We start from the raw sequence: 144,179 nt of genomic DNA on the forward strand, positions 1-144,179 counted from the left end.
TAAGAGTCGGACACGACTGAGCAATTTCACTTTCACTTTTCACTTGCATGCATTGGAGAAGGAAATGGCAACCCACTCCAGTGTTCTTGCCTGGAGAATCCCAGGGACAGGGGAGCCTGGTGGGCTGCCATCTACGGAGTTGCACAGAGTCAGACACGACTGAAGTGACTTAGCAGCAGGAGCAGCAGGGCATTTCAAAAACAACCATAAATTCAGGAGAATCAAAAAGGTTCACATATTCTAGGCAAGATTATGACTCAGAAATGAACCAAGTTGTCCTCAATTTTCCTTTGGGCTGATCCCAGGACTAGGAGTATGCCAAGCAAACTAGTGAAGGACTGTCAGGACATGAAACAAATCTACCAGTAGTGAGTGTTTGCCTGTTGTTTCAAGTACCCAACTGTGAACACACACAGGAATACATACACACACACATATGACAGAAAGAGAGAAAGGAAGAAAAGAGAAATGACAAAAAGGAAAAGGAAACCATGGTCCAGGAAAGGAAGAAAATAAATTGGCATTGACTCTTCCTGAACAATCACAGGAGCCACACTCAGCACACAGTGAGTGTCACACACTGTCCTGGGGAGGAGCTCCAGGTGGGATGCTGAGCTCAGCTCCCCCAGGAGCACATCAGGGTCACATCTCCTGAAAACAGACGACACCGGCAGGAAGACTTGTCCACACCAAGGCTGTACAGAACCGTCCCCACGGAGCTGGGTGGGAAGGGAAGAGAAGCCCTCAGATCAGGACTGAGCCCCCAGGAGGGCCCCAGAAGAGAGGGGGGACAGGGGACCAGAGGTCCTCTCTGCAGAGACCTGTGCACACCACACACTGGGCACCGCAGCCTTGGGATGACCCTGGAAGGTCACGGCGCCACAGCTGCTGTGAACCCAGGGGGACCCGCAGGAGGCCCGGGAACCTGACTCCTCTCCTGAGACACGCACCCGCTCCTGCTCCTGGAACAGGCTGAGGGGGCAGCAGGACACTGGTCAGGACTCGGGGTGGTTTACTGGGCAGCCCGTGTGCCCCCAGCCCACAGATGACCCCTCAGCAACTCTGGATCCAGTTCAGCCCCCCTGGGGTGAGGGCCACCCAAGCTGGGCAGAGTGGGCGGTGCCCATACAAGGACACACCTGCAAGACACAGATGGATAACTAGTTTCATAGAAATGAAGAAAGTTAAACAAATTGAAAAGACAGAGGAATTTGTTTCAAATGAAAGAATAAGAAAATAACACTTGCAAAATCAGGTAATGAAACAGATGCATTGCTTACCATAGTAATTTACCAGAATTCAAAGTGTCAGTAATAAGAATGCTAACTGAACTAGGGAAAAGAGTAAATGAACACAGTGAGACTGTTAACAAGTAACTAAAAAAATATTTTAAAAAATAACCAGTCAGAACTTAATAATGCAATAACTCTGATTTAAAAAACACTCTAGAAGGAATTAATAGCAGACTAGGTGATACAGAAAAATTCATAAGTGAGCTGGAAGAGGGATTTATGTGAATCATGCATTAGCATTAAAAACAGCAAAAAGGGAAACAAACTTTAAAAAAGAGAACAGTTTAAAAAGGAAAGCAACCTAGATGTCCATCTGCAGACAAATGGATAAGAAAGCTTTGGTACATATACACAATGGAGTATTACTCAGCCATTAAAAAGAATACATTTGTATCAGTTCTAATGAGGTGGATGAAATTGGAGCCTATTATACAGAGTGAAGTAAGCCAGAAAGAAAAACATCAATACAGTATACTAATGCATATATATGGAATTTAGAAAGAGGGTGAACTTAACCCTGTATCAGTTCAGTTCAGTTCAGTTGCTCAGTCGTGTCCGACTCTCTGTGACCCCATGAATCACAGCACGCCAGGCCTCCCTGTCCATCACCAACTCCCGGAGTTCACTCAAACTCATGTCCACAGAGTCGGTGATGCCATCCAGCCATCTCATTCTCTGTCATCCCCTTCTCCTCCAGTCCCCAACCTTTCCTAGAATCAGACTCTTTTCCATTGAGTCAACTCATCGCATGAGGTGGCCAAAGTAGTGCAGTTTCAGCTTTAGCATCAGTCCTTCCAATGAACACCCAGGATTGATCTTTAGAATAAACTGGTTGGATCTCCTTGCAGTACAAGGGACCCTCAAGAGTCTTCTCCAACACCACAGTTCAAAAGCATCAATTCTTCGGCGATCAGCTTTCTTCACAGTCCAACTCTCACATCCATACATGACCACGGGAAAAACCATAGCCTTGACTAGACGGATCTTTGTTGGCAAAGTAATGTCTCTGCTTTTTAATATACTATCAAGGTTGGTCATAACTTTCCTTCCAAGGAGTAAGCGTCTTTTAATTTCATGGCTGCAATCAGCATCTGCAGTGATTTTGGAGCTCCAAAAAATAAAGTCTGACACTGTTTCCACTGTTCCATCTAACCCTGTATACGAGACAGCAAAAGAGACACAGGTGTCTAGTACAGTCTTTTGGACTTTGTGGGAGAGGGTGAGGGTGGGATGATTTGGGAGAATGGCATTGAAGCATGTATATTATCATATGTGAAACGATTCACCAGTCCAGGTTCGACGCATGATACAGGATGCTCAGGGCTGGTGCAAGGGGATGAACCAGAGGGAGGATATGGGGAAGAGGGAGGTGGGAGGGGGGTTCAAGAAGGGGAACACATGTACACCCGGGTCGGATTCATGTCAATGTATGACAAAACCAACCAATATAATATTGTAAAGTAATTCGCCTCCAATAAAAAAAAAATAATAATACTAAAAAAAAAAGCCTCTCGGACAATATCAGGTGCACTAACATTCTCATGATAAGAGTCCTAGAAGAAAGAGAGAGAGAGAAAGTGGCAGAAAAGGGATTTGATGAAATTATGGCTAAAAATATCCTGAACCTGCAGAAGGGAAAAGCTATCCATGTGCAAGATGCACAGAGGGCCCCAAATAAGATAAAACCAAAGTGGGCCACACCAAGACACATCAAAATTAAAAAGGCAGAAGTTAAAGAGAGGATTCTAAAGGCAGCAAGGGAAAAATGATGAGTCACATACAAGGAAAAAGACATCAGGCTGTCGGCTGATTATTCTGCAGAAATTAGGCACAACAGTGTGGCATGATGTTTCTAAAGTGCTGAAAGGGAAAAACCTACAACCTAGGATGCTAGAAAAGAGATCCAATAATGTATAATAACCCCAAATGGAGTATAATCTATAAAATAACGAATCACTCAGTTTTACATCTGAAATAACATAATATGTTGTCAACTATATTTCAGTGAAAAAGATAAGAATGTTTGCTTTCCTGATCATTAAAATCATACGTACAAATTACAGAATTTAGGGGAAGAAAGGAGAGGTTAGAGAATAAATATAACCTATAATTAGCCTGCTGTGCTTGTGCTTAGTCACTCAGTCATGTCCAGCTCTTTGTGACCCCGTGGACTGTCGCCCACCAGGCTCCTCTCTTCTTGGGATTCTCCAGGCAAGAATACTGGAGTGGGTTGCCATACCCTTCTCCAGGGTATCTTCCCAACCAAGGGATAAAACCTGGGTCTCCTGCATTGCAAACATATTCCTTACCATCTGAGCCACAAGGGAAGCCACTTAGCCTGTTAGAAAAATTTTAACATTTGGTGCATTTTTTTGGTCTTGATTTTCCTTTACAAATGTGTGAATTTGTATTTTTATTTACAAATCAGATAATCTCCAACATGAACATTGTATGCTTTACTTTTGACTTAAGTATCTTCTGAAGCTATCAAATATTGTTTTCAAAATCCAGTATTATATTTTGCTTGTTTTGAGTAGTGTATTGTCTTAATTTACTTTATTCCTTCATCATTTGGGTTTGCTTTAGCATTTTGATTAGTTCTTGTATATTTTGCCACTCATTCATAGATTCATACAGTAAAACTTTATTGAAAATATTTTATGTGCCAGACACTTTCATCCACAAGTAACGAAAACAGGAAATATATTTTTAAATAGCTTGAGTTGATAGTCTAGTGAAGGATAAAGACTATGGATAAAATCAGAATTATGTACCTGTTAGGAGTGGGAGAGTTCCCCTTGAGAGATAATGATCTCCTGATAAGCAGAGACTCTGACCAAGCTTCATCCCACAGTAAGTTTTCAAGACATTTGTACAGTGAACATCCTTGCAATATAGAGACAGTGGCTCCCTGCAGAGACATGGAGGGCATGTTTGCTGTGCAGTAATGTAAAGAAAACCTCTCCCTCCTGAGGAAAGGAGGGATGCTGAAAGCATACTGTCATTGACCCAGGATCCCTAGACTCAAGGTTTTTTTTTCCTGTCACTCAACTCACTGAATATTCAGGCATCACCTGGGACCTTCACTCCATCTTTAGAAATGGGAACCCAAGGAACTAGCACAGCACACCTTATTGTGGAGAACATTTCCATAATATACTCTGTACATGAACTCATTACCTTGTAAACCTTAATCCTATACAATGTTCTGTGTCAATTGTGGCTCAACAAAGCTGGAAAACGATACTCTTATTTGGCTACAGCATTTGTTATGAGTAATAAAGATTCTTTCCTTTTCCAGCATCTGTGAAACCAAGGCAAGCTGATTTGTTAGCTCACAAATTAGGTTGAAATCTTATATTCTTTATGATTCTTAACAGAACACAATATGACTGAGCCAAAGGTTAGAATAGGACAAAGATTAGAAAATAGCATTATATCAGGGAATGTTAACTTCCTTACAAAGAGAGAATTGGGCAGCCCCAAACTGCTACCAGCAACACTATAATGGCTCTTGAGTGTGTCTGGATGTTAAAATTCCACAACATTCTGACTGGACACCTGCCATGTGAATGAGTGACTTCAGTGATACAGAGGCAGGGGAGCTGAATACTCAGAGGACTGACCAGAGAATAAAAGTCATCAGCTGAAATCCAAACAACATCCAGGATCAGAGAGCACACAAGGGAAGGTCAGACTGTGGGACATGAACTAGTGCATGCTTCACCCTACTCACATCCATTTGTGGTCTCTACAACTGAGATCGTGGGACAAATTCTGACCGTCCTCCATAGGAGGAAGACTCTAGGACCACCCAGTTCTATATAACTTCCTCGCCAGACATGGTGACTCTCCACAGGATCATTAAATGCTGGTGAGGGTGGTCCATTGGGAGTGGAGTGGAGTTATATCTGGCATGACGCACATATGTGTCAAACACCAAGCCCATCTTGCTCAACTTGCAGTGTCAATCCAGGTGTGCTGCTGGAGCAGGTGCACACACCTTAACCATGAGATGCCCTTGGGAAAACTTGGAAAATCAGAGCTCGAGGCATCTCTCTTCTTCCAAGTAGCTGCCCATTTTCCATAAAGTTCAAATGTAAGGAAAGAAGATTTCTGCCAATGTTCCCCTTGCCCCTTCTCAAAATTATCCACCTTACCCACACTGTTATCGGATAAGGGGGGAAGCAAGAAGTAGAAAAGGAGGGGAAATTAATTTGTAACCATCTATATAATATAGTGTCTCTTCAGGTTTACAAAAATAACAAAAACAGTCACCTTCCATGTGGCCTTGGACAAGTCAGTAACCTCTGTGGTTTCTTTATCTGTAAAATGAGCTACTAGTTGAACTTACTTCATAGGGTATTTGTGTCATTGAGACTGCTGCCTGGAAAACAGCAATCACTCAAACTACTGGATAATATAATTGATGCTGTTGCTCCATCAACACAACATTTCTGCTCCAGTGTGTCTGTGATTAAAATTATTTTTGTTTCTTTTTTTTTTTTTTTCTGCTTGGCAAATCTAAGGCATAAGCAGAGCAGTTTTCCATGCTTTGTGAAGGGACAGTAGTTGTAATTTTAATTAATTTCTGAAGAGATAGAAAACCAAAATATCTATTTCTCATTTTCTATAGAATATACAGTTTCTGTGGCAAATAAATGCTGATATATAGAAAAGAAAACACAGTTATTTGTATTTATTAGAATTGATCTTTCCTTGAAAATGGTAGCTGAAGAATATACTCTATTCTTGATACAGAACCAAGACTTGGAAGCACGCCATCATTGGGGACTAGCTCCACAGAGACAACCATTGTCCCATGTCCTAGGGACATCTTTTTTTTATTATGTTGCATATGTGTGACAGTAAATCTGGTGTTTGCTGGGTGGTGAGTAATGAATGAGCTGTCTCCCTTGGATCCATCTGTTGTGTTGGGTACCTTAGACATGCTGTATAACCATGAGATCAGGGTTCATCCCTGTAAGAGAGAACTAAAGATGTTTTAGAGATAAGGAATATAGACTTACTTAGAAGTAATTTCAAAAGTTTGTGACCAAATAATAAGATAAATGACCCTGAATTTCTGTACATTTGAGCAATAGTCCTTGACATCTGTTTCTACTGTGAGTGCCAAAATTCACATGTGAAATTTTCCAGATACTGTCTGAGAGAGACTCTCTGTGGTCTGGAGAATAAAAAAAGGTCTTCTGATGTGGAGGTCTTTTCTCCCAGCACAGATCCAAGCTGTCCTCCATCCACAATAGGCCATTATGTTAAGCTTTTTTCTTGTTTCTGTTTTGTATCAACAATTAGACATTGAGACCTCAAAGCAGTAACCCTCTCTTTTCCCTCTGGAGTTGAGCTAACCACCATGCAGGCACCTGGATATGAATGCACAAGGGACTTGAGACAATGGCTGTCTCTGTGGAGCTAGTCCCTGATGATGGGGGTACTCCCAAGTCTTGGTTCTGTATCTAGACTAGAGTATGTTCTTCAGCTACCATTTTCCAAGAAAGATCAATTTGAAGAAGAACGAGTAACTGTGTTTTCTTCTTATTCATCTGAATTTGTAGGTGGAAATCATGAACACTATATTGAGAAGACTTTCCTAGTTATCAGAACAATGGGTGTACTTGCTTCAGGACTTGAAGAAATTGTTCTGATTGAAGATGGAGTGGATGAACATCCAGCAGATGTAAGAATGCATGTTACCTAAGAAGAGCTCTTTGAACACTTGCAAATCCGAGCATTTCTTATACATTATTATCAACTCCTTCTAGCTCAGTTGGTAAAGAATCTGCCTGCAAGGCAAGAGATCCCAGTTTGATTCCTGGGTCAGAAGATCTGCTGAAGAAGGGGTAGGCTACCCACTCCAGTATTTTTGGGTTTCCCTTGTGGCTCAGCTGGTAAAGAATCTGCCCACAATGTGGGAGACCTGGGTTCAATCCCTGGGTTTGGAATATCCCCTGGAGAAGGGAAAGGCTACCCACTCCAGTATTCTGGTCTGGAGGATTCCATGGACTCTATAGTCTATGGGGACACAAAGAATCAGACACAACTGAGCAACTTTAATTTTCACTTTCTATAACAAATATGATGTTTATTGATGTAACACTTTATTCCTGTTGCAATCTGATCACAATTACTCTGTGATTGTGACTGGTCTTCAAGTTCCCTCAAACACTGAGATCCAGCAAGTGGAAGAATACAAAGATGAAGAAGAACAGGTGGTGGTTTTGAGACGTGGAGGGGAGGGAACGGAAGCAGGAACCAGGGAACATGACCAAAGCACCTGGACCACCATCATCTGGGGCTTACCATCATTCTGTCCCCACCGTTACTATGGTTTGGGATGCACTGTGTAGAAAACTGGAGTCAAAGAGAAACAGAAGTGGCTATTAGAGGGTGTGGAGAGAATACACCAAAGTGCTTGGTGTGATGTTTGTGGAACAATGTGTTTCCATTCCTGTGTGTTGGCTGTTCAAATTTCTACCATGTCCAAGACTGCGAGTTCAAGATATAAATCCAAATGCTCTTAGGAAACACTTTGAATTCAGTAGGGAAGAGAAATGGTGGTAGTCAAGACAAACTCAGAGTGAGGAAATATAAAAAACTTTAAATTTACAACACCAGGAGGGATAATAAAAAAATTCATTTTGGAAATATTAAATATTGATGAGCAAAGATCACCAGGTGACCTTGGCAACTGAGCCAAGCAGTTTGAGATAAAGTTTTAGGGTGTTTCCAGGAAGTTCCATTCCATTCAGCTCTAACAGAAATATAATTTGCAAAGATTTTTTCATCTCATTCTGTGGATTGACTTGTCACTTTGTTCATAATTTCCTTTGACATGAAAATTTTTTGAATTTTGATAAATACTACTTTATCTAGTTTTTCCCTCGGTGACATACCCAAGAAGTCATAGCCAAGTCCAATGTCGTGAAACCATTCCTCAATGTTTTCTTCTAAGGGTTTCATACTTGTACAAGTTTGGGTCTTAAACGCGTTTTGAGGTTTCTACGTGTACGTGTGTCTCTGTGGCTTAAAGTAGAGAAGTCTAACTTTATTCTTTTGTAGGTTGATGTGTAGTTTTATCAGCACTGTTTGTTGAAAAGACTGCACTTTTCCCATAAATGGTCTTAGGCAACCTTGTCAAACGACATTAATTTGTGTTAATTTTTGTATTCTGTTCTATTTCACTGGTCTTTATATCTGACTTTATGTCTACCATTATTCACATTATTTTGATGATAACAGCTTTGTTGTAAGTTATGAAATCTGTAATTGTGAGAAACCTAGATGTGCTCTTTTTATTTTTTATTTTCCAAGACTTGTTGGGGTATATATAAACTTCTATCAAATGTATAGATCACTTTGGTTAGTATTGTCATTTTAATATTCATGAACATGGTTAACTTGTTAATATTTGCATCTTTATTTTCTTCAAACAAAATTTTTAAATGATACATTTCTTTTCTCTTTTGGTTATTTCTGAGTATTTTTGATAATATTTTCAATGAAACTGCTTTTTAAATTTTCTTCTCAGACTGTTCATCATTCATGTATAAAATGGAAATGATTTTTCTGTGTTGACATTTTATCCTACTCTTTTGCTGTAATTGTTCTTTAGCTCTAAGCAGTTTTTTTAAAATTTTATCTTTGTGGATTTCTACACACATGATTATGTCATCTCAGAACAGAGATAATTTTAGTTATTTTGAAGTATAGTACTGCTTTTTTGTTTGTTTTCTTATTTTGGTTGAAACTACCAGTTCTGTGTTGACTGGAAGAGGCACACGCAAGTAAATTTTCATATTATTCATCTTAACAAGAAATGCGTTTCAGAGTGAAGAAAGAGGACAAGAGGAAGGCAGGGAGAAAAGAGGAATCTTGAATTATACACAAGTATTCTCTTGTGCCACAAGTAAATGATTTCTTTTATTTCTCCTCAATCACTCCCTTGAAGAGACTCATCAGTGTACATACAACAGCAAATATTTGCTCATCAAATGGTATATTGATGTAGATTTTTTAAAAAAATAAAAATTTGAGTTTAGTATTATCTGTCTCTGGGAGGTGGTCTCATTTAGTGAGTTATCAGTGGTGTGAGTGGGCTGATACTGTGTTGGCAGTTGCTGAAGAAGAATGTGGAATCAAGAGATGAGGTTCCCTGTTGGGGGAGATGACTGCCTGCCTCTGAGTTCAGAGGAACAGTCCCTAGAGAGGGGAAAACCTGTGATGCAGCAGATGGAGGTAGGCTGACTTGAACCACATCCATATTAGGTATTGTTCCTGCTCCAACAAATGACCAAAAGCTTTGTGGCCTGAAACAATACTGTTACATTTCTGGAGGTCAGAAATTCAACATCCCGTTCAATGGGCTAGCAGGTCTGCATTTCTTCTTGAGTTCTTAGGGGAAAACCTACTTGGTTGCCTTTTCCAGCTCCTAGAGAACTCCTTCATCCATTGCTTTGGGGACTATTTCACCATCTTTAAAGCCATCGGCATAGCTTTTTTGGCTTAGTTGGCTAAAAGCTCAACATTCAGAAAACTAAGATCATGGTATAAGGTCCCATCACTTCATGGCAAATAGATGGGGAAACAGTGGAAACAGAGGCAGAATTTTTTTTTTTGGGGGGGGGGGGCTCCAAAATCACTGCAGATGGTGACTGCAGCCATGAAATTAAAAGACACTTGCTCCTTGGAAGGAAAGTTGTGACCAATCTAGACAACATATTAAAATCAGAGACATCACATTGCCAACAAAAACCCATCAAGTTAAGGCTATGGTTTTTCCAGTACTCATGTAAGGATGTTAGAGTTGGACTATAAAGAAAGCTGAGCGCAGAAAAATTGCTGCTTTTGAACTGTGATGTTGGAGAAGACTTTTGAGAGTCCCTTGGACTGCAAGGAGATCCAACCAGTCCATTCTAAAGGAGATCAATCCTGGGTGTTCATTGGAAGGACTGATGCTAAAGCTGAAACTGCAATACTTTGGCCACCTCATGTGATCAGTTGACTCACTGGAAAAGACTCTGATGCTGGGAGGGATTGGGGGCAGGAGGAGAAGGGGATGACAGAGAATGTGATGGCTGGATGGCATCACCAACTCAATGGACATGAGTTCGGGTAAATTCGGGAAGTTGGTGATGGACAGTGAAGCCTGGCGTGCTGCAGTCCATGGGGTAGCAAAGAGTCGGACATGACTGAGCGACTGAACTGAACTGAAATGAACTGATAACCTCTTTGAGTCTCTCATCTAAAGCTCCTATATTCCCACCTCCTCTGTGACTGTAACCCTCCTAGGTCCCATGTATGAGAGATTCATGATGACACTAGGCTTACCCAGGTAATCCAGGAACATTCCAATCTCTTTATCTTAATTATCTTTACAGATAATTTCTTTATCTGTATAAGATAAAGATAATTAACTCTTTATCTTCAGTTCAGTTTAGTTCAGTTCAGTCGCTCAGTCCTGTCACGCTCTTTGTGACCCCATGAATCACAGCACACCAGGCCTCCCTGTCCATCACCAACTCCCGGAGTTCACTCAAATTCATGTCCATCGAGTCGGTGATGCCATCCAGCCATCTCATTCTCTGTCGTCCCCTTCTCCTCCCACCCCCAATCCTTCCCAGCATCAGACTCTTTTCCAGTGAGTCAAGTCGTCGCATGAGGTGGCCAAAGTATTGCAGTTTCAGCTTTAGCATCAGTCCTTCCAATGAACACCCAGGATTGATCTTTAGAATGAACTGGTTGGATCTCCTTGCACTACAAGGGACTCTCAAGAGTCTTCTCCAGCACCACAGTTCAAAAGCATCAATTCTTCGGCGATCAGCTTTCTTCACAGTCCAACTCTCACATCCATACATGACCACGGGAAAAACCATAGTCTTGACTAGACGGACCTTTGTTGGCAAAGTAATGTCTCTGCTTTTAAATATACATCTAGGTTGGTCATAACTTTCCTTCCAAGGAGTAAGCGTCTTTTAATTTCATGGCTGCAATCAGCATCCGCAGTGATTTTGGAGCCCCAAAAAATAAAGTCTGACACTGTTTCCCCATCTATTTCCCATGAAGTGATGGGACCAGATGCCATGATCTTTGTTTTCTGAATGTTGAGCTTCAAGCCAACCTTTTCACTCTCCTCTTTCACTTTCATCAAGAGGCTTTTGAGTTCCTCTTCACTTTCTGCCATAAGGGTGGTGTCATCTGCATATCTGAGGTTATTGATATTTCTCCCAGCAATCTTGATTCCAGCTTGTGCTTCTTCCAGCCCAGTGTTCCTCATGATGTACTCTGCATATAAGTTAAATAAGCAGGGTGACAATATACAGCCTTGACGTACTCCTTTTCCTATTTGGAACCAGTCTGTTGCTTCCTGACCTGCATACAGGTTTCTCAAGAGGCAGGTCAGGTGGTCTGGGATTCCCATCTCTTTCAGAATTTTCCACAGTTTTTTTGTGATCCACACAGTCAAAGGCTTTGGCATAGTCAATAAAGCAGAAATAGATGTTTTTCTGGAAATTTCTTGCTTTCTCCATGATCCAGCAGATGTTGGCAATTTGATCTCTGGTGCCTCTGCCTTTTCTAAAACCTGCTTGAACATTTGGGAGTTCACGGTTCACATATTGCTGAAGCCTGGCTTGGAGAATTTTGAGCATGACTTTTCTAGCATGTGAGATGAGTGCAATTGTGCGGTAGTTTGAGCATTCTTTGGCATTGCCTTTCTTTGGGATTGGAATGAAGACTGACCTTTTCCAGTCCTGTGGCCACTGCTGAGTTTTCCAAATTTGCTGGCATATTGAGTGCAGCACTTTCACAGCATCATCTTTCAAGATTTGAAATAGCTCAACTAGAATTCCATCACCTCCACTAGCTTTGTTAGTAGTGATGATTTCTAAGGCCCACTTGACTTCACATTCCAAGATGTCTGGCTCTAGGTCAGTGATCACGTTATCATGATTATCTTGGTTGTGAAGATCTTTTTTGTACAGTTCTTCTGTGTATTCTTGCCACCTCTTCTTAATATCTTCTGCTTCTGTGAGGTTCATACCATTTCTGTCCTTTATTGAGCCCATCTTTGCATGAAATGTTCCCTTGGAATCTCTAATTTTCTTGAAGAGATCTCTTGTTTTTCCCATTCTGTTATTTTCCTCTATTTCTTTGCATTGATCGCTGAGGAAGGCTTTCTTATCTCTCCTTGCTATTCTTTGGAACTCTGCATTCAGATGCTTATATCTTTCCTTTTCTCCTTTGCTTTTCACATCTCTTCTTTTCACAACTATTTGTAAGGCCTCCTCAGTCAGCCATTTTGCTGTTTTGCATTTCTTTTCCATGGGGATGTTCTTGGTCCCTGTCTCCTAACCAGTCAGCTCATGTAGCTATTCTGCTCAAAACCTGTAGTATTTTCCATTTCTCTGGGACCAAACTCCATTCTGGCCTTATCTTCAACTTCTATCTCCCCACCTCACTATACTCCACCCACATAAGCTGACTTTCAGGCCCTTAAATGTTACACAACAACCACTTCAGTATCCTTGCCTTGAGAACCCCATGAACGTATGAAAAGGCAAAATGATAGGATACTGAATGAGGAACTCCCCAGGTTGGTAGGTGCCCAATATACTACTGGAGATCAGTGGAGAAATAACTCCAGAAAGAATGAAGGGATTGAGCCTAAGCAAAAACAATACCCAGTTGTGGATGTGACTGGTGATAGAAGGAAGGTCCGATGCTGTAAAGAGCAATATTGCATAGGAACCTGGAATGTTAGGTCCATGAATCAAGGCAAATTGGAAGTGGTCAAACAGGATAAGGTAAGAGTGAACATTGACATTCTAGGAATCAGCAAACTAAAATGGACTGGAATGGGTGAATTTAACTCAGATGACCATTGTATCTACTACCATGGGCAGGAATCTCTTAGAAGAAATGGAGTAGCCATCATGGTCAACAAAACAGTCCAGAATGCAGTACTTGGATGTAATCTCAAAAATGACAGAATGATCTCTGTTCATTTCCAAGGCAAGCCATTCAATATCACTGTAATCCAAGCCTATGCCCCAACCAGTAATGCTGAAGAAGCTGAAGTTGAACGGTTCTATGAAGACCTACAACACCTTTTAGAACTAACACCCAAAAAGGATGTAATTTATATTATAGGGGACTGGAATGCAAAAATAGGAAGTCAAGAAACACCTGGAGTAACAGGCAAATTTGGCCTTGGAGCATGAAATGAAGCAGGGCAAATGCTAATAGAGTTTTGTCAAGAGAATGCACTGGTCATAGCAAACACCCTCTTCCAACAACACAAGAGAAGACTCTACACATGGACATCACCAGATGGTCAACACCGAAATCAGACTGATTATATTCTTTGCAGCCAAAGATGGAGAAGCTCTATACAGTCAGCAAAAACAAGACCGGTAGCTGACTGTGGCTCAGATCATGAACTCCTTATTGCCAAATTCAGAATTAAACTGAAGAAAGTAGGGAAAACAACTAGACAATACAGATATGACCTAAATCAAATCCCTTATGCTTATACAGTGGAAGTGAGAAATAGATTTAAGGGACTAGATCTGATAGACAGAGTGCCTGATGAACTCTGGACAGAGGTTCGTGACATTGTACAGAAGACAGGGATTAAGATCATCCCCATGGAAAAGAAATGCAAAAAAGTAAAGTGGCTGTCTGACAAGGCCTCACAAATAGCTGTGAAAAGAAGGGAAGCAAAAAGCAAAAGTAAAAAGAAAGATATATCCATTTGAATGCAGAGTCCCAAAGAATAGCAAGGAGAGATAAGAAAGCCTTCCTCAGCAATCAATGGAAAGAAATAGAGGAAAACTCACTGTGAGTTGTGGGTCTGCATTATGCATGTACCAGACCTCCCCCATTAGTGGGAACACCTGCTCAACCATGAAAAGCAACTTTCTCCCAGTGTCAGTAAGACAGCTCATTAAAAGGTAAGTTCCTCCCAGCCAAGGGCAGATTCATGTCAATGTATGGCAAAACCAATACAATAATGTAATTAGCCTCCAATTAAAATAAATAAATTAAAAAAATAAAATAAAAAGCAGAGACATTAAAAAATATATATAAGTTCCTTCTTGACCTTGTAAGGGTTCACATGACTGTGATGATGCTTAGATCTGGATTGTGTATACTGTTAATAATGTCTTTTCATGCAGAGCCCTGTGTCTCAAAACCTTCCATACCTGTGTCTGACTTCTATAGGGCAGAACAGTTCTCAGAACTTCCTGGGTTACAGTTCTCAAATTTGGCTCGAATAAAATTTTCCATTTCTTTCTTAGATCGACTGATGCATTTTTTCCACAAAGGAAAACACACCAAAGCTATTAAATGGGTTAATCAAAGGATATCTTTATTTTCTATCATTTCGCTTTTATTTTCCAAGTATTTTGTTATCAGGAAAAACTAATATCCTTATTTGAAGTCTTTATTATTTCACAAAAAATTTTTTTTAAATAAAAGCAAACTTTCAAAAGTTCAGACACTTCTGTTAAACACCTCCACCAAGTACAGAAATACTCTTCACAGTATTAGATGCAAGAAATTCTAGTAGAATGCATGGTAGATATCTCATAGTTAATATTCTTCAGAATATGGATACTCAGGGTGATCGATAACACTGAAAGAGAAAGAGGAGTACTAATTTATTAAATCAGTCATGTTGTCATAGAAAGTATTACTCTGTGATGTGGTCACGATGGGCTAAAACTTGAAATCTACAAACACGTCCCTCCTTCTCCCCCAACAAGCACACATGCAGGTGTCTGCTCCATGTGCACAGGGCACCTGCACATCCAGTCCCAACATTCACATGTAATATTCACTCCACAGTGACAGGTAGTTTGACTCAGGCTACAGTTTAAATCATAGCACAAGACCTATGGCTAACTGTGGAGGTCATTTCAGTCCTGGGTGTAACTTTTGACCCAAAATGATGAGAATAATCACAGTTAAAGAATTAGTTGCTCTTTTTCATACATCCATCAAAAAAATATCAAGCATCACCCCCAAATACAGGGTGCTTCCATTAAAGAATTTCCAATTTATTGAAGAGATACCAAGTACACCTAAATAATCACAACTACCAAATATGATTACTGCTTTCTTAATTTATAATTTATGAGAACACTTGTTATTCATTTGTTAGTATTACTGCTATTTTCTGTTTTTTTCTCATGTTCTGATTTTTCTTTCAAAATTTGTCCTTTTTGATAAAATTCATTAAAAAGTGTATTCTGAGCAAACCCATGTGCCAAGAGCTGTGTTACTGACATAAAGTCACAAAGATAAATAAGTCTAGGCATTCAAGACTAATGAGGGAGAACATAGATTTATACTTAAAATCTTTTGAGTACAGAAAAGTAGCTTTACACATTTTATTCATTTATCATGTGTTTTCTTAGAATTATGATATAGCTTTACAAACAAGAAGGGGAGTTCTGTGATCATTCACTTGAAACTGTCTTCATTTTATCACTAGTTTGTGTTCCCTTCTCTCTAAACTACTTTCCAACTTCTCTTTAGTCTATTGTCTCTTCAATCCTGGCATCCTTCTGCAGTAATTAGCTGGAATTCTGCATTAGTAAATAAGTCAAAGTCCAGGAGGTGGAGGCTCCCTAGGGGATGGACCAGTGATGGACAAAGGCTACACTGGGTTGAGTCTTGACTCAGGAAAACAGAGACCCAGATGATCTTACCTGGGTGTGTCCTGCTAAGGACACAGCAGTCACTCACTAGAGGGTCAGTTAAGCTCATGATCTACTGGCAATTCAGCTTTGTGAGATAACAAGGATGAGGACATGGGAGTTGTAATAAGGGAAAGAGTCCAATGAAGAGATAAACATGACATAAATGGATGGTGTCTTGGAAAAGAAATGCCCTTTAGGGAGAAAATCCACCAGACACTAGAAGGAAGGGGTGGAGGCAGGTCCACTGTGAGTTCTTAGCATTGATGCATGTTGCCCTTCATGGGTTCCCCTCCATAAAAACATTGACATAACATTTTACAATTGTGTTAGGATAAAAATGAATGTGGGCTTCTCTACTATCTCATACTGTAAAGAATCTGCCTTCAATATCGGACACCAGGGTTCATTCCCTAGGTTGGGAAGATCCCCTGGAGGAGGGAATGGCAACTCACTCCAATATTCTTGCTTGGAGAATTCCATGAACAGAGGAACCTGGCGAGGCTACAGTCCATGGGGTCACAGAAGAGTTGGATACAACTGAACAACTAACACTTCCATTTTCAATTTCAAACATGAGTATAATCCAGGACAGATTCATTATTACACAGTCACTATTAATCTGACCATTTCACCTGATTTTAAAAAGAATTAAATATGAACATTTTTTCATAGAGCTTTGAAGTACTAGGCACTGTGCTCCATGTGTCCACTGGGTCCCTCAGCCCTGCGAGGTGGTACACCAGGCAATTAGGGGCACAAAGTAGTGAATTCACCACAATATCAACTCTGGTGATTTTACTGATGGGCTGTCCTGGGCCCCAATTACATTTCTGTTGGTCAGAGACAGAACCCTGGAGAAAACCTCTGGTCTGAGTTCTACAGGAAACATCTGGTTTACTCCTACACTGGAAATCAGAACTGTCTTCCTAGAATTAAACTTTTAAAAATCCTCGTTCCCCTGCTGACCTGCCTGTTATAGTAAACAGTGTATGTGTGAAACATCAGCAAGTCACTTACGGTAGAAATTCATAATATCTCATATTTCTATTGAGGCCATCAATTGTTTTCATGTCTTCTGGAGTCAGTTCAAAGTCAAACACCTGGAAGGAAGGACAAATAATATTAATCTCTCCTCCAAGGAGCCAGCCTCCCCCTGGGGACTGGAGGAGTGTCCATGGAGGAGACAAGAAGAGGGAACAGGGAAGCCAAGTCTGTCCTCAACTTCCAGGTGAACAAGCTTGGGAGCCTCTGCTGAGTTCTCACCTCTCCTTCCCACACCTTCTCCTTCTCTGTCCACCTCACAAACATTACAGTGCATCAGTCTTTCTAAGTGAATCACTTGAGACAGAAAGCAAACTAAAACCCTCTTTTTCCAAACAAACAGTCTTTGGACACTCCTGACTGAGAACCTGCTCCCAGAAAAAGTGGTGAGTGAGTTCTGAGCCCAGACATGAAGAAGATTTTTCCCCATTCACTGATGAGGGGGCATAGTGCTGTGCTGAGATGAAGAACAGGTTAGTTGCCACAGTTAAGCCAAATACATATGAAAATATATACATAGAAGTGTTAAGGCTACTCTGACAAGAGCCACATCCACCTGCTAAAGGAGAACGCCGAGCTGCTCTGCACTGAACTGCAAATGCACAAGAGAGCTCAGCCAAGAGGACAACAGCTAAGCTGAGTGCAGTCTGTTTGTCAAACCACAGAATCAAGAGACACACATAACTGATCTCTGCATTAAATCTTGAAACTGGGGAGAGTTTCCTGTACAGCTATGGCTAAGGGTACAATAATGGTCTCCTACACACAAGTCAAAACACAACTCAGCAAAAATGGGCAGTCTTGAACAGGAAATTTGCAACAGCAGAAACTCAAGGAGATTAAATGTTTGAAAGTGAAACATTAGTATTTAGGGAAATGCAAAACAAAACCACACTGATTTGTTAAGTTCAGGATCACTGCTGTAATTTGTATGCCCCCAAATTCACATGTTGGGACCTCAGCCCACTGAGATGGAGTTACAAATTAGAACCTTTGAGGGTGATTAGGTCATGATGGTGGAGCCCTCGAGAATGAGATTTAAATGATATCATATTCATATAACAGACTTGGGAGAGCTCTGTTGCCCCCTCCACCATGTTAAGATACAAGGAAAAGCCTATGACCTGGAGGAGGGCCCTCACTTGACCACACAGGCACCCGACCTCAGACCTCCAGCTTTAGAACCGTGAGAAACAAATTTCAGTTGTTTCTAAGCCACCTGATCTTAAGTATTTTGTTAGAGCAGCCTAAATGGTCTACAAAAATCAAATAATGTAATTTTGTCAATTGAGAATGAAGAAAATAAGATGTCATTTGTACGAGATGACAGAATAAATTAGAGACACAGTGCTGGAACTAAAATCTCTATTTTCTGTCCAATCTGAACCCTCTTCAGCCATGCCACCTCTCCTGTTGCCACAGCAGGAGGAGAAAACCATCAGAAACACACACAAGGCATTCATGCACCAAGAAAAACAGGTAACTTGTCTTGACTCAAGGATAGTCTGAGAGCTGGACAAAGAATGACCTTTGTGAAGGATATTGTTTAGGAGCCCTCTGCCTACAGCCCCACTCATCACCTGTATGTTCTCTTTGATCCGATTCTTGTTGTAACTCTTGGCCAGAACCACAATCCCACGTTGTATCTGGTAGCGAAGGGCAACCAGAGCTGGGGTTTGCTTGTGCTTTTTGGCAATGTCACAAAGAACCGGGTCCTCCAAGAGAACGGGGTGGTTCTGGTTCACCCTGGAAGGAAATTCAGAAATGCTGAGGAGTTGAGACTAAGTACTCAGTTTCTAAGGAGGCTTCTCAAACAGATAAAGTAGGTCTTATCCAGTGCTTATCAAAGTGTGGTCCAGGGACCAGAAGCATCAGTATCACCTGGGATCTTGTTAGAAATACAAATTCCATGGCTTAGCTGAAGACAAACTGAATCAGAACCTCATCTGTGTCATTTCCCAATCTGCATTTACAAAGTTTTCCCAGTCATTTGGATGCATGCTTGAGCTAAGAGCAGTACTGCCAAACTTGTGGATTTTTTCTTTTCTCTGTTTTACTTCTCAGTGGTTATTTTTCTTAATAATCATATCTTTAAAATAAGTACAGGGGCAAGAAAATAAAAAGAGATGGAGACAGGGAAATTTTTTGTTTTTCATTTTTCTCAAGTGTTGATAAAAATTGAGTAGTCCAAAAATAACAACTCTTTATTTCATCATTATTTGCATTGTGCAATACTCCTACAAACAAATTTTCACTAAAATGATTCAATTTGTGATTTTTTTTTGATCATCTTAGATCTGGGTTTTTGTTCAGTCATTCAGTCATTTCTATTTGCGACCCCATGAACTGCAGCATGCCAGGCTTAGCTGTCCTTCACTATCTCCCAGAGCTTGCTCAAACTCATGTCCATTGAGTCAGTTATCCATCCCACCATCTTGTCCTCTGTCATCCCATTCACCTCCTGCTTTCAATCTTTCCCAGAATTAAGGTCTTTTCTAATGAGTTGGTTCTTCACATCATGTGGCCAAAGTATTGGATCTTCAGTCAGCATCAGTCCTTCTAATGACTATTCAGGATTGATTTCCTTCAGGATTGACTGGTTTGATATCCTTTCAGTCCCTGGGAGGTACATTTCTTATCTTGATTTTAGATATAAGTTGAGGGAAACTTGAAACGTTTATTACTAGCACCGTGTTCATGGTTAAAAAATAAGTAAGTCATGACTTAAGCTTATCTCTTAAGTGTTCAATGCAGAGACACTTGCATTAAAATCTATATACAACAAGACACATGAAATGTAAAAAAAAGATTAATTTGGCTTGTGATGGTAAGACAAAACAGAAGGATTATGTCCCATCTCTCTTCTCTTCCCGTCAGTTAAAAGTTATCTCCAGAGCACTGTGTTCAGTTCAGTTCAGTTCAGTCACTCAGTCGTGTCCGACTCTTTGTGACCCCATGGACTGCAGCGTGCCACTCCTCCCTGTCCATCACCAACTGCTGGAGTTTACTCAAACTCATGTCTATTGAGTTGGTGATGCCAGCCAACCATCTCCTCTTCTGTTGTCCCCTTCTCCTCCTGTCTTCAATCTTTCCCAGCATCAGGGTCTTTTCCAGTGAGTCAGTTCTTTGAATCAGGTGGCCAAAGTATTGGAGTTTCAGCTTCAGCATCAGTCCTTCCAATGAATATCCAGGACTGATTCCCTTTAGGATGGACTAGTTTGACCTCCTTGCAGTCCAAGGGACTCTCAGGAGTCTTCTCCAACACCACAATTCAAAAGCATCAATCCTTTGGTGCTCAGCTTTCTTTATAGTCCAATTCTCACATCCATACTGGACCACTGGAAAAGCCAGAGCTTTGACTAGATGGACCTTTGTTGGAGAAGTAATGTCTCTGCTTTTTAACATTCTGTCTAGGTTGGTCATAGCTTTTCTTCCAAGGAGCAAAGATCTTTTAATTTCATGGCTGCAGTCACCATCTGCATTGATTTTGGAGCCCCCCAAAATAAAGGCTTTTAGTGTTTTCATTGTTTCCCCATCTATTTGCCATGATGTGATGGGACCGGATGCCATGATCTTAGTTTTCTGAATGTTGAGCTTTATGCCAACTTTTTCACTCTCCTCTTTCACTTTCATCAAGAGGCTCTTTAGTTCTTTGCTTTCTGCCATAAGGGTGGTGTCATCTGCATATCTGAGGTTGTTGATATTTCTCCCAGCAATCTTGATTCCAGCTTGTGCTTCATCCAACCCAGCATTCTGCATGATGTACTCTGCATATAAATTAAATAAGCAGGGTGACAATATACAGGTTTGATGCACTCCTTTACTGATTTGGAACCATTCTTTTGTTCCATGTACAGCTCTAACTGTTGCTTCTTTACCTGCTTACAGATTTCTCAGTAGGCAGTTCATGTGGTCTGGTATTCCCATCTCTTTAAGAAATTTCCACAGTGTTGTGATCCACACAGTCAAAGGTTTTGGTATAGTCAATAAAGCAGAAGTAGATGTTTTTCTGGAACTCTCTTGCTTTTTTGATGATCTAAAGGATGTTGGCAATTTGATCTCTGGTTCCTCTGTCTTTTCTAATTCTAGCTTGAACATCTGGAAGTTCACGTACTTTTGAAGCCTAGCTTGGAGAATTTTGAACATTACTTTGCTAACATGTGAAATGAGTGCAACTGTGAGGAAGTTTGAGCATTCTTTGGCATTACCTTTCTTTGGGATTGGAATGAAAACTGACCTTTTCCAGTCCTGTGGAACCCCAAGAACAGTATGATAAAAGCACTGTGTACGTTATTATAAAAATACTTTATCAAAATTTGAGTTTTATGGACTTCCCTGTTGTCCAGTGGTTAAGACTTCATCTTCCAGTCCAGGGGTTGAGGGTTTGATCTTTGGTCAGGGAGCTAAGATCCCACATGCCTTGAAGCCCAAAAACCAAAACATAAAAGAGAAACAGTATTGTAACAAATTCAGTAAAGACTTAAAAAAAATTGAGTTTCAGAGTAACTCCCTGTGGCCTTCAGTAATGTTCATACCATTTTGATAACCTTTGGGATCCCAGAGCACCATAGGCAACTAGGACAATATCGTGTGACTTGCAGAACTCCAGCAGTTTGCTCTGGTTGAGATAAGGGTGACATTCCACCTGTAGAATGCCAACAGAAAAGAATGTCAAGTTATATGAAAAGGTAATATGCCAGAGGAAGCTTAAAAGTAAAAATTACATATGGTAAAGAAAAAAAAAACTGTGCAAATCAAATTTCAACTGAAAACGTCGACTTCAAAAATGATTTTAAAAAAAACAAATTTTATCTCTGTTCCCTGAAAAGATTAAAAAAATAATAATAATTCCTGAGAACAAGCAACCCTAGGAACCAGATCTTGGTTAGTAAATACCACTGAACACCACCAAGACATATGCCTAATTCCAGACTGGAGACAGAAAAAGAGCTGTTAGAATCTTGAGACTATAGGATCTAGTGTGATGGGAGGGGATCTAATGTGATGGGAAGGGGAGGTCCCACTGGTGGCATATGGGTAAACTTGAGCATCAAAAAGAATCATGAGTGAAAACAAATGTAGCACACAGAGTAAATAAAAATCCCTGAGGCTCTAGTGATGAGAGTGGGAAAAAGAACAAAACTATTTTCCTCCATGGATGGTGAGTATTAGAATAAATCCTTTCTCAGAAACTGACAGTTAATGGGAAGGAATTAAGTTTTAACCCTGTCTTATAGGAAGGAGTGCATTTTATGTTGACTTAATGAGGGAATTTTGTCTTTACAATAAAATGTCAGGTCAGGAGATTTAAAATATTGCTTAAAATTGAAAACAATGAAAAATATCCCAATGAAATAATGCAGGTGGGAGTCATTGACGGATTCTCAATCATTTTGTGAAAATTTTGGGGAAAACGAAATTCCTCTGATGAAAGTTATTATCCGACAGATGACTAGATAATTTCCACAGGAGAGTACACACTTACAAACAAAAAATCTAGCTACCAGTAGCTTTACCAGGAGAACAAAATACCACTACTCACAGAAGGACAACTTGTCATCACATGCTTCCTACTTGGGTATAAGTGAGAGGCACAGCACACAAAGGACACCCTTGGCTGATTCATGTGGTTGTATGGCAAAAACCACCACAACACTGTAGAGTAATTAGCTTCCAATTAAAGTAAATTAAAAAAAATGAAGATTTATGGAGAATGGCCCTGCCCATCAGAACAAGGGAAATAAAAGCGGGGGGGGACGTTTTCTTGTCAAATGTAGTAAGGAGTTCAGATTTAATTACTAATTTACATAAATTTGAAGCAGACAAGCAAGTTAATTAATGTCACAAAGTAATGATGATAAATACAGTGTGTTTGTCAGGAACTTGTCTTGCTATCTTTGTGACATAAAGATTGAGTGACCATTCTAGGTTAAAAACCATGAAAAATATGACTCAGAGTGACATGTGAACCATATCCAATCCAGGTTGTCAAAACATAATATATACATTCATTATATAAATCCATAGAATTAAATATATATATACACATATACACTATTGTATCCTTAACTGTTCTAATATCTGAAATTTCTCACAATAAAACATGGAAGTAAAACTGATACCAGAATCACATTAATTTCTTAACTTTTATAACTAAATATATATATATATATATTTCTTGAATTGTGTAAGCTACACTTTCCATATAAGATTCTTTTTCCTTGACTCCAGCTTGTAAATTAAAGACATTATGGTACATACGAAATAAGACCGTTGCATAATGGTGAAGATTACATAACATACATATCACATCTCAGTTATATGGCATATCTAGATCTGTCAAACTTAGAATTAAACAGCAGAGAGATAGTCACCAGGGGCTGGGTTGGGGGGGGATCTGGAATTTATAAGCATGATGTGAAGTCTCAATTATACAAGATGAATGAATTTTAGATCTGCTTCCAACATTGTCCCTATAATAAACAACACTGTATTGTATTATATGAATACTTAAAAACTTGCTATGAGGTTAGGTCTCATGGTCTTCTTTTACCACAATAAGGTAAAAAATAGAACCAAAAAAAGTACGAAAACAGAAACAGACATAAAAAGTGAGTTTAATCAGTTAATTTTGTGATGGACATTGATGGGAGAACCAGTCCAAGCTGAAGTAAATCATAAGGTGTGCTCTATGATCCAGTAAGTATTCCTGAATGAATATTTCATCAGTGGTTAGTATCACCATAAGCCTTTAACTTTATCCAGCAAACTTTGCTGAAGACCCATAAATGCAGAGAAACCAAGACAAAGGATGCAGCCATTCAAACACCACACAAACTCTTAACACCCATCTCAGCTGATTTTTCTCTTTGTTTACTTCCTGTTCCATGTTTCCTTAATGTACATAGTTCCCTCCGAGACAATTTAACATCTGATTTCTGGTCATGTTTTAAGCTCAGGGGAAAAATCCCTTCCTCTAAGTTCTGGGTGTTGAGTCTAATCCCCTTTCACTTCCCTCAGTTCCTATACCCACAATTTAGCAGGAAGCCCTCTCCACATTTTCCACCCAGACTTTATCAGTCAGAGATACTGTTATGGATTATATTCACACTGTCCAGACAGAGACTCTGCTTTCTAGAATCCTCTGTCCACAAAAGTCAGATGAAAAGGAGGGACAGACATCTGGCTCCAGGGCAAGAAGGAGGTTCTGAAGAGCAGGAGTGAGAGGAGTAGAGGAGCTCACCTGGTTGCAGACGGGCTTGTACTTGAGCCCCGGCTTGTTCAGGATCCTCTCCAGCTGCTTGTGGTTGAAGTTGGACACCCCGATGGACTTGGTCAGCCCTGCGTCCTTACACTTCTCCAGGGCCTGGGAGGAATGGGTGGTGAACAGTCACTTGGAATGGGCAATAAAACAAGATTAATGCCTGAAAAAAATTGCTAAAAGTGTCACTTGTCAAAAATTAGCATTGATTATAAGGAAGAAAAAAGTGGAAGAAGTTCATGACACAAGAAGTATTACAGTTAGAAAAACCCTGGAGAAGACATAATACATGGAAAGAAATAGATGCCTATGTTTCCATCCCAAATTCTTCTCCACTGTTCTTCTCTGTGAATATTTCAGCATTGATTTCCTCTCTACAACCCCAGCATCCCAGCCCTTAGATTCATGAACCGCTGGATCTGATGGTCTACAGCCCATTCTCACAGGTGGAAGAAATGAAGGAGGTTCCCCCTCTCCTGGCTCCTCCCCTGGTTCTCTCCCCCTGACTCACTTCCCACGTGTGACAGAGATCCACTGAGTCAAGTATCAGTTTTCCATCTTCATCTGTTGGCAAAATTTGCTCCCCTGGCTGGAATAGAAGCAGTCACTTTAGAGATGTTACAAAACAATTTCCCCACACTTAGCCGAACAGCCAGGCACATCTAGGACCAGGGCATCAAACCTCTATGAGGTAGGTTTACAACATTCTAGATACTAACATTTGTAAAGTGTTTTACAAATGGATTTTTGAGCAATGTGTTTAGAAAACAATTTTCCCCTAATCTCTTGCACTTACGTTTTGATAAATACAATTTTCCTACATTCTAATGGGGACTGTCAATGACTTATTTGAATTTTTTCTGCCTCTTTTACTTTCCTCTTGCAAAATACCTCTATTGTGCTGGGAGTGACTGTAAGTTATGCCTTACTTCTGGCATTAAAATTGCAAACTTGACCTGGGCTAAATATCAGACTTCCTTTTCCCCTTGAGCATCAGGTGCCCAAAACCAGCAAGCCTCTCCTTAGGTTGATATGGAATATGGAAGATCCAGACATGCTCTCGAATGTTCATGACCATGAGCCTTGAGGCCCCAAGGCTATATTTGCCACCAATCAAAAATGTTCAGTGAAAATAAAGCAAACCAAGAGTAATACCATGATAAGAGATAAAAAAAATTGAGCCATTTCTAAGAGTACTGCAACTCAACTTTCCTCAGTGTAGAGTACATACTACACTGTGTGATTAAAAATACTTAAGTACTATGAAAAATCTTAAGCCAGCCATCCATGGAAGCTGATAGACATTGTGACACATGAAATAAGATAGAGGTGATCACACAAATTGCCAACCTTCAGAGACACTGGAGTATGAATAAGATAGAGATCAACATAGTCCAGTTGAAGGCTTTTCAGTGACTTTTCCAAGGCTGATTGGACCAACTCTGGTTGATGGGATGTGGACCAAAGCTGCAGAGGTTAAATAATAGAAGTTATGTTAAATGAAGGCAGTAGGTCATTTTGTTTGTCTTGTTTCACTTATGATTAAACATTTTTATTGGTTTGAAATGGATGACCACTGGGAAAAATGCTCCTTTTTTACTTGAGTTCCATTTTTTATCTAACCCACCTGTGAAAACTTTATTATTTGACTGAATTTATCATCAATACATCATTCATAATAGAATAAACTTAATCAAGATAAATAACATTATAAAATAATTACCATGCCTATCATCTGAATTATGTCATATAAAGCGTAAAAGCACAAATTTAGTCTGATTCAATCAATCAGTCCTATCAGAATTAATTAACATTTTGTTTACATAACTGTAGGAGAAAAAGTATTTTGAACATATTAACATGAGCAGAACATAATTCAAGACACTTTGGCTAGATCTTGTGGAATATAAAAAATGCCTCTTCTAATGTTCTCTCTTACTCTTGGAGTTAAGAACTGAAATTCAGAATGTGAAGAAATTTGAGAAACTCACCCAGATGATAAGGAAAGCTATAATCTATTCACACTTTTGCATGAATCCTTAGACCATACTAAATCACACTCCTCTGGTCTAGGCTCAGAGAAGGAAAGTGACTTTAAAATTTGAATGTGGCAGTGAAGAAAAAGTTGCTATCACTTTCTATTTTCGGGCAGGGGAGGAGGAAACTACATTTAACATATAAATATGTATGGAAAGAAAGCTGTCTCAATAAACAACATTCACCTAATTACTGATCCTATTACATAATTGTCAACTGCATACAATTAGTTGTGCACATGTGCACACACACAACACACAAAGCACCTTTGAAGTGTAGAATATGTCTTCTCTCTTCACAGTGCCATCAGCAATCTTGCTTCGAATGGCCTGGCCAACCTGTTCTTCATTTCTGTATGCATGAGCACAGTCAATGTGTCGGAACCCAACCTCTATAGCGAATTTGGTGACCTCCAGAACTTCTCTCTTAGGAACCTACACAAGTAACAAAGGTAGGAATTGAACATCCCCATGATTAAGAGATTGTTGAGCCACAAGCTTTGATCTTTCCAATAATCAACTTTTCTTTGTGCTTTTGGTTCTTTCTGCATGTGTGGTGATGAACCCATGACAGTTTTCCTGAACGTTCCTGGTCAGTGATTAAATGGATGACCAGGAACCCTTCAATCCCAGGCAATCAGTGGTTGATCACACGTATCAGACAACCCCAAGAAAAACTCCAGATTCAGTGATTTTCTGGAAAAAATTGCAAGACAGCATAAAGTAGTAGTCATGGATACAATTTATACTGTGAGATGCTTGAAGCAAAATCCACAAAGGTATAAAGCACCCGGTAAAAGCATCAAGAAAGGAGTACGTCAAGGCTGTATATTGTCACCCTGCTTATGTAACATATGCAAAGTACATCATGCAAAATTCTGGCCTGCATGAAGCACAAGCTGGAATCAAGATTGCTGGGAGAAATATCAATAACCTCAGATATGCAGATGACACCACCCTTAGGGCAGAAAGTGAAGAGGAACTAAAGAGCCTCTTGATGAAAGTGAAAGAGGAGAGTGAAAAAGCTGGCTTAAAACTCAACATTCGAAAAGCTAAGATCATGGCATCCTATCCCATCACTGCATGGCAAATAGATGGAGAAACAATGTAAGCAGTGAGAAACTTTATTTTCTTGGGCTCCAAAATCACTGCAGATGGCGACTGCAGCCATGAAATTAAAAAAACGCTTGCTTCTTGGAAGAAAAGCTATGACCAATGTACATAGCATATTGAAAAAATAGAGACGTTACTTTGCCAGTAAAGGTCTGTCTAATCAAAGCTCTGGTTTTTCCAGTAGTCATGTATGGATGTGAGAGTTGGATTATAAAGAAAGATGAGCGCAGAAGAATTGATGCTTTTGAACTGTGGTGTTGGAGAAGACTCTTGAGTCCCTTGGACTGCAAGGAGATCCAACCAGTCCATCCTAAAGAAAATCAGTCCTGACTAATCATTGGAAAGACTGATGTTGATGCTGAAACTCCAATACTTTGGCCACCTGATATGAAGAACAGACTCATTGGAAAAGACCCTGATGCTGGGAAAGACTGAAGGTAGGAGGAGAAGGTGACAACAGAGGATGAGAAGGTTGGATGGCATCACTGACTTGATGGACGTGAGTTTGAGTCAGCTCCAGGAGTTGGTGATGGACAGGGAAGCCAGGCATGCTACAGTCCATGGAGTCACAAAGAGTCGGACACTACTGAGCAACTGAACTGAGCTGAAAAGCATCAAGAAACCAGGTGAAAGCTTCTGGGACCTCTGTCTACCAGTGAAGCCACATAGAATACACCAAATAAAATCTGCATTTATTCGAGTTGTACAAAGTGATGTTCTCATATAAGTATCCATTGTTAATAATTAGCACAATCAAGTTAATAACAGATCTGTCACCTCACATGGATAACTTTTGGATGTGGGGAGAATACTTAATATCTAGTCTGTTATACAGAGAAGGCAATGGCAAGCCACTCCAGTATTCTTGCCTAGAAAATCCCATGGACAGAGGAGCCTGGTAGGCTGCAGTCCATGGGGTCGCTACGAGTCAGACATGACTGAGCGACTTCACTTTCACACATTAGAGAAGGAAATGGCAACCCACTCCAGTGTTCTTGCCTGGAGAATCCCAGGGATGGGGGAGCCTGATGGGCTGCCGTCTATGGGGTCACACAGAGTCAGACACGACTGAAGTGACTTAGCAGCAGCAGCAGCAGTCTCTTAGCAAATCTCATGAATACAGTCCATTTTTTAAACTATAGTTACCATTACATCTCACAACTTATAACTGAAGGTCTGTATCCTTGACCATTATCTTGCCATTTTCCCCAGCATGTACTCAGTTTCTGGTTACCATTCCTCTACTCTCTGCTTCTGAGTTTCACTGTTTTAGATTCGACTAACAAAGAGATCAGGCAGTATTTGTCTTCCTATTTCTGGCTTACTTCACTTAGTTTAATATTCTCCAGGTTCCTCCATGTTGTTGCAAATGGCAAAAAGGATAACTTCTTTTATAAAGACTGAATAATATTCCATTTGTTTTTATGTGACTTAGAATCTTACCTTTTTCAAGGAGGTAGATCCTTGGTCTAACTGCCCTCTTTTGGCTCTAGTCCATGTTTTCCTTTTAAATGCAGGGGCATTCAGAGATGTATTGAGTAATGAACCAGTGAGCTTCAATAATAGCCTGAACCCCTCCTTCCCCTCACTCCACTTTTCTCTACAAAGTAAACAAGCACTGTCTTCTATCTCCAAAGTATTTCTGAATATTTCCTTCTGTTTTGTAGATGAAAAAAGTGGGACTCAAAGTTTAAGGACCGGTTCCTTGTCACAACCACATACTCTTAAGGACAAGATGGACAGCCAATTTTCAGGCTTCCAGTATAGAGTCTTGTCCATTAGGCCCTCTTATGCACAAGGACTGAAGAGTATAGTAAAAATAAAATACAAACCCTACAATTGAAACCTTTCCTGAAAGAATGTAGCTTATACCCTCTAATGAAGCTATACTTTCCATTAGAAGAAGTTTCCAAGCAGAAACAGAAGTACAGGGCAAAACACAGCTGGAGTGTTTCTTGCCTGGCACCGAGCAGGTATCTCACAGTAGAAAAGCAATTCTCTCCCATTAGTTTTCAGTCACCTCATCTTCAGGACCTCCACCTCAAATACTTTTCTGGGTCATGTGTTTTTGGAAGAAGGAAAGGTTTTTGGAATTAATGAAACATACAGAGAAATCCCACCATTACAGTGCCCCTCAAAGCAAAGCAGCTGACAGTGTTCTTGACAGCCGAGTCTCACCTCTTCTGCCAAGCTGGGAAAGAGATGGAAACTGGTGGGGAACCCAGAGTAATCTGCAGGTGAGTGAGCATAGCCTCAGACCCTGATGCAGAGTGGAGACTGGATGCTCTCTCCTGGTTAGTGGGACCACATGATCCTCCCAGAGTCACACAGAAGCTCAGTGCTTGACAACCCAAGTCCCCTTCCACTCATGTCACATCCACTGCTATTTATATCTCAACCCCAAACCATTACTCTTACCTCCTCAGGTGCGTAGGTTCCAAATCCCAGGACAGGAATGAAGTGGCCATCATTAAGCTTCACCCTCTGGCATTGGGTTTCCATTGCTTGTTGCTCCTCTGAGTAAGCAGACTCTGATTTTTTTCTTCTGCCTTCACAGGTTATAAATAATAAGAGGGTAACACCCCAGCTGCACTGTCCAATGTTAGCAGATACATTGTAGGAGGAGCATGATTAAATCAGTTCCCATGGAGTAAGAAGAGAATTAAATCCAGTTAACCTGCTTGGTTTTTTTTTTTTTTATCAGAATAATCTTAAGATGCATTTCGATGAGGTTGGCTGAACAAGTATTAACTGTATGTTAGACTAGAAACTTCCACATAGCAATCTTCTTTTTTCTAACTATGAAGCTGAATCTTACAGTACAGAGAATACAGTACACACATACAGAGAATCACACAATTTAAAGGAGTGATTAATAAGCATTAAAAAAAAATCTTATCCCTTCATAAAGAATGAAAACTTCAAATGAAAACTTCAAATGAAAATAAATTTGCCTTTCATTTTTACCACCAGCAAAATTATTTTGCTTTACAGACTGGATGGCGGTGAAATCCTGAAAAGGACACCAAAACCACATATTCTGGCTGCTTTTTGGATACCATGTGCAGTGTGCAAACTGACTCTTAGAGGGTTTATACCCTGAACTTAACTATATAACTTTTAGAAATCTATCATAATGTAAATTATACATATTTTATATACTTTGCTATTTTGCTCAGCCTTACCTGTGAAAGAAAAACTTGTAAGCAAGTTAAATTGTAACAACTTTGGGATAAGTAAGGGAAATTGTGAGCCACTGATACAGTGAAATGTTGTGAAACCAAATAAAATTTAACAGAGTGACGTGAGCAAAATGGTGGGCTAGGATGTATTGAATTCTCCCTTAGAAGCATGAAAAACAATCAGAACCCAGATGAAAAATGTCATATGAGCTCTAGAAAACAGTCAGACAAAATTTATGGCAACAAAGTAAACACACAATTATGAAAAATCCAGAACAGGATGGAAGGACATTTCGTGATGTTTTTACTCACCTGTACCTTCCTCCTGCCTGGGGCAGTGCAGTCTTGATCTGTAAAGAACAGCGACTCAGCTGCCTCAAACCAGAGTGATCACAGAAGGCCTTAATGCAATGTTCTAGCCTACTTGGGGACAGCCTGAAGATGAATGTCTGCTTTAGCTAAACAAGTTTAAACTGAAGAGCAGCTGGAGTGTCTCATTACAGCTGCAGGGGGACTATACATATGTGGGACCAGGGACAAAGGATTAAGGGTGGAGTCCTAGACTAGACTATGTAAAACCCTGAGTAGAACTGGCATGTGGATTTGGGGGACATAGGGCATTCAAAAACAGCCATATTTTCATGGGAATAAAACAGTCACCCACGGGCCAGGCAAGATGTTGACTCAGAAATAAACTGAGTAGCCCTTAGCTTTCCTTTGGACAGATCCCAGGGCAAGGAGCATGCCAAGTTAATTAGTGAAGTCCAGTCATGACGTGGAGGAAATCAACCAAGAGTGAATAGTTGCCTGTTGTTTCAAGTACCAATGGTGAATGCACACACACACAGGAACACATACACACACACACACAGGAACACACACACACGACAGAAAGAAAAGAAGGAAGGAAGGAGAAAGAAAAAAAATAAAAAGGAAACCATGGTCCAGGAAAGGAGGAAAATAAATTGGCACCACTCTTCCTGAAAGTCACAGGAGCCACACTTAGTGAACAGTGATTGTCACACACTCTCCTGGGGAGGAGCTCCAGGTGGGCAAGAGGACACTGAGCTCAGCTCCCCTAGAAGCACATCAGGGTCACATCTCCTGGAAACACGCTACACTAGCAGGAAGCCTCATCCACACTAAGGCTGTAAAGAACTATCCCCACGGAGCTTGGTGGGAAAGGAGGAGAAGCCGGCAGATCAGGACTGAGCCCCCAGGAGGGCCCCAGACTAGGACTGGGGACAGAGACTCAGAGGTCCTCCCTGGAGAGACCCATGCACACCATGCACTGGGCACCGCAGCCCTGGGACGACCCCAAGAGGTCATGGCCCCACAGCTGCTGTGAACCCAGGGAGACCCACAGGAGATCTGCAAGAACCTCAACTCCAAACCCTAGATGGCCAAAGATTAGTTGAAGGATTATTTCAAGGTATAAATCCAAACACTATAGAAAACATGCCGAGTTTAGGAGAGAAGAGGTGGTATTCAAGATAAACTCTAGTAAAGTGATTAAATATAAAAAATCCCAATGTTGTATCAATAGGGAGGCATAACCAAGAATCAGTTCAGTTCAGTTCAGTCCCTCAGTCGTATCCGACTCTTTGTGACCCCATGAATCACAGCATACCAGGCCTCCCTGTCCATCACCAACTCCCGGAGTTCACTCAAACTCATGTCCATTGAGTCGGTTATGCCAAACAGCCATCTCATCTTCTGTCATCTCCTTCTCCTCCTGCCCCCAATTCCTCCCAGCATCAGGTCTTTTCCAATGAGTCAACTCGTCGCATGAGGTGGCCAAAGTATTGGAGTTTCAGCTTCAACATCAGTCCTTCCAATGAACACCCAGGACTGATCCCCTTTAGGATGGACTGGTTTGACCTCCTTGCAGTCCAAGGGACTCTCAAGAGTCTTCTCCAACACCACAGTTCAAAAGCATCAATTCTTTGGTGCTCAGCTTTCTTCACAGTCCAACTCTCACATCCATATATGACTACTGGAAAAACCATAACCTTGACTAGATGGACCTTTGTTGGCAAAGTAATATCTCTGTTTTTTTATTTTTAATATAAATGTATTTATTTTAATTGGAGGCTAATTACTTTACAATATTGTATAGGTTTTGCATACATCAATTTGAATCGGCCACGGGTGTACATGTGTTCCCCATCCTGAACCTCCCCCATACCTCCCTCATATCTCTGCTTTTTAACATGCTATCTAGGTTGGTCATAACTTTCCTTCCAAGGAGTAAGTGTCTTTTAATTTCATGGCTGCATCACCATCTGCAGTGATTTTGGAGCACAAAAAAAATAAAGTCTGACACTGTTTCCACTAAACATGAAGTGTTTCCCATGAAGTGATGGGACCAAGTGCCATGATCTTAGTTTTCTGAATGTTGAGCTTTAAGCCAACTTTTTCACTCTCCTCTTTCACTTTCATCAAGAGGTTTTCAGTTCCTCTTCACTTTCTGCCATAAGGGTGGTGTCATCTGCATATCTGAGGTTACTGATATTTCTCCTGGCAATCTTGATTCCGGTTTGTGCTTCTTCCAGCCCAGCGTTTCTCATGATGTACTCTGAATATAAGTTAAATAAGCAGAATGACATATACAACCTTGACGTACTCCTTTTCCTATTTGGAACCAGTCTGTTGTTCCATGTACAGTTCTAACTGTTGCTTCCTGACCTGCATATAGGTTTCTCAAGAGGCAGGTCAGGTGGTCTGGTATTCCCATCTCTTTCAGAATTTTCCACAGTTTATTGTGATCCACACAGTCAAAGGCTTTGGCATAGTCAATAAAGCAGAAATAGATGTTTTTTTGGAAGTTTCTTGCTTTTTCGATGATTCAGCAGATGTTGGCAATTTGATCTCTGGTTCCTCTGCCTTTTCTAAAACCAGCTTGAATATCTGGAAGTTCTTGATTCGTGTATTGCTGAAGCCTGGCTTGGAAAATTTTAAGCATTACTTTACTAGTGTGTGAGATGAGGGCAATTGTGTGGTAGTTTGAGCATTCTTTGGCATTCCCTTTCTCTGAAATTGGAATGAAAACTGACCTTTTCCAGTTCTGTGGCCACTGCTGAGTTTTCTCAGTTTGCTGGCCTATTGAGTGCAGCACTTTCACAGCATCATCTTTCTGGATTTGAAATAGCTCAACTGGAATTCCATCTCCTCCACTAGCTTTGTTCATAGTGATGCTTTCTAAGACCCGCTTGACTTCACTTTCCAGGATGTCTGGCTCTAGGTGAGTGATCACACTATTGTGATTATCTTGGTCGTGAAGATCTTTTTTGTACAGTTCTTCTGTGTATTCTTGCCACCTCTTCTTAATATCTTCTGCTTCTGTTAGGTCCATACAATTTCTGTTCTTTATTGAGCCCATCTTTGCATGAAGTGTTCCCTTCATATCTCTAATTTTCTTGAAGAGATCTCTAGTCTTTCCCATTCTGTTGTTTTCCTCTATTTTTTTGCATTGATTGCTGAGGAAGGCTTTCTTATCTCTCCTTGCTATTCTTTGGAACTCTGCATTCAGATGCTTATATCTTTCCTTTTCTCTTTTGCTTTTTGCTTTTCTTCTTTTCACAGCTATTTGTAAGGCCTCCTCAGACAGCCATTTTGCTTTTTTGCATAACCAAGAATAATATTATGGAAATAGTAAACAGAAATCACTAAGGGATACCATGCAATGTCTGTCAACTGAGCAAAGACAATGTGTGGTAAAGTGTTGACAGAAAATGTTATTCTATTCAGCTTTATCACAAATATGATTTTCAAAGATTTTTTTTTCCCATCCTGTGGTTTGTCTTTCATCCCTCTGGTAATTTGTTTCAGTGCAAAATAGTTTTGAATTTGGATAAAGACTAATAATAATTTTTTTCTTTTATTGCCTGTACTTTTGGTGTCAAATCCCCCAAATTGTGACCATATCCAATGATGAGAAACTTTTTCCAGAAGTTTTTTTCTGCGAGTTTCATACTTGTATTTTGTATGTCTAAATCTCAGAAGCAATTGGAGTTGTTTTTTCTATAAGGCCAACTCCCAACTTCTTTTTGTATGTGGATATCTAGTTTTCCCACCACTGATACTCGAAAAGACTGTCCTTTGTAACTGTATCTATCTATTTAAAACAGATGTCATTTAAGTTCATTCACACTCTGAAAGATCCAGTTTTCCCTTGTAGTTCAGTTGGTAAAATATCTGCCTGCAGTGCACTAGACCGGGTTTGATCCCTGAGTCAGGAAGATCCCCTGGAGAAGGAAATGGCAACCCACTCCAATATCCTTGTCTGGAAAATCTTATGAACAGAGAAGCCTGGTGGGCTGCAGACCATGCATTCACAAAGAGTCGGCCATGACTGAATGACTAACACACACACACCAAAAGATCTACATCACTTCCAAGCGTTTTGTATTTTGGATGTCATGTTTTACATCTTCAAGCCTATCCCTTAACTGTTTACTATAGTCTTCTATCCTTTTTATTAGTTTATTTAAGTGCTTCATGTACTTCCTTTGTTATATATTTGCTTTTGCTATGGGGTTTTTTCCTTTTCTGTATTTACTTATTTGTATAAGGAAATAGTCTTTTATTTTCAAAGGAAAAAACAAAAAACAGGCTTCCATGGTGGCTCAGATGGTAAAGAATCTGCCTGCAGTGAAGGAGGCCCGGGTTTGATACCTGAGTTGGGAAAATCCCCTGGAAAAGCGAATGGCAACCCACTCCAGTATTCTTCCCTGGGAAATTCCATGGAGAGAGGAGCCTGGCGGGCTACAGTACATGGGGTGTGTTGCAAAGAGTCGGACATGACTGAGAGACTGACACCATTTACTGTAGGGTCAGTTTAGTGAGGATCTCAGCTGTGCTTCTCTAGGAAACTCTTTATCTCTTCTTTAATTCTGCATGACAATATTACTGGGTAGAAGGTCCTTGGTTGTAGCTATTTTTATCCTTTCAGTATTTTAAATATATCATGTAACTCCATTCTGGCCTATAATATTTCAGCTGCAAATCGAGAGCCTTGTGGGGATTCACTTATCTGAGACTCTGTTTTTCTCTTGCTCCCTTTGAAATTTTCTCTTTGATATTTGACAGTTGTAAGTCTTGGTGTGGGTCTCCTTGGTTTCATTTGTTTGGGACTCTGTACTTCTGGCACCTGGATGTCTTTTCCTTTCTTGAGGTTTGGGAAATTCTCTGTCATAATTTCATCAAATGCATTTTTCTGTGCCTTTCTCTCACTCTTCTCCTAGGACTACTATGTGAATGTTACTACACTTGATGTTGTCCCAGGTGACCATGCTTGTGAAAAATTGATTTTTATTTTTACTGTTCTGATTGAATGATTCCCATTATTCTGTCTTCTAGGTTGCTTACGCATTATTCTGTATTGGCTAACCTGTTGTTAACTCCTCCTAATGTACTTTTTATTTCATTTATTGTGTTATTGAGCTCTCATTGAGTCTTTTTTATATTTTTTAGCTCTTTGTTGAAGTTCTCACTGTTTCTCTATTCTTTTCAAAATATATTATTATAGCTTAACAATGCTGTATGTAATTCCTATGGTAACAGCAAAGAAAATAAAATAAAGTATATGGAACATAAATATAAAAGAGATGAGAATCAAAGATATCACTATGAAAAATCATCTGAACATAAAGGAAAGTGGTAATGGAAGAAATAAGGAACTAAGTCACACCAAAAAATATAAAAAGACATAATTATTTTCTTATCAGTTATTACTTTTAATGTAAATAAATTAAACTCTATGTTCAAACAGTATATATTGTGAGAATAGATTTTTTTTTTAATATATCAAATTTCTGTCATTATAAGTGATTCATTCTAAATCTAAGGACACAAATTATTTGAAAGGAAAAAATGACAAAAGACATTCTATGTAAACAGTAGCTAAAAGAGAGCTGGTGTGAAAACACTCAGTTCAGTTCAGTCACTCAGTAATGCCCAACTCTTTGTGACCCCATGAACTGTAGCATGCCAGGCTTCCCTGTCCACCACCAACTCCCAGAGCTTTCTCAAACTCAAGTCCATTGAGTTGATGATGCCATCCAATGATGATCTCTTCCTCTGTAGTCCCCCTCTCCTCCTGCCTTCAATCTTTCCCAGCACCAGGGTCTTTTCCAATGAGTCACTTCTTTGCATCAGGTGGCCAAAGTATTGCAGTTTCAGCTTCAGCATCAGTCCTTTCAATGAATATTCAGGACTGATTTCCTTTAGGATGCCCTGGTTGGATCTCCTTGCAGTCCCAGGGACTCTCAAGAGTCTTCTCCAACATCACAGCTCAAAAGCATCAATTATTTGGCACTCAGCTTTCTTTATAGTCCAACTCTCATATCTATACATGACTACTGGAAAAATCAGAGCTTTGATTAGATGGACCTTTGTTGGCAAAGTAATGTCTCTGATTTTTAATATGCCACTTTGGTTGGCCATAGATTTTCTTCCAAGGAGCAAGTGTCTTTTAATTTCATGGCTGCATTAACCATCTGTGGTAATTTTGGAGCCCGAGAAAATAAAGTCTCTCACTGTTTCCATTGTTTCCCCCATCTATTTGCCGTGAAGCAATGGGACCAGATGCCACAATTTTAACTTATTGAATGTTGAGTTTTAAGCCAGCTTTTTCACTCTCCTCTTTCACTTTCATCAAGAGGCTCTTTAGCTCTTCTTCACTTTCTGTCATATGGGTGGTATCATCTGTGTATCTGAGATTATTGATATTTCTCCTGGCAGTCTTGTTTCCAGCTTGTGTTTCATCCAGTCTGGCATTTTGCATGATATACTCTGCATATAAGTTAAATAAGTGGGGTTACAGTATATGGCCTTGATGTGCTCCTTTCCCAATTTGGAACCAGTCCATTGTTCCATGTCCAGTTCTAACTGTTGTTTCTTGATCTGCATACAAATTTTTCAGGTGGCAGGTAAAATGGTCTTGTATTCCCTATCTCTTGAAGAATTTTCCACAGTTTGTCGTTATCTTCACAGTCAAAGGCTTTGGTGTTATCAATAAAGCAGAAGTAGACGGTTTTCTGGAATTCTCCTGCTTTTTTGATGATCAAATTGGATGTTGGTAATTTGATCTCTGGTTTCTCTGCCTTTTCTAAAACCAGCTGGAACATCTAGAATTTCATGGTTCACATACTGTTAAAGCTTGGCTTGGAGAATTTTGAGCGTTACTTTGCTAGCATGTGAGATGAGTGCACTTGTGTGGTAGTTTGAACATTCTTTGGCATTACCTTTCTTTGGGATTGGAATGAAAACTGACCTTTTCTAGTCCTATGGCCACTGCTGAGTTTTCCAAATTTGCTGGCATATTGAGTGAAGTGCTTTAACAACAATATCTTTTAGGATTTGAAATAGCTCAAGTAGAATTCCATCACCTCCACTAGCTTTGTTCATAATGATGCTTCCTAAGGCCCACTTGACTTCACATTCCCGGTTGTCTGTTTCTAGGTGAGGGATCACACCATCATGGTTATCTGGGCCATGAAGATCTTTCTTTGTATAATTCTTCTGTGTATAATAGACAAAATTTAAAGGTTTTAAAATAAAATTTGTGACAAGACAAAGAATACTGATCAATGGCCAATCCACCAAGAATATAGAGAAATTTCAAACGTAGATGGGCCAAACATCAGAGTTCCAAAATATATGAAGCCAAGATAGATAGAATTGAAGGGAAAAATAGACATCACTATAACACTAGTTGGAGACATTAATATCTACTTTCAATAATCGATAAAACAACTAGGCAGAAGACCAATGAGGAAATCGAAAGAGATGCTATGAACAGCTGTACGCCAACACACTGAATAATCTAGTTGAAATGGAAAATTTCTAGAGACACACAGTCTATGAAGACAAAATCCTGAAGGGACAGAAAGCCTGAGTAGACTTATTCCTACCAAGCAGATTTAACCGGTAATTAGGAAACGCTCAAGAAAGAGAAGCCCAGGGCCAGATGACCACACTAGTAAATTCTGCCAAGCATTTATAGCAGAATTAACAGCAATCATTCTTAAATTCTCCAAAAAATATTGAAGAGGAAGGAATACTTTCCAACATATTCTATCAGGCCAGCATTAGCCAGAGACCAATCCCAGACAAAGATACTACAGAAAAATCAACTACAGACAGATGTTTCAGGTGATGATTGCTACAAAAATTCTCAATAAAATACTCAAAAATTGAATTCAGGAGCATACTAAAAATTATACATCATGACCAAATGAGACTCTTCCCTGGGCAACAACTGTGTACATATTTATTTTAGTAAAGGCAATACACCACATTAACAAAAAGAAGGGGGGAAATCACATGATAATAACAAGTGATGTGGAAAAAAGACCGTGACACAACTCAATATCCTTTTATGATAAAAAAAATTCAATAAACCATAAATAGAAAGAAGCTTTCTCAACATAATGAAGCCTATACATGAAAAACCACAACTCATATCAGATTCAGTGATAAAAGACTGAAAGCATTTTTGGTTAGGATCAATAATATAAAAGTTTTACCAACTTTCACCATTCATGGTAAACAGACAATCATCAGTTTCAGGTACAGTAATAAAAGAAACAAAAAATAATATGCATTCAAAAGTGGTAAAATTATCTCTGTTCTGAGTTGACATGATCATGTATGTAGAAAACCATAAAGATAGATAAAACAAAAAACTGTTACAGCTAATAAATAATTTTAGCAGAGGTGTGGGATGCAATATCAAAACAGAAAAGTCAGTTATATTTCTATACACTAAGAATGAACAATCTGAAAAGAAAAACTGTAAAGCAATTCCACTGGAAAAAAACATGAAAAAATAATGCATTTGGAAATAACAAAAATGGCAAAAGAAATGAATAATTAGTAATATAAAATTTGTTTGAAGGAAGTAAAGACAAAAATATATGGAAGAGCAACCATGTTTCATGAATGAAAGACTTAATATTAAGATGACAAAACTAATTAATCTACACATTCAGTTGAATTTTATATATACCAACATTATTTGAGGAAGGGGAAGTAGAAAAACTAACCCTAAAATGCATCTGGAATTACAAAGGACCCTGAATAGACAAAACAACTTTGAAAAGGAAGAAATAAATCTTGGAAAGTAGAAAGTGAAAAAAAAAAAACATCAGAGAACAGAATTTGGTTTCTCACAATTTGAGCTTTCATAATTAACTACAAAGCTACTATAATCAAAACCATGGGTAATGGCATAAAGACAGATATAAAGACTAATGAAATAAAAGTCATACAGAAATAAACACAAGCATATGATAATCAACAAGGTTGCAAAGACCGTTTATGGGGAAAAGTCAGTCTTATAAACAAACAGTGCTGAATAAACTTCATATCTATATTCAAAATAAAGAAGCTACCCATTAACTTATATCACACACAAAACCACACACACATACACACACCAAAATGCATTAAAAACCTAAGTATACAAGACAGAAATATGAAATTCTCAGGAGAAAAACTAGAGCGAAGTCTTCGGGACTTTGGATTTGATGCAGAAAAATAGATAAATAAATTTTGTCAAAATCAGAATGTTTTTGTATCAAAGAAACTTCAAGAGACTGAAAAGACAATCCACAGAAAGGGAAAAAAAAAAAAAACTTTGCAAATCGTATTTCCCATAAAGCTGAATAGCATGGAACTTCCTGGAAACACCCTAAAAATCTTATTTCAAATTGCTTGGTTCAGCAAGGTTTCTTGGTGATCTTTACTTTTTAATCCTTAATATGTCCATAATTAAACTTTTGATTGTCCCTGCTTAGTGATGCAAAATGTAAAGTGCTTTTATTTCCTCACTGTTTCTGAGCTTGTCTTTGCTACCACCATTTCTCTTCCCTACTGAATTAAAATCATTTTCTAAGAGCATTTGGATTTACCCATTGAACTATTCCTAGTGTTTCCCAACCAACAGATAAGGCTTCTCTGGTAGCTCAGATGGTAAAGCGCCTGCCTGCAATGTGGGAGACCCGGGTTCGATCCCTGGGTCGGGAAGATCTTCTGGAGAAGGAAATGGCAACCCACTCCAGTACCCTTGCCTGGAAAATCCCATGGACGGAGGAGCCTGGTGGGCTGCAGTCCATGGAGTCGCAAAGAGTCGGACACGACTGAGCGACTTCACTCACTCACTCAGACATGGACATGGTAGAAACTGTCACAGTCTCTGTGTGAACAGCCAACACACAGGAAAGGAAACACATTCTTCCACAAACATCACACCAAGCACTCTCGTGTATTCTCTCCACATCCTCCAGTAGGCATTTTTGTTTCGCTTTGACTCCAGTTTTCTACACAGTGCATCCCAAACCATAGTAACTCTGTGGACAGGATGATGGTAAGCTCCAAGTGACAGTGGCCCAGGTGCTTTGGTCATGTTCCCTGGTTCCTGCTTCTGTTCCCTCCCCTCCATTCTCAGAACCACCACCTGTTCTTCATCTTTGTATTCTTGCACTTACCGAATCTCAGAGTGTGAGGGAAGTTGAAAGCCAGTCACAGTCAGAGGATAAGTGTGATCAGATCACAACAGGAATAAAGTGCTACATCAATAAACATCGTCTTTCTATAGAAGGTGTTGATAATAACGTATAAGAAATGCTCAGATTCTCAAGCAAGCGTTCAAGGAGCTCTTTTTAGGTAACGTGCATTTCGATATCTGCTGGGTGTTCATCCAATCCATCTTCAGTAAAAACACAGTCTTCATGTCCTGAAGCAAGTACATCTATTGTTCTTGATCTGGTAACTAAAAATGTCTTCTCACTATAGTGTTCATGATTTCCACCCACAAATTCAGATGAGTGGGAAGGAAGCACAATTTTTCATTTTGCTTGGAATCAGTATCTGTGTGGCTATTTCAAACATGATCTTTCATGGAAATGGTACCTGAAGAACATACATTTCAGATATAGAACCAAGACTTTGGAGTATCCCCATCATCAGGGACTAGCTCCAAAGAGACACCCATTGTCCCAAGTTCTTTGTGAATTCAAGTCCAGCTGCCTGAATGGTGATCAGCTCAGCTCCACAGGAAAAAGAGGGTTACCACTTTGAGGTCTCAGCATCTAATTGTTGATATAAAAGAGAAACAAGTGGAAAAGTTTTAACATAATGGCCTATAGGAGTGTGTGAATGGAGGACAGCTTGGGACCATGCTGGGAGAAAAGACCTCCACATCAGAAGACCATTTTCTTATTCTCCAGACCACAAAAAGTCTCTTTTAGACAGTACCTGGAGGTTTCATGTGAATTGTGGCATTCACAGTAGAAACAGATATCAAGGGCTATTGTTCTAACATACAGAAATTCAAGTCATTTATCTTATTATTTGTTCACAAACTCTTGAAGTTGCTTTCAATAAAGACTGTGGTCTTCATCTCTAAAACATCTTTAGTTACCCCTTTTGGGGAAGAACCCTGACCTTGTGGATACCTGATATGTCTAATGTACATATCAGGTAATCCAACAGGTCTGGTGGATCCATGGAAGATAGCTCATTCATTACTTACCATCCAGCAAACACCAGATTTACTGTCACATGTATGAAACAATAAAAAGGCATGGCATTTTCTGTACCTCAGCATTTATTTGCCACAGAAACTGTATGTCCTGCAGAAAATAAGGTAGAAAAAGTGTCTGTTATCTCCTGGTTTTCAGAAATTAATTAAAACAATAACTACTGTCCCTTTCCAAAGCCGGGAAAACTGCTCATGGCTGAGGTCTGTGGAGGAGTAGAGGTAAAAATAAAAATGATCTTAATCACAGACACATTTGAGTTGAAATGCCATGCTGATGGAGCAATAGCATCAATTATACTCCTCAACATCCTGGTGTGTATATGTTAACCAATGTTATATCCTCTTTCTGTATTGACCCCTTCAACACTCTGTAATGCTCTTCTGTGTCCTTTGTTATAGACTGTATTTTAGAGTTTATTTTGTCTGATATGAGTATTGCCACTCCCCACTGTCTCATCATTTTTGTTTTCGTGAAATGTCTTTTTCATCCCTTTGCTGACAGACTTTGTGTCTAAAGACACATAGCTCTGCAGTGAGTCTGTTGTAAGCAGCATATAGATGGATTTGTGTTTTCTTATTATTCAGTCAATCAGCCAATCCATAGTTTACTCCATTGATTTTTAAGGTGATTATTGACAGGATTGTACCAATTGCCATTTTGTTACTTGTTTTCTGTTTTCTTTCCCCTAGTTGTGTGCTCTTCTTTTATTCTTCTTTGCCTGGCCTCTCGATGAAGGTAAAAGAGGAGAATATATAAAACAGTCTTGGGACTCTGTGGGAGAGGGTGAGGGTGGGATGGTTTGGGATAATGGCATTGAAACATGTATATTATCATATGTGAAATGAATCGCCAGTTCAGGGTCGATGCATGCTACAGGATGCTCCGGGCTGGTATGCAGGGATGACCCAGAGGGAGGATAAGAGGAGGAAGGAGGTGGGAGGGGTTTTGGGAGAGGGAACTCATGTACACCCCGGGGCGGATTCATGTCAACGTATGGCAAAACCAACCAATATAATATTGTAAAATAATTAGCCTCCAATTAAAATAAAAATTTAAAAAAAAAGAGGAGAATGAAAAATCTGGCTTAAAACTCAACATTCAAAAACAGTTTGTGGCATCTGGTCCCATCAATTCATGGCAAATAGATGGGGAAAAATGAAAATAGTGACAAAAATCACTTGGATTTTTCTTGGGCTCCAAAATCACTGTGGGCAATGACTGTAGTCACAAAATCAAAAGATGCTTGCTCCTTGGAAGAAAAGCTATAACAAAACTAGACAGTGGATTAAAAAGCAGAGACATCACTTTGTCAGCAAAGGTCCATCCATATAGTCAAAGCTATGGTTTTTTCAGTAGTCAAGTACAGATGTGAGAGTTGGACCACAGAGAAGGCTGAGCACTGAAAAATTGATGCTTTCCAACTGTGGTGCTGGGGAAGGCTCCTGAGAGTCCCTTGGACTGCAAGATCAAACCAGTCAATCCTAAAGGAAATCAACCCTGAATATTCTTTGGAAGGACTGATGCTGAAGCTGAAGCTCCAATACTTTGGCCACTTGATGTGAAGAACCAATTCATTGGAAAAGACCCCGATGCTGGGAAAGATTGAAGGCGGGAGGAGAAGGGGCCAACAGAGGATGAGATGGTTGGGTGATATCACTGATTCAACTGACTTGAGTTTGAACAAACTCCAGGAGATGGTGAAGGTCAAGGAATCCTGACATGCTTCAGTCCACGGTGTCACAAAGTCAGATGTGACTAAGCAACTAAACAACAGCAACTTGTGGTTTAATGATTTTCTTTAGTTGTATGCTTGTATTCCTTTCTTTCTCGTTTTTGTGGATTGATTGTAGATTTTTGACTGGTGATTACAGCGGGATCCATATATGTTAAATTCAAGCTGTGTGTCCTCATTTTAATTTGATAACCATTTAAGTTCAAACACATTCTAAAGGATCTGCATTTTTTACTCTCCTCTTGCACATTTTGTGTTCTTGATATCATATTCTTCCTTTCCTGTAAACTCTTACATCTTGGTGGCATCTTTTTTTTCCACTTAGAGAAGATCCTTTAACATTTCTTTCTGATTATTTTATTATTGATGAATTGTTTTAGTTTTTGCTTGTCTGAGAAGTTTTTAGGTCTCCTTTAATTCTGAATGATAATCTTGTAGGTTATCTTGCATTTTTTTTCCTTTCGGTATTTCAGAAAGATCTCGGCATAGTCTTCTTCCTACATAGTTTCTGCAGGAAAATCAGCCAATGATCTGATGTGGTTTTCCTTGTCTGTGACATGTTGTTTTTCTCTTGCTGCCTTGAGAATTCTCTCTTTATCTGTAACTTTTGCCATTTTGACTGTTGTACATCTTGGTGTGGGCAGTTTTGATTTTATGTTGTTTGAAACTCTCTGTGATTCCTGCACCTGGATAACTTTTCCCTTCTTTGGGTTCTGGTTATTTGGGGTCAGAATTTCATCAAAAGTCTTTTCTGCCCCTTTCTCTCTCTCCTTCTTCTGGGACTCCTAGAATATAGATGTTAGTATACCTGATGTTGTCCCAGTTGTCCTTTAAACTGTTCTCTTTTTTTTTAACTGGAGGATAATTGCTTTACAATGTTGTGTTAGTTTCTGCTGTGCAACAAAATGAATCAGCCACACGTATACATAGGTCCCCTCCCTTTAGAGCCTCCCTCCCATTAAATTATTCTCTTCTTTAAAATTTGCTTTTCTTTTTGCTGTTTTTATTGCATGATTTCAATAATGGTATCTTTCAGATCACTTCTGAATTCTGTATCACCTAGCCTGCTATTATTTCCTCTTAGTGTGTTTTTCTCTCTGAGTTATCATATTCTTCAGTTCTGATTGGTTATTGTTTTTAATATTTTCTAGCTAATTCTTAATACTCTCATTGTTTCATCTATTCTTTTCCCTTGTGAAGTTAGAATTCTTATTACTAATTCTTTGAAATATGGTAAATTATTTTGGTGAGTTATCTGTCTTATTAGCTATTTTTTCAGGGCTTTTTTTTCCTTCTTATTCTTTAACTTGAAACAAATTCCTCTATCTTCCAAATTTGCTTAACTTCCTCCAACTGTATGAAATTAGGTGAAGAAGTTACCTGTACCAGTCTTGCAGGCCTGTCCTTGTGTGGACATGTCCCTGTGCCATCTGTGTGCCTATAGACTTTGGGACAGAGTTGGAGCAGAGTGGGCAGAGGTCATGCCTTCCCCAGGGTGTACTGGCAGTTGGCAGCGTGGTTGGAGGTTGAGAGGGAGGCTAGATCCAGGGCCAAGTGTGAGCAGAGGTTTTTCTTGTGCTCTGTGGCTGTCTACAACCTACTGGACCAGGTGTGTCCCAAGGAGCTGAAGCAGAAGCCCTGACTGCTAACCTTACCTCAGTTCCGTCTTGTAAGTGTGCACCCCTCTCCCCAACTGTGGCACCTTTGCCTCAGAGGTGGCAGAGCTGGAGGGAGGTGTGCTAGAGCAGCCCCTGGTGTGGGAGCCCATGCCTGTGCTGCAGCCCTGGCACACCGTCAGAGCCCTAGACCCTGTTCCTCGGGCCCCTCTCTGATGGCCTCCCTGCCCCATCCAGACATCCTGCTGGTCTGAGCTGGCTCAGTAACCCTCCCCCCGCTCACTGCCCACTCTGCCCAGCATGGGCAGCCCTTGCCCCAGGGGGAGTGAACTGGATCCAGAGGCGATGAGGGGGCATCTGTGGGCTGGGGGGCACACTGGCTGCCCAGTAAATCAGCCAAGTCCTGGGCAGCGTCCGCCCCCCCACCACCCCAGCCTGTTCCAGGAGCAGGAGAGGGTATGTGTCTCAGGAGAGGAGCCAGGGGGGCAGTGACCTCCTGGGATCATCCCAGGGCTATGGTACCCAGTGTGTGGTGTGCACGGGTCTCTCCAGGGAGGACCTCCGAGTTCCTGTTCCTCAGCTGCTGTAGGAGCTGAGCTCAGCGTCCTGTCCTCTTGCCCACCTAGAGCTCCTCCCCAGGATAGTGTGTGACACTCACTGTGCTCTAAGTGTGGCTCCTGTGATTGTTCAGGAAGAGTCGGTGCCGATTTCTTTTCTTCCTTTCCTGGACCATGGTTTCCACTCTTTCTTTCTTTATTTCTTTCTCCCTTTCTAGTTCTCTTCCTCCCTTCTTCCCTCCTTTCCTTCTTTTTTTCTATGAGGGGTGTGAATGTTCTTGTATGTCTGTGTGTGTTCATACTGGCTACTTGAAACACGAGGCAAATACTTGCTCTTGGCAGACTTATTCCTTGTCCTGACTGGACTTAGCTAGTTGGTTTCCCATGCTTCTAGTGCTGGGATCAGCCCAACAGGAAAATTAAGAGCAACTCAGTTCATTCCTGAGTCAACATCTTGCCTGGCTCATGGGTAGCTTTCTGATTCTCCTGAATTTGTGACTGTTTTTGAATGCCTTACTATCCCCAAAACCACACCCCAGTTCTACTCAGGGTTTTATTAATACATGGTCTTGTCTATGTCTCCATCCTTAATCCTTTGTCCCTGGCCCCGTATGTAAATATATACATATATATAATACATAGCCTTTCCTGCAGGGCACTTCCTTGTAACTCAGACAGTAGAGAATCTGCCTGCAACGCAGGAGACCCTGGTTCGATCCCTGGGTCAAGAAAATTCTCTGGAGAAGGGAATGGCAACCCACTCTGATATTCTTGCCTGGAGAATCCCATGGACAGAGGAGCCTGGCAAACTACAGTCCATGGGGTGGCAAAGAGTCAGAGATGACTGAGCAACCAAGCACAACACACATCACTAAGCACTTTGCCAAAATGCCTGCCTTTAGTATCCTTTTCAGGGTTTAACCCTTCTCAGGTCTGTAAAGAAAAATAATTTGCTGTTGGGAAATATAAAAAGGCAAGTTTTTCTAGAAGAGTTTGAGTAGGATAGGTGTTAGCTCTTCTCTAAATTTTTGGTAGAATGCAGCTGTGAAGGCATCTGGACCTGGGCTTTTGTTTGCTGAAAGATTCCTGGTTACAGTTTTAATTTCCATGCTTGTGATTGTACTGTTAAGACTTTCTATTTCTTCCTGGTTCAGTTTTGGAAAGTTGCACTTTTCTAGGAATTTGTCCATTTCTTCCAAATTGTCCATTTTATTGGCATATAATTGCTGATAGTGGTCTCTTATGATCCTTTGAATTTCTGTGTTGTCTGTTGTGATCCCTCTATTTTCATTTCTAATTTTATTGATTTGGTTTTTCTCCCTTTGTTTCTTGATGAGTCTGGCTAGTGGTTTGTCAATTTTATTTACCCTCTCAAAGAACCAGCTTTTAGCTTTGTTGATTTTTGCTATGGTCTCTTTTGTTTCTTTTGCATTTATTTCTGCCCTAACTCTTCCAGAAAATTACAGAGGAAGGTAACCTTCCAAACTCATTCTATGAGGCCACCATCACCCTAATACCAAAACCTGACAAAGATGCCACAAAAAAAGAAAGCTACAGGCCAATATCACTGATGAACATAGATCCAAAAATCCTTAACAAAATTCTAGCAATCAGAATCCAACAACACATTAAAAAGATCATACATCATGATGAAGTGGGCTTTATCCCAAGAATACAAGGATTCTTTAATATCCACAAATCAATCAATGTAATACACCACATTAACAAACTGAAAAATAAAAACCATATGATTATCTCAACAGATGCAGAGAAAGCCTTTGACAAAATTCAACATCCATTTATGATAAAAACCCTCCAGAAGGTGGGAATAGAAGGAACATACCTCAACATAATAAAAGCTATATATGACAAACCCAAACAAACATTATCCTCAATGGTGAAAAATTGAAAGCATTTCCCCTAAAGTCAGGAACAAGATAAGGATGCCCACTCTCACCACTGCTGCTATGTACCCCAGCGTTCATCGCAGCACTGTATATAATAGCCAGGACATGGAAGCAACCTAGATGTCCACCTGCAGATGAATGGATAAGAAAGCTGTGGTACATATATACAATGGGGTATTACTCAGCAATTAAAAAGAATATATTTGAACCAGTTCTAATGAGGTGGATGATACTGGAGCCTATTATACAGAGTGAAGTAAGCCAGAAAGAAAAACACCAATACAGTATACTAACACATATATATGGAATTTAGAAAGATGGTAATGATAACCCTGTATACAAGACAGCAAAAGAGACACAGATGTATAGCACAGTCTTTTGAACTCTGTGGGAGAGGGCTAGGGTGGGATGATTTGGGAGAATGGCATTGAAACATGTGTATTATCATATGTGAAACGAATTGCCAGTCCAGGTTCAATGCATGATACAGGATGCTCGGGGCTGGTGCACTGAGATGACCCAGAGGGATGATATGGGGAGGGAAATGGGAGGGGGGTTCAAGATGGGGAACACATATACACCTGGGGCAGATTCATGTCAATGTATGGCAAAACCAATACAATATTGTAAAGTAATTAGACACCAATTAAAATTTAAAAAAAAAAAAGGAAAAAAGGCATTTTTTTTTCATTTGATGTTTTGATTCTTTATTAAGGGATTACATTTTGAAACATGCTTAATAATATTAAACACTTTTAAACTTTATGATTTGTATATGTGTGGGTGTTAGTATTGTAAGATAATTGTTTCAGTTGATGTTGGATCAAGATTGGGTTTCGTAATCAGAAAAATGAAATGATTGTTATGTGGAAGTTTCTATGTAACATATGGTCAATAATTGTTAGCCCATCTCATCATTGTATGATACTTAAGGTTATACTGATTAAAAAAAAATAAAACAAGTTAACTGACTTCAGTTTTCTTCTACCTCCAAAGGTATTGGTTTAATCATGCTCCTCCTCCTACATGTAATCTGCTAACACTGGACAGTGCAGCTGGCTTGTTAACTTCCTGTTATATATAACCTCTTAAGGCAGAAGAAAAAAATCAGAGTCTGCTTACTCAGAGGAGCAACAAGCAATGGATCCCAAAGGCCAAAGGGTGAAGCTTAATGATGGCCACTTCATTCCTGTCCTGGGATTTGGAACCTATGCACCTGAGGAGGTAAGAGCAGTGGTTTGGAGTTGAGATATAATATAAATAGTAGTGGATGTGACATGAGTGGAAGGGGACTTGGCTTGTCAAGCACTGAGTTCCTGTGTGACCCTGGGAGGATCACATGGTTCCACTAACCAGGAGAGAGCATCTAGTCTCCGCTCTACATCAGGGTCTGAGGCTGTGCTCACTTGCAGATTTCTCTGGGTTCCCCACCAGTTTCCGTCTCTTTCCCAGCTTATCAGAAGAGGTGAGACTCGGCTGTCGAGAACACTGTCAGCTACTTTGCTTTGAGGGAGATTGCAATGGCCAGGTTTCTCTGTATATTTCATTAATTCCAGAACTCTTTCCTCTTTCCAAAAAGACATGACCCAGAGAAGTATTTGAGGTAAAATTTCCTGAAGATGAGGTGACTGAAAACTAATGGAAAGAATTGCTTTTCTACTGTGGGGTGCCTGCTCCGTGCCGGGCAAGACACACTAGCTGTGTTTTGCTTTGTACTTCTGTTTCTGCTTGGAAACTTCTCCTAATGGAAGCTTTAGTATCATTTGAGCAGATAAGCTACTATCTTACATCCAGCTTTGAATTCTTGGGATTTTCAGTGTCTTTTTACTATAGTCTGCAATACTCAGGCATAAGAGGTGCTAGTGGACACGTCTCTAGACCTGATGCCAGAAAGTTTGCTGTCCATCTTGTCTTTAGAGTATGTAGTTGTGACAAGGGACTGGTTCTGAAACTTTGAGTCTCACTTTTCTAATTTATAAAACAGAAGAAAATATTCAGAGACATTTTTCAGACAGAAGACAGGGCTTGTTTACTTGTAGTGCAAAGTGTGGTGAGGAGAGGGAAGGGTCCAGATTATTACTGAATCTCATTTGTTCATTCCTTAATACATCCCACAAGGCAAGTGATCTTAAGGAAAACAAGGACTGAGACCCAACAAAGGAAAGTTAGACCAAACATCTACCTCCTTGAAAATAAAAGATTCTGAATTATAGAAACATAAATGCAATATTAGTCAGCCTTAAAAGGAAAGTTAATCTCACCATTTGCAACCACACAGATGAACCTGGAGAACATTAAATGAAATAAGCCAGTCACAGAGAACGAATATTTAATGATCTTTTATAGGTGGAATCTAAAAAAATTGACTCATAGAAGCAGAGAGTAGAGACATAGTGCTCAGAAACTGAGGACAAGGCTCTGAGGAATGGAAAGATGTTGATTAAAGGTACAGACCTTCAGTTATAAGATGCATAAGGCTGGAGATCTGATGTACAGCATGGTGACTATAGTTAATAATAATAAATCTTAAATGTTCTCACCACACACAAAGTAACCTATGTGAGGTTATGGATCTTCTGGTAGCTTAATTGTGGTAATCATTTACAATGGATAGTTACATGAGAGCCTCACTGTTTACAACTTGAATAGATAGTTTTAGATGTATTCTGTGTGGCTTCACTTGTAGACAGAGATCTCAAAAGCTTTCACCTGGTTTCTTGATGATTTTGAAGTGAATTGAAGTGAAAGTCTCTTAGTTGTGTTCAACTCTTTGTGACCCCAAGGACTGCACAGTCCATGGAATTCTCTAAGCCAGAATACTGGAGTGGGTAGTGTTCCCCTTCTCCAGGAGATCTTCCCAATCCAGGGATTGAACCCAGGTCTCCCACATTGCAGGTGGATCTTTACCAGCTGAGCCACAAGGGAAGCCCTTTGATGCTTTTACCATGCCCTCAGACTTTAGTTGATTTTGCCCCAGACATCTCACAGTATAATTTGTATACATGACTACAACTTTATTTTTAGTCCTTTGGATTGTATCAGCAAATCACTGAACCTGGAGGTGGGCTTGGGTCCTCTGATGCCTGTGATCAACCACTGGTCTCCTGGGGTTGAAGGGTTCCTGGGTGTCCATTTAATCACTGACCAGGAACATTCAGGGAAACTGTCATGGGTTTATCACCACACAATTGCAGAATGAACCAAATGCATGAAGAAAAGTTGGTTCTTGGGATGATCAGTCTTGTGCCTTAGCAATCTCTTAATCATGTGTATATTCAACTTCTACCTTTGTTACTCATGTAGGTTCCTAAGAGTGAAGCCCTAGAGGCCACCAAATTTGCTATAGAGGTTGGGTTCCGCCATGTTGACAGTGCTCATTTGTATCGAAATGAGGAGCAGGTTGGCCAGGCCATTCGAAGCAAGATTGCAGATGGCACTGTGAAGAGAGAAGACATATTCTACACTTCAAAGGTGCTGTGTGCGGTGTGTGTGTGTGCATGTGTGCAATTGATTGTGTGAAGGTGACAATTAGGTAATAGGATCAGTAGTTAGGTGAATGTTGTTTATTGATATAGCTTTCTTTGCACATATTTACATCTTAAATCTAGTATCTACTTCTCTTTCCCCTCCCAAAATAGAGAGTGGTTATAGCTATTTCATCATTGCTGTGTTCAAATTTTAATTTTAATTTAGAATTACTTTACTTCTCTGAACCTAACAGAACAGTGTGATTTAGTATGGGCTAATGAATCAAACAGAAAGAAGTATGATTAGATTATAATTTCCTTATCATCTGGGAGACTTTCTCAAATTTTTTCACATTCTGAATCTCAGATCTCAGCTCCATCAGTAAGAAAGCATTAGGGCTTCACTTTGTATATTATACAAGATCTAGCCAAAGTATGTATAATTATGTTCTGCACATGTTAATGTGTTCAAAGCACCTTCCTCTAGGTTATGTAATACTAATTAATTCTGAAAAGATTGACTGTTTGATGAAATTAGACTGTTTGTCCTCTGACACTCTTTCAAACATAATTCATATGTTGGGCTTGGTAATTTTTTGATAAGGTTATTTATATCTTGATTCATTTCATTCTTTTGTGAACAGTGGAGTGATGATAAATTCAAATAATGAAGTTTACATGGATAGGTTAGACTTAAAATTGAACTCTAGAAGAAAAGGGGCATTTTTTTTTAGTGGTCATCCATTTCTAACCAATTAAAAAATATCTAATTATTGAGTGAAATGAGACAAACAAAATTGGCTGCAGTGTTCATTTCACACAGCTTCCTTTGTTTAACCTCTGCAGCTTTGGTGCACCTCCCTTCTACCAGAGTTGGTCCGACCAGCTTTGGAAAAGTCACTGAAAAATCTTCAACTGGACTATGTCGATCTCTATATTATTCACTCTCCAGTGCCTCTGAAGGTTAGCAATCTGCTTTTGTATTCAATCATATGTATTTTTTTTCCTTTCCTCAGAGCGCTTATAAACTTGGATGGATGGTTGACTTAAGATTTTCTTAGTAGGCTGAAGAGATAATTACACTAGAGTAGAATCCCTCAAGTAATAATTTCTGATCATCTTTTTACTGAGCTTCCTTGAATCCTTAATTCTGTTACATGCCTCCCAGAGAAAGGCTTTCAACAATAATCTCATATGCTTTGCCCAAAAACTTGAGAAAATATAAATGGGCATTTTTAGCACACAGCCCTGATTATAACTTTTGAATCTCTTGGGGATTTCATGAACACAGTTTGGTAGAGTGGTGAACAATGACACTGCCTCACACTAAAACAGTCTGAGTTGTTCCCCCTTTTACTCTTTCAAGAGGAGCAGATTCGGTGGTGCTCCCCCTTGATGGGTCTAAACCTCCCAGCCTTTAGAGGGAGTTGAGAGACATTGCCTACACTGTTGCCTGACTTCACGATGAGGATTATAGACTGCACCTAGCCGTTAAGAACTGCACATGTACACCCATGGTGGATTCATGTCAATGTATGGCAAAACCAATACAATATTGTAAAGTAAAATAAATAAATAAAACTCAAATTAAAAAAAAAAAAAGAACTGCAATGGGAATTTCCTGGCAGTCCAGTGGTTAGGATTCCATGCTTTTATTGCTGAGGCAAGTCGAGTTGAGGGAAGGAGTTCAGTACTGTTCTGAGAACTAAGATCCGACAAGCTGTAGCCAAAACAAAACAACAGCAACAACAAAATAAATGTATTCCGTATAACTCTTGATTTTAAGTTACAGAAATCTACTCAAGGATACTATGCAGAAGAGTCTATTTGACTATGTAGATGGCATATCCCAGGCATGGATAGATTTAAGGATTTGCAATACTCTTCAGTAATGTAACCTTTTTTAAAATCCCTTATCCTGTCATTACTCTTGGTTCTCTTTATTTTTACTGAACACATTCCATTGGTGGCAAATATGGCCTTGGGGCAACTCAAGGTTAATACTCATGAAATTTGAGAGCATGTCTGGATCTTCTACATTCCGTATCCACCTAAGCAGACTCTTGCTGGTTCATGTGCCTGTCCTAGCCTGTCAGATGCTCAGAGGGAAAAGGAAGTCTGATTATCTAGCCCAGGTCAAATTTGCAATCTTTAATCTGGACATAAAGCCATGTAACTTCCTGCCATTCCCAGCACAAAAGAGGCATTTTCCAAGAGCAAAGTATAAGGGGCAGAAAAAAAAGTCACATAAGTCACTGATAGTCCCCATTACAATGTATGAAAATTATATTCATTAAAAGATATATTAGGTGTAAGAGATTAGTGGGAGTCTGCCTCCTGAAGACATTGCTCATAACTCCATTTGCAAATCACTTTTTTAATATTGGTATCTAGAATACTGCTTTACCTATTTCATAGAGGTTTAGTGCCTGGTCTAGACATGCCTGGCAGCCTAGCTAAATGTGGAGAAATTATTTGGTAACAGCTCTAAAATGACTGCTTCTATTCCAGCCAGGGAATAAATTTGTTCCAAAAGATGAAAGTGGAAAACTGATATTTGACTCGGTGGATCTCTGTCACACTTGGGAGGTGAGTCTGGGGAAAAGAAATCCCAAAGGAGGAGCCAGGAGAGGGGGAATTTCTTTCATTTCTTCCACCTGTGAGAATGGGCTGTGGCCCATCAGCAGTTCATGAACCTAAGGGCTGGGATGCTGGGGTTGTGGGGAGGAATCATTGCTGAAATGTTGACAGAGAAGAACAGTGGAGGAGAATATGGGACAGTGAAGACAGGCATCTCTTTCCTTCCTTGTGATATGTCTTCTCTGGGGTTTTTCTAATGAAGAGATGGTAATTCTTCTTGTGTCATGACCCTCTTCTTTTTTCTTTCTTAAAATCAACGTTAATTCTTGACATGAGACACTTTTTACAGATTTTTTTCCAACATTTATTCTTGATCTATCAATCATTCCAAGTGACTGTTCACCACTCCTCCCTCCCAGGCCCTGGAGAAGTGTAAGGACGCAGGGCTGACCAAGTCCATTGGGGTGTCCAACTTCAACCACAAGCAGCTGGAGAAGATCCTGAACAAGCCGGGGCTCAAGTACAAGCCCGTGTGCAACCAGGTAAGCAGCTCGGCTCCTCTCCCTCCTGCTCTTCAGAACCTCCTTCTTGCACTGGAACCAGATGTCTGTCTGTCTGTCCTCCCCTCCTGTTCATCTGACCTTTGGGGACAGAAGTTTCCAGAGAGCAGAGCCTCTGTCTGGATGGTGTGAATAGAATCCATAACAGTATCTTTGATAAAATCTGGGTGGAAAATATGGGGAGAACTTACCGCTAAGTTGTGGTAGGAATTGAGGGAAGGTAATGGAGGTGAAAGGATTTAGACTAGTCCCCCAGAACTTAGAGGAAGGAAGCCTTTCCCTGAGCTGAAACGGTGATCACTAATCTGATGTGAAAGTGCCTCAGAGGGAACTGTGTACAGGAAGGAAGACCATGAAAACACAGAATGAGAAGTAAATAACAAAGGGAAAAATCAGCTGAGATAGGTGTTAAGTGTTTGTGTGGGGTCTAGATGCCCAAATCCTTAATGTTGGTGTCTCTGCATTCATTGGTCTTCATCATGGAGCACAGTACAGAAAAGTTTCCTAGAGATGATGAAGGTCTGTCAAGTCAGATGGATGAAGTTAAAGACTTATCATGATACTAACTAGATATTCACGCAGGAACATTTACTTAGCTTAGAGCACATCTGATCATTTATTTAGTCTTGGACTGGTTCTCCCATCAATGTCCATCATAAAATTAACTGGTTAAGCACACTTGTCTATGTCTGTTTCTGCACTCTTACTTTTTTGGTTCTATTTTTACTTTATTGTGGTGAGAAAACTTAACATGAGATCTAATCTCATAAAAAAATGTTTAAGTATTCAGTACAATGCAGTGTTGTTTACTATACAGTGTTGTACAGCAGATCTAGAATTTATTCATCTTGTATAATTGAGACTTCACACCCATGATTAGCAAATCTGGATTCCTCCTTCCTCCCAGCCCCTGGTGACCATCTCTCTACTGTTTAATTCTAATTTTGACCTATCTACATGTATAACTGAGATGTGATATATATGTCATGTAATCTTTATCCTGGTGAAATGGTCTTATTTCAAATGTATCATAATGTCTTTAATGTACAACTTGAAGTCAAGGATAAAGAATCTCCTATAGCAGAATTCTTTGCAAGCTTAGTGTAGCTTACATAATTCAAGAAATATACATATATCAATTATATATATTTTTTTCAATTTTAGAAATTAAAATATTAATGTGATTCTAACATCAATTTTTCCCATATTTGTTTATTATGAAAAATTTCAGATATTAGAAGAGTTAAGATTACAACAGGGGATATATATATATATTTGATTTTATGTATTTATTATGTATTATATATTTAATAAATAAAGATCTATAACACTTTGTTGACCTGTATCTCATGTGGTTGCCATGTCACATTGAGCCTCGTTTCTCGAGGTCTTTTCACCTAGAATGACCACTGAAGCATTCTGTTACCAAAATATCTAGACAAGCTTTTGACAGATACACTGTATTTATCGCTGTTTTGTGACAATTAGTATGCATGTGCATGTGCTCTGCCGTGTCTGACTCTTTGCCACCCTGTGGACTGTAGCCTGCCAGGTTCCTCTGTCCACAGGATTCTCCAGACAAGAATATTGGAGTGGGTTGCCATTCCCTCCTCCAGGGGATCTTCCTGACCCAGGGATCAAACCTGCATCTCTCACATTGGCAGGCAGGTTCTTTACAACTAGGACCACCTGGGAAGCCTCCACACTTATTCCTACAAGACAGGGTAAAACTTATCTCCTTGTCACTAATTGTCAGTTTCAAGAAAGGATTTATTGTAATAATCATCAATCCTGGAGGAAAATATTTTTTTGTTCTTTCCACCTTTCTCATCACTAGGGCTTCAGGGATTTTTATTTACTCTGTGTGCTATCCTTGTTTTCACTCGTGATTCCTTCTGATGCTCAAGTCTACCCAAATGTCACCTGTGGGCTCCCCATCAAAGTGGTTCTTTTGTTCTTAAGTCATTTGTTCATAAGTCTTTGAGCAATTTCTTGCTGTCTGGCACAGTTTGATGTCCATGATTCTGACAGTTCTTTTCCTGTCCCCAGTCTGGAATTAGGCATGTGTCCTGGTGGTGTCCAGTGGTGTTTGGCAACCAAGATCTGGTTCCTAGAGTTGCTTCCTCTCAAGAATGTCATTATTTTTGTTTTTATCTTTTCAGGAGACAGCAATAAAATTTCTTTTTTAAAAAAATACCATGACTTCAGGTTAATGTTTAAGTTGTAATTTGATGTGACACAGTTTTTTCTTTAGCATTTTTTAGACTTTTAATCTTTGTAATATTAATATTGTCTTTTCATATACACTGACACTCTTCTATCTTCCATTCTATAGGTGGAATGTCACCCTTACCTCAACCAGAGCAAACTGTTAGAGTTCTGCAAGTCACATGATATTGTCCTAGTTGCTTATGCTGCTCTGGGATCCCAGCTATTATCAGAATGGTATGAACATTACTGAAGACAACAAAGAGATTTTCTAAAACTCAATTTTTGAAGAAATATTTTTATCCTAATGTAACAGTGCTCTGGAGATAACTCTCATTTGGCAGGAGAAGAGAAGAGAGATGGGCGAAACCCTTCTCTTTTGTCTTCCCATCCATTACCCAGCCAATTTTTACATTTCATGTATCTTGTTGTAAAATGTTAAAATGCAAGTCTGCAATAAATTTATATATAATTCCATAGTTGAGAACTAAGACATAAACTTAAGTCATGATTTACTTATTTATTAACTAATGAATAATAAACTTTTCAAGCTTCCCTTATGTCTAAAATCAGGATAATATTAAGTACCTCCCAGGTCTATGATGATAAAAAAATAACAAGTTGAATCATTTTAGTAAACATTTATTTGTAGGAGTATTGCATAATGCAAACAACAATGGAATGAATCGTTCTCATCTTTGGATTACTTAATTTTTATCAACACTTGAGAACAGTGAAAACTTAAAAATTTCCTGGTCTTCTCCATCTCATTTTCTTTTCATGTCCTTATACTTACTTTAGAGATGTGATTATAAAAGAAAAACAACCACTGAGAAGTAAAAACAGAAAAAAATTCCACAAGATTGGCAGTACTGGTCTCACAAGCATGCATCAAATGCCTGGGAGAGCTTTGTAAACACATACTGCCAGGTGCCACAGTTGAGTTTCTGATTCAGTTTGTCTGCAGTTAAGCCATGGAGTTTGCATTTCTAGCAAGATCCCAGGTGATGCTGATGCTGCTGGTCCATGGACCACTCTTTGAGAAGCATTGGTCTAGAGTGAACCTACTTGGTCTGTTTGAGAAGCCTCCTTAGAAACTGAGTACTTAGTCTCAGCTCCTCAGCATTTCTGAATTTCCTTTCAGGGTGAACCCAAACAACCCTGTTCTCTTGGAGGATCCGGTTCTTTGTGCCATTGCCAAAAAACACAAGCAAACTCCAGCTCTGGTTGCCCTTCGCTACCAGGTACAACGTGGGGTTGTGGTTCTGGCCAAGAGTTTCAACAAGAAACGGATCAAAGAGAACATGCAGGTGATGATGAGTGGGGCTGTGGGCAGAGGACTCCTAGGGAATATCCTTCACGAGGGTCATTCTTTGTCTGTCTCTCAAGATTTTCCTTGAATCAAGACAAGTTACCTATTCTTCCCCATGCATGAATGTGTTGTGTGTGTTCCTGGTGATTTTCTCCTCCTGATGTGGCAACGGGAGAGGTGGCATGGCTGGAGAGGGTTCAGGTTAGACAGAAAACAGAGATTATTGTTTCAGCATTACATCAGTCATTTATTCTGTCACCTTGTGCAAATGACCTCTCATTTTCTTTGTTCTCAATTGACAAAATTGCGTTATGTGATTCCCATAGATCATTTAGGCTGTTCTAACAAACACCACAGATTGTGTGGCATAGAAACAATTGAAATTTGTAGTCTCACAGTTCTAGAGGTGGAGATTCGAGATCAGGGTGCCCATGTGGTCAGGTGAGGGCCCTCCTCCAGGTCACAGTCTTCTCCTTGTATCTTAACTTGGTGGAGGGGGCAACAGAGCTCTCCTAAGTCTCTTATATGAATATGATATTGTTTAAATCTCATTCATGAGGGCCCCACCATCATAACCTAATTAATCACTCTTCAAGGGCCCATTTCTAACACCATCACAGTGGGGTGAGGTTTCCAACAGGTAAATTTGGGGCACACACAAGTTACAGCAGTGATCTTGAACCTCTAAATTACCATGATTTTATTTTACATTTCCCTGAATAGTAATGTAGCTTCATTTTTATACATTTAATCTCTGTGAGTTTTTGCTGTGGCAAAGTTCCTATTCAAGACTGTGCCCATTTTTGCTGAGTTGTCTTTGATCTGTGTGTAGGAGACCATTATCATACTCTTAGCCATAGCTGTACAGGAAACTCTCCCCAGTTTCAGGGTTTAATACAGAGATAAGTTATGCTTCTCTTGATTCTATAGTTTGATGATCAGCCTGCACTCAGCTTAGCTGTTGTCCTCTTGGCTGGGCTCTCATGCATTTGTAGTTTAGTGCAGAGCAGCTCGGCAGTTTTGCTTTAGCAGGTGAATGTGGCTCTTGTCAGAGGATCCTGCACACCTTTCCATCTAGTTTTTCATATATGTTTGGCTAGACTGTGGTCAGCTAACCTGGTCTTCATCTCAGCACGGTGCTATGATCCCCAGTCAGTGAGTGGGGAAAAATCTCCTTCATGTCTGAACTCAGAACTGACTCACTACTTCTGGGAAATATCACAGTCCAATGCAAATATCACTGTCCAAGGCAGGTTACAGCTCAGGTCAAGTCAAGGGGAAGGGAAATTTTCCCCTGAAAATTGTTTCCATTTAAACTTGATTCTGTAATATAGCTGGGACTGATTTTCTAATAAGATATGGAAAGGTGTATATATATATATACATATATATATATATATATATATATATATATATACATATATATATTTAAATGTAAATCTAAAGGTCCATATTTTTTTACAGATTTTCGTTGTCAACTCTGTCATATATCAAGTGTCCATAAGAACATTTCTGACCTCTCTTCTATTTAACTATTCAGTTTTCTGTACTGTCTTATTATAGTGGAAAATAAGTCTTGCTTTCCAGAATGGTACATTCTCCTTCCTTAAAGAGATCTTTGCTACTTTTCACTAAGCTATTCCTTGATGTAAATTTGGTATTGCTTTCCCAACTCCCACAAAAGAATACATGTTTAAGTCTTAGGTTCATGTTGCATTGAAACACTAGAATGTTTGAAGAAAACTGATTTCTTTACAAAATTGAGATTTCCATGCTATGATTATGAGATGAATTTCTAATTATTTAGGTGTGCTTTCATATTTTAAGCACATTTCATAACTTTTTTCCTTAAAAGCTTTACATAATCCTTTTTGGTTAGATTTGTTCGTAGATAATGAATAAGTTTGATATGGGATTATTGGGTTGGTTTTTGGAGGAAGGGGTCCTCCTTACAATTCTTATTAAGTTCAAAGTTATATCATATTTAGGGGGTGTTGGGAAGGAGAAAAACAGCTTAATGAATGGTGAAATGCAGGTATTTTGTCTGAATTGTCCAACTGCCCCTTTGTTTCTGAAGGAAGATATGTTTTTTAATTTTCTGTCTCAATTCACTTAGAAAGATAAGAGACTGATGCACTATAATCTGTTTAAGGTGGACAGAAAAGGAGAAGGTGTAGGAAGCAGAGGTGAGAACTCTGCAGAGGGTCCCAGTCTTGTTCACTTGGAAGCTGAGGACAGACACCGCTTCCCTGTCCCATCTTCTTGTCTGTATCCGGCTGGAAGTCCTTCAGTCCCCAGGGGGAGGCCAGCTCCTTGGAAGAGAGGTTAATGGGATTCTTCCTTCCTTCCAGGTGTTTGACTTTGAACTGACTCCAGAAGACATGAAAGCAATCGATGGCCTCAATCGTAATATAAGATACTATGATTTTCAACAGTAAGTGACTTATATATATCACACACACACTGTTTTCCCTAGCATATAGCTCAGCAGAGGAATAAACTTTCTTAAAACTTAGTTTTAGGAAGGATGTCCTGATTTCCAGCATAGGAGTAAACCAGGGGCTTCCTGCAGACCTCAGAGCAGAAGTTTCCTCCAGGGCTCCATTTATCACTAACAGAAATGTGACTGAGCCCCAGGACATCCCATAAGTAAGATCCCCAGATTTGACATTATGGTGAATTCACTACATTGTGCCTGTAATCCCTGTGCCTGGTGTACCTCCTCTCAGGGCTAAGGGACATAGTAGACACAGAGAACACAGTGCCTGCAGCCCACTGTTCTTTCAAGGACCTAGATGAATATTTCACCTTTAAATCCTTTTAGGATCAGGAGGAAATGATAAATAAGGACTGTGTAATAAAGAATCCATCTTGGATTACATTCGTGTTTATCCTAATGTATGTGTATGATCAGTTATGTCTGAATCCTGGCGGCCCAGGAACTGTAGCCCTCCAGGCTCCTCTGTCCATGGGATTTCCCAGCAACAATATTGGAATGGGTTGTCATTTTCTTATCTAGGGGATAAGATCTTCCCAACTCGGGGATCAAACCCACATTTTCAACCTCTCCTGCATTGGCAAGTGGATTCTTTAACAGTGAGTCACCTGGGAGTCCCCATGTTTATCCTAACACAATTGTAAATGTATTGCTGATGTTTTTTGGAGGAGGGACCCACGAAGGCCAACAGGCATTATTGCTGAGTAGTCACAGTGGGACTGCTTCTGCCCCTTCCTCCTAGTGTCTGATGGTTTTTCTCCCTAATGGGTGTTTACTGTATCAAGACACCATCCATTTCATCCAAATCAATCCCTTTCCCCCCGTTACAACACATTTTCTCATCTTTGTAATGTCACCAAATGAATTGCCAGTAGATCATGAGCTTAACTGACTCTCCAGAGAGTGACAGCTGTGTCCTTAGCAGACACACCCTGGTAAGATCATCTGGGTCTCTAGTTTCTTGAGTCCAGACTTCATCTAAGGCTGCCTTTGTCCAGCAGGTGTCCATCCCCTGGGGAGCCCCTACCTCCTTGGTTTTGACTTAGTCACAAACCTAGGATTCCAGCTACCTAATTACCGCAGGAGGATGTCAGGATTGAAGAGAAAGAGGGCTAATCAAACAGAGAGATATTGGAAAACAGTTTAGAGAGAAGTAAATACAAATTAGTGATAAAATGAATATTTATTTTTAAATTAAAGATATCAAAACTCTCCTTCTTGTTCATAAAGAAGATATTTATATGTACATATATACATGTTTATAAGTGTACCATGATTCTGAGAAAAAACATAATGATAAATGAAAGTTATCTTTCATGTTATCTTTCAGTTATCTTTTCTGTTCTCGAAAGCTTATGAGTGTGTTCTGTGTTCTCCTTCATTATGCTGTGAATGCCTAGACTTACTCATCCTTGCGGGTTTATGTCAACAGCACAACTCTTGGCACATAGAATTGCTCTGAATGCACTCTTTAATGAATTGAGTTGAAAAGGACCAAGTTAGAAAGAAAAATCAGGCCATAAGAAAAGATAACAGCAGTAATACTAATGAATAAATAATGTGTTTCATATAAACTAAGAAAACAGTAATCACAATTTATAGGTATGATTATTTAAGTGTATGTGGTATTTCTTCAGTTTAATAGTAATTCCTCAATGGAGGCATCCTGTATTTTGGGTATGCTCAACATTTTTTCATTGAATATTTATATGAAAAAGAGCAAGGTATTGCTTAACTGTGATTATTCTCATCACTTACAGTCGAAAGTTCCACCTGTGTCTGAAATGACCTCCATAGTCAGCCCTAGGTCTTGTGCTCCCATATAAATTGTATGTAATTATATATTGTATAAGTCACTGTGGAGCAACTGTTACACTTGAATGTTGGGATTGGACATGCAGGTGCAGTGCGCACATGGAGCAGACACCTGTTGTGTGCTTGTTGGGGGAGAAGGAAGGACATGTTTTATAGATTTTGAGTTTGAGCCCATTCTGACTGTATCCACAGAGTAATCCTCTCTAAGACAACAAGACAGATTTAATAAATCGATCCTCCTCCTTCTCTTTCAGGGGTGTTGGTCACCCTGAGTATCCATTTTCTGAAGAATATTGACTGGGTGAGCTGTCCACCATGCCTTCTACCTGAACGTCTTGCTTCTAGGGTTGTGAAGAGCATTTCTATACTTGGTTGAGGTGTTTAAAAGAAGTGTCTGAACTTTGGAAAATTTGTTTTTCTTTAAAAACTTTTTTATGAAATAATCAAGATTTCAAATATGGGTACTAGTTTTTCCTGATAACAAAATACTTTGAAAAATAAAAGGGAAAAGATAGAAAATAAAGATAAACTGATTAACCCATTTAATAAATTTGGTGCATTTTCCTTTGTTGAAAATGAATCAGTCAATCTAAGAAAGAAATAGAAAATTTTATTTGAGCCAAATTTTAGAACTATAATGCAGAAAACTCTGATGACTGTTCTGTCTTCTAGAAGTCAAGGCACTGGGGATGTAAGTTTTGGAGACAGAGGGCTCTACATGAAAAGACATATTATTATTTTTTTTTTCTACTGAAATGCACACACATGTTCTTTATACATCACATTTATACAAAAATTAATGAAAACCTTAAAATTTACAAATAATATTAAGCATCTACTATATGCTGGCACAGTGCTAGGTGCCAAGCAAAGTCTTAGCAGGGAGACTCTTTCAGTTCAAGTCATTTCCTCAAAGGCTGCCGGGTTTGTCATCGTGGGAGAAATTCATCTGTGGACTCTCTGATGCTGCTTTAAGTGATCGGATCGGGCAAAGTCTTTGTCACATATAGTACACAGGTAGGGCCGCTCCCTGGTGTGCCTTTTCTTGTGCCTGTTGAGCTCAGATGAACGGGAGAATGCCCATGTGCATCCATTCATGTTACATTTATAGGGCTTCTCTCCTGTGTGCACGTGCTCATGGATTCGCAGATGGGAAGATTTGGCATAGGCTTTCCCACAGTTATAGGTGCAGATGTAGGGCCTCAGAATGTCAGGCCTCTTCTGCAATGGACACCTCTGAATCTTGGGATTCCACTTCTGCATTTCTACAGGTTGTCCTTGGATCAAATGAGAACTGGCAACATACAGGATTCTAGGATATAGCAATGATGCTGAGCAAAGTGGCATCACATAGACTCGGTGGGGAGTGTCTTTATCATTGAGTTTCTTTATCTGACCCCGATAGGTAGTTTGGACCCCACTGAAGGTCATCTGGCTTCCATAGAGGCTCTGGTCATCATTGAGGGCCTTCATCTGGCTACCCTCACTGGGGATTGTCAACTTGTTTGCATTAACAGCTGTTGCTTGACAATCAGTGATGAATGTCTTCAGAGTGTCAGTGACATCCATCAACTGGGATGCTGCTGCAGGGTTTCTCTTATCAAAAGAGATCACCTTGGAGTCAAAAAGAAAGTCACTTTAGGTTTCCAAGGGGCAAAGTAAGACTTTAACATGGACAAAAACTGTCCCAGGGATGACAGAACATGCATAAATCATCATTGTGGGCCTCAAAAGATTCATCACCTGCTTCTTCAGGGACTCCTCTTGGCTGACGTCATCATGGGCAGTCAGAGGTACACATAACTCTGACTCTGGCACAGCTAGGCTTCTTGTTTTATATGTCTCATTGACCTCCTGGAGAAACTCCTCAATGTCCTCAAGTGTTGGAAAGTAAGATGTCATGGAAGCCTCTTTGCTGTTGCCTGATAACTGAACTAGATCCTCAGTTGTGGGTTTCTGGTTCTGCATGGACTCCTGTTGGCTGTCCTCTTCATGGGCAGTCAGGAGTGCGCAGAGTTCTGCCTCTGGTGCTGCTGAGGTTTCTGTCCCATATGTGTCATTGAGTTCCTGGAAAAACGCCTCAAGCTCTTCCATTGCTTCAAGGTAAGAGTCTCTTGAAGCCTTTTGGCTATTGTCCAATAGCTGATCTTCAGTTGTGGAGTCCTAAACTCATGTCCATTGAGTCAGTGATGCCATCCAACCATCTCATCCTTTGTCGTTCCCTTCTCCTGCCTTCAGTCTTTCCCAGCATCAGGGTCTTTTCAAATGAGTCAGCTCTTCACATCAGGTGGCCAAAGTATTGGAGTTTCAGCTTCAGCATCGGTCCTTCCAATGAAAATTCAGGACTGATTTCCTTTAGGATGGACTGGTTGGATCTCCTTGCAGTCCAAGGGACTCTCAAGAGTCTTCTCCAACACCACAGTTCAAAAGCATCAATTCTTCAGTGCTCAGCTTTCTTTATAGTCCAATTCTCACATCCATACATGAGTACTGGAAAAACCCAACCTTGACTATAGGGACATTTGTTGGCAAAGTAATGTCTCTGATTTTTAATATGCTGTCTAGGTTGCTCATAACTTTTCTTCCAAGGAGCAAGCAAGCATCTTTTAGTTTATGGCTGCAGTCACCATCTGCAGTTATTTTGGAGCCCCCCAAAATAAAATCTGTCACTGTTTCCACTGTTTCCCCATCTATTTGCCATGAAATGATGGGACCAGATGCCATGATCTTTGTTTTCTGAATGTTGAGCTTTAAGCCAACTTCTTCACTCTCCTCTTTCACTTTCATCAAGAGGCTCTTTAGTTCTTCACTTTCTGCCATAAGGGTGGTGTCATCTGCATATCTGAGGTTATTGATATTTCTCCCAGCAATCTTGATTCCAGCTTGTGCTTCTTCCAGCCTAGCGTTTCTCATGATGTACTCTGCATATAAGTTAAATAAGCAGGGTGACAATCTACAGCCTTGACGTACTCCTTTTCCTATTTGGAACCAGTCTGCTTTTCCATGTCCAGTTCTAACTGTTGCTTCCTGACCTGAATACAGGTTTCTCAAGAGGCAGGTCAGGTGGTCTGGTATTCCCATCTCTTTCAGAATTTTCCACAGTTTGTTGTGGTCCACACAGTCAAAGGCTTTGGCATAGTCAATGAAGCAGAAATAGATGTTTTTCTGGAACTCTCTTGCTTTTTCGATGATCTAGCAGATGTTGGCAATTTGATCTCTGTTTCCTCTGCCTTTTCTAAAACCATCTTAAACATCTGGAAGTTCACGTTTCACGTATTACGGAAGTCTGGCTTGGGGAATTTTGAGCATGACTTTACTAGCGTGTGAGATGAGTGCAACTGTGCGGTAGTTTGAACACTGGTGTATCCATCGTGTGCTCAGGGACCTCAGCGTCGTGGGCCAAGAGTTTCCAGGACTGGGCTGCTGGCTGGAGCACCTGGCCTTTTAGAGAGGCTGGGATGGATGGACAGCAGTCCCAGACCAGCTTTCTTTGGTTGGCCATACCCTGCTGAGTGGATCCCAGCCTCAAAAACCAATCACCTGGGAATTTTCAACCTCTCAGGGTACCTACCTGGTTAGGTCACTCAGAGGCACTTCTGGATGTTTTCTACAGTCATTTGCCAGGTATTCAAACTGTGCAGGGGAAATGGTTTACGCAATTTGCTCATTTAATCCTGAAAAAGTTAAATAGGAAAGTGATGGTTACCAGGGGCTGGGAGGAGGGAAAAATCAAGATTTGCTAAGTCTCAATTTTACAAGATGAATAAATTTTAGAGATCTGCAATACAATTTTTTCCCTAGATTTAATAATATACCACACTACATTGTATTGAAGAGTATTGTATGCTTAAAATTTTTTATGAGGATGGATCTCATATTAAGTTTCCTAACCCCTCTTAGCTTAGTTGGTAAAGAATCTGCCTGCAATGCAGGAAACCTGGGTTCAATTCCTGGTTCGGGAAGATCCCCTGGAAAAGGAAATAGCAATCCACTCCAGTATCCTTGCCTGGAAAATCTTTTGGACAGAGGAGCCTGGTGGGCTACAGTCCATGGGATTGCAAAAGTCGGACACAACTTAACAACTAAACGACCACCACAACCAACCATGAAACAGTGAAAATATAACAGAAAATATGAGAACACAGAACCCAATAGAGAAAAGTGTGTCTAAACAGTTAATTTTCTGATGGATATCAAAGGGAGAACCAATCTAAGATTGAGTAAATCACAAGGTGTGCTCTACATTTGAGTAAATGTTCCTGAGTGGCTATTCCATCTACTATTAGTATCACCATGAGCCTTTATCATGACCCATCTAACATAAATGACTTTCACAGTCTTTGGCAAATTTTTCTGTACTGTGCTCCCTGTTGAAAATTCATAAATGCAGACACCAATTCTTAAGATGCAGGCATTCAAACCCCACACAAACTCTAAAACCCATCTTATCTGATTTTTCTCTTCTTTTGACTTCCCATTCCATGTTTTTATGGTCTTTTTTCTGTATGCAATTCTCCTGAGCTGATTTCTGGTCATGTTTTCAGGTTAGGGACATGCCTCTTCCCTTTAAGTTCTCGGTAACTTGTCTAACCCTCCTTTACCTTCTTTGCATGCATCCACCCACACACAGTCGCTTCAGTCATGTCTGAGTCTTTGACACCCCATGGACAGTAGACTGTCAGGCTCCTCTGACCATGGGATTCTCCAGACAAGAATATTGAAGCGGGTTGCCATTTGCTTCTCCAGGAGATCTTCCCAACTCAGGGATCAAACCCAGGTTTCCTGTATTTCAGGCAGATACTAAGCCACCAGGGAAGAGCTTAATATATGTTGCAATAAATACAATTTTTCTAGGTTCTAAAAGGGGCTCAATGTGGCTTATGTGAATTTTGTCTCTTCCCTGTACTTGCCTATTTTGAAATGCCTCTTTTGAGCTTTGAATGGCAGTAAGTTACATGGCTTTATTTCCAGAATAAAAATTGCACTCGACCTGGGCTAGATAACCAGACTTCCTTTTCCCTCTGAGCATCAGAGGCCCTAGGGCAGTTGTATGAATCAGCAAGGTTCTCTTTAGATTGGTATGGAATGAGGACGATCAAGACAGGCTCTCAAATGTTCATGATCATGAGCCTTGAGCTGCCCCAAGGCATATTTGACAGCAATGGAAAATATTCAGTAAAAAAAGAAAACCAAGAGTAATGCCTTAATAAAGGGTGAAAAAAAGGAGACATATCTGAAGAGTTCTGCAAATCCTTAGATCTCCATGGTTGGGACCCGCCATCTACATAGTCCTCTAAGCTATTTTGCATCAGATGGCTTGAGTAGATTTCTATAACTTAAAATTAAGAGTTCTACATGATACAGTTCTTAGTGGCTGAGTGCAGTCTACAAACCTCATCATGAAGACAGCCATCATTGTAGGCAAGGTCTCCAAGTTTCTATTAAAGTACCTAGGTTTAGACCCACCCAGAGCAAGCACCATCAATTTGTTCAACTTGAAAGGGTGAAAGAGGAGATAAAATCATCGTGTTCAAGTGTAAGAGAGTGTCACTGCTCACCACTACTGCACCGAACTGTGGGCTCAGGAAATCCCCAAGAGACTCAGGCATCATAATTAGGACTGTACTGAACTCTCCTATTTTTATTTCCACAAGTTTCTGAGGGAAAGAGATCATGAAATTGGAGGGGAACCCAGAGTAATCTGCAGGTGAGCACAGCCTCAGACCCTGATGCAGACTGAAAACTGAATGCTCTCTCCTCTTTCACAGGGAATGGTTCTAGCCTGGTTAGTGGAACCAAATGACTCTCCTAGTGTCACAAGGGGACTCAGTGCTTGACAATCCAAGCCCTTCTCACTCATGTTACATCCACTACTATTTATATCTCAACCCACAACCACTACTGTTACCTCTGGAGGTACACAGGTTCCATAAACCAGGACAGGAATGAAGTGGCCATCATTAAGTTTCACCTTCTGGCTTTTGAGATCCACTGCCTGTTGCTCCTCTGAGTAAGCAGATTTTTTTTTTCTTCTTCTTCTGCCTACACAGGTTATAAATAACAGGAATATGATGCCTGAGCTGCACTGTCCAATTATATTGGACAGTAGTTATATTGTAGGAGGGGCAAGGTGAAATCAGTAAACATGGAATCAGAACAGAATCAAAGTCAGTTAACCTGTTTGCTGTTTTAAAAAATCAGCTTTATCTTAAGTTATATTATGATGAGAATGGCTGAACAAGTATTGACTGTATATTAGACTAGAAACTTCCACATAGCAATCTTTCTGCATTTTTCTGATTATGAAGCCCAATCTTGATCAAACATCAGCTGAAATAATTAACTTAGTTACAGTAAAAATACACACACATACAGAATCACACAGTTTAAGGGAGTTATAATAAGAATTTTTCAAAATCTTATCCCTAAAAAAAGTATGAAAACTTCAAATGAAAATAAATTTGCTTTTTAACTTTTCCCATTGGCAAGATTACTTTGTTTTATTTTGAGAGTGGTGAAATTCTGAATAGGACACAAAAACCAGACATTTTGTTGTTCATTCACTAAGTTGTGTCCAACTTTTTGTGACCCCATGGATGGTAGCTCACCAGGCTTTCCCATACTTCACTATCTCCAGGACTTTGCTTAAGCTCATGTCCATTGATTCAGTGATGCCATCCAACCATCTCACCCTCTGTCTGCCCCTTCTCCTCTTGTCCTTAGTCTTTCCCAGCATCAGGGTCTTTTCCAATGAGTTGGCTCTTTGCATCAGGTAGCCAAAGTATTGGAGCTTCAGTTTCAGGATCAGTGTTTCCAATGTATATTCAGGGTTGATTTCCTTTAGGATTGTCTGATTTGATCTCCTTATTGAAGATTAGTTATTAATAGCTATTGGATACCATGTCCAGTGTGTAAACAGACTCTTAGAGGGTTTATACCTAAATTATGTAACTTTTAGAAATCTTTCATAACAGAAATGATACTTATTACATACTTTACTATCTTGCTGAGTGGTTATTCATAAAAGAATCTGTAAACAAGTTAAATTCTAACAAGTTTAGGAAGAGTTAGGGAATCATGATGCATTGATACAAAGGGATGTTGTGAAGCCAAATAAAATTTAACACATGGAGTGAAGGCAACAAAATGGTGAGCCAGGAATCATTGAAGCCTCCCTTAGAAAGATAAGAAAGCAAGCAGAAACCAGATGGGAAACCTCATAGGAGCTCTGGAAAACACTCAATCAAAAATCTACAACAACAATGCTTAAAATGGATAACCAACAAGGACTAACTGTATAGCACATGGAATTCTGCTCAATGTTATGTGGCAGCCTGGACAGGAGGGAGTTTGGGGGAGAATGGATATATGTATATGTACAGCTGAGTTTCTTCCCTGTTCACTTGAAACTGCCACAGCATTGTTAATCAGGTATATCCCAATACAAAATAAAAAACTTAAAGTTTGGGGAAAAATCTACAGCAACAAAGTGAACATACAGTTAGGAAAAATCCAGAACACAGTGGAAGAACATTTCATTGTGGTTTTACTCACCTGTACCCTTCTCCTGGCAGTGCAGGGCAGTCTTTTTCTCTAAAGGGTGACAGTTCAGCTCTCAGTTACCTCCCTTAAACCAGACTGATCACAAAAAAAATATGCAATGTTCCAGCGTATTTGCAGGCTGCCTGAAGACTGGTGTATGTTTTACTTCAAGGGAAGTAGGAATGGCAGTTACAGCTGAAGGGGCTATATATGCACAGATGCCAAGGACAAGGGACTAAGGGTGGAGTCATACACTAGAACTTGTAAAACCCTGAGTAAAACTGGGGTGTGGATTTAGTGGACACTGGGCATTCAAAAATAGCCACATATTCTGGAGAATCAAATAGGTAGACATATGCCAGGCGAGATGCTGACTCAGAAATGAACTGAGTTGCTCTTAGCTGAACTGTTGGACTGACCGCAGGACTAGGAACATGCCAAGTTAACTAGTGAAGGCCAGTCAGTGACATGGCACACATTTGCAAAGAGTGGATATTTGCTGTTGTTTTAAGTATGGAATTATAAGCACACACACACATACCACCAAATGCATCAAAGACCTTTACATACAGATACAAATATGGAACTCTTAGAAGAAAAACTAGAGGGAAAGCTTCGTGACTTTAGATCTGGACATGTCACCAAAGTATAGGCGTGCATGTATGGTAATTTTCATGTTTCAGTCATGTCAGACTCTGTGCAACCCATGGCTCCTCTGTCCATAGGAGTCTCCAGGCAAGAATATTGGAGTAGATTGCCATGTCCTTCTCCAGGGGTTCTTCCTGACCCAGGTATCAAACCTGCATCTCTTAATTCTCCTGCATTGGTATGTGGGTTCTTTACCACTAACACCACCTAGGAAGCCACTAGTGCAACCAAAGCACAAAGAACAGAAGAAAAATAGGTAAATCAGTATTCATCAAAACTCAAAATGTTTTGGCATCAAATAAACTACCAAGAGAGTGAAAATCAATCTGCAGAACAGGAAGAAAAACCTTTGCAAATCAATTTCTGATAAAGCTAAATTGACTGGAACTTCAGGGAAACATCCTAAAACTTTATCTGAAATTGCTTGTTTCAATTGCCAGAGTCAATTGGTGACCTTTACTCTTTATTTTGGCTAATATTTCCACAATTAATCTTCAGATTATCCTTGCCAGTTGATGCAAAATTTGCAGTTTTTATATTTCCTCACTCTTTCTGAGTTTGTCTTGACTACCACCATTTCTCTTCCTTACGGATTTAAAGCATTTTCTAAGAGAATTTGAATTTAAAACTTGAACAAGTTTTAGTGTTTCCCAACTAGCAGAAATGGATATGGTAGAAATTTTTACATTCTCTATGTGAACAGCTGACACTCAGGAATGGAAACACATTGTTCCACAAACATCACGCAAGCACTCTGGTGTATTCTCTCCATACCTCCAGTAGTCACCTCTGTTTCTCTTCTGTTTTTCTTTGGACTCCAGTTTTCTACACAGTGCATCCCAAACCAAAGTAACTTTGTGAACAGGATGATGCTAAGCTCCAGGTGGCAGTGGCCCAGGTGCCTTGGTCATGTCCCCTGGTTCCTGCTTCTATTCCATCCTCTCCACATCTCAGAACCACCACCTGTTCTTCATCTTTATATTCTTGCACTTACTGGATCTCAGAGTTTGGGGCAACTTGAAGACAAGTCACAGTCATAGAATTGTGATCATATCACAACAGGAATAAAGTGTTACATCAATAAGCATCTTTATTATAGAAGGAATTGATAATAATATATAAGAAAAGGTCGATTCTCAAACAACCGTTCAAGGAGTTCTTCTTATGTAACATGCATCCTAACATCAGCTGGGTGTTCATCTAATCTCATCTTCAATGAGAATAATTTCTTCACGTCTTGGCACAAGTACACCTAGTATTCTTGATCTGATAACTAGAAACATCTTTCATCATGGTGTTCATGATTTCCACTCACAAATTTAATGAGTAAGAAGAAATCAGAGTTCTTAGTTTTTCTTGGAATTGATTTTATTTGGGCTGTTTTGAAATTGATCTTTCTTAGAAAATATAGCTGAAGAACATACTGTATTCTAAGTAAGGAGTCAAGACTTGAGGGTGACCCTGATCATTGGGGACTAGCTCTGAAAGCATGTACAAGCTTCTGTGTCTTTGTTCTTTGAAGTAAAATACTGACTCAGGAGTTAATGATTGAGAAATGTGAAGATGCAGAAACAAAGAATAGCTGTAGTATAGGGAACTGGTAACAATTTAGAGTATAATTCTGCCACATTGCAGAATCACCAAACTCTCAGTTCCCTGAAATTTATAGACAAAGGTCTGACATACATTCCTAAGTTATTTTTAGAGTAAGCAGCCCCCACCAAATGAGAACTGGTGACAACAAGCATGTAGACCCTAGACTTGTTGAAAGCAGGAGGCTGATAATGCTTGAAACTTCACCTTGATGCCAACCAGTCCAAGAACTGTGCATGAGCTGGTCTTGCCTTGATCCTTAAACACCACGAAACTCCTCACTAACTGCTCCAGGGAGAGTCACACGATCTTGAGGGCATTAGTCCTTCGTGGCTCCCTTTGCCTGGTAAAGAAACTTTTTGCTACTTCACCCAATATTCTGTCTCTGTGTTTCTATTTGGCACCAGTGAACAAGGGCAGAGTTTTGGCAACAGCTGCACAGAGACATGCATTGTCCCAAGTCATGTTTTCCATTCAGGTACAGCTGCCTGAATGGTGGTCAGCCCAGCTCCAAAGGGAATACACAGGGCTGAAGCTTCAAAGTCTCGACGTCTCAATGTTGATATAAGAGAAAAACAAGCAAAAAGGCTTTACATAATTGCCTATATGAGTGTGAGGATGGAGGACAGCTGGAACTGTGCTGGGAGAAAAGACCCCATATCAGAAGACCCTTTTATTTTTCTCCAGACCACAGAGAGTCTCACTCAGACAGTATATAGGTTTCATGTGAATTTTGGCAATCATGGTAAAAACTATCAAGGACTATTTGCTCAAATATATAGAAATTCAGCATTATCTTATTATTTGATCACAAACTTTTTTTGGATTTTATTTTGTTTTAATTGAGGATAATTGCTTTACAATGTTGTGTTGGTTTATACTGTACAACATTGAGAATCGGCCATAATGATACATATTCCCCCTCCCCCTTGAGCCTCCCTCCCACCTTCTCCCCAACCCACCCATCTAGGTCATCACAGAGCACAGAGCTGAGCTCCCTGTGCTGTACAGCAGCTTCCCACTAGCTATCTGTTTTATACATGTCTAATAGATAGTGTATATATGTCAATGCTTCCTCAACTCCTCCCAAACTTTTGAAATTGCTTCCAATCAAGACTGTGTTCCTCATCTCTAAAACATCTTTAGGTATTCCTTTTGGGGAAGAACCCTGACCTCTTGGATATAAGCACATCTAAGGTATAGATCCCCTAGCAGGATCCCAGTGAGACAGCTCATTCCTATTCACCAACCAGCAAACACCAGATTTACTGTCACATGTACACAGACTCAGCTTTGGGCAAACTAATAGAAAGCTGGTTTTGCAACACTTGTTGGGTTCCAAAGTCAAAGACACAAAGCCTGCACCTATTAAGCAAAGCACACTTATCCACCCTCTACAGCCCAAAACTATAGTAACATTTTCTTAACTGATAAGATTTGAACTCATATCAACCCATGAATATTCAGGGGATGGAATAACAGGAGAAAAACCTTGAGTCTAGGGATCCTGGATCAATGGCAGTAGGCACTCAGGATCCCTCTCTTTCTGAGGAAGGAGAAATTTTCTTTCTTTTATTATTATTTTTTTTATTGGAGGCAAATTACTTTACATAAATATATTGGTTGGTTTTGCCATACATTGACACGAATCCGCCCTGGGTGTACACGTGTTCCCCTTCTTGAACCCCCATCCCACCTCCTTCTCTTTTCATTGCTTCACAGCAAACATGCCCTCCATGTCTCTGCAAGGAGCCACTGTCTCTGTGTTGCAAGGGTGTTTGTTGTACAGACAAATACTTGTGTGGGATGAACGGTAGTTGGTACCTCTGCCTAACAGATATACAGAAATGGGAGAGATTTTGTAGAAATATCTGCTACTGGCACTTACCCATTTCTAACAGCTAAATTCTAATTTCATTCACAGTGTCACCCTCCACTAGACTATCAACTCAATAATTTATTTTAATTTATACTTCTCTAATTTGTTTATTGATAAAACAATGTCTTACTAAAAGTGTTCAATAAACTTTTGCTAACTAAATCAAGGAATGAATGGCAAAATATATGAGAACTAATCAAAATGTTTAGCATAAAAAGGCATGAAGTCACATCAGTCATATCTGACTTTTTGTGACCCTTTGGACTGTAGCCTTCAAGGCTTCTCTCTCCATGGGATTCTTCCAGCAAGAATACTGAAGTGGGTTGCCATTTCCAGACATATCTGAATCATTTTCCTGTACAGCAGAAATTAACAGAACATTGTAAACCAACTACAATGGTAGTTGAAGTCTTACAATTTCAATAAAAAATTTTTAAATAAAGATCTAACAGTTTTAAAAAATTAAATAAATCGATAAGATGCACTGTTTAGTAATATGCGTGCATGCTCAGTGGCTAAGTTGTGTCCAACTCTTGTGACCATGGACTGTAGTCCACGAGGCTCCTCTGTCCATGGGACTTCTCAGGCAAAAATACTGGAGTAGGTTGCCATTTCCTTTTCCAAGGGATGTCCCTGACCCAGGGATTGAACCGGAGTCTCCTTCATTCTTTAGAATTCCTTACCACTGAGCCACCTGGGAAGCATTATAAGAAACAAAATATAATACTGGAACTATTTTATTTCATTGTATTGAGATATAGTTGAATTACAATGTTGTGTTAATTACTGCAGTACAGCAAAGTAACTCAGTCATATATATATATATTTTTTTCTTTTTCATATTCTTTTCCATTATGGTTTGCCATAAGATATTGAATATAGTCCCCTGTGCTGTACAGTTGGACTTTGTGTTAACCCAATTTGTATACAATAGTATGCATAATGGCACCCCACTCTAGTACTCTTGCCTGGAAAATCCCATGGACGGAGGAGCCTGGTAGGCTGCAGTCCATGACTGAGCGTCTTCACTTACACTTTTCACTTTCATACATTGGAGAAGGAAATGGCAACCCACTCCACTGTTCTTGCCTGGATAATCCCAGGGACAGGGGAGCCTGGTGGGCTTCCGTCTATGGGGTTGCACAGAGTTGGACACGACTGAAGCGACTTAGCAGCAGCAGCAGCTAACTCCAACCTCCCAGTCCAACTCTTTCCCAAGCCCTTCCTCCCTGGAAACCATCAGATAATACTTGATAGCTTACAAAAATACTTACACTAAGTAAAAAAAAAAAAAAAAGTGCAAAACCTGTATATTGAAGATTATTTCAAATTTTAAATAAACATGCAAATACTTTTATATAGGAGAGTCATGAAAGTATGAAATTAAATTTATATTTTATGGCAAGAAAAATTTAAATATGAAAACCTTTTCTCTACCTTTGCACTCCTCTCCCTCACTGTAAGTTCTGTGTCTGCATGACGCATGGACCAGACCTCCACATCAGAGGGAAGACCTGCTTGACATTGAAGAGCAACAGACTCCTAGCATCAGTAAGACAGCTCCTTAAAAGATAAATTCCTTCTTGACCTTGTAAGGGGTCACATGACCCACCATGATGATACTTAGATCTGGATTATGTGTACTGTCAAATATGTCTTTTCATGCAGAGCCTTCTGTCTCCAAAACTTATATCCCTGCTCCTTGACTTCTAGAGGACAGAACAGTTCTCAGGCTTTCTGAGATGCTCTTCCTGGGTTATAGTTCTCAAAACTGACTCGAATAAAATTTTTCATTTCTTTCTTAGATTGATTAATTCATTTTTGACAAAGGAAAAGGCACCAGGAGGTTATCTTTATTTTCTATCCTTTCTGTTTTATTTTCCAAATTATTTTGTTATCACAGAAAACTAGAATTCATATTTGAAGTCTTCTTTATTTCATAGAAAATTTTTAATGATAAACAAGCTTCAAAAGTTCATACACTTCTTTTAAACATCTCCACCAAGTACAGAAATGCTCTTCACAACCCTAGAAAAGAAGTTTTGGTAGAATGCATGGTGGACAGTTCACAGTCAATATTCTTCAGAGTATGGATATTCAGGGTGATCAACCGCCCTGAAAGAGAAAGAGGAGAAATAATTTATTAAATCTGTCATATTGTCATAGAGAGCATTACTCTGTGGATGCAGTCAGGATGGGCTAAAACTCTAAATCTATAAACACATCCCATCTTCTCCCCCAAGAAGCACACATCAGGTGTCTGTTCCATGTGTACACGGCACCTGCATGTCCAATCCCAACATTCAAGTGGAATATTAACCCCACAGTGACAGGTAGTTTGACTCAGGTTACAATTTATAAGAGGTCACAGACCTAGGGGTAACTGTGGAAGTCATTTCAGACACAGGTGGAACTTTTGACCTGAAGTGGTGAGAAGGATCACAGTTAAGGAATTCTTTGCTGTTTTTCATAAATCCATTCAACAGAAAAAAATATTGAGCACCCCTCAAATACATGGTACTTCCATTAAGGAATTAATATTAAATTGAAGAAATACCACATACACCTAAACAATCATACCTATAAAATGTGATTACTGCTTTCTTAATTTGTATTATATGACTACACTTGTTATTAATTAATATTACTGCCATTTTCCTTCCTTATAGTCTGATTTTTCTTTCTAAATTTGTTCTTTTCAACTCAATTCAATAAAGAGTGCATCCTGAGCCATTCCTTGTGCCAGGAGCTGTGCTATCGACATACACCTACAAGGATGAGTAAGTCTAGGCTTTCACAACATAATGCAGGAGAGCTCAGAATATACATAATACTTTTGAGGACAGAAAAGTAACTTGCTATCTTTTCTTATTTTTCATCATGTCTTTTTTCAGAATCATAATATACATATACATAAGTATGCATGCATACTAAGTCGCTCATTTGTGTCCAACTCTTAGTGACCCTATGAACTATAGCCCACCAGGCTTCTCTGTCCATGAGATTCTCCAGGCAAGAATACTGGAGTGAGTTGCCTGCATTCCTCCAGGGGATCTTCCTACCCAGTGTTCAAACCTGCATCTCTATGTCTTCTGCATTGGCAGGCGGGTTCTTTACCACTACCACCCCCTAGGAAGCCCATATATATATATATGTGTGTGTGTGTGTGTGTGTGCGTGTGTGTGTGTGCATGTGTGCTGTGTGCTAAGTCACTTCATTCGTGTTTGACTCTTTGCAGCTCCATAGACTGTAGACCACCAGGTTCCTCTGTCCATGGGATTCTCCAGGCAAATACTGGAGTGGGTTGTCATTTGCTTCTCCTGGGGATCTTTGCAACCCAGAGATCCAACCTGCACCTCTTAGGTCTCCTGCACTGGCAGGTGAGTTTGTCACCATTAGTGCCAACTAGGAAGCCCATATGTAAATGTACATATAAATGTATATATCTTCTTTACATACAAGGAAGCTTCCCAGTGTCTCAATGGGTAAATAATCTGCCTGAAATGCACAAGACACAGGAGACATGGATTCAATCCCCAGGTTTGGACAATCCCCTCAATATGGGCGTGGCAACCCACTCGGGTATTCTCGCCTGGAGAATCCCATGGGCAGAGGAGCCTGGCGGGTTATAGTCCATAGGGTTGCAAAGAGTCAGACACAACTGAAGTGACTGAACACTACAAACAAGGGGAGTTTTGAGATCTTTCATTTGAAACTAAATCTTCATTTTATCACTCATTTGTGTTCCCTTTTCTCTAAACTCCCTCCCAACATCTCTCTGTTTGATTAGTCTTCCGTCTCTTCAGTCTTGACATCCTCCTGCAGTAATTAGCCAGCTGGAATTCCATGGTACTAACTAAGTAAAGTCAAGGAGGTAGGAGCTCCCCAGTGGTTGGACCCCTGATAGACAAAGTCTACACTGGGGTGAGTCTTGACTCAAGAAACCAGAGAGACCCAGACGATCTTACCAGGTTTGTCCAGCTAAAGACAGAAGTCTCTCTCTGGAAGGTCAGTTCATGATACACTCAAAATTCATTTGGTGACATTTTAAGGATGAAGAAATGGGAGATGTGTTGGGGAAAAGGTCAATAAAGACATAAATTTGGAAGAAATAGATGGTGTAGTGGTAAAGAAAATTCCATCAGGGAGAAAATCCACCAGACACTTAGGAGAGGGAGTGGCACCAGGCTCACTGTAACTTCTCACACTGAAGCATGTTGGCCTTCATGGGCCCCTCCTCCAGAAATATCAAGAATGTGTTTACAATTGTGTTGGGATAAGCATGCATGTAATTCAGGATGGATTCCTTATTACACAGTCATTATGTATCATTTCCTCCTGATTCTACAAAGAATTAAAGGTGAAACATTTGCATCAGTCCCCGACAGAAGGAGCCTGGCGGGCTACAGTTGATGGGGTCCAAAGAGTCAGACAAAACTGAGAAACTAACACTTTTGCTTTCTGAAAGAAGAATGGGCTGCAGGCACTGTGCCCTCTGTGTTTCCTGGGTCTCTGGGCCCTGAGAAGAGGTACACCAGGCACAGGGATTAGAGGCACAACGTAGTGAATTCACCACAATGTCAACACTGGGGATTTTGCTGATTGGCTGTCCTGGGCTCCAGTCACATTTCTGTTGATCAGAGACAGAACTCTAGAGGAAACCTCTGGTATGAGGTCTGCAGGAAGCCCTTGGTTTACTCCTACACTGGAAACCAGGGCTGTCTCCCTGAAATTAAGCTTTAAGAGAGCTTATTCCTCTGCTGATCTACATGCTAGAGAAGACAGTTTTTGTGGAACATATACTAGTCACTTACTGTTGAAAATCATAGTATCTTATATTGCTGTTGAGGCCTTCGATTGCTTTCATGTCTTCCAGAGTCAGTTCAAAGTCAAACACCTGGAAAGCAGGAAGAATCACATTAATCTTTCCCCTAAGAAGTCAGCGTCCCCTGGGCACTGGAGGGCTTTCCTGCTGGATGGGGAGCCATGTCTGTCCTCAGTTAGACAAAGAATACCCCTCGTGAAGGATATTCCTTAGGAGGCCTCTGCCCACAGCCCCATTCATCACCTGTATGTTCTCTTTGATCCGCTTCTTGTTGTAACTCTTGGCCAGGACCACAACCCCACGTTGTATCTGGTAGCGAAGGGCAACAAGAGCTGGAGTTTGCTTGTGCTTTTGGGCAATGGCAGAGAGAACCGGGTCCTCCAAGAGAAAGGGGAGGTTCGGGTTCACCCTGTAAGGAAATTCAGAAATGCTGAGGAGCTAACTAAGTATTTAGTCAGTACTCAGTTTATAAAGAAGCTTCCCAAACAGATCAGGTATGTCAACTCTAGACCAGTGCTTCTCAAACTGTGGTCCATGAACCAGCATCATCAGTATCACCTGGGATCTTGTTAGAAACACAAAATTCCATGGCTTAGCTGAAGACAAACTGATACAGAACCTCAAATATGTCACCTCCCATTCTGTGTTTACAGATCTCTGCAAGTGATTCAGATGCATTATCGAGTTGAAACCAGGACTGCCAAACTCATGGATTTTGTTTCTTTTTTACTTCTCTGTGTTTTTTTTTTTTTTCCCAATCAATGCTCAAAAGTAAAGACAATGGTATGAAGGGAGAGCATGATGGGAAAGATTGGGAAATATTTTGTTTTTCATTTTTTTCTAATTTTCACTTGTCTCAGGTGTTGATAAAAGTTGGGTAGTCTGAAAATGAAGACCGTGCATTTTATAATTATTTACATTGTGCTGTTCTTCTACAAATGTTTACAAAAATGGTTCAACTTTTACTTATTTTTCAATCATGATAAACCTGGAAATTATGTATTATTATCCTGATTTTAGACATAAGGTGAGGGAAGCTTGGTAAGTCTATTATAGTAATGTGCTCATTAGCCCATAAATAAGTAAATTATGACAAAGCTTATGTCTTAGTTATCAACTGGGTGATTATATAGAGATTTTAGTGCAGACACTTATGTTAAAAATCTATATACAAGACACAAACAATGTAAGAAATTTAGCTGGGTGATGAAGGGACGAAAGAGTATTTATTTCTCCCACCTGTCTTCTCTCTCCTCTACCCTTTGAGAGTTATCTCTGAAGCACTGAGTACAGAATAATAATATTTTCATCAGAAAATGAGTTTTAGATAAACTCCTTGTGGCCATCAATAACATTCATTACCATGGTAATATTCGTTGGGATCCCAGAGCACCATAGGCAACTAGGACAATATCGTGTGACTTGCAGAACTCCAGCAGTTTTCTCTGGTTGAGATAAGGGTGACATTCCACCTGCAGAATGCCAACAGAAAAGAGTGTCAGATTATATGAAAAGGTAATACACCAGAGAAAGCTTAAAAGTAAGAATTATATATGTTAAAGAAAAACTGTCACATCCAATTACAACTGGTAATATCAAGGAAATAATTTTTTTAAATTATATTTCTGTCCCCTGAAAAGTTAAAAAAAATAATGACATTACTGAGAACAAGTAATTCTATGGACCAGATCTTGGTGGCTGAACACCACTGAACAGACCAAGACACATGCCTAATTCCAGACCTGGGACAGGAAAAGAGCTGTCTAAGCTTTGGACATCAAACAATGCCAGAAAGAAAGAAATTGTACAGTCTTATGAAGAAATGTCTGAAGGACAAAAGAACCAGTTTGATGAATTCCCAATGGTGACATTTCAGTAGGTTTGAGCACCAAAGGGAATCATGAGTGAAAGCAAATGTAGCACACAGAGGCAATAAAAATCCCTGAGAGACGAAGAAAGAGCAAAAATGCTTCTCTCCACAGATGGTGATTATTACAATAAATCTGTTCTCAGAAACTGACAGTGTGAAGGAGTGCAGTGTTTCACCCTGTCTTATAGGAATATATGTATTTTATCCTGAATAATGAGGGAATTTTACTTTTATAATAAAATGTCAGGTCAGAAGATTAAAAAGAGTGTTTAAAATGGAAAATAATGAAAAACGTTCCAATGAAATAATTAATTCAGTTAAAAGTCATCAATGGATTCTCAACCATTATGTGAAAACTTGGGGGAAATCAAACTTCCCCTGATGATGGTTATCATCCAACAGATGACTAGATAATTTCAAGAGGGAAAATACACATTTCCAAATAAAATATCCAGCTACTAATAGCTTTACCAGAAGAACAAAAGTACTGTCACTCACAGTGGGACAGCTTGTCACTATGCACTTCCTACCTAGGTTCATTTAGGGACAAAGCATGCAGCTAACATTTTCTTGTCAAAATATTTAACCTTAATGTAGCAAGGAGTTCAGATTTAACTACTAATTTACACAATCTAGGATTACAGAAACAAGTTAATTAGTATCACAAAATAGCAATGACAAATACAGTGTATTTGTCAAAACCTTGCCTGGATATCTTGGTCACATAATAACTGAGTGACCATTTTATATTAAAGAGCTTAAGATGACTCAAAATTACATGTGAACCACAATCAGATCCAGGTCAGCAAAATATTGTTGCAGTCTGGCAGGGCAGAGACCAGAACCTGCCCCATGGCTCGAGGGTGTGGCAAACTCTGCCCTCATGATTGTGCTAGTAAGCATGCTGAATGGACAGACTTGGGGCTGGGCGTGCTCCGTGCTCTGCTTCATCCCCATGGAAACAAAACAAATGTTCCTGATCAACAGCAGAGCCTCAACTTTACCCCCTCTTTATGGTGCGCTGATCAGACTCCCCAGTATAGCTATGTCCTAGTGATCTCATGACTTCTGCCCATGAAAGTGTGGGCTGAAAGGAGACGTCTTGGATTCCTGCCATGGAGAGCAGGAGGGCCCCCGATCCCCCATTTGCAAATTAGATGCGTCTGTCTTTTCATTATGTGCTCGCCCCTGGTTCAGATCTTTCTCACCCTCTGTGCTGGACATGGCAGGTGGCCCCTGAACAGGGACCTGAAGTAGGGAAGGATTTCCCCTAGGGAAAAAACTGAAAGTGAAGAAAGACAGTGAGCTCAGTGTAGGTGAGATGCCTGGATCTCCACCAGGCCCTCAAACTCTAAGGGTGGGAAATCCCTTGTTGTCCAAGTCAGGGTATCAGTGGGGAAGGATATGAGTAAAACTGAGAAACATCATCTCCAGCTTTTGAGGCACCTCCTCCAGACTGCAGGAGTGCAGGTGAAAGAGGAGCCATTGACACAATTGCTGAGAGGTGGTTAAATATAATCCTTGGTTTCCGGAAGAAGGCACTCTAGATATTGAAAATTGGGATCCAGTGGGAGAAAATTTGAAAACAGCACACAGGAGAGGGTATCGCATACCTGTTATGGTATTTGTCACCTAAGGCCTAGTGCGACTGGTCCTATACCCTTGACAGACTGAGAAGCAATGTGAGAAGATGGCGTCCTCAAATGTCTTGTTAACCCTTCTGCCCCTTTGCCACCCAAGCTCAAGGACAATTTTCCTACCACCGCCACCTCCACTGGGTCCAGAAATGTCTGTGGAGGATAAGCGGCTGACCTGGTTTCAACAGACCATGGCCTCCACCCTTCCTATGGGTGCTTTAGACATTGAGGACCATCTTGCTTTCCCTATCGATTACAGGCCCAACCCCAATAATCCCACTCAGGTTATTGCAACCCATGAAACTGTTGACATCAGGTGGAACTAAATCTAGTGTTAGACTGCACAGGGTCAAATCTCTGTATACATACATGGGAGCTTTTGGAAATTTGCTTGCATGGGAGATGCTCTTCTGACAATGTTAAAATGCTAGCTAAAACAGCTTTAAGTGGTCCCCCAAATTTACAGATTTTTGCCTCTTATACTGAGTTGTGCCAAGAGCTCAGTTCAGTTCAGTTCAGTTCAGTCGCTCAGTCGTGTCCGACTCTCCGCGACCCCATGAATCACAGCACGCCAGGCCTCCCTGTCCATCACCAACTCCCGGAGCTCACTCAAACTCATGTCCACAGAGTCGGTGATGCCATCCAACCATCTCATTCTCGGTCGCCCCCTTCTCCTCCTGCCCCCAACCTTTCCCAGCATCAGAGTCTTTTCCAGTGAGTCAACTCGTCGCATGAGGTGGCCAAAGTATTGCAGTTTCAGCTTTAGCATCAGTCCTTCCAATGAACACCCAGGATCGACCTCCCTTAGAATGGACTGGTTGGATCTCCTTGCAGTCCAAAGGACTCTCAAGAGTCTTCTCCAACACCACAGTTCAAAAGCATCGATTCTTCGGCAATCAGCTTTCTTCACAGTCCAACTCTCATATCCATACATGACCACGGGAAAAACCATAGCCTTGACTAGACAGACCTTTGTTGGCAAAGTAATGTCTCTGCTTTTTAATATATTATCAAGGTTGGTCATAACTTTCCTTCCAAGAAGTAAGCGTCTTTTAATTTCATGGCTGCAATCAGCATCCTCAGTGATTTTGGAGCCCAAAAAAATAAAGTCTGACACTGTTTCCACTGTTTTTCCATCTATTTCCCATGAAGTGATGGGACCAGATGCCGTGATCTCTGTTTTCTGAATGTTGAGCTTCAAGCCAACCTTTTCACTCTCCTCTTTCACTTTCATCAAGAGGCTTTTGAGTACCTCTTTACTTTCTGCCATAAGGGTAGTGCCATATGCATATCTGAGATTATTGATATTTCTCCCAGCAATCTTGATTCCAGCTTGTGCTTCTTCCAGCCAAGAGCTAGCCTGTATTAATTTGGCCAATGGAGATAATCTTACTTTTGAAATGCTCATAGGCACAGGGCAATATACCAGTCCAACAGCCCAATTGACTTATGAAGATATACTGGTGGGAGCATATGTACAGATTGCAAAATGCTGCTGAAGCAGGGTCAGACAGCATGAGAATCCAGCGAGCCTACTGGTTCATTTGTTAAAATATTACAGAAACCCAGAAAAGACTTCACTGAATTTGTAGACTGGCTTTCATCTGCTCTCCACTGTCAAATCAATAGTCCTACAGTGGAGGACATTTTGTTAAAACAATTAGCTTAAAAAAATGCCAATAAAGATTGCAAGGCTGCCCTTAACACTATTCGTCAAAATGGCAGCCTTGGCGATTTTGTTCGAGAGTGTCAAAATGTTGGTACACAGGCTCACAAACAAACCAAGCTAGCCCAAGCAATTTGTTCTGCCTTTAAAAATAATTTTAGCTCTTCCCTTGCCAAATGCTTTCAATGTGGAAAAAGGCTTGCTGTTCTGGGCCCCAAACAGATGTTATAATACCTACTGGTGAAAATAAAACACCAGGACTGTGTCCTAGGTACCAAAAGGGCAATCATTGGGCTAATCAATGCAGATCAAAATTCCATAAGAATGGTTCCCCTTTGCAGCCTGGAAACTGCCATCAGGGCCAGCCCCAGGCCCCACAAATAGTTGGGGCATACACTGTGAGGACCTCCAGCACACCCTTCAGCCTATCTCCAGCCTCTCAGTCTCTACCAGTGGAAGTGCTGGGTTGGACCTCTGAACCTGAGTAACTGTTTGCATTAATGAATTGGATCCCCCCACCCACCACCACCCAGTAGCAATCCCTACTGGGATCCAAGGCCCCATTCCACCAGGGACCATAAGACTCATTCTGGGCAAAAGTGGCCTTACCCTAAAGGGACTCCAAATTCTTCCAGGCCTTATTGACCCAGACTATTGAGGATAAATTAAAGTAATGGCTCTCTCTCATTAATTCCATGTCATTCCTCAAGCTCAACAAATTGCTCAACTCCTTCTCCTGCCTTACCATGCCCCTAACAACTATAATCCTGTAACCAGAGGAGAAGAAGGATTTGGGAGCACAGGTGATCAAGTAGAGTGCTTTACTCAACAAATACTCTCAGATAGGCCCATATGTAAGGCTAAAATACAAGGGAAAATGTTCTCTGAACTCTTAGACACTGGGGCTGACATTTCCATCATTACTTCTCCTCAGTGGCCAGCTTATTGGCCCCTGGCTGAACCCCAGGAAAAGATAATCAGGCTTGGGGGAACCTCAACAATTTGTTCAAAGTGCAACAGTTCTTCCTTACCTGGGGCCTGGCAAACAAACTGTTCACTTCCAACCTTTTATTGCAGACATTTCCTGTAATTTATGGGGTAGAGATCTGCTTGCACACTGGCACTTAGTTCTCTCCAATGAGGAAAAGGCAGATCATATGATGACACTAATGGGATGCCAACCAGAAAAAGAGCTAGGAAAGATTTACAGGGACATCCTTCTCCTTTACCTATTCACCCGAAACTGGACTGAAAAGAGCTAACTGAGGGCCATTAAAGTTTCTCTGCCACCACACGCCACACCTTTAACATGATTTACATCTAAACCTGTTTGGGTGGATCATTGACCTCTAGCAAGGGAGAAACTTAAATATTTACAAGCCTTGGTAGAAGAACAGTTTCAAGCAGGACACATAGAAGAGAACTCTAGTCCTTGGAATACTCCAGATTTCACAGCCCATAAAAAATTAAGCAAATGGAGTCTGCTTCATGAGCTTCGAGCTATTAATGCAGTAATGCAACCCATGGGGACCTTGCAGGCTGGACTCCCATCCCCTTCAGCCTTACATCAGAATTGGCCAATTATAGTTCTGGATCTTAAAGACTGTTTTTATGTAATTCCCAAAAGACAAAGACAAAGAACAAAGAAAAACTTGCATTTTTGGTACCCAATATTAACCAACAAGCCCCCATGAAACAGTACCAATGAAAAATGTTGCCTCTGGGGATGATGAGTCTACAAGTCTTCAAGATGGTGAAGTAGAAGGACATGTGCTCATCTTCTCCTGTGAAAACTCCAAAATTACAACTCACTGCTGAACAACTGTCAACAGGAAAATGTTGGATCCCACCAAAAATAGATACCCCACATCCAAGGGCAAAGGAGAAGCCCCAGCAAGACAATAGGAGGGGCAAAATTATGTTTAGAATCAAACCTCATACCTGCCAGAGACCTTGGAGGGCTCAAACTAACTTTGTGTGCACCAGGACAGAGAGACCCCACAGAGACTCAACCAGAACTGTGTTTGAGTCTCTCCTGCAGAGGTACGGGTCAGCAGTGGCCTGCTGTACCCCTCAGTCAGCCTCTCCCACCAGGAAGTTTCCATAAGCCTCTTATCCTTATCCATCAGAGGACAGACAGATGGAAACCACAATAACAGAAAACTAACCAAACTGATCACATGGACCATAGTCTGGTCTAACTCAATGAACTATGAGCCATGCCATGTAGGGCCACCCAAGATGGACGGGTCATGGTGGAGAGTTCTGACAAACATGATCCACTGCAGAAGGGAAAGGCAAACCACTACAGTATTCTTGCCTCGAGAACCCCATGAAAAGGCAAAAAGATAGGAGACTGAAAGATGAACTCCCCAGGTCAATAGGTGCCCAATATGCTACTGGAAATCAGTGGAGAAATAAGTCCAGAAAAAATGAAAAGACAGAGCCAAAGCAAAAACAAAGGCCAGGTGTGGATGTGACTGGTGACAGAAGCAAAGTCTGCTGCTGTAAAGAACGATATTGCATAGGAACCTGGAATGTTAGATCCATGAATCAAGGCACATTGGAAGTGGTCAAACAGGAGATGGCAATAGTGAACATCGATACTTTGGGAATCAATGAACTAAAATGGACTAGAATGGGTGAATTTAACTCAGATGAGCATTAATTATACCTACTACTGTGGGCAAGAATACCTTAGAAGAAAAGGAGGAGACATCACAATCACCAAGAGTCCGAAATGCAGTACTTGGATGCAATGTCACAAACAACAGAAAGATTTCTGTTTGTTTCCAAGGCAAACCATTCAGTATCACAGTAATCCAAGTCTATTCTCTGACCAGTAGCGCTGAAGAAGCTGAAATTGAATGGTTCTATGAAGACCTACAAGACCTTCTAGAACTAACATCCAAAAAAGATGTCCTTTTCATTATAGAGGACGGGAACACAAAAGTAGGAAGTCAAGAGACACCTGGAGTAACAGGCAAATTTGGCTTTGGAGTACAAAATGAAGCAGGGCAAAGGCTAACAGAGTTTTGCTAAGAGAACACATTGGTCATAGAAAACACCCTTTTCCAACAATACAAGGGAAGACTCTACACATGGACATCACCAGATGATCAATACAAAAATCAGATTGATTATATTCTTTGCAGCCAAAGATGGAGAAGTTCTATACACTCAGCTAAAACAAGACTGGGAGCTGACTATGACTCAGATCATGAAGTCCTTACTGCCAGAATCAGACTTAAATTTAAAAAAGTAGGAAAACCACTAGACCATTCAGGTATGACCTAAATCAAATCCCTTATAATTATACAGTGGAAGTGAGAAACATATTGAAGGGATTAGATCTGATAGACAGAGTGCCTGAAGAACTATGGACAGAGATTCCTGACATTGTACAGGAGGCAGTGATCAAGACCATCCCTAAGACAAAGAAATGCAAAAAGGCAAAACGGTTGTCTGAGGAGGCCTTACAAATAGCTATGAAAAGAAGAGAAGTGAAAGGCAAAGGAAAAAAGGAAAGATATACCCATTTGAATGCAGAGTTCCAAAGAACAGCAAGGAGGGATAAGAAACCCTTCCTTAGTGATCAATGCAAATAAATAGAGGAAAACTACAGAATGGGAAAGACTAGAGATCTCTTCAAGAAAATTAGAGACACCAAGGGAATATTTCATGCAAAGATGGGCTCGATAAAGGACAGAAAAGTTATGGACCTAACAGAAGCAGAAGATATTAAGAAGAGGTACCTAGGATGCACAGAAGATTTATACAGAAAAGATCTTCACAACCCAGATAACCATGATGGTGTGATCACTGACCTAGAGCCAGACATCCTGGAATGGGAAGTCAAATAGGCCTTAGGAAGTATCACTAGGAACAAAGCTAGTGGAGGTGATGGAATTCCAGTTGAACTATTTCAAATCCTAAAAGATGATTCTGTGAAAGTGCTGCACTCAGTATGCCAGCAAACTGGGAAAACTCAGCATTGACCACAGGACTGGAAAAGGTCAGTTTTCATTCCAATCCCAAAGAAAGGCAATGCCAAAGAATGCTCCAACTACCGCACAATTAAACTCATCTCACACACTAGCAAAGTAATACTCAAAATTCTCCAAGCCAGGCTTCAGCAATACATGAACCATGAACTTCCAGCTGGATTTAGAAAAGTCAGAGGAACCAGAGATCAAATTGGCAACATCTGCTGGATCATTGAAAAAGCAATAGAGTTCCACAAAAACATCTACTTCTCTTTTATTAACTATGCCAAAGCCTTTGACTGTGTGGATCACAACGAAGAAATGGGTGTACAAGACCACCTTACCTGCCTCCTGAGAAATCTGTATCCTGGTCAAGAAGCAACAGTTAGAACCAGATATGGAACAACAGGAAAGGAAAGTGAAGCCGCTCAGTCATTTCCAGCTCTTTCTGACCCCATGGACTGTGGCCTACCAGGCTCCTCTGTCCTGGGTTTTTCCAGGCAATGGTACTGGAGTGTGTTGCCATTTCCTTCTCCAGGGGATCTTCCCAACCCAGGAATCAAACCCTGGTCTCCCACATTGCAGGCAGATGCTTTACCATCTGAGCCACCAGAGAAGCACGGAACAACAGACAAGTTCCAAATGGGAAAGTAATAAGTCAAGGCTGTATGTTTTCACCCTGCTTGTTTAACTTATATGCAGGGTACATCTTACGAAATGCCTCGATGGATGAAGCACATGCTGGAATCAAGATTGCTGGGAGAAGTATCAATAGTCTCAGATATGCAGATGACACAACCCTTATGGCAGAAAGTGAAGACGAACTAAGAGCCTCTTGATGAAAGTGAAACAGAGTGAAAAAGTTGGCTTAAAAATTCTGCATTCATAAAATAAAGATGATGGCATCCGGTTCCATCACTTTATGACAAATAGATGGGAAACAGTGGAAACAGTGAGAGACTTTAATTTCTTGGGCTCCAAAATCACTACAGATGGTGACTGCAGCCATGAAATCAAAAGATGATTGCTCCTTGGAAGAAAAACTGTGACCAACCTAGACAGCATATTAAAAAGCAGAGACATTACTTTGCCAAAAAAGGTCCATCTAGCCAAAGCTTCAGTTTTTCCAGTAGTTGTGTATGGATGTGAGAGTTGGACCATAAAGAAAGTGGAGTGCCAAAGAATCGATGCTTTTGAACTGTGGTGTTGGGAAAGACTCTTGAGAGTCCCTTGGACTGCAAAGAGATCCAACCAGTCAATCTTAAAGGAAATCCTTCCTGAATGACCATCGGAAGGACTGATGCTGAGGCTGAAACTCCAATACTTTGGCCACCTGATGGAAAGAACTGAGTCATTGGAAAAGACCCTGATGCTGGGAGAGATTGAAGGCAGGAGGAGAAGGGGACAACAGAGGATGAGATTGTTGGCAGGCATCAACGACTCAAGTTCTAAGTTCTGAGTTTGAGTAAGCTCTTGAGTAAGTAAGCTCTTGAGTAAGGACTTGAGTTTGAGTAAGCTCTGGGAGTTGGTGATGGACAGGGAGGCCTGGTGTGCTGCAGTCCATGGGGTTGCAAAGAGTTAGACATGACTAAGTGACTGAACTGAACTATTCTGAAATCACAAGATCTGCTCTAAATCTTGAGTAACTTTTCCATTAACTGTTAGGATAAACGTAAGCGTTTAACCTCATGCTCTAAGCTGGGTGACTGTCATAGTCTCCAGCACATTTCTCTGTACTGTGCTCCCTGTTGAGGCTGGAACACCAAGACTAAGGATTTAGGCATCCAAACCCCACACAAACCCTTAACACCTGTCTCACCTGGCTTTTCTTTTTATTTATTTTCCATTCCATGTTTTCATGTTCTTCCTTCCTGTCCACAGTTTCATCCAAGCACTTTCACACCTGATTCCTGGTCATGCTTTCAGCTCAGGGAAATGCCTCCTTCCTCTAAGTTCTGGAGGAATTTCACCTCCATTGCCTTCCCTCAGTCCCCACCACAATTGAGCAGGAAGCCATCCCCACGTTTTCCACCCAGTGTTTATCAAAGACACTGTTATGGATTCTATTCACACAATCCAGACACAGGCTCAGCTCTGTAGAATCCTCTATCCACAAAGGTCAGATGAACAGGAGGGAAGGACAGATAGACATCAGGCTCCAGTGCAAGAAGGAGGTTCTGAAGAGCAGAAGGGAGAGGAACCAAGCTGCTCACCTGGTTGCAGACGGGCTTGTACTTGAGCCCTGGCTTGTTCAGGATCTTCTCCAGTTGCTTGTGGTTGAAGTTGGACACCCCGATGGACTTGGTCAGCCCTGCATCCTTACACTTCTCCAGGGCCTGGGAGGGAGGGGTGGTGAACAGTCACTTGGAATGGGCAATATAGCAATAAGAAATTATGAAAAATATTGTTAAGAAGGTCTCTGGTCAAGAATTAGCTTTGCTTATCAAGAAGATAAAGGGGAAGAAGGTCACAACACAAAAAGAAGTATCATCTCCTCCTTAGAAGACCTGGAGAAGAAAATCACATGGAAGGAAAAAGATGCCTATCTACACTGTCCCAAATTCTCCATTTCATTCCTCTCTGTGAACATTTCAGCAATGTTTTTCTCCCCACAACCCCAGCATCCCAGCCCTTAGATTCATGAACTGCTGAGTCTGATGGTCCACAGCCCATTCTCACAGGTGGAAGAAATGAAGGAGGTTCCCCTTCTCCTGGCTCTTCCCCTGGTTCTCTCCTCCCCAGACTCACCTCCCATGTGAGACAGAGATCCACTGAGTCAAATATCGGCTTTCCGTTTTCATCTGTTGGGAAAAGTGTCTCCCCTGGCTGGAATAGAAGCAGTCATTTCAGAGATGTCACCAAATAATGTCTCCACATTTAGCCAGCCTGCCAGACACATCTGGAACTTGGATGCTAAACCTCCTGCACATTAATATTTGCAAAGTGGTTTCAAATGGAGTTATCAGCAATGTCTTTAGAAGGCAGTTTTCCAGTAATCTCTTATACATACTATGTGTTTTGATAGATATAATTTTCTACATTCTCCTGGGAACTGTCAGTGCCTTAAGTGAAATTTTTTCTGCCCCTTATACTTTCCTCTTGCAAAATGCCTCTATTGTGCAGGGAGTGACAGTAAATTATGCCTTACTGCTGGCATAAAAATTGCAATCTTGACCTGGACTAAATATAAAAATTCCTTTCTCTCTGAATATCTGATAGCTTCAGGGCATACACATGAACCAGCAAGGTTCTCTTTAGGTTGATAAGCTATGTGGAAGATGCAGACATACTCTCAAATATTCTGGACAATGAAGCTTGAACAGATCAAGGTCATTCTGCCACCCATGGAAAATGCTGAGATAAAAATAAAGCAAACCAAGAGTGATGTCATTATAAGGAATAGAAAAGCAGAGATATTTCTGTCAAGTATTAAGAATCCTCAAATCTATGTAGATGGGAATTACCATCTACATAGTCCAATAAACATTTTGGCAAAGGATGGCTCAAGCAGAATTCTGTATTCTAAAAAAGAGTTCTGCATAATAGATGTTGTTGTTGTTTTGTTTAGGCTGTGCTATGGGTTTGCTGTATCTTAGTTCCCTAAATAGGAATTGAGCCCACTCCCTCAAAACACCCAGACTCAGCACACAATCCTAAACACTGGAACAACTGGAAAATTCCCCTCTACATATTACAGTTCTTAATGGCTAAGTGCAGTCTGCAAACCTCACCGTGAATACAGGCAACAGTGGAGGCCATGTCTCCCAAGTCCTGAGAAGACTGTGAGGTTTAGACCCACCCAGAAGGACACCACTAAATCCACGAAACATGAAAGGATGAGAGATGAAATGACCTCATCCTGTTCAGGTGTGAGGCTGTGTCAGTGCTCAATACTCTGCACCGAACTCTGGATGTGAAATCCCAGCTCCCAGGACTAAACAGCGCCATACACAGAACTCGGGTATTTCTACTTCCCACAGACCATGCCTATTTCTACTTCCTCAAGATTTTGAGACAGAGTCTCAGATTATTTAATTTGTTTCTCTGGAGGCAGGTAAGAGATTCAAAAAACCTCCCCCAAAAGATGATCACAAATGATTATTTAGAGGATTCTACTCTAGTGTAATTATTTCTTCAACCTGACTAAGAAAAATCTTGTCAACCATCCATGGAAGTTACAGACATTCTTACCCAAGAAATAGAACAGAGGTGACCACACAAATCACCTACCATCAAAGCCACTGGTTGATGGATAATATAGAGATCGACATAGTCCAGTTGAAGATTTTTCAGTGACTTTTCCAATGCTGGTCGGACCAACTCTGGACGAAGGGAAGTGGACCAAACCTGCAGAGATTAAACAAAGGAAGCTATGTGAAATGAATGCTTCTTGTAATTTTGTTTGACTTGTTTCACTTAATAACTAGACATTATTACTGGTTAGAAAGAGATGACCATGGGAAAAAAGTTCCATTTCTTCTTGAGTTCCATTCTTTATCTAACCTACCCATGTAAACTTCATTATTTGATTGAATTGATCATCTGTACATCTTTCACAATGGAATGAAATGAATCAAGACATAAATAACTTTATCAAATAATTACCATACCAATCAACTGAACTATGCTTGATAGAATATAAAAGCAGAACCTTAGTCTAATTTGACAAACAATCCATCTTCTCAAAATTAACTACTCTCTTGTTTATATAAGTATAGGGAAAAATGCTTTGAACAGTTTAATATGAGCAGAACATAACTCTAGACATTGGCTAGATCTTGTATAATGCACAAAGTGTCTCTCCCAATGCTCTCTTACTCTTGGAGCTGAGAACTGAGATTCAGAATGTGAAGAAATTTGAGAAACTCACCCCGATTATAAGAAAAGCTATAATCTGCTCCCAGGTCTGTCTGATTATTTAACCCATAATAAATTACTGCTTTGGCCTGGGCTCAAAGAAATAAAATGACTTTCATGTAAAATTGAAATTTGAGCACACCATGATGATAAAGCTATAGTTACATTTTTGGGGGGAGAGGAGGATACAGTGAGAGAAAAAGGGTACTAGATTTAAGATACAAATAAGTGTGAAAACAGTGGTACCAATAAGCACCTTCACCAAACTACTGATTCTATTACCAAATGTCATCTGCTCCAGTCACTTGCACACACGTGCATACACACAACACACACAGCACCTTTGAAGTGTAGAATATGTCTTCTCTCTTCACGGTGCCATCAGCAATCTTGCTTCGAATGGCCTCGCCAATCTGCTCTTCATTTTGGTATGTATGAGCACTGTCAATATGCCGGAACCCAGCCTCTATAGCAAACATGGTGACCTCCACAGCTTCACTCTTAGGAACCTATATAAGCAACAAAAATAGTAATTGAATATCCAAATGATTAAGAGATTGCTAAGTCACAAGCTTGATCTTATCAAGAGCCAACATTTCTTCATGCATTTGATTCATTCTGCATGTGTAGTGATGAACCCATAACACTTTCCCTGCATGTTCCTGGTCAGTTAATAAATGGACACCCAGGAACCCTTCAACCCCAGGCTATCACTGGTTGATCACAGCCATCAGAGGACCCAAATACCCTCTAGGTTCAGTGATCTGGTGGTAAAACTCAAAGGACTCAGAATAAAATTGTAGTCATGTATATGATTTATACAGTGAGATATTTGAAGCAAAATCAATAAACGTACAACGGGATGGTAAATACATCAAGAAACCAGGTGAAAGCTTCTAAGACCTCTGTCTACCAGTGTAACCACACAGAAAACACCAAATAAAAGCTGTATCTATTCAAGGTGTACAAAGTGATATTCTCATATAGTTATTCATTGTTAATGATTACCGTATTCAAGCTAGTTAGCAGATCCACCATCTCACATAGCTAACTTTTGGGGTGTTTTCATGAGAATATTTAATATCTGTTAACTATAGGCTTCCCTGGTGGCTCAGGGGGTAAAGCATCCGACTGCAATGTGGGAAACCCGGGTTCTATCCCTGGGTTGCAAAGATCCCCTAGAGAAGGAAATGGCAACCCACTCCAGTATTCTTGCCTAGAGAACACCATGGACAGAGCAGCCTGGTAGGCTACAGTCCGCAGGGTCACAAAGAGGCGAACACAACTGAACAACTTCACTTCACTTCACTTCATAGTCACCATGCTGTACATGAGGTCTCCAGACATTCATCTCATTACAGAAGGTCTGGACCTTTGAACAACATCTTTCCATTTTTCCTAACCTTGTCCCCAGCTTCTGGTCACCATTCCTCTACACTCTGCATCTACGAGTTCACTTTTTCAGATTCTACATATGAAGAGAACATGCAGTATTTGTCTTTCTATACTTGGCTTATTTCACTTAGCTTTATGTTCTCCAGGTTCGTCTGTGTCGTTGCAAGTGGTAGGATTAACTTCCCTTTTCAAGCCGAAGAATATTGCAATATGTTTATGTAATCCAGGATCTTTCATGTTTCAAGCAGGTAAATGCTTGGTCCAAATTCCCCCCGTTGGATCTAGTCTTGGTTTCCTTATGATCACATGCCTTGTGGGGTATACTGAGGAATGAACCAGTGAGTGCTATACTAGCATGGACCCTTTCTTGTGTTCATCACATTTTACAAAGTGAACAACCCCATCTTTTATCTGCAAAATGTCTTCTGTTCTATAAATTAGAAAAGTGAGATTCAAAGTTTGAAGAACAGTCCATTGTCACAACTAGATACTCTAAAGGCAAGATGGACAGCGAAGTTTCTGGCTTCCAGTCTAGAGGCTTGTCCACTAGTCCCGCTTATGCCCAAGGACTGAAAATATACTTTAATAAAAAGGCACTACAAAATCCAAGGATACAGTACAAAGCCTGGCATGTAAGATTATAGCTTATCCCCTCAAATGATAGTATAGTTCCCATCAGAAAAAGTTTCCAAGCAGAACCACAAGGCCAAACACAGCTGGAGTGTGTCTTGCCTGGCACCGAGCAGGTATACCACAGGAGAAAAGCAATTCTCTCCCACTAGATTTCAGTCACCTCATCTTCAGGCCCCCCCGCCTCAATTATTTCACTGGGTCATGTCTTTCTGGAAGGAGGAAAGAGTTCTGAAATGAAATATACAGAAAACACCACCATTGCAATTGCCCTCAAAGCCAAGCTGCTGACAGCCAGTGATCTTGACAGCTGAGTCTCACTCTTCTGCCAGGCTGTGAAAGAGATAGAAACTGAAGGGAAACCCAGAGTAATCTGCAGGTGAGCACAGCCTCAGACCCTGTTGCAAAGTGAAGACTGGATGCTCTCTCCCCTTTCACAGGGCATGGTTCTAGCCTGGTTAGTGAAACCACATGATCCTCCCAGAGTCACCCAGGAACTCAACGCTTAAGACCCTTAACCTCCTTCCACTCATGTTGCATCCACTTACTATTTATATCTCAACCCCAAACCACTACACTTACCTCTGGAGGTGCACCGGTGCCAAATCCCAGGGCAGGAATGAAGTGGCCATCATTAAGCTTTACTTTCTGACTTTTGGGTTCCATTGTCTGTTTTGCTCCTCCGACTAAGCAGACTCCGATTTTTCTCTTCTGCCTACACAGGTTATAAATGCCAGTGAGGTAATGCCCTAGCTGCACTCTCTGGGGTTAAGAGATACATTGTAGGAGGGGCAAGGTGAAACCAGTACCAGAGGTATAAGAAAAAGATTGAAGTCAATTAACTTGTTTGCATTTTTATCAATGTAATCATTAATTAGACTGATTAAATCATTGACCTGAGATCAAATCATTAACCCAGATATGCAGATAATGCCACCCTTATGGCAGAAAGCAAAGAAGAGCTAAAGAGTCTCTTGATGAAAGTGAAAGAGGAGAGTGAAAAAATTGGCTTAAAACTCAACATTCAGAAACCTAAGATCATGGCATCTGGTCCTATCAGTTCATGGCAAATAGATGGGGAAACAGTGGAAACAGTGACAGATTTTCTTTTCTTTGGCTCCAAAAATTGCAGATAGTGACTGCAGCCATGAAATTAAAAGATGATTGCTCCTAGGAAGGAAAGTTATGACCAACCTATACAGCATATTAAAAAGCAGAGAAATTACTTTGCCAACAAATGTCCATCTAGTCAAAGCTATTGTTTTTCCAGTAGTCATGTATGGATGTGAGAGTTGGACTATAAGGAAAGCTGAGTACAAAAGAATTGATGTTTTTGACCTGTGGTGTTGGAGAAGACTCTTGAGAGTCCCTTGGACTGCAAGGAGATCAAATCAGTCCAACCTAAAGGAGACCAATCCTGGGTGTTCATTGGAAAAACTGATGCTAAAACTGAAGCTCCAGTCTTTGGCCACCTGATGGGAAGAACTAACTCATTTGAAAAGACCCTGATACCAGTAAAGATTGAAGGCAGGAGGAGAAGGGGACGACAGAGAATGAGATGGTTGGATGGCATCACCGACTCAATGGACATGAGTTTGAGTAAACTCCAGGAGTTGGCGATGGACAGGGAGGCCTGGCATGCTGCAGTCCATGGGGTTGAAAAAAGTCGGACAGAACTCAGTAACTGTACTGAACTGAGCTGAATCATTAATTATAAAATGATGAGATTGACTGAACACTTATTGACCATATATTAGACTAGAAACCTCCACATAATTATTTTTTTCATTGTCAAATATGAAGCTCGTGATGTGCTTAGTCGCTCAGTCATGTATGACTCTTTTCCACCCCATGGACTGTATTCCACCAGGCTCCTAGTTCATGGGATTCTCTAGGCAAGAAAACTGGAGTGGATTGCCATGTCCTCTCTCCAGAGGATCATTCCAACCCAGGGATTGAACCCAGGTCTCCCGCATTGCAGGCAGATTCTTTATCATCTGAGGCACCAGGGAAGTCCATATATTAGACTAGAAACTTCCACACAATTTTTTTTAAATTTTTCTAATATGAAGCTTGATTTTGATCAAACATCAGTTAAAATAATTAACTATCTCACAATATACACATACACACATACAGTGAAGTGAAACTCTCAGTCGTGTCCGACTCTTTGCAACTCCATGGACTACCTATATAGTCCATGGAATTCTCCAGGACAGAACACTAAACTGGGTAGCCTTTCCTTTCTTCAGGGCATCTTCCTAACTCAAGGATCAAACCCAGGTATCCCGGATTGCAGGCAGATTGTTTACCCACTGAACTATCAGGGAAGCCACTGATATACATACATATAGAGAATCACACAATCTAAGGGAGTGATTGATAAGCATTTTTCAAAATATTATTTCTTAATAAAGAAAACTTCAAATGAAAATTAACTTGCCTTTTTACTTTTCCCACCACCATAGTTATGTTGCTATTCAGACCTGACAGTGGTGATACCCTGAAAAGAATACCAAAACCACACATTCTAACAACGTGTTTTTTGGAGATTAATTATTAATAATTTTTGATACCATGTGCAGTATGCAAATAGACCCTTACAGGCGTTAATCCTTGGACTTAGTTATATAACTTTCTAGAAAGATATAATGGAAATGATAACGATTTTATTTACTTTACTAACTAGCTCAATGGTTACTCATAAAAGAAGAATCTGTACACAAGTTAAATTGTTACAAATATAGGAATGGTCAGGGAAATCTAGATGAATTGATACAATGGGATGTTGTGAAGTCAAATAAAATTTAACAGGTAGAGAGATGTCAACAAAAAGGTGAGCTAGAAGTGTTGAATTCTCCTTTAGAAATGTGAGAAAACAATCAGAAACCAGATGAAAAACCTCACAGGAGCTCTGGAAACAAACAAAATTTACAGAAATACATTAAACACACTATCAGGAAAATTCCAGAAGAGAGGGTAAGGACATTTCATCATATTTTTACTCCCACTTACCACTCCCCTGACTTTTACACTGCAGTCTTGATCTGTAAAGGGTGGCAGTTCAGTTCCCAATTGCCTCCAGCAAACCAGATTGATCACAAAAACCTTAATGCAATGTTCTGACCTATTTGGGTGTTGCCTGAAGACTGGTGTCTGTTTTTCATAAACCTAATTTTAAACTAAAGAGCAGCTGGAATGGCTTATTACTGTTGCAAGGAGACTATATATGGGGCCAGGGACAAGGAATTAAGGGTGGAGACATAGATTAGAGCATATAAAACCCTGAATAGAACCAGGGTATGGATTTAGGGGACAGAGGGCATTCAAAACCAGCCATATATTCAGGACAATCAAAGAGGCACACCTATTCCAGGCAAGATGCTGACTCAGAAATGAGCCCAGTGCCCGTAGCTTAACTATTGGGCTAATCAAAGGACTAAAGCACGCCAAGTTAACTAGTGAAGGCCAGTCAGGACACGGCACAAGTCTACAAAGAGTGGATATTTTGGGTTTGTTTCAAGTTCCCAGTTGTGAACACATTAACACCCCATACACATAAAACTCAATATGCATCAAAGACTTACACATACAAGATACAAATATGGAACACTTAGAAGAGAAACTAGAGGGAAAACTTCATGACATTAGATTTGGATATGTCACCAATATCTGATGGCATCCATTAGTGATGGTACTAATAAGCAATGGCATCCAATCCTTCACTTCATGGCAAATAGATGGGGAAACAATGGAAATAGTGACTTTACTTTCTTGGGCTCCAAACCCTGCAGATGGTGACTGCAACTGTGAATTAAAAGACGCTTGCTCCTTGGAAGAAAAGCTAGGACCAACCTAGACAGCATATTAAAAAGCAGAGACATTACTTTGCTGGCAAAATTTAGTCTAGTCAAAGTTATGTTTTTTCCAGTAGTCATGTGAGGATGTGAGAGTTGGACCATAAAGGAAGCTGAGCTCTGAAGAATTGATGCTTTTGAACTACTGTGTTGGAGAAGACTCCTGAGAGTCCTTTGGACTGCAAGGAGATCAAACCAGTCCATCCTAAATGAAATCAGTCCTGACTATTCATTGGAAGAACTGATGCTAAAGTTGAAGCTCCAATACTTTGGCCACCTGATGAGAAGATCTTACTCACTGGAAAGGACCCTGATTCTGAGAAAGACTGAAGGCAGGAGGAGAAGGGGATGACAGAGGATGAGATGGTTGGATGGCATCATGGACTCAATGGACATGAGTTAGAGCAGGCTCTGGGAGTCGGTGATGGACACAGATGGAAGTCTGTGGGGTTGCAAAGAGTTGGACACAACAGAATGACTGAACTTCACTGAACCAATGTCACCAAATCACAGGCAACAGAAGAAAAATAGGTAAATCAGTTTTCCTCAAAATTCAAAATATTTTGCATCAGAGGAAGCTATTAATGCAAAGGGGTGTGAAAAGTCAATCCACAGAAAGGGAAAAAAAATCTTTGCAAATTATATTTCTGATAAAGCTGAATGGAATGGAAAGTCCTGGAAACACCGTGAACTTTATCTCATATTGGTGGACTCAATTGCTGAGCTTCCCTTGTAGCTCAGATAGTAAAGACTCTGCCTGCAATGCAGGAGACCAGGGTTCAATCCCTGGGGTGGGAAGATCCCTGGAGAAGGAAATGGCAACACACTCCAGTATTCTTGCCTGGAGAATTCCATGAACAGAGAAGCCTTGCAGGCTTCACTCCATGGAGTCACAAGAGTAGGACATGGCTTTCATAATTAATCTTTTGATTATCCCTGCCTATTGAAGCAAATTGTAAAGTTTTTGTATTTCCTCACTCTCTCTGAGTTTGTCATGACTACCACCTTTTCTCTTCCCTACTGAATTAAAAGCATTTTCTAAGAGCATTTGGATTTCCACCTTGAACTAGTTCTACTGTTTCCCAGCTGGAAGACATGGACATGGTAGCAATTGTCAAAACCTCGATGTGAAGAGCTGACACTCAGGAAAAGAAACACATTTTTCCACATACATGACACCAAGCTCTCTGGTATATTCTCTCCGCACCCGCCAGTAGTCACCTCTGTTTCTCTTTGACTCCAGTTTTCTGCACAGTGCATCCCAAATCATAGTAACTGTGTGGACAGGATGATGGTAAGCTCCAGATGCCCGTGGCCCAGGTGCTTTGGCATGTCCCCCTGTTCCTTCTGCTGTTCCCTCCCCTCCACATCTCAGAACCACCACCTGTTCTTCTTCCTCCGTATTCTTGCACTTGCAGGATCTCAGAGTTTGAGGGAATGTGAAGACCAGTCACAATTACAAATAAGTGTGATCAGATCACAACAGGAATAAAATGTTGCATCAATAAACATCATCTTTGTTATAGAAGGAGTTGATAATAATGTACAAGAAATGCTCAGATTCTCAAACAAGCATTCAAAGAGCTCTTCTTAGGTAATCTGCATTTCAACATCTCCTGGGCTTTCATCCAGTCCATCTTCAATGAGAACAAAGTCTTCATGCCCTGAAGCAAGTACATCTATTGTTCTTGATCTGGTGACTAGAAAAGTTTTTCCAAAATAATGTTCATGATTTCCACCCAGAAATTCAGATGAATAAGAAGAAAACAGAGTTCTTTGTCTTTCTTGAAACTGATTTTATTTTGGCTGTTTTCAAATTGATCTTTCTCAGCAAAAGGTAACTGAAGAACATGCTGTGTTCTAGACAAAGAACCAAGATTAGGGGGTGCTCTGATCATCCAGGACTAGCTCTGAAACCATGTTCAAGCTTCTGTGTCCTTTTCCTTTGAAGTAAAATGCTGACTCGGGAGTTAATGATTGAGAAATGTGAAGACATAGAAACAAAGAATAGCTGTAGGACTAGGGAACTGGGAACAATTTAGACTATAATTCTCCCCATTCCCTGATAGATACAGATAAAAGCCTGACGCACATTCCTAAGCTGTTTTTACGGGAAGCAGACCCCCACCAGATGCAAATTGCTGAGGGCAAGCAAGTAGACCCTAAACTGGTTGAAACCAGGAGGTTGATAATGCTTGAAACTGCACCTTGATGCCAACCAGTCCAAGGACTGTGCATGAGCTGGTCATGCCCTGATACTTAAGCACCATGAAACTCCTCACTAACTACTCCATAGTGGGTCACACCATCTTGAGGGATTTAGCCCACTGTGGTGCCCTTTGCCTGGCAAAGCAATTATCCTTCAATTATCAGCATAGTTATGCATATATTCCCTCTCTGTTGAGTCTCTCTCCCACCTTCTCCCCCACCCACCCATCTAGGTCATCACAGAGCACAGAGCTGAGCTCCCTGTGCTACACAGCAGCTTCCCACTAGCTATCTATTTTACACATGTCTAATAGATAGTGTATATATGTCAATGCTTCCTCCTCAACTTGTCCCAAACTTTTGAAACTGCTTCCAATCAAGACTGTGTTCCTCATCTCTAAAACATCTTTAGTTCTCCCTTTTGGGGAAGAACCCTGACCTCTTGGATATAAGCACATCTAAGGTATATAACCCCTCTAGTGGGATCCCAGTGAGACAGCTCATTCCTTAATCACCTACCAGCAAACACCATATTTACTGTCACATGTACACAGACTCGGCTTTGGGCAAAGTAATAGAAAGCTGAGTTTGCAACACTTGTTGGGTTCCAAGTCAAAGACACAAAGCCTGCATCTGTTAAGCAAAGCACACTCACCCAAACTCTACAGCCCAAATCTGTAGGAACATTTTCTTAATGATAAGATTTGAACTCACAATGTTCAGGTCAGTTCAGTTCAGTTGGTCAGTCATATCCGACTCTTTGCGACCCCATGGACTGCAGCACGCTAAGCCTCCCTGTCCATCACCAACTCCCGGAGGTTACTCAAACTCATTTCCATTGAGTTAGTGATGCCATCCAACCATCTAATCCTCTGTCGTCCCCTTCTCCTTTTGCCTTCAATCTTCCCCAACACCAGAGTCTTTTCAAATGAGTCAGTTCTTCGCATCAGTTGGCCAAAGGATTGGAGTTCAGCTTCAGTCCTTCCAATGAACATCCAGGACTGATCTCCTTTAGGACTGACTGGATCTCCTTCCTGTCCAAGGGACTCTCAAGAGTCTTCTCCAACACCACAGCTCAAATGCATCAATTCTTCAGTGCTCAACTTTGTTTATAGTCCAACTCTCACATCCATACGTGACTACTGGTAAAACCATAGCCTTAACTAGACAGACATTGGTTGGCAAAGTAATGTCTCTGCTTTTTAACATACTGTCTAGGCTGGTCATAACTTTCCTGCCAAGGAGTAAGCATCTTTTAATTTCCTGGCTTCAGTCACCATCTGCAGTGATTTTGGAGTCCAAAAAATAAAGTCTGACACTGTTTCCACTCTTTCCCCATCTATTTGCCATGACGTGATGGAAGTGGATGACATGATCTTAGTTTTCTGAATGTTGAGCTTTAAGCCAACTTTTTCACTCTCCTCTTTCACTTTCATCAAGAGGCTCTTTAGTTCTTCTTCACTTTCTGCCATAAGGATGGTGTCATCTGCGTATCTGAGGTTCTTGATATTTCTCCCGGTAATCTTGATTCCAGCTTGTGATTCATCCAGCCCAGCGTTTCTCATGATGTACTCTGCATATAAGTTAATAAGCAGGGTGATGATATATAGCCTTGACATACTCCTTTTCCTATTTGGAACCAGTCTGTTGTTCCATGTCCAGTTCTGACTGTTGCTTCAGAAGCAACAGTCAGAACTGGAACACATCAACCCATGAATATTCAGTGTGTTGAGTAACAGGAGAAAACCTTGAGTCTAGGGATCCTGGATCAATGACAATATGCCCTCAGCATCCTTCCCTTTCTCAGGAGAGAGGTGTTTTCTTTACATTGCTGCACAGAAAACATGCCCTCCATGTCTCTGCAAGGTGCCACTGTCTCTGTGTTGCAAGGGTGTTTGCTATATGTTGTGTGGGGTGAAGGGTAGTTGGAACCTCTGCCTAACAGATGTACAGAAATGGGAGAGCTTGTGTAGAATTATCTGCAACAGACACTTACCCATTTCTAACAGCTAAATACTGCTGATATCATTCAGTCTGCTTCTCCACTAGACTATCAACTCAAGAATTTATCTTAATATTATCTATTTTATTTATTGATAAAACAATTGTCTTACTAAAATTTTTCAATAGTTTTGTTTAATAAATCAATGAATAAAGAGCAAAACATATAAGAACTAATCAAAATGTTTAGCATGAAGAAGAACCTATATGTAAGCATATATGTATATATATATATATAATATATATATATATATGCGTGTGTGTGTGTGTGCTAAATTGCTTCAATCACTTCCAACTCTGTGCGACCCTATGGGCTGTAGACTTTCAGACTTCTCTCTTTGTGTGATTCTCCAGGTAAGAAAACTGGAGTGGGTTTCCATTTACATACATACATACATATATATACATGCATATTTATACACACACACACATATACCAATCATTTCCTAGACAGCAGAAATTAACACTACATTGTAAGCCAACTATACCTCAATAAAAATTTTAAATATAGGCATTCTAATAGTTATTAAAATTAAATAAATTGAAAAGATGCACTGCTTTATAACACGCATGCATGCTCAGTGGCAAAGTCAAGTCTGACTCTTACAACCCCATGGACTGTAGCCTAACAGTCTGTCCATGGGGTTTCCCAGGCAAGAATACTGGAGTGGGTTGCTATTTCTTTCTCCAGGGGATCTTCCCAATCCAGGGATCAAACCTGAGTCTCTTGCATTGGTAAGTTGATTCTTTACCACTGAGCCACCTGGGAAGCATTATAAGAAGTAAAATATAATACTGGAACTTTTTTAGTTCATTTTTTATTGAAGCATAGTTGAATTACAATGTTGTGCCAATTACTGTCTATAGCAACGTGACTGACTCATTTACACACACACACACACACACACACATATATATATATACACATTCTTTTTCATATTCTTTTCCATTATGGTTTATCATAGGATTTTGAATATAATTCCCTGTGCTGTAAGTTGGTATTTGTGCTAATCCAATCCATATATAATAGTTTGCATCTGCTAGCCGCAACCTCCCGATCAAGCCCTCTCCCAAACCCTTCCCCTTTAGCAAACATCAGATAACACTTGACAGATTACAAAAATACTTACCCTAAGTAAAAAAAAAAAAAAGGGGGGGGTATAAAACCTGTATATTGAAGATTATTTCAAATTGTAAATAAATAGGCACACATTATTGTACAGGAGAATCATGAAAGTATGAAATTAAATTTATAATTTATGACAAGAAAAACTTAAATATAAAAAAATTTTCTCTGCCCTTTGCACTCTTCTCTCCTCACTGTGAGTTGTGTTTCTGCATTATGCATGGACCAGACCTCCCTCATCAGCGGGAACACCTGCTCAACCATGGAAAGCAACATTCTCCCAGCATCGGTAAGACAGTTCTTGAAAGGTAAATTCTTTCTTGATCATGCAAGAGGTCATATGACCTACCATTATGACGGTTAGTTCTGCATTATGTACAGTGTCAACGATATGTCTTTTCATGCAGAGCCCTCCATCTTCAACTTACATCCCTGCGCCTTGACTTCTAGAGGACAGACAGTTCCCAGAGCTTTCTGAGATGCACTTCCTGGGTTATAGTTCTCAAATTTGTCTCGAACAAAATTTTCCATTTATTTCTCAGATCAGCTGATTCATTTTCAAAGGAATACACACCAAATTTATTAAAAGGGGTAACCAGAAGTTATTTTTATTTTTCATCCTTTCTTTTATTTTCCAAATTATTTTCTAATCAGGAAAACTGGTATCTCTATTTGAAATCTTTATTATTTCATAAAATTTTTAAAAGATAAATCAGCTTTCAAAAGTCAGAAACTTCTTTTAAACACCTCCACCAAGTACAGAAATGCTCTTCAGAACCCTAAAAAGAGTCCTGGTAGAATGCATGGTGGACAGCTCACAGTCAATATTCTTCAGAATATGGATACTCAGGGTGATCAGCCCACCTGAAAGAGAAAGAGGAGGAATAATTTATCAAATATATCATGTTGTCATAGAAACCATTACTCTGTGATGCAGTCAGGATGGGCTGAAACTGGAAATCCAGAAACACATCTCATCTTTTCCCCCCAAGAAGCACAAGCAGGTGTCTGCTCCAAGTGCACACGGCACATGCACGTCCAGTCCCAACATTCAAGTGCAATATTCACTCCACGGTGACAGGTAGTTTGACTCAGGTTTCAATTTACAAGAGGGTGCAAGACCTAAGGACTAACTGTGGACATCATTTCAATATCACTTTCGACCCTATGTCGTGAGAAGGATCACAGGTAAGGAATTCCTTGCTGTTTCTCACACATCCATTCAAAATAATATTGAGCATATCCCAAAATCCAGGGTGCTTCCATTAAGGAATTACATAAAACTGAAGAAATATCACATACACCTAAATAATCATACCTATAAAATGTGATTACTGCTTCCTTAATTTGTATTATATGACTACACTCATTATTTATTATTTAATATTACTTCTGGTTTCCTTCCTTATAGTCTGATTTTTCTTTCGAAATTTGTTCTTTTCAACTCAATTCATTATAGAGTGCATCCTGAGCCATTCCATGTGCCAGGAGCTGTGCTATGGAAATAAACCTACAAGCATGAGTAAGTTTAGGCATTCACAGCATAATGAAGGAGAACACAGAATACACTTAGCAGTTTCTGAGAACAGAAAAGTAACTTGCTATCTTTTCTCATTTTTCATCATGTCTTTTTTCAGAATCATAATATACATATACATATGTATGCGTACACACTAAGTCGCTCAGTTGTGTTCAACTCTGAGCAACCCTAAAGACTATAGCCCACCAGACTTCTCTGTCCATGAGATTCTCCAGGCAAGAACACTGGACTGGGTTGCCTGCACTGCTCCAGGGGATTCCCACCCAGGGATCAAATGCGCCTCTTGTGTCTTCTGCATTGGCAGGCAGGTCCTTTAGCACTACGACCACCTAGGAAGGCCATAAGCATGAGTGTATATATATATATATATATAAATATATATATATATATATATTATATCTTCTTTACAGACAAGGTGGCTTCCCAAGTAGCTCAGTGGGTAAAGCATCTTCCATGGACAGAGAATCTCACGGACAGAGGACCATGGTGGCCTACAGTCCATAAGGTCACAAAAAGTTAGATATGACTGAAGACTGTGAGAACTACAAACAAGAGAAGTTTTGAGATCTTTCATTTGAAACTAAAATTCATTTCATCACTAATTTGTGTTCCCTTCTCTCTAAACTCCCTTCCAACTTCTCCCTGTTTGATCCGTATTCTGTTTTTTCAATCCTACATCCTCCTGTAGTAATTCAATTCAGCTCAGTTCAGTTACTCAGTCGTGTCCGACTCTTTGCGACCCCATGAATCACAGCACGTCAGGCCTCCCTGTCCATCACCAACTCACGGAGTTCACTCAAACTCATGTCCATCGAGTCGGTGATGCCATCCAGCCATCTCATTCTCTGTCATCCCCTTCTCCTCCTGCCCCCAATCCCTCCCAGCATCAGAGTCTTTTCCAATGAGTCAACTCTTCCCATGAGGTGGCCAAAGTATTGGAGTTTCATCTTTAGCATCAGCCCTTTCAAATGAAATTCAATGTTAATGACTAAGTCAAAGTCAGGGAGATAGGAGCTCGCCAGGGAATGGACCCCTGATGGACAAAGGCTACACTGAGGTAAATCTGAACTCAAGGAAACAGAAGACCCAGACAATCTTACCTGGGAGTGTCCTACTAAGGACACAGCAGTCACTGGAGGATCCGTTAAGCTCATGATCTCCTTATAATTCACTTGGTGACATTTTAAGGATGAGGAAATGGGAGATGTGATGGGGGAAAGGTCAATAAAGAGATAAATTTGGAAGAAATAGATGGTGTCTTGGTAAAGAAAAGTCCATCAGGAAGAAAATCCACCAGACACTTAGGGGAGGGGGTGGAGGCAGGCTCACTGTGACTTCTCACAATGAAGCATGTTGGCTTTCATGGGTCCCTCCTTCATAAACAGTATCAACAATACATCTACAATTTTGTTAGGATAAGCATGCATGTAATTCAGGGTGGATTCCTTATTACACAGTCATTGTGTATCATTTCCTCCTGATTCTATAAAGAATTAAAGGTGAAACATTTGCATCCATTCCCGAAGGAAGGAGCCTGGTGGGCTACAGGCCATGAGGTCCCAGAGAGTCAGACAAGACTGAGCAACTAACACTTTAACTTTCACTTTCTGAAAGAGGAGTGAACTGCAGACACTGTGCCCTCTGTGTCTACTAGGTCCCTTGGCCCTGAGAGGAGGTACACCAGGCACAGGGATTAGGGACACAAAGCAGTGGATTCACCACGATGTCAACTCTGAGTTGTCCTGGACCCAATCACATTCTGTTGGTGAGAGACGGAGTTCTGGAGGAAACCTCTGTTCTGAGGTTGGCAGGAAGCCCCTGGTTTACTTTCACAGTGGAAATCAAGACTCTCTTCCAAGAATTAAGCTTTTGAAAAGCTTAGATCCCCTGCTGACCTGCCTGCTACAAAAGAAAACAAAACAAAAGACTGTGTATGTGAAACAGTCACTTACATTAGAAATTCATAATATCTTATATTTCTGTTCATGCCATCGATTGCTTTCATGTCTTCTGGAGTCAGCTCAAAGTCAAACACCTGGAAGGAAGGAAGAATCATATTAATCTCTGTCCCAAGGAGCAGGCCTTACCCTGGAGACTGGAGGACATTTCAGATGGATGCAGACGAGAAGAGAGGACAGGGAAGTTGTGCCTGTCCCAGCTGGACAAGGAATGACCCTCGTGAAGGATAACCCTTAGGAACCCTCTGCCCACAGCCCCACTCATCATCACCTGCATGTTCTCTTTGATCCGCTTCTTGTTGTAACTCTTGGCCAGGACCACAACCCCACGTTGTATCTGATAGCGAAGGGCAACCAGAGCTGGAGTTTGCTTGTGCTTTTGGGCAATGGCAGAGAGAACCGGGTCCTCCAAGAGATGGGGGAGGTTTGGGTCCAACCTGAAAGGAAATTCAGAAGTCCTGAGGAGCTGAGGCTGAGTGGTCAGTTTATGAAGAGGCTTCCCAAGAGACCAGTATCTCTACTCTAGACCAGTGCTTCTCAAACTGTGGTCCATGGACCAGCAGCATCTGCATCTCCTGGGACCTTGTTAGAAACACAAATTCCATGGCTTAGCTGAAGACAAACTGAATCAGAAACTCCGGTGTGTCACCTTCCATTCTGTATTTACAAAGATCTGCAGGTGAATCGGGTGCATTATTGAGTTGAGACTGTAATTGCCGAACGCATGGATTTGTTTCTTTTTTACTTCTCTGTGGTTGTTTTCTTCTCCAATCAGAGCGCAAAAGTAAAGACAACGGCTTGAAAGGAGAACGTGATGGAAAGGATTGCAAAAGATTTTTTCCTTTAACTTACACTTGTCTCAGGTGTTGATAAAAGTTGAGTAGTCTAAAAATTAAAACCTTGTTTTTCATCATTATTTACATTGTGCAATTCTTCTACAAATGTTTACAAAATGCTTCAAATTATGCTTATTTTTCAATCATGAGACACCTGGGAATTACATATTATTATCCTGATTTGGGGCCTCCTTCATGGCTCAGATGGTAAGGAGCCCACCTGCAATGCATATTCAATCCCTGGGTCAGGAAGATCCATGGAGAAGGTAATGGCTAGGCACTCCAGTATCCCTTGCTGGAGAATTCCATGGACAGAGGAGCCTGGAGGTCTACAGTCCATGGGGTCACAAAGAGCTGGCACGACTGAGCAACTAATGCTATCCTGATTTTAGACACAAAGTGAGGGAAGCTTGGAAAGTCTATTAGTAGTAATGTGTTCATCAGTCCATAAGTAAGTAAATTATGACAAAGCTTATGTCTTAGTTTTCAAGTGGGGGAGTATGTAGAGATTTTAAAGTAGAGATTTGTGTTATAATCTATATACAAGACAAATGCAATGTAAGAAAACTGGCTGGATGATGCAAAGACAAAAGAGAATTTCTCCCATCTGTCTTGTCTCCCCTTTGCCTGTTGAGAGTTATCTTCGAAGCACTGAGTGAGATATGATAACATATTCATCAAAAATAGAGTTTTAGGTAAACTCATTGTTGCCATCAATAACATTTGTTACCATTGTAATGATCGTTGGGATCCCAGAGCACCATAGGCAACGAGGACAATATCATGTGACTTGCAGAACTCCAGCAGCTTGCTCTGATTGAGATAAGGGTGACATTCCACCTGTAGAATGCCAGTATAGAAGAGTGTTAGATTATATGGAAAGGTAATGTGCCAGAGAAAGCTTAAAAGTAAAAATTATATATGCTAAAGAAAAAATTGTGTCACATCACATTACGACTGGAACCACCAAGGAGAGAAATATTTTAAAAAGAAATTTATATCTCTGTTCTCTGAGAAGGTAAAAAATAATGACATTACTGAAAGCAAGTAATTCTATGGACCAGATCTTGGTTGCTGAACACCACTGAACACCCCCAACACGCATGCTTAATTCCAGATCTGGGACAGGAAAAGAGCTTTCTAAGCATTGGACATTAAACTATGCCAGAAAGAAAGAAATTGCACAAAGTACTATGAAGAAATGTCTGAAGGACAAAAGAACCACTTTGATGGGTTCCCACTGGTGACATTTGAGTAGATTTGAGAACCAAAGGGAGTTATGAATGAAAGCAAATGTAGCGCACAGAGGCAATAAAAATCCCAAAGAGCAAAACCCATTTTCCGCCACAGACTATGACTATTAGAACAAATCCTTTTTCAGAAACTGACAATTAATGGGAAGGAATGAAGATTTTTACAGTCTTATAGGAATGTTGTACTTAGTCGTTCAGCCATGTCCAACTCTTTGCAACCCCATGGACTGTAGCACACCAGGCTCCTCTGTCCATGGTCTTCTTCAGGCAAGAATACTGGAGTGGGTTGCATGTCCTCCTCCAGGGGATCTTCCCAACCCAGTGTTCAAACCCAGGTCTCCCTCATTGAAGGCAGATTCTTCACCATCTGAGTCACCAGAGAAGTACAAGAATGCTGGAGTGAATAGCCTATCCCTTCTCCAGGGGAACTTCCTGACCCGGGAATTGAACTGTGGTCTCCTGCATTGCAGCTGATTCTTTATCAGCTGAGCTACCAGGGAATAGGTATATTTTATCCTGAATTAATGAAGGAATTTTGTTTTTACAACAAAATGTCAGGTCAGAAGATTAAAAAGAGCATTTAAAATGGAGAATAATGAAAAACATTCCAATGAATTAATTCAGGTAGAAGTCATCAATGGGTTCTCAACCATTACGTGAAAACTTGGGGGAAATCAAACTTCCCCTGATGATGGTTATCGTTCAACATATGACTAGGTAATTTCGACAGGGAAAATACACATCTCCAAATAAAAGATAGAGCTATTAATAGCTTTACCAGGAAAACAAAGGTACTGTCACACACAGTGGGACAACTTGTCACTATGCACTTCCAACCAGGGTTCATTTAAGGGACAAAGCCATTAAACTGACATTTTCTGAGGGAAGGTAATGGAGGTGAAGGGGATTAGACTAGTCCCCCAGAACTTAGAGGAAGGAGGTGTTCCTCTGAGCTGAAAGCACTACCAGAAATCAGCGTGAAAGTGCTCAGATGAAACTGTGTACAGGATGGAAGACCAAATAAAATATTTAACCTTAATATAGTAAGTCATTCAGATTTAACTATTAATTTACATAATCTAGGATTACAGAAACAAGTTAATTAGCATCACAAAATAACAATGATAAATACGTTCTATTTGTCAAAACTAGTCTGGATATCTTGGTAACATCAAGATTGACCATTCTAAGTTCAAAGTGCTTGATAAAGATGATTTAAAGTGACATAGGAACCATAGTCAGACCCAGATCAGCAAAATAATATATATATATATATATATATATATATTCCCTGCCATACTCCTAACTTCTCTAATATTTGAAGATTTTCACATGAGAACATAGGAGCAAAACAAAACTAATGCCAGGATCACATTAATTTCCTAATTTTTATAACTGAGACAATTATATATATTTATATATATACATATACATATATAACTGATACAAATGACTATTTCTTGAATTATAGAAGATTCTTTACCCTTAATTGAAAGTTTTACCTTAAAGACTTTGGTACATATGAAATAAGACCATTGCAGAAGAATAAATACTACATGACATATATATCATATATAAGTTATAATATATATGGAGAGGGGTCAAACTCAGAATTAAATGGTAGAGTGCTTGTCACCAGAGGGTGGGAGGTGGGATAAACCAGGAATTGCTAATCCTAATGAATCTCAATTATACAAGATGAATAAATTCTAGATTTGCTGTACACCACTGTCCTCAGTAGGTTCCCGGGTAGCTTGGACTGAAAAGCGTCTGCCTACAATGTGGGAGACCCGGGTTTGATCCCTGGGTCTGGAAGATTCCCTGGAGAAGGAAATGGCAACCCACTCCAGTATTCATGCCTGGAAAATCCTATGGACCGAGGAGCCTGGTAGGCTACAGTCCATGGCGTTGCAGAGAGTCGGACATGACTGAGCGACTTCTCTTTTTCTTCATTGTCCCTAGAGTTAACAACATTATTCCATTTTATAGTTAAAAATTTGGTAAAAGGATAGATTTCATGTTAAGTTTTCTCACAAAGTGAAAATAGAACCAAAAAAAGGATGAGCACGGAAAGACACAGAAAAATGTGTTTAACAATTTTATGCTAGAAATAGATGTGGAAACCAGAATAAGACTGAGTAAATCACAAGGTCTGCTCTAAATCCTGAGTAATCCTTCCATCAACTGTCAGGACCCCACAAGCATTTAACTTCATCGTCTAACCCGGGTGACTTTCATAGTCTCCAGCACATTTCTCTGTACTGTGCTCCCTGTTGAAGCTGGGACACCAAGACTAAGGATTCAGGCTTCCAAACTTCACACAAACCCTGAACACCTGTCTCACCTGGTTTTTCTCTGTATTTACTTCCCTTTCTGGGTTTTCATGGTCTTCCTTCCTGTACACAGCTTCATCTGAGCACTTTCATGCTGATTTCTGATAATGCTTTCGGCTCAGAGCAACACCTCCTTCCTCTAAGTACTGGGGGACTAGTCTAATCCCCTTCAACCCCATTACCTTCCCTCAGGCTTCATCACAATTTAGCAGGAAGCCATCCCCACCTTTTCCACCCAGATCTTATCAAAGATACTGTTTTAGATTCTATTCACATTGTGCAGACAGAGGCTCTGCACTCTAGAACCGTCTGTCTCCAAAGGTGGGATGAACAGGAGGGGAGGACAGACAGACATCTGGCTCCAGGGCAAGAAGGAGGTTCTGAAGAACAGGAGGGAGAGGAACCGAGCTGCTCACTTGGTTGCAGACGGGCTTGTACTTGAGCCCCGGCTTGTTCAGGATCTTCTCCAGCTGCTTGTGGTTGAAGTTGGACACCCCAATAGACTTGGTCAGCCCTGCGTCTTTACACTTCTCCAGGGCCTGGGAGGGAGGGGTGATGAGCAGTCATGAACAATCACTTGGAATGGGCAATAGAACAAGATTAATGGCTGCAAAAAAAATTATTAAAAGTGTCTCTTGTCAAGAATTAGCATTGATTATAAGGAAGAAAAAAGGGGAAGGGGTTCATGACACAAGAAGAATTACAGTCTCCTCCTTAGAAAAACCCCAGAGAAGATACATCACATGGAAGGAAATAGATGTCTGTCTTCACGTTCCCAAATTCTCCTCCACTGTTCTTCTCTGTCAACATTTCAACAATGGTTTCCTCCCCCACAACCCCAGCATCACAGCCCTTAGATTCATGAACTGCTGAGTCTGGTGGTCCACAGCCCATTCTCACAGGTGGAAGAAATGAAGGAGGTTCCCATCTCACCTGGCTCCTTCCCTACGACTCACCTCCCATGTGCGACAGAGATCCACTGAGTCATATATCATTTTTCCATTTTCATCTGTTGGGAAGAGTGCCTCCCCTGGCTAGAATAGAAGCAGTCATTTTAGAGACATTACCAAATAATTTCTCCACACTCAGCCAGAGAGCGGGCACTGAGAGAGGTCATCAGAGGGCAGATAGTTTGAAGCCACAATCACAGACAACTAGCCAATCTGATAACATGGACCACAGCCTTGTCTAACTCAATGAAACTAAGGCATGCCATGTCGGGCCACCCAAGACAGACGGGTCATGGAGGAGAGTTCTGACAAATGTGGTCCACTGGAGAAAGGAATGGCAAAGCACGTCAGTATAGTATTCTTGCCTTTAGAACCCTATGAACAGTACGAAAAGGCAAAAAGATAGGACACTGAAAGATGAACTCCCCAGGTCCGTAGGTGCCCAAAATGCTACTGGAGATCAGTGGAGAAATAACTCCAGAAAGAATGAAGGGACAGAGCGAAAGCAAAACAACGCCCAGTTGTGGATGTGCCTGGTGATAGAAGCAAGGTCCGATGCTGTAAAGAGCAATATTGCACAGGAACCTGGAATTTAGGTCCATGAATCAAGGCATTTGAAATGGTCAAACAGGAGATAGCAAGAGTGAACGTCGAGTTCCAGGAATCAGCGAACTAAAATGGACTGGAATGGGTGAATGTAACTCAGATGACCATTATACCTACTACTGTGGGCCGAAATCCCTTAGAAGAAATGGAGTAGCCATCATAATCACCAAAAGAGTCCAAAATTCAGTACCTTGATGCAATCTCAAAAACAACAGAATGATCTCTGTTCATTTCTAAGGCAAACCATTCAAAATCATGGTAATCCAAGTCTCTGTCCTGACCAGTAACACTGAAGAATTTGAAATTGAATGGTTCTATGAAGACCTCCTCTATTGTGCAGAGAGTAACAGAAAGTTATGCCTTACTGCTGGCATAAAAATTGCAATCTTGACCTGGACTAAATATCAGAATTCCTTTGCACTCTGAACATCAGATAGCTTCAGGGTGTACACATGAAAAATCAAGGTTCTCCTTGTTCTGTTAAGTTATGTGGGAGATGCAGACATACTCTCAAACACTGTGGACTGATGAAGCTTGAACTGCTCAAGGACAATGAGACTTGAACTGATCAAGGTCAATCTGTCAATGATAGAAAATGCTGAGAAAAACATCAAGCAAATCAAGAATGATGTCATTACAAGAAATACAATACTGGAGACATTTTTATCAAGTATTTGAAATCCTTAAATCTATGTAGATGGGAATTGCCATCTACATAGTCCAATAAACTCTTTGGCAAAGGATGACTTGAGTAGAATTCTATATTCTAAAAATGAGTTCTGCATAATAGACTTTGTTCTTGTTACTTTGCTTTGGCTCTGCCATGGGTTTGCTATCTTAGTTCCCTGAATAGGAATTGAACTCACTCCCTCAAAACAGCCTGACCCAGGAATGAAAGCACACAGTCCTAACCACTGGAACAACTGGAAAAATCTCCTCCATATAATACAGTTCTTAACAGCTAAGTGCAGTCTGCAAAACGTCATTGTGAACAGAGGCGCCAGGGGAGGCAAAGTCTCCTGAGTCCTGAGAAGACTGTGAGGTTTAGACACACCCAGAAGGACACTACCAAATCCATGAAATGTGAAAGGGTGAGAGATGAGAAGACCTCATCCTGTTCAGGTGTGAGGCTGTGTCAGCACTCAGCACTCTTCACCAAACTCTTTAGTGAGATCCTCAGACTCTGAAACCTAATCAGCACCATGTGCAGAACTTGCCTATTCCTACTTCCTCAAGATTTTGAGGCTGAGAGACTCAGAGTATTTAACTCATTTCTCTGGAGGCAGGTAAGAGATTCAAAGAACCTCCCCAAAATGATGATCACAAATGATTACTTAGGGGATTCTACTCTAGTGTAACCATTCTTTCAGACCTACTAGGAAAAATCCTATCAGCCATCCATGCAAGTTGTAGACATTCTGATCCAAGAAATAAAACAGAGGTGATCACACAAATCACCTACCACCAGAGCCACTGGATGATGAATAATATAGAGATCGACATATTCCAGTTGAAGATCTTTCAGTGACTTTTCCAAGGCTGGTTGGACCAACTCTGGTCGAAGGAAAGTGGACCAAACCTGCAGAGATTAAACAAAGGAAGCTGTGGGAAATGATTGTTGTATATAATTGTGCTTGTCTTCTTTCACTTAATAATTAGACATTATTATTGGTTAGAAAGAGATGACCATGGAAAAACCATTCCATTTCTTCCTGAGTTCCATTCTTTATCTAACGCATCCTTGTAGATTTCATTATTTGATTGAATTTGTCATCAGTACATCTTTCACATTGGAATGAAATGAATCAAGATGTAAATAACTTTATCAAATAACTACCATGACCATCAACTGAATTATGCTTGATAGAGCGTAATAGCACACACTTAGTTTAATTTGATCAAACAATCCATCTTCTCAAAGTTAATTACTATCTTGTTTACATAACTGTAGGAAAAAATGCTTTGAACATATTAATGTGAGCAGAACATAATTTGAGACACTTTGGATAGATTTTGTATAATGCACAAAGTGCCTCTCAAATGCTCTCTTGCTCTTGAAAAAGAGAACTGAGATTCAGAGTGTGAAGAAATTCGAGAAGCATCCCAGATGATAAGAAAAGTTATAATCTGCTCCCCGGTTGTCTGGGAGTAAATAAGTAAAGTAAATAAAGTATTCATTAAGTAAATATAGTATAGTTTTAGTCACTCAATTGTGTCCGAATCTTTGTGACCCCTGGACTGTAGTCCACGAGGCTTGTTTGTCCATTGGATTCCCAGGTAACAATACCAGAATGGGTAGCCATTTCCCTCTCCAGTGGATCTTCCCGACCCAGGAATCAAACTCATGCCTCCGGCATTTCAGACAGATTCTTAACCATCTGAGTCACCAGGGAAGCACTGATTAATTAGCCTGTACTAAAACACATGGCTCTGCTCTAGGTTCAAAGAAGTAAAGTGACTTTAATTTAAAATTAAAATTTGAACACAGCAATGATGAAAAAGTTACAATTACTCTCTTTGAGGGGCTCATTGAGAGGAGAAAGATACTAGATTTAAGACACTAGATTTAATATATATGAAAAAAAGGGGGGGCACCAATAAGCTCTGTTCAGCAAACTACTGACCCTATTACATAATTGTCACCTTCCCCCAGTCATTTGAATACACATGCACACACACACAGCACACACAGAACCTTTGAAGTGTAGAATATGTCTTCTCTCTTCACAGTGCCATCTGCAATCTTGCTTCGAATGGCCTGGCCAACGTGCTCTTCATTTTGGTACAAATGAGCACAGTCAATATGGTGAAATCCAACCTCTATAGCAAATTTGGTGACCTCCAGAGCCTCACTCTTGGGAACCTATGTAAGCAAGAAAAGCAGTTGTTGAATATTTTTATGATTAAGAGATTACTAAGGTGTTCATTGGAAGGACTGATGCTAAAGCTGAAACTCCAATACTTTGGCCACCTCATGTAACGAGTTGACTCACTGGAAAAGACTCTGATGCTGGGAAGGGTTGGGGGCAGATGGAGAAGGGGATGACAGAGAATGAGATGGCTGGATGGCATCACCGACTCGATGGACATGAGTTTGAGTGAACTCCGGGAGTTGGTGATGGACAGGGAGGCCTGGCGTGCTGTGATTCATGGTGTCACAAAGAGTCAGACATGACTGAGCAACTGAACTGAACTGAAGGCACAAGTAGCGGCAGCTGCATGGGCCCAGGAGGCCGAGAGGAGCTACTCCAAGTTCAAGGTCAGGAGGGGCGGCCTTGCGGAGATACCCCTTGTCCAAGGTAAGGAGCAACGGCTACGATTTGCTGGAGCAGCCATGAAGAGACACCCCACGACCAAGGTAAGAGAAACCCAAGTAAGATTATAGGTATTGCGAGAGGGCATCAGCGGGCAAACACACTGAAATCATAATCACAGAAAACTAGTCAATCTGATCACACAGACTACAGCCTTCTCTACCTCAGTGAAACTAAGCCATGCCGTGTGGGGCCACTGAAGATGGGCGGGTCATGGTGGAGAGGTCTGAGATAATGTGGTCCCCTGGAAAGGGAATGGCAAACCATCACTTCAGTATTCTTGCCTTGAGAACCCCATGAACAGATTGAAAAGGCAAAATAATAGGATACTGAAAGAGGAACTCCCCAGGACGGTAGGTGCCCAATATGCTACTGGAGATCAGTGAAGAAATAAATCCAGAAAGAATTAAGGGATGGAGCCAAAGCAAAAACAATACCCAGTTGTGGATGTGACTGGTGATAGAAGGAAGGTCCGATGCTGTAAAGAGCAATATTGCATAGGAACCTGGAATGTTTTTTGCATGAATCAAGGCAAATTGGAAATGGTCAAACAGGAGATAGCAAGAGTGAATGTCAACATTCTAGGAATCAGCAAACTAAAATGGACTGGAATGGGTGAATTTAACTCAGATGACCATTATGTCTACTACTGTGGGCAGGAATCCCTTAGAAGAAATGGAGTAGCCATCATAGTCAATGAAAGAGTCCGAAATGCAGTACTTGGATGCAATCTCAAAAATGACAGAATGATCTCTGTTCATTTCCAAGGCAAACCATTCAATATCACAGTAATCCAAGCCTATGCCCCAAGCAGTAATGCTGAAGAAGCCGAAGTTGAAGACCTACAAGACCTTTTAGAACTAACACCCAAAAAAGATGTCCTTTTCATTATAGGGGACTGGAATGCAAATGTAGGAAGTCAAGAAACACTTGGAGTAACAGGCAAATTTGGCCTTGGAGTGGGGAATGAAGCAGGGCAAATGCTACTAGAGTTTGCCAAGAGAACACAGTGGTCATAGAACTCACCCTCTTCTAACAACACAAGAGAAAACTCTACACATGGACATCACCAGATGCTCAACACCAAAATCAGATTGATTACATTCTTTGCAGCCAAAGATGGAGAAGCTCGATACAGTTAGCAAAAACAAGACCAGGAGCTGACTGTGGCTCAGATCATGAACTCCTTATTGCCAAATTCAGACTTAAAATGAAGAAAGTAGGGAAAACCACTAGACCATTCAGATATGACCTAAATCAAATCCCTTATGATTATACAGTGGAAGTGAGAAATAGATTTAAGGGACTAGATCTGATAGATAGAGTGCCTGATGAACTATGGACAGAGGTTCGTGACATTGTACAGGAGACAGGAACCAAGACAATTCCCATGGAAAAGAAATGCAAAAAGGCAAAATGGCTGTCTGAGGAGGCCTTACAAATAGCTGTGAAAAGAAGAGAAGCAAAAAGCAAAGGAGAAAATCAAAGATATAAGCATCTGAATGCAGAGTTCCAAAGAAAAGCAAGGAGAGATAAGAAAGCCTTCCTCAGTGATCAGTGGAAAGAAATAGAGGAAAACAACAGAATAGGAAAGACTAGAGATCTCTTCAAGAAAATTAGAGATACCAAGGGAACATTTCATGAAAAGATGGGCTCGATAAAGGACAAAAATGGTATGGACCTAACAGAAGCAGAAGATATTCAGAAGAGGTGGCAAGAATACACAGAAGAACTGTACAAAAAAGATCTTCACGAACAAGATCATCACGATAACGTGATCACTCACCTAGAGCCAGACATCTTGGAATGTGAAGTCAAGTGTGTCTTAGAAAGCATCACTAGGAACAAAACTAGTAGAGGTAATAGAATTCCAGTTGAGCTATTTCAGATCTTGAAAGATGATGCTGTGAAAGTGCTGCACTCAATATGCCAGGAAATTTGGAAAACGCAGCAGTGGCCACAGCACTGGAAAAGGTCAGTCTTCAATCCAATCCCAAAGAAAGGCAATGCCAAAGAATACTCAAACTACCGCTCAATTGCACTCATCTCACATGCTAGTACGGAGAAGGCAATGGCAAGCCACTCCAGTACTCTTGCCTAGAAAATCCCATGGACGGAGCAGCCTGGTAGGCTGCAGTCCGTGGGGTCGCTAAGGGTTGGAAACGACTGAGCGACTTCACTTTCACTTTTCACTTTCACACATTGGAGAAGGAAATGACAACCCACTCCAGTGTTCTTGCCTGGAGAATCCCAGGGACGGGGGAGCCTGGTGGGCTTCCGTCTATGGGGTCACACAGAGTCGGACACTACTGAAGTGACTTAGCGGCGGCGGCGGCACATGCTAGTAAAATCATGCTCAAAATTCTCCAAGCCAGGCTTCAGCAATATGTGAATCGTGAACTTCCTGATGTTCAAGCAGGTTTTAGAAAACGCAGAGGAACCAGAGATCAAATTGCCAACATCTGGTGGATCATGGGAAAAACAAGAGAGTTCCAGAAAAACATCTATTTCTGTTTCATTGACTAAGCCAAAGCATTTGACTGTGTGGATCACAATAAACTGTGGGAAATTCTGAAAGAGATGGGAATACCAGACCACCTGACCTGCCTCTTGAGAAAGCTGTATGCAGGTCAGGAAGCAACAGTTAGAACTGGACATGGAACAACAGACTGGTTCCAAATAGGAAAAGGAGTACTTCAAGATTGTATATTGTTACGCTGCTTATTTAACTTGTATGCAGAGTACATCATGAGAAATGCTGGGCTGGAGGAAGCACAAGCTGGAATCAAGATTGCCGGGAGAAATTTCAATAACCTCAGATATGCAGATGACACCACCCCTATGGCAGAAAATTAAGAGGAACTAAAAAGCCTCTTGATGAAATTGAAAGAGGAGAGTGAAAAAGTTGGCTTAAAGCCAACATTCAGAAAACTAAGATCATGGCATCTGGTCCCATCACTTCATGGGAAATAGATGGAGAAACAATGGGAAAAGTGTCAGACTTTATTTTTTGGGGCTCCAAAATCATTGCAGATGGTGACTGCAGCCATGAAATTAAAAGACGCTTACTCCTTGGAAGGAACGTTATGACCAACTGAGATAGCATATTAAAAAACAGAGACATTACTTTGCCAACCAAGGTCCGTCTAGTCAAGGCTATGGTTCTTCCCGTGGTCATATATGGATGTGAGAGTTGGACTGTGAAGAAAGCTGAGGGCCGAATAATTGATGCTTTTGAACTGAGGTGTTGGAGAAGACTCTTGAGAGTCCCTTGACTGCAAGGAAATCCAACCAGTCCATTCTAAAGGAAATCAGTCCTGGGTGTTCATTGGAAGGACTGATGCTAAAGCTGAAACTCCAATACTTTGGCCACCTCATGCGACAAGTTGACTCACTGGAAAATTCTCTGATGCTCGGAGGGATTGGGGGTAGGAGGAGAAGGGGATGACAGAGAATGAGATGGCTGGATGGCATCACTGACTCGATGGACATGAGTTTGAGTGAACTCCGGAAGTTGGTGATGGACAGGGAGGCCTGGCATGTTGTGATTCATGGGGTCTCAAAGAGTCGGACACGACTGAGCGACTGAACTGAACTGAAGGCACGAGTTTGATCGTACTAAGAACCAACATTTCTTCATGCCTTTGTTTATTCCTGTATTTGTGGTGATGGACCCATGACAGTTTCCCTGTACGTTTCTGGTCAGTGATTAAATGGTCACCCCAAAACCCTGCAACCCCAGGCGATCACAGGCATCAGAGGACTCCAAGTGCACCACCAGTTTCAGTGATTTGCTGGAAGAACCCAAAGGCCTCAGAATAAACTTGTAGTCAAGGATAGGATTTATACCGTGAGATGTCTGAAGCAAAATCAACAAAGGTACAAGATGTATGATAAAAGCAAAGACTGGACTGTACCTCATGAGACTCCTCTGTCCTTGGTATTCCCAGGCAAGAATACTGGAGTGGGTTGCCAGTTCCCTCTCCAAGGGATCATCCCAACCCAAGGCTCAAACTCAGGTCTCCCTCATTTCAAGCAGATTCTTTACCATCTGAGCCACCAAGGGAACCCTGATTCATTAACCCATATTAAATCACACTGGTCTGGTCTAGGTTCAAAGAAGTATAGTGACTTTAATTTAAAATTAAAATTTGAACACACCAATGATGAGAAATTTGCAATATTCTCTTTAGCGGGGGGCATGGTGAGAGGAGACATGTACTAGATTTAAGATACAAATATGTGGGGTGAAAAGAAGTACCAATAAGCACCATTCACCAAACTACCGATCCTATTACCTGAAGGTGGTATCAATAAGCATCTATGGCAAATAAATGAGAAAACAATGGAAACAGTGACAGACTTTATTTTCTTGGGCTCCCAGATCACCGCAGTTGGTGACTGCAGCCATGAAGGCATAAAAGACGCTTGCTCCTTGGAAGAAATCTAGGACCAAACTAGACACCATATTAAAGTGCAGCTATATTACTTTGCCAACAAAGGATTGTCTAGTCAAAGTATGGTTTTCCCAGTATCATGTATGGATGTGAGAGTTGGACCATAAAGAAAGCTGAGCACCAGAGAATTGATGCTTTTGAACTGCGGTGTTGCAGAAGATTCTTGAAGGTCCCTTGGACTGCAAGGAGATCAAACAAGTCAATCCTAAAGGAAATCAGTCCTGCATATTCCTTGAAAGAACTGATTTTGAAGCTGAAGCTCTAACTTTTGGCCACCTGATGTGAAGAACTGACTCATTGGAAAAGACCCTGATGCTGGGAAAGAGTGAAGGCAGGAGGAGAAGGGGATAACAGAGGACAAGATGATTTGATGGCATCACTGACTCGATAGACATGAGTTAGAGCAGGTTCTGGGAGTTGGGTGATGGACAGGGAAACCTGGTGTGCTGTAGTCCATGGGGTCACAAAGAGTTGGACATGACTGAGCAACTGAACTGACCTGAAATGCATCAGGTGAAAGCATCTAATACCTCTGTCTACCACGATATCACACAGAAAACACCAAAGAAAAACTGTATCTATTCAATCTGTACAAAGTGATGCTCTCATGTAACTAACTTTTGTTAATGATTAACACAATCAAGCTAGTTTACAGATCCATCATCTCACATAGCTAACTTTTGGGGAGTGTTTGTGAGAATGCTTAATATCTATTCTCTTATAAAATTTCAAAATATAATGCATTATATTTAAGTATAGTCACCATGCTGTACATCAGGTCTGCAGACATTCATCACATAACAAAAGGTCTGGACGTTTGACCAACATCTTTCCATTTTTCCCATCCTTGTCCCCAGCTTCCGGTCACCATTTCTCTACACTCTGCTTCTATGAGTTCAATGTTTTAGATACTACCTATAAAGAAATGATGCAGTATTTGTCTTTCTATTTCTGGCTTATTTCACTTTGCTTACTATTCTCCAGGTTCACCTGTGTGGTTGCAGATGGTGGGATTAACTTCCCTTTTCAAGCTGAATAATATTGCAATATGTTTCTGTAATCCAGAATCTTTCATGTTTCAAAGAGTTAGATGCTTGGTTCAAGGTCCCCCTGTTGGGTCTAGTCCTGGTTTTCCTGACGGCCGCATGCCTTGTGGGATGTAATGAGGAATGAACCAGTGAGCTCAGTACTAGGCTGGACACTTCCTTCCCTCCGCCCATCAGATTTCACAAAATAAACAATCCTCGTCTTTTATCTGCAAAATGTCTCTGAATGTTTTCTTTTGTTCTATAAATTAGAAAAATTGGATTCAAAATTTAAAGACCAGTCCCTTGTCACAACTATGTACTCTAAAGGCAAGATTGGCAGCAACGTTTCTGGCTTCTAGTCTAGAGACTTGTCCACTAGTCCCTCTTATGTCCAAGGACTGAAAACTATACTTTAATAAAAAGACACTACAAAACCCAAGGATACAGTATGAAGCCTGACCTGTAAGATTGTAGCTTATCCCCTCAAATGATACTATAGTTCCCATCAGAAAAAGTTTCCAAGCAGAAACAGAAACACAAGGCAAAGCACAGCTGCCCTGTGTCACCTGGCCGAGTAGCTATCCTGCAGTAGATAAGCAATTCTCTCCCATTAGATTTCAGTCACCTCATCTTCAGGACCTGGCACCTCAGATACTGCTCTGGGTCAAGTATTACTTTGGAAGGAGGGAAGAGTTCTTTAATGAAATACACAGAGAAACCCCACCATTGCAATTGCCTTCAAAGCCAAGAAGCTGACAATCAGTGTTCTCGACAGCTGAGTCTCACCTCTTCTGCGAAGCTGGGAAAGAGATGGAAACTGGAGGGGAACCCAGAGCAAACTGTAGGTGAGCACAGCCTCAGACCCTGATGCAGAGTGAAGACTGGATGCTCTCTCCCCTTTCACAGGGCATGGTTCTAGCCTGGTTAGTGGAACCACATGATCCTCCCAGAGTCACACAGGAGCTCAGTGCTTGACAACTCAAGTCCCTTGTGCTCATGTCACATCCACTACTATTTATATCTCAACCCCAAATCACAACTGTTACCTCTGGAGGTGCCAAAGTGCCAAATCCCAGGACAGGAATAAAGTGGCCGTCATTAAGCTTCACTTTCTTCTGGTATTTGGAACCCATTGCCATTTCTCCTCTGACCAAGCAGACTCTGATTTTTCCCTTCTGCCTTCCTTCACAAGTTATAAACACCAGGATGGTCACGCCCCAGCTGCATTCTCCAGAGTTAGCAGATACATTGTAGGAGGGGCAAGGTGAAACCAGTACCCAGGGCAAAAGAAGAGGATTGAAGCCAATTAACTTGTTTGCTTCTTTATCAGTGCAATCTTAAACTATATAATGATGAGATTGAACAATTATTGACCATATGTTACACTAGAAATTTCCACACTTTTTTTTCATTTTTCCAATATGAATCTTAATATTGATCAAACATCAATTCAAAAAATTTAACTATTTTACTGTACATACATACACACATTCACAGAATCACACAATTTAAGGGAGTGATTAATAAACATTTTATAAAATCTTATTCCTTAATAAAGAAAACTTCAAAAGAAAATAAACTTGCCTTTTTACTTTTCCTACCACCATAATTATGTTGCTATCCAGACCTGATAGTGTTGAGATCCTGAAAAGAATACCCAAACCACACATTCTGACAAAGTGTTTATTGGAGATTAATTATTAATAGCTTTTTGATACCTTGTGCAGTGTGCAAACAGACCCTTACAGGGGTTAATCCTTGGACTTAGTTATATAACTTTTTAGAAAGATATCATAAAGGAAATGATAACGATTTCATGTACTTTACTATCTTGCTCAATGGTTAGTCATAAATGAAGAACCTGTACACAAGTTATATTATAACAAATAAGGGAAGAGTTAGGGAGATCAATATGCATTGATACAATGGGATGTTGTGAGGTCAAATAAAATTTAACACATAGGGTTATGTCAGCAAAATGGTGAGCTAGGAAGTGTTGAATTCTCCCTTAGAAATGTGAGAAAACAATCAGAAACCAGATGAAAAACTTCACAGGAGCTCTGGAAACAGTCAAACAGCCAAAATCTACAGGAACACATTGAACACACAATCAGGAAAATTCCAGAACCGAGAGGAAGGACATTTTATCGTGCTTTTCCTCACACTTACCTCTCCCCTGACTTGAACAGTGAAGTCTTGATCTATAATGGGTGGCAGCTCTGTTCCCAGCTGCCTCCAGCAAGCAAGACTGATCACAAAAACCTTAATGCAATGTTCTAACCTGTTTGGTGGCTGCCTGAAGACTGGTGTCTGTTTCACCTAAGCCTAGGTTTAAACTGAAGAGCAGCCGAAATAGCTCATTACTCTTGCAGGGGAGACTATATATATATGGTGCCAGGGACAAGAGAGTAAGAGTGGCGACATAGACTAGAGCATATAAAACCCTGAGTAGAACTGGGGTGTGGATTTTGGGGACAGAGGGCATTTAAAAACAGCCATATATTCAGGACAATCAAAGAGGCACACCTACTCCAGGCAAGATGCTGACTCAGAAATGAACTCATTGCCTTTAGCTTGACTATTGGGCTAATCCCAGGACTAAAGCATACCAAGTTAACTAGTGAAGGCCAGTCAGGATATGACACAAATCTACAAAGAGTGGGTATTTTGCACTTGTTTCAGGTGCCCAATTGTGAACATACTCACTCCCCACACAGATAAACCTCAATACGCATCAAAGACTTACACAATCAAGACACAAATATGGAACTGTTAGAAGAAAAACTAGAAGGGAAGTTTCATGACACTAGATTTGGATATGTCACCAAAGCACAGGCAACAGAAGAAAAAATAGGTAAATCAGTATTCATCAAAACTCAGAATGTTTTTGCATCAAAGGAAACTATTAATACAAAAGTAGTGAAAAGGCAATCCACCAAAAGGAAAAAAAAAAAAAACTGCAAATCACATTTATAAGGCTTAATGAAGTGGAACTTCCTGGAAACACCCTAAAACTTTATCTCAAATCGCTTGGCTCAACTGCCAAGTTCTCTTGGTGACCTTTACTCTTTAATCCTTTCAGTTCAGTTCAGTCACTCAGTCGTGTCCGACTCTTTGCAACCCCATGGACTGCAGCACACCAGGCTTCCCTGTCCATCACCAACTCTCAGAGTTTACTCAAATTCATGTCCATTGAGTTGGTGATGCCATCCAACCTTCTCATCCTCTGTCATCTCCTTCACCCCCTGCATTCAATCTTTCCCAGTATCAGGGTGTTTTCAAATGAGTCAGTTCTTCACACCAGGTGGCCAAAGTATTGGAGTTTTAGCTTCAGCATCAGTCCTTCCAATGAATACTCAGGACTGATTTCCTTTAGGATGGACTGGTTGGATCTCCTTGCTATCTATTTTCATAATTAACTGTCTGATTATCCCCGCCTACTGAAGAAAAATGTAAAGTTTTTCTATTTCTTCACTCTTTCTGAGTTTGTGATGACTACCACCATTTCTCTTCCTTACTGAATTCAAAGCATTTTCTAAGCGCATTTGGATTTACACCTTGAACTAGTCCTAGTGTTTCCCAACCAGCAGACATGGACATGGTAGAAACTGTCACAATCTCTATGTGAACAGCTGACACTCAGGAATGGAAGCACATTGTTCCACAAACATCACACCAAGCACTCTGTTGTATTCTCTCCACATCCTCCAATAGGCATTTCTGTTTCTCTTTGACCTCAGTTTTCTACACAGTGCATCCCAAACCATAGTAACTCTATGGACAGGATGATGGTAAGCTCCAGGTGACAGTGGCCCAGGTGCTTTGGTCATGTTCCCTGGTTCCTGCTTCTGTTCCCTCCCCTCCATTCTCAGAATCACCACCTGTTCTTCTTCATCTTTGTATTCTTGCACTTACCGGATCTCAGAGTTTGCAGGAACTTGAAGGCCAGTCACAATCAGAGGATAAGTGTGATCAGATCACAACAGTAATAAAGTGCTACATCAATAAACATCTTTATTATAGAAGGAGCTGATAATAATGTAAAAGAAATCTCAGATTTGCAAGGAAGTGTTCAAGGAGCTCTTATTTAGTTCAGTTCAGCTCAGTCACTCAATTGTGTCTGACTCTTTGCGACCCCATGGACTGCAGCACACCAGGCTTTCCCATCCATCACCAACTCCCAGAGCTTGCTCAAACTGATGTCCATAGAGTCGGTGATACCATCCAGCCATCTTATCCTTTGTGTCTCCTTCTCCTCCTGCCTTCACAGAATAAGTGCAATCAGATCACAAGAGGAATGAAGTGTTACATCAATAAACATATTTGTTATAGTTGAGTTAATAATAATGTATAAGAAATGCTCAGATTCACAAGCAAGAGTTCAAAGAGCTCTTCTTAGGTAACGTGCTTTTCAACATCTGCTGAGTGTTCATCCAATCCATCTTCAATGAGAACAATTTCTTCATATCCTAGAGCAAGTACACTTATTGCTCTTGTCCTAATAACTAGAAAAGTCTTCTCAATATGGTGTTCATGATTTCCACCCACAAATTCAGATGAATAAGAAGAAAACACAGTTATTCAATCTTCTTGGAATTGATCTTTCTTGGAAAATGGTAGCTGAAGAACATGCTCAAGTCTAGATACAGAAACAAGACTTGGGAGTACCCCCAACTAGCTCCACAGAGATACCCATTGTCCCAAGTCTTTTGTGTATTCAGGTCCAGCTGCCTGAATGGTCAGCCCAGCTTCAGAGGGACAAGAGAGGGTTAATGCTTCAAGGTCCTAATGTCTAATTGTTGATACAAAACAAAAACAAGAAAAAAGTCTTAATACAATCGCCTATATGAGGGTGTGGATACAAGACAACTTCGGACCATGCTGGGAGAAAAGATCCCACATCAAGTCACAAAAAGTCTCTCTCAGACAGTATCTGGAAGGTTTCATGTCTGAATTTTGGCATTCACAGTAGAAACACATCAAGGACTACTCCTCAAATATACAGAAATTCAAGGTCATTCATCTTATTATTTGGTCACAAACTTTTGAAGTGGTTTTCAGTCAAGTCTGTGTTCCTCATCTCTAAAGCCTCTTTAGTTTCCCTTTTGGGGAAGAACCCTGACCTGGTGGGCACAACACACTTAAGATACACAACACGTGTAGTGGATCCAAGGGAGACAGCTCATTACTCACCGTCCAGGTAACACTAGATTTGCTTTCACATGTACGCAGATGTGGCTTTGGCAAACTGATAGAAAACTGCTCTTGGATTCTTATTCAGTTCCAGGGTCAAAGACACAAAGCCTGCCCCTATTAAGTAAAGCTCACTCATCCATTCCCTATAGCCCAGAACTATGGCAACATTTTCTTTTTTATGCATTAAAATTTTTTTTAGTTGGAGGAAAATTGTTTTATGATGTTGTTTAGGTTTCTGCCATACAACAACATGAATCAGTAATAATTATATTTTCTTAATTGATAAGATTTGAACTTATATCAACCTGTGCTACATTTCTATGTTTGTTTAGAAATTAGAGCAGTCAGAATGCAGTATGACTGGAGCAAAAGTTAGAGCACAAGAATGGTTAGGCAATAGTGCATTGCACTGGGGATGTTAGATTCCTTATGAAGAAAGAAGCAGGTAATGACTCATAAAATACACCTGTTAGGTGTTGTTAGATGTCCCCAAAGAAAAAAAAACATGAACAACTCAAACTCTAAAAGGTCTTCCCAATGGGAGGAAAGGATCTTTAGAGGTTTGGGATGGACACATACACACTGCAATATTTAAAAGAGGTGACTGACAAGGAATTACTGTATAACACAAGGAACTCTGCTCTACGTTATGTGGCAGCCTGGATAGGAGAAGTTTTGGGGGAAAATGGATACAAGAATATATACGGCTGAGTCCCTTTGCTGTCTGCCTGAAATCATCACAACACTGTTAATTGGCTATACTCTAATATAAAATAAAGAGTTAAAAAATAAATAAATAAATAAAAGGGTTTTCCCAAATATCAGTCTACAGAATAGCTGCATTCAACTTACTTCTGAAATTTTTATAAAAATGCAAATTCCTGGGCCCACCTTAGGATTTAGGAGAAAGCAAAGAGGAAGTTGGTCTGGCTCCCTGTCAGTAAAAATCCAGTTTGTGGATTTGACTGCAGGGTGGACTTGAACTGGAGAAGACAGAGATGGGAGGGAACCATGTTCCCCACCACCGAGGACCCCTCTAGTAATGAAATGATCCCCCTTTTTTTCCCCCTTATGTCCCATAAGTACATTCTGGTTGACTCTGCTTTTAAAATATATTCCAATTCTAACAACTTCTGACCACTTTTACTGCTTGCTCATTCCATGGTCCAGGTCAATATCATCTCTCACCTGAATTTTTATAGAGCCCTAAAAGAGGACTCTTTTTCCTCCACAATGTAACTCCTGTGCTTAGTTACTCAGTCATATCTGACCCTTTTCTACCCTATGGACTGTAGTCTGCCAGGCTCCTCTGTCCATGGATATTCCAGGCAAGAATACTAGAGTGGGTTGCCATTTCCTCCTCCAGGGAATATTCCTGACTCAGGAATTGAACCCATGTCTCCTGTGTGTCCTGCACTGGCAGGCAAATTCTTTACTACTCTGCCACCTGGGAGGCCTACCAGAAATTATTCCATATCCCCAGTATGACATAAAATGTAGAAATGATATTTTGGAATAGCATTAACCTTGGAGAACCTATGGGAAGGTGCATGTAAGACTTATAAATGCATGCAAGAATGTATTATATGTCAGAATAGTATGGACTGAAATGCAAATGCTTTTTCCCCCCTCAGGGAAGTCATTAAGAATAAAAGCCAATAGGTTATTGTGATTTGGTGCCAAGTTTTATGGCTGTTTGGAAAAAAAGTAGAACCTATTTTTTCTTAAAAAGACCAGTTGAGATACCCTGAGCAAGGTCCAGATAGAGTGGGTGTGTGGATATGCCTTAGATCTGGAAAAAGGAAAAAGAAAAATACATACAGATACACAGATACACACACACACACACACACACACACTGATCTTCCACTTAGGTTCCCTAGCCTGTCATACAATCAGGAAATCATAGAACATATGAACTGGAAGAGATGATCTGGCTATCTGAGTTATCAACCCCATCTATAATAGTTCCTCTAAGGGTTATCAAATATTTGTATGACAGAGCTAATGAAATATTCTCTTTCATTGCTATAGAACTTATTCTGGTCATCTGGGAGGCCTTGTATTATAATGGAAAAAACACAGATTTTGGAAGCAGAATCAGTTCAGTTCAGTGGCTCAGTCATGTCCAACACTTTGCAACCCCATGGACTGAAGCATGTAGCACTGTAATATCTGGAGTGTTTTTTTTAACTTCTGATCATGTAACCTCCCTGTTCGAAATCTGAAATATTGTTGTCCTTTTCTCTCAGCCTGAAGTCCTTTCAAGAGCCTACAGGACACACACCCCATAGTCCCACTGGCTTTCTGACCTTACTTTCATCTCCTTTCTCCCTCCCTCACTAAACTCCACCCACATAAGCCAACTTGCTTGCCCTTTAATGTGACAGGAGCACTCTTCCTGGACTTAGGTTTTTCCTTCTGTGCTTCATGTGTCCGCTGTTTGCCTTCATTTTTGTTCAAGTGCATCCATCTCAGTGACATCTCTTCTAACTATCTTGTAAGAGCACCCAACCCATCCACTTCCCAGCATGACCCATTCCCCTCCCTGCATTCTTCTTCTCCATATCACTGTTAGAAGTCATGAAGAATATAAGATGTTAACCTGACTTGCAGGCCTTCAAATCACCTTGCCCTGCTTTTGAGAGAATTAATTCCTAAGTAGGTTGATAAGAAGTCTGGGTGTTCCCAAGGAGAGCAGAGTCTGGAATTCTCAAGGAGGAGGAGAGGACAAACTTTTTTTTTTTGGTCTACATTCCTTCAGTTCAGTTCAGTTCAGTTCACTCTCTCAGTCGTGTCCGACTCTTCACGATAAATGAATCACAGCACACCAGGCCTCCCTGTCCATCACCAACTCCCGGAGTACACTCAAACTCATGTCCATCGAGTTGGTGATGCCATCCATCCATCTCATTCTCTGTCATCCCCTTCTCCTGCTGCCCCCAATCCCTCCCAGCATCAGAGACTTTTCCAGTGAGTCAACTCGTCGCATGAGGTGGCCAAAGTATTGCAGTTTCAGCTTTAGCATCAGTCCTTCCCATGAACACCCAGGACTGATCTCCTCTAGAATGGACTGGTTGGATCTCCTTGCAGTATAAGGGACTCTCAAGAGTCTTCTCCAGCACCACAGTTCAAAAGCATCAATTCTTCGGTGATCAGCTTTCTTCACATCCATACATGACCACAGAAAAACCATAGCCTTGACTAGACAGACCTTTGTTGGCAAAGTAATGTCTCTGCTTTTTAATATGCTATCTAGGTTGGTCATAACTTTCCTTCCAAGGAGTAAGCGGCTTTTAATTTCATGGCTGCAATCAGCATCTGCAGTGATTTTGGAGCCCAAAAAAATAAAGTCTGACACTGTTTCCACTGTTTTTCAATCTATTTCCCATGAAGTGATGGGACCAGATGCCATGATCTTTGTTTTCTGAATGTTGAGCTTCAAGCCACATTTTCACTCTCCTCTTTCACTTTCATCAAGAGGCTTTTGAGTTCCTCTTCGCTTTCTGCCATAAGGGTGGTGTCATCTGCATATCTGAAGTTATTGATATTTCTCCCAGCAATCTTGATTCCAGCTTGTGCTTCTTCCAGCCCAGGGTTCCTCATGATGTACTCTGCATATAAGTTAAATAAGCAGGGTGACAATATACAGCCTTGACACACTCCTTTTCCTATTTGGAACCAGTCTGTTGTTCCATGTTCAGTTCTAACTGTAGCCTCCTGACCTGCATACAGGTTTCTCAAGAGGCAGGTCAGGTGGTCTAGGATTCCCATCTCTTTCAGAATGTTCCACAGTTTATTGTGATCGACACAGTCAAAGGCTTTGGCATAGTCAATGAAGCAGAAATAGATGTTTTTTTGAAACTCTCTTGCTTTCTCCATGATCCAGCAGATGTTGGCAATTTGATCTCTGGTGCCTCTGCCTTTTCTAAAACCTGCTTGAACATCTGGGAGTTCACGGTTTACATACTGCTGAAGTCTGGCTTGGAGAATTTTGAGCATGACTTTACTAGCGTGTGAGATGAGTGCAATTGTGCGGTAGTTTGAGCATTCTTTGGCATTGCCTTTCTTTGGGATTGGAATGAAGACTGACCTCTTCCAGTCCTGTGGCCACTGCTGAGTTTTCCAAATTTGCTGGCATATTGAGTGCAGCACTTTCACAGCATCATCTTTCAAGACTTGAAATAGCTCAACTGGAATTCCATCACCTCCACTAGCTTTGTTCGTAGTGATGCTTTCTAAGGCCCACTTGACTTCACATTCCAAGATGTCTGGCTCTAGGTCAGTGATCACGTTATCGTGACTATCTTGGTCGTGAAGATCTTTTTTGTACAGTTCTTCTGTGTATTCTTGCCACCTCTTCTTAATATCTTATGCTTCTGTTAGGTCCATACCATTTCTGTCCTTTATCGAGCCCATCTTTGCATGAAATGTTCCCTTGGAATCTCTAATTTTCTTGAAGAGGTCTCTTGTTTTTCCTATTCTGTTGTTTTCCTCTATTTCTTTGCATTGATCACTGAGGAAGGCTTTCTTATCTCTCCTTGTTATTCTTTAGAACTCTGCATTCAGATGCTTATATCTTTCCTTTTCTCCTTTGCTTTTCGCCTCTCTTCTTTTCACAGCTATTTGTAAGGCCTCCTCAGACAGCCATTTCGCTCTTTTGCATTTATTTTCCATGGGGATGGTCTTGGTCCCTGTCTCCTGTACAATGTCACGAACCTCCGTCCAGAGTTCATCAGGCACTCTATCAATCAGATCTAGTCCCTTAAATCTATTTCTCACTTCCACTGTATAATCATAAGGGATTTGATTGAGGTCATATCTGAATGGTCTAGTGGTTTTCCCTACTTTCCTCAATTTAAGTCTGAATTTGGCAATAAGGAGTTCATGATCTGAGCCACAGTCAGCTCCTGGTCTTGTTTTCGCTAACTGTATACAGCTTCGCCATCTTTGAGGAGATACCCCTTGTCCAAGGTAAGGTACAGCGGCTGCACTTTGCTGGAGTGGCTGTGAAGAGATTTTCCACGACCAAGGTAAGAGAAACCCAAATAAGATGGTTGGTATTGCGAGGGGGCATCAGAGGGCAGACAAACTGAAATCATAATCACAGGAATCTAGCCGATCTGATCACATGGACCGCAGCCGAATGTGGTCCACTGGAGAAGGGAATGGCAAACCACTTCAGTATACTTGCCTTGAGAACCCCATGAACAGTAACAAAGGGCAAAATGATAGGATACTGAATGAGGAATTCCCCAGGTCGGTAGGTGCCTAGTATGCTACTGGAGCTCAGTGGAGAAATAACTATAGAAGGAATAAAGGGATGGAGCAACAGCAAAACCAATACCCAGCTGTGGATGTGACCAGTAACAGAAGCAAGGTCCGGTGCTGTAAAGAGCAATATTGCATAGGAACCTGGAATGTTAGGTCCATGAATCAAGGCAAACTGGAAGTGGTCAAACAGGAGATGGCAAGAGTGAACGTCGACATTCTAGGAATCAGTGAATTAAAATGGACTGGAATGGGTGAATTTAACACGGATGACCATTATATCTACTACTGTGGGCAGGAATCCCTTAGAAGAAATGCAGTAGCCATCATGGTCAACAAAAGAGTCTGAAATGCAGTACTTGGATGCAATCTCAAAAATGACAGAATGATTTTTGTTCGTTTCCAAGGCAAACCATTCAATATTACAGTAATCCAGGCCTATGCCCCAACCAGTAATGCTGAAGAAACTGAAGTTAATTGGTTCTATGAAGACCTACAAGACCTTTCAGAACTAACACCCAAAAAAGATGTCCTTTTCATTATAGGGGACTGGAATGCAAAAGTAGGAAGTCAAGAAACACCTGGAGTAACAGGCATATTTGGCCTTGGAGCACGGAATGAAGCAGGGCAAAGGCTAATAGAGTTTTGTCAAGAGAATGCACTGGTCATAGCAAACACCTTCTTCCAACAACACAAGAGAAGACTCTACACATGGACATCACCAGATGGTCAACACCGAAATCAGATTGATTAAACTCTTTACTGGGGATTATACAACAACAATGCATCTTGCTTGAGGACAGATTCTCCTTCCTGAAAACCGTCTGGCTAATCCTGTTATCTTAAAATGTAAATTATGGGAGTGGGTCTAGTAAGATCTTTACAACCTCCAGACATTCTTTTGATTCACTGTAATAACTAATTAAAAGTATATAACTCCATTGCTAAGACTAAATAGGGGGTACTCTTTCTGTCCCCTTCTGATGTCTATGTCAGAAACTTTCTCTATCCCTTTTATACTTAAATAAAACTCTATTACACAAAAGCTCTGAGCCATCAAGCCTCGTCTCTCGCCCCAGATTGAATTCTTCTCCTCTGGAGGCCAAGAATCCCGGTGTCTTTCATGGTTCAGCAACAACCTTTCAGTTTCATGGATGCTGGTAAAAGATGGAATGTTTATCACCCACAATAAATGCCATAGCCAACCTAAGAGTACTGTTTTTCAGCTTTGCTGAGACTTAGTTGACATGTCTCATTATGTAGTCTTATGTAGCAGAAAAAAAAAAAAGGTTACCATGTGATGATCTGGTGTACATATATATTGTGACAATGTTCACCACAGCAGGGTTCATTCTTAACTCTTTATTTCTAAAGATTGAAGTGGTAGGACCAGGTGACACCTAAACAGGCAATGGATAGGAGGAAAAGTTTAAGTCAAGGGGCCCTGGACCAACTGCACTAAGCACTCGGCATGTCTGCCCTTTCTCTGGATGGAGATATTTTCTTCATATCACTGGACAGTAAGAACATCCTGCGTTTCTCAGGAGGGAGCCACTGGATCTATGTTGCAAAGCTGTTCCCTGTACAAATAAGAATTAGTGTGGCAGGAAGCTTAGTCAGTGCCTCTGCATTTCAGCTCTCAGAAATGCAAGATGCTGTGGACAGTCATCTCCCAAAGGGCAATGATCCATTTCTAACAGCTAAATACTCGTGATGTCATTTATCATATTCACTCTCCCCTAGACTGTCACTTCAAGACACTTCTTACTTTCATTTCATTCTTGTCTTGTCTATGTACTCACAAAACACTGTCTTATTAAAAGTGTTTGATAAAGTTTTGTTGAATAAATCAATGAATGAGTGAAGAACTCATCAAAACGCTGACCTTGGGAGAACAAGATGGCAGAGGAGTAGGTGGATGTGGAGTACACCTCTCTCCTCAGATACATCAGGAATACACCTTTAGATGCAGAAGTGCATACAGAATACCAGCTGAGAGCAGACAGGCATACCTGACCAGTGGAAAAGAATATATAGAATTACACAAAACTCAGTAGGACAAAGGAACTAGGAGGAAAATAGAGGTGTTAGTAGGACTGTACCTGCCCTTGGTGGGTGGGGGAACTGAAGCAGGAGTCTGATCCCCACAGCAGGGCAATTGTCTGAGTCAGAGGAGAAACATTTAAGGCTGAAAGTGAAACAGCTGATCTGTGGCAGCCTAAATGGAATGAGAATCAGACAGTCCTTTCCACAGCCATACATATGCTGGGCAGAAATGCGGATTTCCTGGAAGGGACAGTGGCTGGGAGCTGGAGTTTAGGGATTGTGGAGCAATCCCAGTGCACGGGCTGCTGTTGACTGTGGAGAGACGGATCAAGGGGATATGAGGGAGGAGATTGTGGTGGGAAATGCCTGTTGAGGAAAGCTAGGCAGCCATGGAAGGCGATACTGCTGAGTCATGCATAGGAGGTAGAGCCATCACCTTAGCCTCCCTCTCCCCACCCGCCAGCATCAGCAGATGAACAACAGAGAGGCTGGCCCATCAAATCCCTGGAGCACTGAACTACTGAGTAGGACCCAGGGTGCCCCTTTAAGTGCCTGATGCGCCAAACAACAAAGAAGGACCCCAGACAAAGGAGCCCTCTAAGTGCCTGAACAGACAGAGCTATAAACAAAGACTGGCCAAAGAGGCCTTCTGATTGCCAGCTACAAGAGACTAAAAAAAAAAAAAAAAAAAAACTGATAGGGCCATAACTCCTGCCACGGAGGCAGACCGTGTCCCTGCATACTTGGCACCACCAGAGTTCTCGCAAGCCAAGCAGCTGCACCACTGTGGTAGAGCTGCCACAGGCAAAAAAAAAAAAAAGTCTATGTTTATGCATACAGGGTCGCTTCGGTCCTGTCCTGTCTGACTCTGCGATCCTGTGGACTGTGGCCTGCTAGGCTTCTCTGTCAGAGATGGGGTTCTCCAGGCAAGAATACTGGAGCATATTGGCCAATACTGTTTGCCATACCTTCTAGAGCATTTTACTTTCTACTACCCTTGTGGTGAACTCCCCTGAGGACCTGGTCCTGCCAGAAACCCTGCGACCCAAGCAGCTGCACCACCTCCACACTTGGCCCTCATAGGGACAAACCCAAACCCTCCAAGGCAGCCTCAGGAGCTAAACCTCAATGGACAACCCATATGTAGAGGTGGAAATAAAAGCACAATTGAAACCCAGGGGCAGTGTGGCTAAGGAAGAAGACTCAAAATCTTCCCACCAGCTGTACAAGCTGCAGATTAAACCCACATGATCAATGAAGCAGACTCTGTGCCTATGGAATATATAAAAGGCCATTGAGAGCTCCCACAAAAGAAAATAACTAACATACTAACTCTGATAGCTGTGGACATTGGAGGCAAGAACACACAGGACTAGGACCAGATTAGAATCTGAGCTGCCCCAACCACAGGTCCAGAGATCAGTACAGTCTTGGAGGGCATCCTAGGGAGGTGAGGTGGACTGTGATTTCCAGCGTGGGAAAGGATTCTGACAGCAGTGACTCAAGAAAAGCATTTATTATTCTTATTTTTTTTACTTGTTCTGTAGATTCTTTGGATTTTTCTTTTTTGCTCCCATTATTGTAGTTGTTGATTTTATTGGCACTAAGAAATTCAACAAAACTTTTGAGCTTTTTCTTCTTTTTCCTCAGTCACTTTTTTTTTTATTGTTGTCATAAACTTCTGCCTCTACATTGGGCTTTTGCAGTTCTGTGGAGTTTTCCTCTTTCATTTTCTTTTCTCTTTTTTTAATTTTAATGTTTAATTTTTTAAACCTACTACTATTTTTTCTACATTTATTCCTCTGTTTGCTTTTCCTACTTTTCTTTTCCCCTTACAGTTAATCTTTAATGTATATAAATCTTCTTCATCTACCTCTATTTAACTTTTCACATCTATTTTTTCTTTGTTTTCTTTCTCTCCTTTCCTTTCAACATATTTGTTAGTTTTATTTTCATTGCTTTATTCCCCAATTGGCACCTTGCTTTAGTTTTCCAGTTTGTGCTTTAATTAGTTTTGTTCTGGTAGATATAAGTTTTAGTTTCCTTTGTTCGCCAGGTCAATCTATTGTGCTTAATTTTTGTTGGACTGTTTTGATTTTGCTTATGGATGTATATGTATATATGTATATTCAATCACATCTTCTATTGTTATAAAACCTCTGCCTCTACATTAGGACTTTGCAGTTCTATGGAGTTTTCCTTTTTTTTCCCCTTTTTCTTTCTTCTTCCATTTTTTTCTTTTATCTTTTTTTATAATTTTAATTTTTTTGAACCGATTATATTTTTTCTACATTTATTCAGCATTTGCCTTTCCTACTGTTCTTTTCCTCTTACAGTTAATCTTTAATGTATATAAATCTTCTTCATCTAGATCTATTTAACTTTGCATATCTTTTCTTTTCTTTCCTTTCCTCTCAACATATTTGTTAGTTTTGTTTTCATTGCTTTATTCCCTATTTGGCACCTTGCTTTGGTTTTGTTTTCCAGTTCGTGCTTAAGTTAGCTTTGCTCTTAATGGATAAATACAATTTTTTATTTCCTTTGTTCGCTAGATCAGTCTGCTGTACTTTATTTTTGCTGGACTGTTTTCATTTTGCTCATGGGTGTATATGTATATATTCCATTATTTTAATTATTATTTGCCTGATTTTGTAACTGCCATTTGTCTGGGGTTCATCTTCAGTTTCTCATTTTTGGATGTTTGTTTTATTCTCCCTTAATGCCATAACAAACCACTTGTGGAAGCTTCTGTCCTGAAAAGAGATCAAACCCTGAGCCTTTGCAGTGGGAGCACTGACTCCAAGACCCTAGACTACCAGAGAGCTTACCCTAGGGAGTATCAAAGAGTGAGAATGCACACAAAGGAAAGCACTTGAATACAAGACCCGGCATCACCCAACCACCAGTAGCACACTATGCAGGATGCCTCATCTAAACAACAAACAAAACAAAAATACAAACCTAATCATCAGCAGACAGGAGTACCACTTCACTCAGCCTTGCCCATCAGAGGAAATCCAACCAAACAATCAAAAATTCAGCACATATCTCACTGTATACAAAGCTTACACAAACCACTGGGCCAACTTTAGGAGGTTAGAAACAAAAAGGAAGAAATAATTCGACCTTCTTCAAGGAAAGAATTCCACTTTCCTTGAAGCCTGGGAAAAGGAGACCTCAATCACAATACCTTAAAAAAAAAAAGAAAAAAGAGAGAAAACGCGGAGAATTACTGCACAAATGAAGGAACAAACTAGAAACACAGAAGTCCAAATAAATCAAGAGGAAATAGGAAAATTACCTGAAAAAGAATTCAGAATAATGATAGTAAAGATGATTTAAAAAAAACTTGAAAACAAAATGGAGAGAACGCAAGAATCAACTAACAAAGACTTAGAAGAACTAAACAATAAGCATACAGAGACAAAGAATACAATTGTTGAAATTAAAAAATTCTAGAAGAAATCAATAGCAGAATATATGAAGCAGAAGAACAAATCAGTGAGCTGGAAGATAAAATGGTGGAACTAACTTTTGAAAAGCAGAATAAAGTAAAAAGAATGAAAAGAGCTGAGGACATTCTCAGAGACTTCTGGGACCATATCAAACACACCAACATTCGAATTATAGGGGTCCCAGAAGAAGAATCCCAGGGACGGGGGAGCCTGGTGGGCTGCCATCTATGGGGTCGCACAGAGTCGGACATGACTGAAGTGACTTAGCAGCAGAAGAAGAAGAAGAAGAGAAAAAGAAAGGATATGAGAAAATTTTTGAAGAGATTATAGTTGAAAATTTCCCCAACATGGAAATGGAAAGAGCCAATCAAGTCCAAGAAACACAAAGAGTCGCATATAGGACAACCCCAAGGGGAAACATGCCAAGACACATACTAATCAAACTAACAAACACTAAACACAAAGAAAGAATATTAAAAGAAGCAAGGGAGAAGCAACAAGTAATGTACAAGGGAAACCCTATATGCTTTTAACAGCTTATATTTCAGCAGAAACTCTTCAGGCCAGAAGGGAATGGCAAGATATATTTAAAGTACTGAAAGGGAAAAATCTACAACCAAGATTATTGCACCCAGCAAGGATCTCATTCAAAATTGATGAAGAAATCAAAAGCTTTTCAGACAAACAAAAGTTAAGAGAATTCAGTACCACCAAACCAGCTTTACAACAAATATAGTCAAGAAATATAACAGAAGAAAAAAGATCTACAAAATCAACTCCAAACAATTATTATTTTCCAACAAGAAAATGCCAATAGGAATATATATATCAATAATTACTTTAAATGTAAATGGATTAAATGCTCCAACCAAAAGACACAGATTGGCTGAAGGGATACAAAAACAAGACCCATATGTATGTTGTCTACAAGAAACCCACTTCAGATCCCAAGACACATGTAGACTGAAAGTGAGAGGATGGAAAAGTATATTCCATGAAAATGGGAAGCAAAAGAAAGCTTGAGTAATAATCCTCATATCACACAAAATAGACCTTAAAATGAAGAAGATTCCAAGAGATAAGCAAGGACACTACATAATGATTAAGGGATCAGTCCAAGAGGAAGACAAAACAATTGTAAATATCTATGGTGATTTCCACCATGAAATTAAAAGATGCTTACTTCTTGGAAGGAAAGTTATGACCAACCTACATAGCATATTAAAAGGTCCATCTAGTCAAGGCTATGGTTTTTCCAGTGGTCATGTATGGATATGAGAGGTGGACTGTGAAGAAAGCTGAGCACCAAAGAATTGATGCTTTTGAACTGTGGTGTTGGAGAAGACTCTTGAGAGTCCCTTGGACTATAAGGAGATCCAACCAGTCCATTCTAAAGGAGATCAGTCCTGGATGTCATTGGAAGGACTGATGTTGAAGCTGAAACTCCAATACTTTGGCCACCTCATGCGAAGAGTTGACTCACTGGAAAAGACTCTGATGCTGGGAAGGATTGGGGGCAGGAGGAGAAGGGGACGACAGAGAATGAGATGGCTGGATGGCATCACCGACGTGATGGACATGAGTTTGAGTGAACTCTGGGAGTTGGTGATGGACAGGGAGGCCTGGCGTGCTGTGATTCATGGGGTCGCAAAGAGTCAGACATGACTGAGCGACTGAACTGAACTGAACTGATGCACCCAACATGGGAGCACCTCAATACATAAGACAAACAGTAACAGACATAAAAGGAGAAATTGACAGTAACACAATAACAGTAGGAGACTTTAACACTCCACTCACACCAATGGACAGATCATCAAAATAGAAAATTAATAAGGAAACACAAGTCTTAAATCATACATTAGATGAGATGGATCTTATTGATATCTTCAGGACATTCCATCCAAATGGAGAAGAATATACCTTTTTCTCAAGTGCACATGAAACATTCTCCAGGATAGACCACATCTTGTGTCACAAATCAAACCTCAGTAAATTTAAGAAAAATTAAGTTGTATCAAGCATCTTCTCTAACCACAATGCTATTAGATTAGGTATCAAATACAAGAAAAAAACTAAGAAACACAAACATATGGCGATTAAACAGCATGTTTCTAAATAACCAACAGGTTACTGAAGAAATCAAAAGGGAAATAAAAAATTCTAGAAACAAATGACAATGAAAACATGACAACTCAAAACTTTTGGGATGCAACAAAAGCATCCCTAAGAGGGAAGTTTATAGCAATACAATCCTACTTCAAGAAACAAGAAAAATATCAAATAGACAACCTAACTTTATACCCAAAGCAATTGGAAAAAGAAGAAGAAAGGAAACCCAAAATTAGTAGAAGGAAAGAAATCATAAAGATTTGAGCAGAAATAAATGGAAAAGAAATGAAAGAAACAATAGTGAAGATTAATAAAATAAAAAGTTGGTTATTTGAGAAGATAAACAAAATTGACAAACCCTTAGCCATACTCATCAAGGAAAAAAGAGAATAATCAAATCAACAAAATTGGAAATGGAAAAGGAGAGGTTACAACAGACAATGTAGAAATACAAAGGATTATAAGAGACTATTATGAACAACTATAAGGCAATAAAATAAATAACCTGGAAGAAATAGAGACTCTTAGAAAAATTCTATCTTCCAAGACTGAACCAGATAGAAATAGAAATTATAAACAACCCAATTACAAGCACTGAAATTGAAGCTGTGATCAAAAATCTCCCAAAATACAAAAGCCAGGACCTAGTGGCTTCACAGCAGAATTCTATCAAACATTTAGAGAAGAGCGAATGCCTATCCTTCTAAAACTCTCAAAAAATTGCAGAGGAAGGAACAATTCCAAACTCATTCTACAAGGCCACCATCACCCTAATACCGAAACCAGACAAAGACAACACAGAAAAAGAAAACTATAAGTCAATATCACTGATGAACATAGATGCAAGAATCCTCAACAAAATTTTAGCAAACAGAATTCAACAACACATCAAACAGCTCATACACCATGATCAAGTTGGGTTTATTCCAGGGATGGAAGGATTCTTCAATATGAGGAAATTAATCAATATGATACACCATATTAACAAACTGAAATATAAAAACCATATGGTAATCTCAATAGATGAAGAAAAATCCTTTGACAAAATTCAGCACCTATTTACGATTAAAACTCTTCATAAAATGGGCACAGAAGGAACCTACTTCAACTTAGTAAAGGTCATATATGATAAATCTACAGCAAACATTATTCTCAATGGTGAAAAACTGAAAGCATTCCCCCTAAGATTCTCTGATCCTAAGATCCCCAAGACAAGGGTGTCCACTTTCTCCACTATTATTCAGCATAGTTCTGGAAGCCCTACCTACAGCAATCAGAGAATAAAAAGAAATAAAGAGAATCCAGATCAGAAAACAAGCAGAGCTCTCACTGTTTGCAGAAGACATGATACTGTACATAGAAAACCCTAAAGATATTATCAGAAAATTACTAGAGCTAAGGCTATGGTTTTCCCAGTAGTCATGTATGGATGTGAGAGTTGGACTATAAAGAAAGCTAAGCACCAAAGAATTGATGCTTTTGAACTGTGGTGTTGGAGAAGACTCTTGAGAGTCCCTTGGACTGCAAGGAGATCCAACCAGTCCATCCTAAAGGAAATTAGTCCTGAGTGTTCATTGGAAGGACTGATGTTGAAGCTGAAACTCCAATCTTTGGCCACCTGATGCTAAGAGCTGACTCATTTGAAAAGACTCTGATGCTGGGAAAGATTGAGGGTAAGAGGAGAAGGGGATGACAGAGGATGAGATGGTTGGATGGCATCACCAACTCAATGGACATGAGTTTGGGTAAACTCCGGGAGTTGGTGATGGACAGGGAAGCCTGACGTGCTGCAGTTCATGGAGTCGGAAAGAGTCGGACACGACTGAGTGACTGAACTGAACTGAACTGAATCAATGAATTTAGCGAAGTTGCAGGATACAAAATCAGTACACAGAAATCACTTGTATTTCTATATACTAACAATGAAAACCCTGAAAGAGCAATTATGGAATCAATCCTGTTCACCATTGCAGCAAAAAGTATTAAATATCTAGGAATAAACTTACCTAAGGAGATGAAAGAATTGTACACAGAAAATTCTAAGACACTAATGAAAGAAATCTAAGATAACATAAACAGATGGAGAAATATTCCATGTTCCTGGGTAGGAAGAATCAATATTGTGAAAATGACTATGCTACCAAATGACATCTACAGATTTAATGCAATCCTTATCAAATTACCAATGGCATTTGTCATAGAACTAGAACAAAATTTTCACAATTTCATTTGGAAACACAAAAGACCCCAAATAGCCAAAGCAATGAGAAAGAAGAATGGAACCAGAGAAATCAAGCTTCCTGACTTTAGGTTATACTACAAAGCTATAGTCATCAAGACAGTATGGTACTAGCACAAAAACAGAAATATAGACCAATGAAACAAGACAGAAAGTCCAGAAGTAAACCTATGCACCTATGGGTACCTTATTTTTGACAAAGGAGGCAAGAATATACAATGGGGAAAAGACAGCCTCTTCAATAAATGGTGCTGGGAAAACTGGACAGGTAAATGTAAAATAATGAAATTAGAATACTTCCTAACAACATACACAAAGATAAACTCAAAATGGATTAAAGACCTAAATGTAAGACCAAAGGAGAAGGCAATGGCAAGCCACTCCAGTACTCTTGCCTAGAAAATCCCATGGATGGAGGAGCCTGGTAGGCTGCAGTCCGTGGGGTCGCTAAGGGTCGGACACAACTGAGCGACTTCACTTTCACTTTTCACTTTCACACATTGGAAAAGGAAATGGCAACCCACTCCAGTGTTCTTGCCTGGAGAATCCCAGGGACAGGGGAGCCTGGTGGGCTGCCGTCTATGGGGTCACACAGAGTCGGACACGACTGAAGTGACTTAGCAGCAGTAGCAGCAGTAAGACCAAAAACGGAAAACACAGGCAGAACACTCAATGACATAAATCAAAGCAAGATCCTCTATGACCCACCTCCTAGAGTAATGGAAATTGAAAAAAAAGTAAACAAGTGGGACCTGATTAAACTTAAAAGCTTTTGCAGAGCAAAGGAAACTATAAGCAAGGTGAAAACACAACTTTCAGAAAGGGAGAAAATAATAGCAAATGAAACAACTGATAAAGGATTAATTTCCAAAATATACAAGCAACTCATACAATTCAACACTAGAAAAACAACCCAATCAAAAAGTGGGGGAAAGACCTAAACATTCATTTCTCCAAAGAAGACATGTAGATGGTTAACAAACATATAAAAAGATGCTCAACATCGCTCATTATTAGAGAAATGCAAATCAAAACTACAATGATATACCACCTCACACCAGTCAGAATGGCCCTCTCAAAATGTATACAAACAATAAATGCTGGAAAGGGTGTGGAGAAAAGGTAACTCTCTTGCACTGTTGGTGGGAATGTAAATTGATATAGCCACTAAGGAAGATGGTATGGAGATTCCTTAAAAATTAGGAATAAAAGCACCATGTGACTCAGCAATCCCACTCCTAGGCATATACCCTGAGGAAACCAAAATCGAAAGAAACACATGTATCCCATTGTTCACTGCAGCACTATTTGCAATAGCTATAACATGGAAGCAACCTAGATGTCCATCGACAGATGAATGGATAAAGAAGTTGTGGTATACACACAATGGAATATTACTCAGCCATAAAAGGGA

At 40.4% G+C, this 144,179-nt stretch overlaps 5 protein-coding genes across 7 annotated transcripts; 1 reads left to right on the forward strand and 4 right to left on the reverse strand.

The window, feature by feature from the left end:
• Positions 1–14,661: 14,661 nt before the first annotated feature.
• Positions 14,662–30,037, reverse strand: LOC129559578 (aldo-keto reductase family 1 member C3-like). The gene is made up of 9 exons (XM_055431492.1): positions 29,888–30,037; positions 26,624–26,791; positions 25,671–25,787; positions 24,832–24,909; positions 24,303–24,425; positions 21,595–21,704; positions 18,640–18,805; positions 17,036–17,118; positions 14,662–14,949 (listed from the first exon to the last, which is right to left on the reverse strand). Exons 1-9 carry the CDS (start codon positions 29,969–29,971, stop codon positions 14,907–14,909), a joined length of 972 nt encoding a protein of 323 aa, XP_055287467.1. The 5' UTR covers positions 29,972–30,037; the 3' UTR covers positions 14,662–14,906.
• Positions 30,038–49,081: 19,044 nt separating this feature from the next.
• Positions 49,082–79,642, forward strand: LOC129559585 (aldo-keto reductase family 1 member C3). Of its 3 annotated transcripts, none has more exons than XM_055431504.2 (9): positions 49,082–49,236; positions 51,316–51,483; positions 52,326–52,442; positions 53,991–54,068; positions 54,479–54,601; positions 56,955–57,064; positions 57,972–58,137; positions 60,491–60,573; positions 62,706–63,001. In XM_055431504.2, exons 1-9 carry the CDS (start codon positions 49,153–49,155, stop codon positions 62,746–62,748), a joined length of 972 nt encoding a protein of 323 aa, XP_055287479.2. In that variant the 5' UTR covers positions 49,082–49,152; the 3' UTR covers positions 62,749–63,001. The 3 variants fall into 3 exon arrangements, with proteins under 3 accessions (XP_055287479.2, XP_055287483.2, XP_055287493.2); XM_055431508.2 differs by having other exon boundaries at positions 57,972–58,071; XM_055431518.2 differs by lacking the exons at positions 60,491–60,573; positions 62,706–63,001 and adding an exon at positions 79,592–79,642 and having other exon boundaries at positions 57,972–58,071.
• LOC148775422 (Krueppel-like factor 2) lies at positions 63,112–64,548 on the reverse strand. The gene has a single exon (XM_088844003.1). It carries the CDS (start codon positions 64,018–64,020, stop codon positions 63,397–63,399), a length of 624 nt encoding a protein of 207 aa, XP_088700129.1. The 5' UTR covers positions 64,021–64,548; the 3' UTR covers positions 63,112–63,396.
• Positions 76,186–95,648, reverse strand: LOC129559630 (aldo-keto reductase family 1 member C3-like). The gene is made up of 9 exons (XM_055431556.2): positions 95,562–95,648; positions 93,296–93,463; positions 92,328–92,444; positions 90,846–90,923; positions 90,311–90,433; positions 80,301–80,410; positions 79,182–79,347; positions 78,928–79,010; positions 76,186–76,228 (listed from the first exon to the last, which is right to left on the reverse strand). Exons 1-9 carry the CDS (start codon positions 95,643–95,645, stop codon positions 76,186–76,188), a joined length of 972 nt encoding a protein of 323 aa, XP_055287531.2. The 5' UTR covers positions 95,646–95,648.
• A 9,214-nt stretch (positions 95,649–104,862) lies between these two features.
• Positions 104,863–123,585, reverse strand: LOC129559564 (aldo-keto reductase family 1 member C3-like). Its single transcript, XM_055431467.2, has 9 exons — positions 123,493–123,585; positions 116,343–116,510; positions 115,110–115,226; positions 113,048–113,125; positions 112,508–112,630; positions 109,236–109,345; positions 107,941–108,106; positions 107,664–107,746; positions 104,863–105,035 (listed from the first exon to the last, which is right to left on the reverse strand). Exons 1-9 carry the CDS (start codon positions 123,583–123,585, stop codon positions 104,993–104,995), a joined length of 981 nt encoding a protein of 326 aa, XP_055287442.1. The 3' UTR covers positions 104,863–104,992.
• Between the last annotated feature and the right edge of the window lie 20,594 nt (positions 123,586–144,179).

This window comes from Moschus berezovskii, chromosome 15, assembly GCF_049115385.1.
Source record: "Moschus berezovskii isolate FMDL1 chromosome 15, NW_MosBer_1.0, whole genome shotgun sequence".
NCBI lineage: Eukaryota > Metazoa > Chordata > Mammalia > Artiodactyla > Moschidae > Moschus > Moschus berezovskii.

Excerpts from the sequence above, each read along its gene's own strand:
- LOC129559578 (XM_055431492.1), bottom strand. The coding sequence starts at position 29,971 with ATGGAAACCCAATGCCAGAGGGTGAAGCTTAATGATGGCCACTTCATT. Across the intron at positions 24,910-25,670 it reads ATACTCCAGTGTCTCTGAAG|CCAGGGGAGCAAATTTTGCC; the intron begins GTTGGCAATTTG and ends CTTCTATTCCAG. Across the intron at positions 14,950-17,035 it reads AGATATTATGAATTTCTACC|TGTTATCGATCACCCTGAGT; the intron begins GTAAGTGACTTG and ends TTTCTCTTTCAG.
- LOC129559585 (XM_055431504.2), top strand. The coding sequence starts at position 49,153 with ATGGATCCCAAAGGCCAAAGGGTGAAGCTTAATGATGGCCACTTCATT. Across the intron at positions 54,069-54,478 it reads ATCTCTGTCACACTTGGGAG|GCCCTGGAGAAGTGTAAGGA; the intron begins GTGAGTCTGGGG and ends CCTCCCTCCCAG. Across the intron at positions 58,138-60,490 it reads GGATCAAAGAGAACATGCAG|GTGTTTGACTTTGAACTGAC; the intron begins GTGATGATGAGT and ends CCTTCCTTCCAG.
- LOC148775422 (XM_088844003.1), bottom strand. The coding sequence starts at position 64,020 with ATGGATGTCACTGACACTCTGAAGACATTCATCACTGATTGTCAAGCA.
- LOC129559630 (XM_055431556.2), bottom strand. The coding sequence starts at position 95,645 with ATGGAACCCAAAAGTCAGAAAGTAAAGCTTAATGATGGCCACTTCATT. Across the intron at positions 93,464-95,561 it reads GCACCGGTGCACCTCCAGAG|GTTCCTAAGAGTGAAGCTGT; the intron begins GTAAGTGTAGTG and ends TTGCTTATATAG. Across the intron at positions 79,348-80,300 it reads TCCCAACGAATATTACCATG|GGTGAACCCGAACCTCCCCT; the intron begins GTAATGAATGTT and ends ATTTCCTTACAG.
- LOC129559564 (XM_055431467.2), bottom strand. The coding sequence starts at position 123,585 with ATGGCAATGGGTTCCAAATACCAGAAGAAAGTGAAGCTTAATGACGGC. Across the intron at positions 112,631-113,047 it reads ATCTCTGTCGCACATGGGAG|GCCCTGGAGAAGTGTAAAGA; the intron begins GTGAGTCGTAGG and ends CCTCCCTCCCAG. Across the intron at positions 105,036-107,663 it reads AGATATTATGAATTTCTAAT|GTGGGCTGATCACCCTGAGT; the intron begins GTAAGTGACTGT and ends TTTCTCTTTCAG.